Source organism: Mustela erminea, chromosome 5 (genome assembly GCF_009829155.1).
Source record: "Mustela erminea isolate mMusErm1 chromosome 5, mMusErm1.Pri, whole genome shotgun sequence".
Lineage (NCBI taxonomy): Eukaryota > Metazoa > Chordata > Mammalia > Carnivora > Mustelidae > Mustela > Mustela erminea.
In genome coordinates this window covers 65655368-65781545 of record NC_045618.1, presented here as the reverse complement: position 1 = coordinate 65781545, position 126178 = coordinate 65655368, and the positions used below count along the sequence as shown (strand labels likewise).

At 43.2% G+C, this 126178-nt stretch overlaps 2 protein-coding genes and 1 pseudogene across 4 annotated transcripts; all 3 read right to left on the bottom strand.

Annotated features, from left to right (window-relative positions):
• Positions 1-11528: 11528 nt before the first annotated feature.
• SQOR (sulfide quinone oxidoreductase) lies at positions 11529-63763 on the bottom strand. Of its 3 annotated transcripts, none has more exons than XM_032343608.1 (10): positions 63353-63759; positions 41893-42143; positions 38302-38472; positions 31431-31484; positions 29169-29363; positions 26299-26508; positions 20026-20209; positions 13626-13693; positions 13153-13331; positions 11529-11847 (listed from the first exon to the last, which is right to left on the bottom strand). In XM_032343608.1, the coding sequence occupies exons 2-10, from the start codon at positions 42124-42126 to the stop codon at positions 11790-11792; spliced, it is 1353 nt and encodes a 450-aa protein (XP_032199499.1). In that variant the 5' UTR covers positions 42127-42143; positions 63353-63759; the 3' UTR covers positions 11529-11789. The 3 variants fall into 3 exon arrangements, with proteins under 3 accessions (XP_032199499.1, XP_032199500.1, XP_032199501.1); XM_032343609.1 differs by lacking the exon at positions 63353-63759 and adding an exon at positions 63074-63339; XM_032343610.1 differs by lacking the exon at positions 26299-26508 and having other exon boundaries at positions 63353-63763.
• A 13451-nt stretch (positions 63764-77214) lies between these two features.
• BLOC1S6 (biogenesis of lysosomal organelles complex 1 subunit 6) lies at positions 77215-96335 on the bottom strand. Its single transcript, XM_032343606.1, has 5 exons — positions 95837-96335; positions 91046-91187; positions 82721-82808; positions 80402-80488; positions 77215-79955 (listed from the first exon to the last, which is right to left on the bottom strand). The coding sequence occupies exons 1-5, from the start codon at positions 95916-95918 to the stop codon at positions 79836-79838; spliced, it is 519 nt and encodes a 172-aa protein (XP_032199497.1). The 5' UTR covers positions 95919-96335; the 3' UTR covers positions 77215-79835.
• Positions 96336-98595: 2260 nt separating this feature from the next.
• On the bottom strand, positions 98596-99033 carry LOC116591022 (annotated as a pseudogene).
• Between the last annotated feature and the right edge of the window lie 27145 nt (positions 99034-126178).

Genomic DNA, 126178 nt, shown 5'->3' with positions numbered 1-126178 from the left:
GACCAAGAGAACCCTTGCGGAGAACTCACTCTCCCTTAGAGGCCGAACCCATCTCACTCACCTGAAGACCCTCGCAGCCGGCCAGGCCTCGTACATCCGTATTTGCAGAATGAATGCATAGATTCATATTGGTGGTGGAGTAGAAAACAGGATGTATCCGCCTTGTTATCCTTGTAATAAAGCTAGGTTTTCACCTCTAGCATCTCACGGGAGAACCACTCCCTTCCCGCAAGCATTCTCAGTCCCTGTGGCTCACATAGACCTGACACAATCCTCTTCCCCAAGAGTGGGCACATGATTGGTTCCCAAAAAAGTCACGAGCCCAGCTGGGATCATCAAATCTCTTCTTAGATTTTTCCCATTTCCACAGTCAGAAAAGAGGGACTGTTGCTTTAAGGACAAGGGAAGCCTGCCCCAGCCTGGGAGGACTCCGTCCTCCAAAGGGTCCTCCAAAGGTGGTGCACTTGAGGAAGAATCCAGCACAAAGAAAAGCAAACTGAAAACAAGAGAGGGGGACTTTGAGCCTCTGGATCTGGCCATGCCTGATCTCCTTCTCAGACTTCTAGATATACAAGCCAATAAATTGCTTTTTTTGTTACTTGGAAAATGAGAGGATTTGTACTGAGGCATTTCTTCTTTTTCTTTGGGTCCTGAGCAGAAATATGATAAGGCTGAACACTAAGAAGCCTTCCAGTGTAATCCTGATATCAATTTTTCCAAGATACCGAAAACAGACTGAGGTAGATCCCTGTTCTGCTTCTCATTTGTTACATGATCTTGAAAATCTTTCAGGTTTTTTGACAATGAACACATAGTTCCTAGTCACAGATGACAGCCCATTTCTAGACTTAAAAATTGGATTCAAAACTTTCATCTTAACCATAACCATTCAAATTACTAGGTTTTTACAATTACTGATGTTTAAGCAGTAAACCTACAGTATTGTATTTGCACATAAAAACCATTAAAAGGCATTCCTTGTTTAGAAAACAGCCACTAATTAGTCAAACCTAAGGTGAATTAGTAGGATGTAAAGATGTATTTACAAGCTGGACTGGTACCAATTTGGAGAAAGTAAGCTAATAAAATCAGCTTTGCTGGAGCGAAATGGCACACAATGAGGTCCTTGAGTCTCATTGCTTCCATTTGCTCAGCTAAGGAAGGGGGAGGGTAAGGAGAATTTTCTACCACAATCCTATTAAATTTCAAAGTATGGTCCCCAATCAACAGTAAGGCATTGATTCTGGGAGGAAGGGCCCTAGCTGACCACTAAGATTGTAAACAAGGTGGGTGCAGAGGGGTACGGCTGGTCAGCAGTTGTCCCAACACCTTCTCCACACATCCTCCCATCATCCCATATGGGGATTGATGATCTCGCCCCCGCCTTTTTTTTTTTTTTTTTTTTTTAAGAGACTTGAGAGAGAGAGATTGAACATGAGAGGGGAGAAGGTCAGAGGGAGAAGCAGATGCCCCGAAAAGCTGGGAGCCCTTTGCGGGACTCGATCCCAGGATTCCGGGATCATGACCTGAGCCAGAGGCAGTGGTTTAACCAACTGAGCCACCCAGGCGCCCTGACCTCTCCCCTTTTTTTTTGAGACCCATTCCCAAGTGCACCACTCTCTCTCCTCTCCATCCTTGGCCTCACGACTTCTTCATCCAGTCTGTTCTTCTCACTCCTTTGCTTTGCTTCAGGCCTCCCTCTGCCATTCGCTGTATTTTGCAGGCCAACAGGGGTCATTGGGCCAAAGAGATTGCCAACATTTTCCAAGTCCTAGAAGGTCCCCCATAAATCTACCAAAAGGAAGATTTATAACTGCTTTTGCCTGAAAGCTGGATATTCATCAGCTGTGGGAAGATCCATTAATCGCAGGTTTGCAATATCAATTTTTTTAATATCAAAAGTATTCCAGGAAAATCACTGAGTGAAGCGATCTGAGTAAAATCCCACTAGGGCAGATGGCAGCAACTCCACAGTTGGCAGGGGTTTGGGAATCTATCCTCCTGGCAGTGCCTCCGTTCCCGTCCAGAATCTTCTCTTCAGCTCTTCTCCCTCTCCATGGTGGCAATACCATCCATCACAGTCACCCAAGCCTGGGAGTCATCCCGAGCTCCATATCCCTTGCCCTTTGGTAGTCATCCCAAAGCCCTGGGCTTGTGTGCCCTCTCCCTTTCATATTACCCCTGTATTGAGGAGGAAACCTGGGAAAAGACAACCAGTTTCACTAAGAGTCTGCCAGCAAGAGAGGGCCACTTGCACCAGACTGAAAAGCAGAAGAGAAGAACCCTCCCCGCTCTGGCAGTAGTGGCTTGTGTGTTTGTAGATGTGAGGCTTGCATAGATCTGCAGGCAACCACCAACTTCAATGTGTTGGACAACTGAGAGCCATGGAACCAGTATTCGCTGCCATGTCTCAGCCTCCTGACCTCCTGAAAATGTACAGCAGTTTTCCATGATGTTTGTTTCCCAATGTTCCAGGAGTCAGCAAACTTTCTGTGAAGAGCCAGATAGTAAATATTCTAGGCTTTGAGGGCCACATTCAATCTCTGTCACAACTGCTCCGCTCTTCCATTGTAGGGCAAAAGCAGCCCTAAGCAATACAGAAACAGCAATGCTTATGTTCCAATAAAACTTTATTTATAAAAACAAACAGTGGGCTGGATTTGGCTCACATATCCAAGTTTGCTGACCTCTGTAATCTTCAGTTTCTTTCCGCCTGAACTATTTATACAATGGTCTCTCTTTGCCCAATACAATTTCCTAAATATCCATGAATTTTCCCCTACCCTCCTTCTTTAGTGCCTTAATTCAAGCCATTATCATCTCTTACTGAAGCTTGCTGGCCCTGGCTTTGGTCACTCCATCTCTAGGCTTCTCAATCCATACATCACTCATGCTGCTACAATTCCCAGTCATTTCTGTGTCATTTCTTTGTTGGGGGCACACCTAAGTGGCTCAGTCTGTTAAATGTCTGCCTTTGGCTTGGGTCATAATCCTGGGATCCTGGGATCAAGACCCATGTCTGGCTCGCTGCTCATCAGGAGTGTGCTTCTCCCACTCTCTCTACCTTTTCCTTTCTCATACTCTCTCTCCCCCATCTCTCTCTCAAATAAATAAAATCTTTAAAAAAAAAAAGTTAACTTTGTGTCAGTCAGGGTCCCCATAAGGAGCAGATGACAAGCCAAGTTAGGATCATTCATGATAGGCTTATTTATTTACACAGAGGGCTTGGATTAGGGGATCCACAGGCACAGTACGGTCATTTGGGGTTTGTATCTTGGGGTTGTTTCCACCATTAGGCCCATAGGGACGGTGCAGGAGTAGTCACTGGAACCCAAAAAAGAGTCGTGCAGAAAGACCAAGTTTGGAGTTTTTGTTTTCATGTCATTTGATTTTTTTTAAATCTAACTCTTCTCAGACTAGTACTTTCATAAAAAACAATCAAAATTTATTAGAAGAAAAAGTGATATTTGAAAACACATAAAATACAAGCTCAATTTTTTATTATTAGATTCAACAGATATAAAATATATCTGCCAAATTGCTATAAAAGTTTATAAACTCTTACTCTCAATTTCTGTTATTACCTCATCATGGGCCCAAGACATCCCACAGAGAAGGGGCCAGCCCCACCTGGAGCTCTCGTCCCTCTCTCTCCTCTCTACCAACAAGCTCCACTGTTGTTGCCAACAACCAGACACTAGACAGCAGGAGACAATCTCCACACTGCCCATGCCATCAGTCTCCCAGGGCAGAGGACAGGGCACAGAAGGTAAGGATGGAACTGGAGGAACAGAAAGCAACATAAATCCCAGCCCTTTCACAGAACTACAACAAATAATCCTAAAGTTTGTATGGAAACACAAAAAACACCCTGAATAACTAAAGCAATCTTGAGAAGAAAGAACAAAGCTGGGGGCATTGTGGTCACTGATTTCACACAATATTACCAAAAAAGCTAATGTGATCCAAACAAGATGCCATTGGCATAAAAGGAGACACCAGTGGAACAAAATAGCCCAGGAATAAACCCATACATATATGGTTAGTTAAATTACAACAAAGGAGCCAAGAATATACAATGGGGGAAAGGACAGTCTCTTCACTAACTGGTATTGGGAAAACTGTACATCCATAAGGCCAAAGAATACAAAAATGAACTAAAAAATGGATGAAAGACTTCAGTGTTAGACCTGAAACCATAAAACTAGAAGAAAACATAGGCAGTAAGCTCCTTGACATCAGTGTTGGTGTGATTTTTTTTGGATTTGACGTGAAAAGCAAAGGCAACAGAAGCAAAAATAACAAGTGGGACAACAGACTAAAAAGCTTCTGTACAGCAAAGGAAAACATCCACAAAATGAAGAGGCATCCTACTGAATGGGAGAAGATATTTGCAAATCATACATATGATAAGGAGTTATATCCAAGATACATAAAGAACTCACACAACTCAATAGCAATAAAAAGAGAAAAAAAATTTTAAATGGCAGGGGGAGGGGGACACCGCACGCTGCACCTGGCTGGCTCTGTGGGGGGGGGGGGGGCGTGCAGCTCTTGATCTCAGGGTTGTGAGTTTGAGTCCCACATGGGGTGTAGAGATTACTTAAATAAATAAAAGACTTAAATAAGTAACAAATTAATGTTACAATGTAACAAATGTTACAATTTGTTGCAAAACAAGTAAGTTTACGAAAATGGACAGAGGATCTGAATAAACATTCTTTTAAAGAAGACATACAAATATCCCGCAGACACATGAAAAGATGCTCAACCTGGCTAATCATCATTAGGGAAATGCAGATTAAAACCATGATGCAGTATTATCTCACACTAGCCAGAACGTCTAGTATCAAAAGACAGTAGCAAGTGTCAGTGAGGATGTAGAGCAAAGGGAAGCCTTGTGCATTGTTCGTGGGAATGTAAATTGGTGCAGCCACTGTGGAAAACAGTATGGTGGCTCCTCAAAAAATTGAAAATAGAAATACCACATGGTCCAGCAATTCCACTATGGGGTTTCTAGCTCCAAGAAAACAAAAACACGAATTCAAAAAATATATATGCACCTTTATGTTTATTGCAACATCATTTACAATCACCAAGCTATGGAAGCCCCCCAATTGTCCATTGATAGATGAATTGATAAAGATCATGCACACACACACATACACACACACAATGGAATATTATCAAACCACCAAAAAGAATAAAATCTTGCCATTTGTGACAACACAGATAGACCTTGAGGGCATTATGTGAGGTGAGAACAGACAGAGAAAGACAAATACCATATGATTTCACTTATGTGTGGAATCTAAAATGAAAACAAACCAAAAACCAATAAACAAGCTCATAGATACAAAGAAAAGATGGATGGTCACCAGAGGTTGAGAGTGGGAAGTGGGTGAAATGGGTAGAGGGGGTCCAAAGGTACAAACTTCCAGTTATGAAGTAAATAAATCGTGGGGATATAATGTACAGCATAGTGACTGTAGTTAATACTACCCTATTGTATATGTGAAAGTTACTAAGAAAGTAAATCTTTAAAGTTCTCATCACACACACAAAAATTTCTGTAACTATAGATGTTAACTACATTTATTGTGGTGATCATTCTGCAATATATACAAATATCAAATCATTATATTATACACCTGAACTAATATGGTATTATATGTCAATCATACCTTAATTTCAAAAAATAGCCCAAAAAAAGAAAAAGAAAAAAATCCCAAACCAAGATCCTCTATAAGCCCATTTTCTACACTGTCTTCCTATGGTCCAATATTCTATCCATACCAAATTATCTATAGTTCCCTCATTTTCCCACCTCCATCCCTTTACACATTTGTTACCTATGCCTGGGAAGCTTCCACTCTTCTCCTGGGAAAGTCTCGCCCATGTTTCAGGATCATAGAGGTACTAATGGTTTGGGGTGCTCAAAATATTTTTCTACCAATTTCCTGTTGGTAGCAACCCTGCTCCCCTAGACGTGGAGTGCACACATGGCCAAAATATAGCTGGTTAGTTCAGTTACTTAGCAAATATTTACTAAGAACTTACTTTGTTATATATCATACTGTTATATATCATACTGTTGTATGTGCTATTCTAGATCATACTCTTCTAGGTACTATTAATACAACACAGAACAAGATAAATCCCCTATCTGAATGATGGAGGAAACACATTTGTTTATTATGTGAAAGTCATAATCCTTCCCCAGAAATGGTTCATGGATATTTAAAAAGCAAAGTTCCTCTTTTCCCTCTAGGAAAGTGAGGCTGGGAGGACATGCATATAGTTCTCATTCCTAGCCACACTGAGAAAGCTTGTCTGCCACAGAAGATTGACTCAGGGAAAAAGAATTGGGAGATGGAAAGAGAAGTACCTTGACTATATTATTTGACTCCTAGATCTAGCCAAGCCTGAAGTCTACCCTTGGATTTCCTAGTTACATGAGCCATTAAGTTCTCCTTTTTTGCTTAGGCCTATTTGGGTTAGATTTCTGTCACTTGCAAACAGATGAGTCTTAACTAGTACAGGGACTTTATCTTTTTCTGGACATTTTCCCTGAATGACTAGTGTAAGTCAGTGGCATGTTCTGAATTCTATGAGCACATACAAATGGGACATCTATCTTGGCACTTGACCTAAGTAACTAAACAGAGCTCACTTAGGACAAAGACTTTCATCTTTGAATCCCCAGGGTCTTGTATATATTAGACACTTCCAAACTGTTTGTGGGTGTGATTAATAATGAATTCTCACAGTTATTAAATCCCTGGAGAGAGAGGTTGATTGAGATCAAGAGAGAATGAATACAAAGGGCCTTCTAAGATCTAAACTAGCTGGACTCAACACAACTTAGGTCAGAGCAGCTGCCCACAGGACCCCTCCTGTAAAGGCACCCATCTGTTTCTATGGGATATCTCATTACAAATCACTAGGAAGCAGCCAGTCCACTTTTTTATTGACTTGAGGCAATTAACAGTTTACACCTAGAGCAGTGCTTACTACTTGCTGAGCACTAGGTAAAGTCCTCACAGTAACCCAGGAAGGTAAATACTACTACAGTCCCAACTTTATAGGCAAGAGAACAAGGCCTGGAGAATTTCCCCTAGATCACACAGCTCAGTGAGACTCCGGCTCAATCCCAATCTGTGCTCTTAGCTACGACTGTGCATTGGCTCATCTGTATCACCAGGAAATTCCCAACTCTGAAAGTCTGTTGAAATGAGGCAGAGAGATATACTATTGAGTCACACAATCCACCTGGGCTTCCAGTTAGGACAAGATGTTGAAGTCCCCTGTCTTATGACCCCCTTTCTCCCAGGCAGGCAAGCATTCCTAGTCTAAGGGGACATTGTATTTGAGTGCTTTGTTCAGCGACCACAGTTAACATCATAATCTTCAGTGTCTGTGCTGAACTGCTGAAAGCTACACCTTGATTCATTTGCTTACCTCAATTTTGTGAAGTAGGTGTTACCACCAGCTCTTCAGGCCCTAAGGTGATGGTTAAAAAGACTGAGCTGGGGGTGCCTGGGTGGCTCAGTGGGTTAAAGCCTCTGCCTTCGGCTCAGGTCATGATCTCAGCGTCCTGGGATCGAGCCCCGCATTGGGCTCTCTGCTCAGCAGGGAGCCTGTTTCCTCCTTTCTCTCTGCCTATTTCTCTGTCTACTTGTGATTTCTCTGTCAAATAAATAAAAATCTTTAAAAAAAAAAAAAAAAAAAAAAAAAAAAAAAAAAAAAACCTGAGCTGAATGCTGAGACGCTAGTGAATGGGTCAGGACCCATGAGTCAGGACCAGAATCCAGGTCTGCAGTTCCAAGTCCTGTGTTCCGTTGGGCTGCCCTTCAAGATCTGAAGCCAGCGGGTACCAGCACAGCAACCGCAGGTCCTGCCTGTCTGCAGCTTCTGCCCCCTGTTGGCCTAGACAGGGCCCCAAATTGTACTGAGGGATGCAGTCGCCGTTCTACTACGGGCAAATATGGGAAGCTGTCACTTAATTTAGGGTTTTTGACATGTGCTCTACTCCAAGGAAGTTAATTTAAAAATCAATATTGAGGGAGAAAACTATCCAGTATTTCACCATCCATCTTTCTCAACTGTCTCTTCTACCTCTCTGTTGCAAAGTATTAACCTTGACTTTCTCCTGCTTATTACTGACAAGCATTCTCCTTAGCTACTCGGCAATTAACCTAACTAGAGAGACCTGGTTTTCATTAATCCACTCAAAGAGCTTCAGCTTGGGGGACACCTGGGTGACTCAGTCGGTTAAGCATCTGCCTTCAGCTCAGGTCATGATCCCAGGGTCCTGGGATCAAGTCCCACATCGGGCTCTCTGCTCAGTGGGGAGCCTGCTTCCTCGTCTGCTCCTTCACCTCCTGCTCTTGCTCTCTCTCAGATAAGTAAAATCTTTTTTTTTTAAGATTTTATTTATTTATTTGACAGAGAACACAAGTAGGCAGAGAGGCAGGCAGAGAGAGAGAGAGAAGCAGGCTCTGCACTGAGCAGAGAGCCCGATGCGAGGCTCGATCCCAGGGTCCTGGGATCATGACCTGGGCAGAAGGCAGAGGCTTTAACCCGCTGAGCCACCCAGGCGCCCCAGATAAGTAAAATCTTTAATTTAAAAAAAAAGCTTCTGCTTGGGGTGCCTGATAGCTCAGTCCATTTAGCATCTGCCTTCAGCTTCTGTCATGATCTCAGGGTCCTCAGATGGAGTCCTACATCATCTGCTGCTCCCTCTGCCCCTCCCCACCCCCACTGCTCACTCTCTCTCCCTGTCTGTCTTTCTCTCTCAAATAAATAAAATCTTTAAATAAATAAATAACAAAAACTTCAGGTTATCCAAAGCATTCCTCTTGTTCCTTCCTTGCCTGAGATGATCACAATGAGTTCATCCTGACCGAAAGCTCCAAGTGGTATCTTAGGGCGTGAACAGGGGACTTTGCTTCAAAATCAGACTGGAGTTATCCAGTGCATTAAAACAATCAGAGAAGCTACTCTTAAATGTTGGATTACAAAAGCTACCTTCCTCAAAAAGAAAAAAATTCCATGTCTTTGATAATTTTGTTTGTAGGATTGTTGCAGGATTATGTGAGGAAAGTATCTAGTACTGACTATACCCCAATTCTCTACTAGGTATGAGACCTACATGTGTTACATTAATTAATTAGCAATTCTCTTAGCCAACACAAAGGATCTGTGCTCCTCATATAACTAATTACTCACCAGTCTACTCTCTCCAACCAACTTCTGGGTCTTCAACACATAGGAAGTATAAAATACAAATAGTACGTGCAGTGTGATTTTTTGTTTGTTTGTTTGTTTTCAGAAAGTTGACATGTGATAGTTAGGTCAACAGAGAAAAAGACACCAAGACTTATTAGTTGCTATAACTGGGAGATGGATTTGGAGTCATTTTTATTTTTTGTTTATCTCTGTTCTCTACATTTTCTACAAGAGTCAGACATAGAGGGTGCCTGAGTGGTTCAGTCAGTTAAGCCTCTGCCTTCAGCTCAGGTCATGATCTCAGGGTCCTGGGATCGAGCCCCACATCATCGGGCTCCCTGCTCAGCGGAGAATCTGCTTCTCCCTCTCCCTTTGTGTTCTCACCCTCAAGCTTGCTCTTACTCTCTCTCAAATAAATAAATTAACCCCTTTTTTTTTTTAAAGTTTGACATACGAAAAAAAACACTAAAAGTGTTTTTAACAGCAAAAAAATCGACTAAATCTGAAAGCATGTCCCCCTTGATGACAAGTGCTACTTCCCTCCCTGGACCCCAGTGGTCCCTTAGCTGCCATCCCAGCTCTGTTATTACACCCATAGCTCGCCCAGGGCTAATGCCAAGGCAGGAATTTCAACTCCCGGGAAGAAGCTCCTGGGACAAGGTGTGGGGACCAAGGAGAGATTGTTCAAATCAATAGTTCCAGCCTGGTGTCCCTTCGGTATTCTGAAGGTATCAGCCTCTGAGTGAGACAGATCTCCGCACAGGGCAGGACCTGTAACCTCATTCCGACAGGGACCCCACCACTAGAGAAACAACCCACCCTCACCTCGATCGTGGTCTTGTGCCCTCTTCCACTACCTGATCCAGTAACTGGAGGCAGTCCCAAGGGAAGGTCTCTCCCTTGGCCAACCCTACATTTGTGGTTAAGGAGATAAGGTTTCAAAGACCAAGCTTTTCTGGAATTCTGGCCAATAGTGGTTACCGCCCCCTCCAGCGGTGGCAAATAAATTCTGCCCAGCATGATGCGAATCCAGAAGCAATTCCCTGATGCTTGGAGGTTTATTCAGAATACATGATCGTAAGTGGACCCAGGAGGCTCTCTGGTTCACCCTGCAAAGGGTTTCAAATTGACTTGACCTCAAGCCAATGGCATCCTCAGCCATTCCAAGAATCCTAGCCCATCCCTAAAAATGCAGAAACCGTCTTCACCAGCACTTTTGTCCACATCCAGGGAGAAAGTAACGGCTGGCTCTTTCCAGGCCCTCTTGGATCTTGCAGAGGAAGGTCATGGGAGGTGAACATCATCCAGCTCTCCCTGATTTCACATGCCTGCGGGAATGGGCAGCCCACCAGGAGCCAGCCTGCAGCCACCTCAGGAGGGAGTCAGAGTAAAGGGCAGAATAATCCTGCCCCCGCCTGCTTCACAAGCACTGGGTGAATGTGCAGGACGTGATGAGCTCCTTTGCTCTCCCTTTCCAGGCCTGAGGTGGGGTGGGAGGCAGTGAGCGCACCTGTGAGAATGGTCAATATATTGTCCAAACAGGACATTTTGGAATAAAAGGGGGCACTGTTAATAGCTCTGCTAGGATAGCAGATGTTAGAGAGGAATACTGCAGACAAGCCAGAGATGTGGCTGCCACAGAAAACATCTTCCTTCCATGCCTATAACCAGGGGTCCTCTGCTGGAGTGGTGCCCTGTACCCTCCTGGAACGGGGGCCACTGAAGAAAGTCTGCTTTCCGAACCAACCAAGGTCTCATCCTGCAAACCCTCCCACATCCCAGGAAAAGAGGAGGAAACTATCCCATAAACCTCGGAAGTCTGGGCAGAGCACCCTCTGTTCACCGCTGCGTCTCCCAGGCCAACATCATGCGTGGCAGGTAGAGCTTGCTTTGTAAATATTTGTTGAATGAATGACTGAGTGCCTGTGCAGTTTCTCCAGTCATCAGCAGAACTCCAGGAAATCAGAAAGACTTAGCAGTCCTACGTAAGTAACATTGTTACCTAAACTAGGTAACCGTTCAGGTTTGAACTCTGAATGGTTGTAACAGGCAGCAGCCACCAGTCCCCCGAAGGAGGTCTATGCATCATGTGCTCAGGGCTATCTCACACACACCGTTTGAAATAGTATTTTCCCTCGAGTGACTTTTCTGTGAATCCAAACAGACTCTGGGGAAATTGCGCCAGCTGTCCGTGGGACACTTATAAGTAGGCAACAGGTAAGCTTCCACCACCAACTCTGGCTCCCAACAGCTATAACTTTTCATCCCACCAGTCAAGATAAAACTGTATCATGGAATCTCAATCAATGGCAAGCTTTTATTTAAAAAATAGAAATCTATCCTCTCATTTGAATATTTCCAAAGAATCAAACTCATCTGGGGCAGACCACATGGTGGCTATCCAGAGGCACTGAAAAGGGAGGCATTTGGTCACCATGATCCAGCAATTAAGTCTTTGCACAGGGTTAGGTTTTAAGTTCTTCCTGCTGCTCTTGGTCAATCAGCGACTGTGATTTGGGTTCAGAAGCCATCCAAGGAGAGCGAGGGTTGAGCCCTCCTTAACTCATACCCAGATGGAACACCTTCCTCAGAAAAGCTGGTCCTCCCCAGTAACCCCTGGAAGAAATGACAGAGATTATTTGCATCAGAAAAGATGAGGGAGACTTCAGCAGCACGAAGTTGAAAGGGAGGCGAGGTTGCTCCGGAAGCACGCTTCTCAGCACGGAAAGCAGTGTCTGTCTAGTGAAGTAGAAAGATCCCATGACCAGAAGGGGACAACCTACTTTGGATCCTGGCTTTAACACAGACTTGCTGTGTGAGCCTGGACACGCAGACTCAGTTCAGCAAACTGGTATGAAGTCTTTGCTGCAGGCGAACTGCAATCCTCTCTACGCTCGTTTGCTCGTAAATTAAGTATAGGTCAGGGTTTCTCAACCTTGGCCCTGCTGACATTTTGGACCAATATTTCTTTGCTATGGGTCTGTCTTGTGCATTTTAGGATGTTTAGCAACATCTCTGGCCTCTGCTCACTAGATGCTCCTAAGCATCCCCTCCATTGTGACAATCAAATACGTCTCCCAATATTGCCAAATGCCCCCTCAGGGGCAAAATCACCCCTGGTTGGAAACCACAGGTGTACATATCCTGATTTAACCATCTCTTAAGGGTTTGGACAAGTGAAATGAGATTGTCACTTTTGGGACAAAGAAGAATTATTAATTTTTATTCTATTTACTGAATGCCTACTATGTAGCTGTCTATGCGTCATCTCATTAATCCTCATCCTGTGAGGGAGGCAATGTTCCTTTCATTTTGTAGATAAGAAACTTAAACATAAAAAAGAAAACATAGAGAAACTTAAACAGAGTGTTTAAGCAACTTGCCCTAGGACACTCAGTTAGTGAATGGAAGAAGCAGGACTCAGACACAAGACTGACTCCAAAGCTATGCTTTTAATCACTAGGTTTTCTTTTTCCTGGGATACAATAAAAACCAAGGGTGGCAGATGAAAAAGTATTTGACACGTGGAAGTGATTTACTACTACTACTCCTCCTCCTCCTCTACTACTACTATTATTACTATTACTATTAATCTGGCACCAAGAGAGAGAAAGGGCATGGAAAACAGAAGATTTGGTCACTGCCACTAATGAAGAAGGGAAGAGGCTGCCTCGCCTTGTGGCTGGCAGATGTGGAATGATTCCTTTCTCTCACCCAGAGCGGCCTCTTTCCCACCAAGTATGTCTGAGGTGAGAAGACCCTAGGCCGCCATCACTCATCCAGGAGAAAACACAACAAAGCAGATGCCATCTTCCAGTTCTGCTCTGGGTCCTGATGGCTCCTACAGCTTGAAGTCCTCCTTGAAACAACCACCCTGCACAAGTCAGTGAGGTGTGTCTCTACCCTAGACGATGACCTTACCTCAGCATCATATTCCAATACAGGAAAGGCATCAGGTCGGCCTTCATGAGGTACATGGTAAGTCGCTCTCTGCTCTGGTCAAAGGGGAAGGTTTCCAGCGGCTGAGCATTGTAGTCGAACTCCGCAAGAATCACACGGTTGTAGCCAGTCACCAGTGGACACGAGGTGTAGCCATCGTACTAAATTTGCATGTGAGACCAAGTGGGAAAGTGACTTTTTTCATGGTATGACAGAAATACTTGAGAATTTATGATTTACTCTAGAGAGTGGCAATTTCCTTCCTTTTTTGTATATTTTCATTTTTTATATAGTGAAAAATGTAAATTATCTAACAAAAATACATACTAAAGAGGCAAAAATTAAAGTGCCTGTATGAAAGAAACCAATTAACAAAGTGGCAGATTGTGGGAAAACACTGCTTTCACACAGAAGAGATGTTAATTGAGCTAGGGCTTCTTATAAGGCATACAAACCTTTTTCATTGGTTTTTGATTCTTCATAACCAGAGAAATTGTTCTGTCAAGTATTCCTGACTGGGCAGCTAGGAGAGAAATGGAAAAGTCAGAAAAACATAAGCATCTAGGTTTTCTAAGAAAACTAAGTTGTAGGGCGCCTGGGTGGCTCCGTGGGTTAAGGCCTCTGCCTTCAGCTCAGGACATGATCCCAGGGTCCTGGGATCGAGCCCCGCATCAGGCTCTCTGCTCAGCAGGGAGCCTGCTTCCCTTCCTCTCTCTCTGCCTGCCTCTCTGCCTACTTGCAGATCTCTGTCTGTCAAATAAATAAGTAAAAATCTTAAAAAAAAAAAAAAAGAAAGAAAGAAAACTAAGTTGTAGATAAATACCAACAAGTTAAGAAGCCTTTATTCCCTATTCCTCTAGATTTTTACCTGGAACATGGCTCACCTTACCACTCAAAGTTCTGGCTACCAGAAGGGGTTCTTTAATTCACCAAAGGCCCACACAGATGCCTCTGTAAGTTTGAAACTCAAGAGCCAGTCCTATCTGAACAAGAGAACTGTAACAGTGGCCCTACCCCAAACCCACTTCCCCTTCTCCTAGGGGTCAATGGTTGTCAACTTGGCCTCTGTGTCCAGAATCCCCTAGCCTATTCGGATGTCCCTCTGTCCTTGTTCAGACGGCCTCAGATATATTCAAGTGGGCCAAACAGTGAGTTTTTCTTTGTCCTAGAATGCCCTGGCAGAGGCTGGACCAGATGTAGACAGACAGACAAGTAGACGGATGTTCTTGGTTTTTGATGGCAAGAGTGGAAGGCTGCCTTTTCTATTATGAAAATATTCAAACTCTACCATTCTTGCTCCTTCTATCCTATCAGATGCTACTGTTTTTTTTCTGGAGTATCTTCAGAGCAAACAATCACATCAATTCACCCATAAATATTTCTGTGTATATCTCTGAAAAATGAGGAAATTTTATTATTTTTTTAAAAGATTTTATTTATTGGGGCACCTGGGTGGCTCAGTGGTTTAAGCCTCTGCCTTCAACTCAGGTCATGATCTCAGAGTCCTGGGATCGAGCCCCGCATCGGGCTCTCTGCTCAGCAGGGAGCTTGCTTCCCCCCTCCCCTCTCTCTGCCTGCCTCTCTGCCTACTTGTGATCTCTACCTGTCAAATAAATAAATAAATAAAATCTAAAAAAATAAAAAATAAAAATTTTATTTATTTGACAGTGAGAGTGAGAGAGCGCAAGCAGGGGGAGCGGCAGGGAAAGGGAGAAAGAAGCAGGCTCCCTGCCAAGTGGGGAAGCCGGATATGGAACTCAATCCCAGGACTCTGGGATCATGACCCAAACTAAAGCCAGTGGCTTAACCAACTGAGCCACCCAGGCACCCAAAAATGAGGAACTTTTAAAGTATGAACACAATAGCATTTTTACACCTGAAACACTAGCAATAATTCCTTAATATCCTCTAATCCCAGTCTGTGTTCAATGTTGAATAATCAAACTGCCCTTTTAAAAATATATGGCAGTTTGTGTCTCTAGAGGTAGAAAACTAGATTTACTTTTGAGGAAAGATAGGTTATGTTTATGCTGTAAAATGTTCATTAAAGCAGTTTTTTTGCAATCCCCAAAGTCAGGAGTCAAGAAACTTTTTCTGTAAAGGAGAATTATATAGGGATGGCTGTGTGGCTCAGTCAGTTAGTGTCCAACTCTTGATTTTGGCTCAGCTCATGATCTCAGGGTGTGAGATGGAGCCCCCTCATCGGGCTCCATGCTGGGCATGGAGCCTGCTTAGGATTTTCTCGCCCCCAACTCCTTCTCTAAAAAAATACAATAAAGAAAAACTTTACACCTTGTGGGCCCAGAGGACAAGAGGCAAATATCAAAGATATTATATAACAAGAGAGAAAACAAGACAAAAAATTATTTTAAAAATCCAAAATATAAAAATAATTTTTTGTACTACAGGTCTACTAGGAGAAGAATGGAATTCTTTTTCTGACCCTCAGTGCTCCCTATCATCAAACTGATTATAAACGTTAAACGAAAGAAAGCATTCCTACAAAAACAGGCAGAACATTGCAACTGTCCAGCAGAGTATAATTTCCTGATGCCCAAATCAAAAGAGAAATAAATGTTTTTCCAAAATGTGGAAGTTCAATAAAATGAGGAGTAAATAATTCTGCTTAAAAATATAAACTGGCTGGGGTGTCTGGGTGGATCAATTGGTTAAGCATCTGAATCTTTTTTTTTTTTTTTAAGATTTTATTTATTTATTTGAGAGAGATAGCGAGCATGGTGGTGGGTGGGCGGGCAGAGGAAGAAGGATAAACAGGCTCTCCACGGAGCAGGGAGCCCAATGTGGGGTTTGATCCCAGGACCCTGCGATCATGACCTAAGCCAAAGGCAGATGCTTAACAACTGAGCCACCCATGTGCCCCAAGCACCTGACTCTTGATTTCAGCTCAGGTGATGATCTCAAGGTTGTGAGATGTAGCCCCGTGTCACGCTCTGTGCTCAGTGAGGAGTTTGCTTGATGTTCTCTCTCTCCCTCTGTCCCTCCCCCTGCTTGCGCTCTCTCTCTCTCTCTCTCTAATATATAAACTGGCTGTCCTCATTGTTTTAACATATCTAAAGATCCTATTTCCATTTTGGAAAACTTTGTTCCCTTTTGAAGGCCACAAAGAGATTGGAATCTTTACTGAAAGACCCAAGGAGGCCTCTGCACCAGGACATCCAGGCCACCAGATGAGGAGAAACAGGGCCCAGCAGGTACCACCTGCAGAGAGGCCGGGACCCAGGAAGCAGTCACACTGTGAAGTGTCGGGTATCCAGGTTTAAGGTGTGTGTGCATGAAAGTGTATGGGAGTTGTAGGTTTTCCCTGTATTATAATCCCCTTCTGTTATTCCCAAACCTTCTCTTAACTTTTGTTAAATATCACATCCCGGTCTTGACTGTGGTGTGGGTAATGAAGGGACAATCTTCAGAGAAAGAGGCCTGAGCAACGGGGAAGCTAGATTCAATGTGGCAACATGGGGTCTCACTCAGAGTAGCACAGTGGTCTGGAATGAGGTTCGACACCTGGCTGGGTGGCAAGTAAGCCAAGGATGGGTTATGGAACAAGTGAAAGCCTTGCTAGGACTACTCAGGACACCCAGGAAAGGGAATCTACTGAGCAATGTGGATCCACTTAGGGAACACTGGGACTGCAGTCATTTCATCACTAAAATGTGAAGTGACATATATATATGCATTTAACATGAATGAATGAAAACATTCACGCTGTTTGAAATGCAAATGGACTGGAAACAACATAAATATAAATTAAAGAGTAGACTCATTAAATGAATTCAGGAGCAACCATACAAAAGCATACAGACTGGAAAAAAAAACAGATGTAAAAACAATGGGGACACTCTCTAAGTGGTTAGGGGGAACACAGAAGCAGCAAATTTTCCACTTAAAACGTTTTGTGTAGGGGCGCCTGGGTGGCTCAGTGGGTTGAAGCCTCTGCTTTCGGCTCAGATCATGATCCCGGGTCCTGGGATCGAGCCCTGTGTCTCTCTGCTCAGCAGGGAGACTGTTTTCTCCTCTCTCCTCTCTCTCTGCCTGCCTCTCTGCCTACTTGTAATCTCTGTCAAATAAATAAATAAAATCTTTAAAAAAAAACACACAACTTTTTGTGTAATCGTACTTAATATTATCTCTTCAGAACAGTGAATGTAATGTGTCTGAAGTAGCCACACTCTGGGTAATTGTGCCCCACGTGTACCCACAGGCATTCTCCACACATAAATTCAGCAGGTTACATTAAGAGAAATGTAAATTGAGAGTATCGTCACACAGTCTGCCTGTAAATCACAAAGAGAAAAGATATCTTTATAGTAGAGAGAACTGACAGGCACCCCTTTACCCACTGATAAAATCTAGCTTCACCAAGGATAAGACAAGCTAACGTGGTGGGCCTCTAAGCGGAGGCAGCGGGAGGAACACAGTCTCATGTGTGGAGGGTCTTGCCAAAATGGATCACCTGAATCTAATTTTTTTTTTTTAAGATTTTATTTATTTATTTGACAGACAGAAATCGTAAGTAGGCAGAGAGGCAGGCAGAGAGAGAGGAGGAAGCAGGCTCCCTGCTGAGCAGAGAGCCCGATGCGGGGCTCGATCCCAGGACCCTGGGATCACGACCCGAGCCGAAGGCAGCGGCTTAACCACTGAGCCACCCAGGCGCCCCGACCTGAATCTAATTTTAAGAAGACCACCAAACAATTCTAAATTATGGGATGTTCTACAAGACAACCAATCTCAACTCTTCAAAAAGCCAGTGTCATGAAAGTGAGAAAAAAAAAAAAAAAAGGTCAGGTCTATTCTAGATTAAAGGAAACCAAAAAGACAGCCCTTAACTGGCTTATGGATTTAAGGGGGGTGACGTGGGGGTCATAAAGGCCATTTTTATGAAAACTGGAGAAATCTGAACTGGATATGAGATGATTATATATGAGACAACACAGTGTTCGATTCCTTCGACATGATCATGGTCTTATGGATATAGAAGAGAAAGTCCTTGTTTTGTTTTGTTTTGTTTTGTTTTTAAAGCGAAGGTCAAGCAAAGCTTTATTTCGCACCAAGCATCAAGAATCTAACCGAACGTTCAGGGAGCACCTCTTATAAGAGAGGGCGACCCTTCTCTGTTTCACAGACTAGCTTTTAAAGGCAAAGGCCATGCGGTCGGGCCTGGCCATGCACAGGTGGCCAACTGAGTTATAATTTACCCTAGTAGACATTTGACCCAGCCTATCACCTTGGTTGGGATTGGCGCCCAAAAGACTCCCAAAGGGCAGGGCCCATTCTCCTTGGTAACCAGGGAGACAGTATGCATCCCCCCACTGATCAGATGTCTCCACCTGGCCTGACCCACCCTTGTATCTGGGCCTTATTACCTGGAACTGGTTATCGGACTTGTTTTTAAGTGAATCCCCTGGGGAAGGGGAGCAGGGACAGTTGAACTTTAATGAAAGCCTCTTGCTAAGTAGGTCCTTACATTCCCCCCTTTTCTTTGGAGACTAGTCAAATCTTTGACTTTTTAGCCAGTTCTATATCCCCCACACACTTTTAACGGCTGATAGACTGTTTTAATGACTCCAGTGTGATTTACCCAGAAACAGTATTTCTCTCCTAAGGTTATGCAGAGCCCCCCCTTCCTTTTATTAGAAACAGTAAGTTAAGTACCCCCCCTTTTATTTTGCAATTGCTTATACCTCCCACCTGTATCTTAACAACAGGGGCAACAATGAATTTAATGAAATCATTGTTTTTTGAGTCTTAGTTTTAGTCCACGATCGGTGGGGTCCATTAGCAGTGGATGGTCTTATGGATATAGAAGAGAAAGTCCTTGTTCTTAAAGAGATATAGGTTGATGTACTTGAGGGTGAGTTATTACTATGTCAAAACCCACTTTCAGATGACTCGCCAAAAAAATATAGAGAGAGAGTAATCAAGCCAATGTTACAAAAGATGACTGTTGGTTAATATTTAAAGGCTATCAGAATATTCATTGTACTTCCCAATTTTTCACGGTTTGAGATTTTTGAAATCGAGAGTTGGGGGGAGCAATGATTATTAATAATGATAAAGACATTGAGCGGGTTTCCCAGAAAGCCCTTCGTGGGTTGCAGTAGTGAAAGTAACAGCCAACCTGTTCTATGGGTGTGCAATTCACACAAAATACTCTCACCCCAGCCACGGGAATGTCTGTATTTTACAGCACCCGGAGAAGACAGTTCTTGTCTAGAGAGGACAGCATCTAAAAGCCAATTCTCCTCATCACTGCTAGTGCAGAACATGGAGGGAAAGAATTTAGTTTTCCAGGCTGAGGCCTTAATCGTGCACCAATGATGGCACGCTCCACTGTATTTGTCCTACGAGAACAATTTTCTGGTCTGCAAGCTTTCATTGACTTGCATGTGTTTTCTGTGGAAACAAACACTTCCCCAGCTTTACAGTGTTTCAAGCTAAAGAAAAATAGCCAACCTGCCTTGTGTCACAGGCAAAAAAAAGAGGCCGAGCAGAGGAGTGTGGCGGGATGAGAAGTAATGGAATTCCAGAGATCTGGAAAAATGGTACCCTCTCCCAAATGCCCCCTGCCCGGCAAACCACTTCTCGGACCCAAACAAAGGCAGATGAGGTCAGGAGGCTCTTTTTTCCTCATAGGATGCTAAAACTAAGTTCACAGACAACCTGCTTCTGTGTCAGAGTGTTGGGGTAGCTGTGTTAGGGTGGCTGAAGTCATTTCTAGGCCACGGAAGGTTTATTATTAATGAAATGCCATTTGTGCCAAGCTTTGGTTTTTGTGATGACAGTGACTTCAGGGTGACATCATTCTGAAAGAGTAAGAAACCTAGCTCATTCTCTTACCCACTGCGGCTGCAGTCTTTGACGTGGGAAGGTTGGTGCAGTCCCCGATGCCAAAGACATTGGGGTATTTCTTGTGTTGAAGAGTTTCTTTATCGACGTCCACCCAGCCAGCAGCATCAGCCACAGGACTCGTCTTGAGGACATCTGGCGAACTCATGGGTGGTGTTACATGAAGCATTTCATACTACAAAGAAGGAAAGCATCCACATGGGTGTTTTTTCCAGTTATTTGTCCAGCCTCAAAAGTTGTCCCCCGACCTCCCTTATCCAGACACTGAACCGTGCACTACCTACTTCACGTTTGCACTAATCCACACCTTCTCCAAGGTCTTAAATGCTCCCAGGCAGCATCCTGATAAAACAACTAACCATTCTCTTGCCTGATGTGGTCTCCCTGTAGACAGCTGACGTGATCCTTCTGGGCAGAAGGGATTGGGAATCAGAAACACCGGAATGAACCTCACTAACCCTGATGTGTCTGTTACTCCTAAAAAAAAGGACGTGGTGGTTCTCAGTTGCTCTCTCCCTGATCCTTGGCTGTCTACTTGCAAAGTCTGGTACTTCGGTTTTATTTTGCAAAAAAGGTGCTCAGAGTCCCCAAAACCTGTAAAAACTGTGTGCAGAGCTGGTAAGGGAACACCCTTCCCAAATACCGGTGGACTTCCAAAATCTATGAAGAAAACCAACAGAATGCCAATTTAAGGTGAAATAAAGGGTGGTGAGAATATTCACTATCATTTTGGAGGAGAGAGGAATCAGATTCAGTGAAGGGTTTACTGAACAGTGTAGGGTACAGGGTGGATTTTTTCCCCCCCTAAAAAAAATCCTATGTCAACCACACCCTTGGCAGCACTGCTCTAACCCACCATGATCAATTCGGATGGCTCATTTAATTTTTTTAATTTATGTAATACCTTTTTGTTTGTTTATATAACATTTCTGTAGTTTATCCTTTTCAGTCTTTTTATTATTATTATTTATAAACTCAAGCGATTTCAACCTGATTTAAGAGTCCCAAAACATTTCATTAAGGTGCAAACTTTAGCCTCTTAAGACAATCCCAGCTTTGTGACAGTCCATAGGTCCTGGCTTCCGTTAGGAGGTCCATGCCCTCGTTGGTGGGACAATCATGGCAATCATGGACAGCAGAAGGAGTTAAGGAGGTGGCTTGTCTTTATTCCCACTCTCAGCCGGTTAGAAGTGTAATTAGCCCTAAGGCAGAACAGTGCTGTAAATGGCCAGTACTCCTTTCCAAGGGGATCTTGGGTAGTTCTTTATTGGCACAGGCCCCTGAGCCTGCGTCTCCTAATGACCATGGAAACCGAGCACATGACTGCAGGATAATGTATGAAATGGGCCACAGCCATCATCCACCAAATTACTAAGGCTGGGTCTGTTTTTCTATAATTAACCAAAACTACTTTTTCTTTCTTTTTTTTTTTTTTAGCTGAGGGAGAAATCTTACCAGAGTCATCTCAATCCACTGGCATCAATGTGCTTAAATTTCACAAGTACACATGAATTCCATACATCTTTGCTAGAAGGAAAGTTAAATGTTTCCATATAATCATCATAAAGGCATGAAGTTTTAATTGAACTAAAATCCTACAAAAGATATACTAAGGTCTGCTTTACAGATGTATTGAAAATTAACATAGGCATTTAGCCGTAGCTTGTCCTTCATACGTTATTTCCACAAACCGTGTATAATGAAGAACTTGGTTCTCCTTCATCACCAGAAAATAATCTATTCCAAATAGCGGTTTTGAAACTTTCATGTTGAGAAGCAGCATTTGGGAGGCTTGTGGGAAATGCAGGTTCCTGGGGCCCACCACCCCCAAAGCCCAGTGCAGCGGGTCTGGGTGAGGCCCAGGACTCCACATTCTAACAAAATCTCAAACAAAAATAGAGATTCTGACACACAAAACCTGTAGGTCTTAGAAGCTCTGGCCTGAAGGAACAGGTTTGTTTACAATGAAAAACAGGGGGCGCCTGGATGGCTCAGTTCTTAAACATTTGCCTTCACCCCACAGAGCCCCACGTGGAGCCCTGCACTGGACTCCCTGCTCAGCAGGAAGCCTGCTTCTCCTTCTGCCTGCTCGTGCTCACTCTCTCTCTCTGACAAATAATAAAATCTTAAAAAAAAAAAAATGAAAAACAGAATGTCATTATATGGACAAGCCATTTCACCTTCCATTTGCTTATCTATAAAGAAATACATTATCACTGACCATTGACCAATTTAGGCTATAGGCTTTCTTTTTCTTTTCTTTTCCTTTTTTTTTTAATTCTTTACAGTGGTGATTCTCAATCCTGCCTGCACATGAGAATTATCAGAGGAAATTTTGAAACTCCCAATCATCATTTCACACCCCCCAAACTAATTAATTAAAATCTGTGGGGGTTAGACTTAGCCATCAGAACATTTAAAAGCTCCCCAAGTAATTTCCATGTGCAGTCAGGGCTGGGAGCACTACTTCAACACCTTTTAGCAGATTTTTTGAAATCCCTAGTTTGAGTGGGGTTGGATTTGGAAAGAAAATCTGACCTGAAATCCTATCACTCAAAGGGGACCAAATATCCTTCTTCTTTATAAACCCTTTAGAAGAATAACAATTTAGGGGTGCCTGGGTGGCTCAGTGGGCTAAAGCCTCTGCCTTCAGCTCAGGTCATGATCCCAGGGTCCTGGGACTGAGCCCAGCATCGGGCTCTCTGCTCAGCACGGAGCCAGCAGAGCCTCTCTCTTCCTGCTGCTCTGCCTACTTGTGATCTCCGTCTGTCAAATAAGTAAATAAAATCTTTTTTTTTTTTTTTTTGTTAAAGATTTTATTTTATTTATTTGTCAGAGAGAAAGAGAGAGCAAGAGCGAGCACAGGCAGAGTGGCAGGCAGAGTCAGAGGGAGAAGCAGGCTCCCTGCGGAGCAAGGAGCCCGATGTGGGACTCGATCCCAGGACGCTGGGATCATGACCTGAGCCGAAGGCAGCTGCTTAACCAACTGAGCCACCCAGGCGTCCCAATAAAATCTTAAAAAGAAAAAAAAAAGGAAGAAGAAGAAGAACCATTTTTTTATCCAAGTCCCCATCCACAACTTCAACTATCAAGAGCACAGCTGAGAACTGGAGTAAAAACCACCGAATAACAAAATTAAGTTCATGCACTCAAAGGCATACACTTTGCTCATATAACTATGCTGGGGGCCCTGACTTGTAGCCCATTCACTTTACTTTACAAAGAATTGAACAAGTTTGGCTATCTCATTTGCCAGTCAATAAAGAATGAGCAGCAGGGGCGCCTGGGTGGCTCAGTGGGTTAAGCCGCTGCCTTCGGCTCAGGTCATGATCTCAGGTCCTGGGATCGAGTCCCACATCGGGCTCTCTGCTCGGCGGGGAACCTGCTTCCTCCTCTCTCTCTGCCTGCCTCTCTGCCTACTTGTGATCTCTCTCTGTCAAATAAATAAATAAAATCTTTAAAAAAAAAAAAAAAAAAAAGAATGAGCAGCAGCAGCTTAGATGAGCTGAAGCTGGAGGGACCTTCTGAAGTCACTTAAAACTGCCTGACAGCCAGGAAAAAAGAAAACTGAAAAGCGAAAAAAAAGGACACATACAAAATCAAATAACAGAGTTGTCTGAGACCCTTTTGGAAGTGATAACTAGCCCCAGTAGGACCTAGGAGCATAACTATATAAAAAGCTATTCAAAGGGGCGCCTGGGTGGCCAAGTTGGTTAAGCGACTGCCTTTGGCTCAGCTCATGATCCTGGAGTCCGGGGATCAGTCCCACATTGGGCTCCCTGCTCAGCAAGGAGTCTGCTTCTCCTGCTGACCTCTCTCTTCTCATGCTCTGTCTCTCTCATTCTCTCTCTCTTCCTCTCAAATAAATAAATAAAATCTTTTAAAAAAAAAAAAAAGCAACTCAAAATTAGGACCCTGAGCTGTAGCAAACAGGTATCAGATGAGCCTGGGACATCCTGTGACACCAGAAAGCAAGAAAATGCTCAAAAATATGGCAGCAACAAGTCACAAGGCCATCGCCATCTTGAAAGGGCTCCTACTAACCAAATCTGGACAATGTGAGCACCAAAATAATTATGGACAGTAAGGAATTATAAACCATTGGGGGTTAAAACAAAATTCATGAGTTCATACCAATAACTAATGAATTAAGAGAGAAGGGAGGGCTTTTGCAGACAGAATGCTAACAACTTACTGTTAAAGGTAGAGAAAATGCTTAATTGGAAAAAAACACCATTTTCCAACTGCCATAGTAAAGACTGGATTAGGCAAAAATGATCAGTGGATGGTAAATCCAGTGGGAAACTTAATGAGGAAGGAGTACAATGTTTGCTTGACCTTAAGGTGTTTCCCCACAACCTTTTTTTTCTTTAAGATTTTATTTATTTTTTTTTGACAGAGATCAAAAGCAGGCAGAGAGGCAGGCAGAGAGTGAGGAGGAAGCAGGCTCCCCACTGAGCAGGGAGCCCGATGCAGGGCTCGATCCCAGGACCCCAAGACCATGACCTGAGCTGAAGGCAGAGGCTTATTAACCCACTGAGCCACCCTCCCCACAAACTTATTAGTAGCAAGAGGAGAAAATGAATAATAGTTAAACAGTAGAGAAATTGGGCCATCTCTTGACTGTTGATCCAAATGAATATCATCAATGAGGGGCAGTTGACCCCTGTGTGCTCTCAAATGTGATACCCTAAAAAGACAGGACATCGCTTATACAGTACACTTCAGTCTAAAATGCACAGCCAGAAACTAATCACAAGAAAACATAAGCAAACCCAAAATGAGGAGCACTCTATTAAAAAATGAAGCAGTGTGAGGTGGTCTGTATTATTCCAAAATATCAACCAAGGAAGGCCATGGAAATGTTCCAGATCAAAGGATGCTCAAGAGACATCCCAATCATAGACAATACCTGCCTGTGGACTGGGTTCTGCCCTGGAGGGAGAAAAACACTATAAATGCTACTAGGCCAATCAACAAAACCGAATATAAACAACAGACTAAAATATTGTGCCCATGCTAAGTTACCTGAATTGGTAACTGTACTGTGGTTATGTAAAAGAATAGGGCTCTCTTAAAAGATTTACAGTAAAGTATTTAGGTAAAGGGCCATGCTATATGAAGTATATAACTCACCTTTAGAGGCTTTGAAAATATATTATATTATATTATATTATATTATATTATATTATATTATATTATATTAGGAGAGAGAGAGGTCAAATGATAAAGCCAATAGGGCAAAACCCAATAATAAATGAATCTAGGTAAAGGCTATGCAGCACACAGTTTTCTTTGTCCTGGTTTTATGTTTGCAGCTTCTCTAAGTTTAAGATTATTTGCAAATAAAAGTTTAAAATTATGACCTTGAGTCATCAGTAACATTTTAAATGAGAGTCAATACACACCACTTAAGAAAGGAAAGATATATGCAATACATTTTAGAACAAGCCTGCACTAAAAAGCTTAAAATGTGAAGTTTTGATGTTTAGAAGATTCGTCATTGGCTCACTTCAAAATTCCTTTTTTTAATGGGACCCTTCATTCCTCTAAAGCTGCAGAATGAATAAAATGTCACTGTGAGCCGTTTTCTCATTGCTAATGGCTCTTGCCAGCGTGCTGTAGACAAGTGATTCTCCCACGGATGCTTCTCCAGATGCCTTTACATCCTGCTCTTCAGCCTCATACACGTCTGCAGAAGGACTATTCCCGCGACACGAAAGAAGAAACACGCACACGGAATCCAAGCCCATACACAGAGGCTCCATCTTTCCACATCAGGGCATGGCTCTGCAAGATCCTGCAAGGATTCTGAAGTGCCTCCTCTTGTGCACAGGTGAAAGATGTTTAAAGACACCCCTATCCGTCATGAACAACTCACAGGCAGGGCTGTTTCTCCATAAAACAAGACAATCACCAAATCCTCCATTGAAGGAAGCCCTTCCTAAACTCTAGGCAAGACCTGAAGTCATCAAATATTTTTGGCTACTTCAAGTGACTCAGGGGAAGAAGAATGGAGATACAAAACAGGATCAAAAGGCACCTGATACCAGTAGGTAAACGCTCCTCAGCTCCCAGGGACACCGCCTCTTGCCCCTTTCTCCTTTCGGTCTATTCTGATCCACCTCCTCCCCTCCCGCTGCCCTGGTGCGCTCATTATAACCAGCCTCCCCCAGCACAAGGATGGCAACTGGGAGGTGGGAGGCACGATGTCGCCAGCATCCAGAGGTGCGTGGGGCTGACAAGCTTCACTCCCCCACTCACTGAGATCACTTGGGTCTCTCCAGGTTTGTCCAGATTCTCAAAAACAGCCTCCTGTCTATCAGCTCGGACTTCGATGAGGTTTTGCTTATAGTTAACGGTGAGGTTCCTCTCCTGGATGATCTCCTGCAGGGCAGCTGCATACTTCTTAACCCCAAAAATGGTTCCAAGAGAAGTGTTGAAAATGATATTGGCCTTGGATCGCTTCCCTGTCTGGAAAAAATGGAAAGAACAGAAACAACCAACATCAAAGCATTACTCCAGCCACCTTTTATTTATTTATTTATTTATTTTTAAAGCCTAGACAAGAGGGTTGCCTGGGTGGCTCAGTTGGTTAAAGCCTCTGCCTTCAGCTCAGGTCATGATTCCAGGGTCCTGAGATCGAGCCCCGCAATGGGTTCTCTGCTCAGCGGGGAGCCTGCTTCCCCTTCCCTCTCTGCCTACTGGTGATCTCTGTTGAATAAATAAGTAAAAAATCTTAAAAAACAAAACAAACAAAAAAACACCTAGACAAGAATTAAAAGAATTAAAACCCTCAGAAGAGAGCTCACCAGGTTGCTCCATCACTATACACTGGTGGGGCAAGGTGTGAACCAATTCACTATCTCCTTATTTTCTGTCAGTGACATAGGAACTAAGTGCATATTTGAGTCAAGGGTGCCATCCATGTGAAGGCCAGAGATGAAGTCAAGTCCAGGGAAAGACAAGCTGAATTGTTTATTGATATACTCATTTGTTCATCCACTCAGTCAGTATTTAATGAGGTCCTAGAGGTGGCTGGTACTGTTCTAGGTGCTGCGGGAACAGCAGTGACCAAAGTTCCCATCCGATTGGCTCACACGTGATTGTATTGTTCATATTTCAGAGGCTGGTATTTTCCCAAATGCCTAAGATCTCACAGGGCCTGAAAGAGAAACTTCCTCTTGGCCATCTAAGCCTCAATAGAAAAGAGTTTGCAAAGAGAAGTCCAGGTGGGAAGAAGCAGCTAGTCTCTCTTTTTCTTTGTTCAGCTCCTTTTGGGATTTGTTCATCTGGAGCACACTATTTGCTTGTCTGTTCATCTTGAGAGAAAGAAAGAGGTTGGGGAGGCGCAGGGGAGAGGGAGAGAGAGAATCTCAACCAGACTCCACGCCAAACACGGAGTCCGATGTGAAGCTCAACACTGGGCTTGATCTCATGACCCTGAGATTATGACCCTGCAATCATGATCTGAGCCAAAAATCAAGAGTCAGATACCTCGGGACGCCTGGGTGGCTCAGTTGGTTAAGCAGCTGCCTTCGGCTCAGGTCATGATCCCAGCGTCCTGGGATCGAGTCCCACATCGGGCTCCTTGCTCAGCGGGGAGCCTGCTTCTCCCTCTGCCTCTGCCTGCCATTCTGTCTGCCTGTGCTCACTCTCTCTCCCTCTCTCTCTCTGACAAATAAATAAAATCTTAAAAAAAAAAAAAAAAAAGAGTCAGATGCCTAACGGACTAAGCCACCCAGGTGCCCCTGGTGTAAGGTGGGTAGAAACCTCAAAAGCCTGTGCCATCCAGTAATTCTCATGACCCAGAATGACATTTCTTAGAAACAGAAACAATGACTCGAACTGTTCCTTAATTCCCCGGGGTGGTTGGCAGGGTTTGCATAACTCAGGTGAAGGCTTCCCAGGGTGGGTTCCAAGCATTGCATTCAGAGGGCTCTTCTGTCCCAGCTACCCCTCCCCTTCTCTCACCTGCCCCTTTACAGAACCACAGGCTGCTCTGAATCCTGCCATTGCCTCAGGTCAAACTACACTGCAATAAACCAAATGTGACAACCCACACCTCGGTAGGAGGCCCGAGAGCAGCTTCCTGCTGCTTCGGGCCAGATGGACTCAAGCTGCCGACATGCTGGAGGCATGTGGAGTGTCCCCACCCAAAGAACTCTTTCCACCCAAGTCTGAAGTTCTAGGTCAACATTTTTTTTTTTTTTTGGCCTTTAGAATTGGCATTTTGCCTACTGTGTTTTCTAAGATGTTTATCAAGAGCCAAAAAATATTCATAACCTTGAACTTGAGTGAGAGCAATGGAGGATACTTTTTTTTTTTTTTTTAAGATTTATTTATTTATTTATTTGACAGAGAGACAGAGAGAGAGCACAAGTAGGCAGAGCAGCAGGCAGAGGGAGAGGGAGAAGCAGGCTCTCCACTAAGCAGGGAGCCCAATGCAGGGCTCGATCCCAGGGTCCTGGGATCATGACCTGAGCCGAAAGGCAGCCACTTAACCAACTGAGCTACCCAGGCGCCCTGAGGATATTGTTATGTGAACAACCAATTATTCAGCTACATGGAAAAATTTAAACAATCTCTAATGTATCTCCCCAGTAGATGTCTATATAGACATTAAAATTATGTTACAAAGATTATTTAATAACAAGTAGCACGTCAAAATTTGTATGGCATGATTAAAAGCATGTTAAAAAAAAAAATTGGGGCACCTGGGTAGCTCAGTCACTTAAGGCTCCAACTCTTGATCTCAGAGTCCTGAGATCAAGCCCTTCATTGGGCTCAACTCTGGGCATGTATCCTGCTTAAGATTCTTTCTCTTTCCCTCTCCATCTGCACCCCCCATGCTTGTGTGCACGCTCTCTCTTTCTCTCTCTCTCTTAAAAAAGGAATGTATAGGGAAAAAATAGAAGGACATGTCAAATTGATAACAGCAGCTATATTAAAGTAATTGGATTATAGTGGCTCCCTTTTTTCTATTTTATAAACTCCCAATTATATAATTTGGTGGATACATAATAAAATTTATAAATAAAAAAGATATTTTGACATGGATAAAATGGAATTCTGGCATTACTGGATCAGCACCACCTGCCCTCCCTGTCTCTATCCCTGGGGAGGAAGCGTACCTTCTGGAAATAGGCTTCTGACAAATACATGATCTTCTGGGGCGCTCCAGCACATTTTACAGGGGTATTTGGGAAGGTAAAGATGGCATTGCCTTCCTTGAAGTCCTGCAGAGCTTTCCACGTCTTCTCCACCGTCTTCACTGAATAATTGGACCCTATTTTGGGATGGTCAAAACCTTCAGGTAAGCCTTTGATCTGCAAGAAAGCACACAAAACAATTATTTCTTAACAAAACTGCAAATTCACAGGTATAAATTTTCTAAGTGCAAAACTCTTTTTTAGCGCCTTCATTCTCTGCTATTTCAATAACCAATATTTCAGTGCAATCGTGAGGCCCCAGGATTCACACACACTGGAGTAGGCAAGAGGGCAAGGGACCTGCTAAGATCAGGACTGTGGTGCCTGGAGTCAGGAGCCAAACCACAGAATGGACTCTGCCCATGGGAAGGCCTTTGCCTTGCTGGCCTTGGGAGTATGGTTTGAATGTATCTCTTCCCACCATCAAGGTGAGGACAAGAAGCCAGCCACGCTTCCTTTTTGGAGAATCAGTTGCCTTACTGGGAAGAAGGACAGGCAGAATCAAGGGCCATATTGTCAATAATCACAAACCTAAACTACCCTTTATCAGTTGTACCAACTCTTGGTAAAGGCAGTAAAGACTGGCCACTAAAAACATGGACTTGGGAACCACACCGATCTGGCTTGAGTCCCAGCTTTTCCACTTACAAGTGTTATGACCCTGGGTAAATACCAAATATCCCTAAGCCAGTGGGTCTCAAGGGCAGTTCCTGGGAACTTGCTAGGAATGCAAATGATCAGTCCCCACCCAGACCTACTAATTCAGAAACTCAGGGGCAAGCCCAGAACTCTGTCTGGCTCTCTGGTTGGTTCTAATGTACACTGAGTTTATGTTCATCATCTGTAAAATGGGTGTAAAAGAAACTGCTCCAGAGGGCTGTTGGCAGAAGGATATGAGACCACACACAGAAAGTGCTTAGAAAAATGGCACCCACGTGGTAAGTGCCCCACAAAGTGTCTGTGTTCCTGCCAGTGAGATTAACTGGACACTTGACTTGGCTGCTAGAAGGTTCATAGAGTGCTGTGAAGATGGCTGAGTATTGAGCACCAGTACTTCCAGCAAGAGCACAGAGAACCATCAAAAATCAGTGATGAGGGTAGGTTGGTCCTTCAGAACCACCCAGGCTGTTCTCCAGACTGTAGGGCAACCACGCGACACGCACCCCTCAGCTGTCAAGGAAACAGTGCTAGGATCTCCTCCACGAGGCTCAGTGTGAAAAGCAGCTATTCCTCCGATTACTGACCATTATCTCCTGCTACAGTTTAAGTAGTTGTAATAGCAGCAGTTTCAATAGCAATAATTCTCACTATTATTATTTTTATAGAATCTCCTCATATTTTAATGCTTCTGAAGTCTCAGCCCATGCTCACAGTGGATAGTTGTTCGCTGCAGGCCTCTGGGGCAGATGGGGAAATCATCCTGGATCCTAGACACAGATGAGGGAACTGAAGAAGAGCGAGGTTGAGAGACCCACACAGAACCAGATGCCGAGACTCTGGACCACTGCCTCAGGGTCCCCTCTTGTGCCCTCCATACCTCCCGGTTCCTAAAGCAAAATGCACTATCCAAGGGATAAACAAACAGCTGATCTCGTATCTCCTTCATTACTTGTCTCTAGTTTGAAGAGGTTGTTGTTAAGGAAAAAGGTGCCAGAAAGCGGTAACCAAGTTCGTTTTAGAAGACTGGTCACAAAGGGCACTTGATGACCCCTCATCCAAGTCAAGTTGCTTCCCCAGGAACTCTGGAGCAGAAGAGACAGGGACAGTCAGAGAAAGAGAGGCAATCTGATCCCCCCTTTGGCTGACCAGGCCAGGGAGCAGGACATCATGGTGCAGACACCCCATGGAACTGAAGGGAGAAAGAGGCAACTCAGTTCTACACAGCAAGGGGGTTTTCTTGTGAGTCTGGAAAAGCCTGCTGTTTTACAAGAATTGCCATTAGGGTATGGACATGCTATACTTGGATTAAAGCTTAAAGCTAAAACATATCATCATCGTTGACATTGTTGACAAAATCTTAAAAGATTTTTTTAAAAAACCATAAAAAGACCGCTGCAAAAAGAAAAGCTAAAAGAGGATCCCTTAGCACCCTTTCCTGCCAAAATGAATACAAAGCAACTAAATGCAGCATTTGAACTTGGCATAAGGAGGCCAGTGCGACATAGAAGTAGTTTAAAATCGTACCTTCTCATAGTCCAGCTGAATCCCAAGAGCAATAATAAGGTATTTGTAGGAAATCTGCAACACAAAACAATGGTTATTTTAGACCAGGAGTAACGGGGTAACTCAGCCCCAGCCCCATGCCTCCATTTTCTACTGAGGACGCCTTGAGACTGTGGGTGATGAGCAGGGCACAGGCAGGGAGTCACGCTCCTATCTGCCATCATGTCTGCCAGTCTGTTTCTCACACCTCAGTGCTTCTTTCTCACACCTCAGTGCTTCACAAGCATTGAATAGCCTGCCTGGCCCCCAGAGGGCTTGAGACTCCTGTGTTTTTACACAGTGAAGAGGGATACAAAGAAGCAGACTGTTTGTGTGGTGCTTCTGTTAACACCTCCTCACGCTGAGGCTGAGGCTGAGGCGCTGAGGAGTGAGAGAAGCACTTCCTAATCTTAAAAGACAATCAGTTTTAAAATGTGTGGAGTCAACTGTGAATCCCCGGCAAATCTGACCTGCCATATGGATCGGATCGATATTGTAAGTGAGAAACTGCTATTTTGAGGGTCATGGAAAAGGATGTGATTTAAAATCCCCTCTTTAAATATGGGTATTGTGGGGCATCTGGGTGGCTCAGTCGGTTAAGCACCTGCCTTCGGCTCAGGTCATGATCCTGGGGTCCTGGGATCGAGTCCCACGTTGAGCTCCCTGCTCAGCGGAGAGTCTCCTTCTCCCTCTCCCACTTCCTGCCCCCCCCACCATGCTTGTGCACAAGCTCTCTCCCTCTCTGTCAGATAAATAAATAAAATCTTTTAAATAAATAAATAAAACATTTAATTGATTAATTAATATATTGTGATCACCCATGCCAAAGGCAAAAGTTTCCATAAGTATCATGACGGGAGATGTGGGTTTAAGATCAAAAGGAAGAAAGCTGAGGCCAGAAAGTATAAGCAAGAGAGATGTAAAGAAACAGGACTTGCCTAGAAAACTGGAGGTGGAGAAGGATCGTGATGCAAGTCAGGAGCCCAGCAAGTTGTTGTAATGAATTGGGTTGGTAATGAATTGGTAACAAAATGGGTTGTAATGAATTCCTGTACTCAAAGGAAAAGCAGAGCAGCAAGATGGGTAGGTCACAGTTGAAGAGAGAGGACTCTAAGACCTGAGAGTGCTCAGCTCAGGCTGAGGAACCAAGGGCAGCAAGTTTCTGCAGAGGTCCTTCCCTGGGATCCAGGAGGCTCAGCTCCAAGGTCACCTCCACAGTGAGGCCTCCCAACGATTCAATTCCCCTCCCCGCTGGCCCCTTCTGGGAGCTTCCTTAGTGTATATGATGCTTTATAGAACTGGTTGCATTATACAGGAATAATATCTTCCCTCACTACACTGAGTACCCCAGACAACAAAGGTTATGTCTTATTCAATATTCCTGAAATTAAAGTGAGGAACTCAGTCATGTTTCTTGGATGGACGGATGATTTCAGTTGTTTGTGAAATATGTAATTTATCAAAGCACACAATAACATACACATCTTCCTCTGTATGATGTGCCTATCCATAGAGCGCTGTACCCTGAAAATTCCTTGTTCCATAGCAGTGTACCAGGCCCATTAACTACCTGAATGAGCTATGCTGAGTCTTCAAGGTCAGTGAGGTCAGATGGGACATGGGATCTAGGGGGTGATGATCTATAAGCAAAACATGAACACGGTCAACAAGAAAAAGCTTTGGTTTGTATGCTCCCTGATTGTTTAATTACAGTATAATATTGATTATTTTTAAGGACTGGTAACAGACAAGCTTAATATTATGGAAAGAAAATCATTAAGGGAGAATAAACCCTAAGAGAACAAAGAACAAAAAGAAAGCCTTAAGCCTTCTGAGTAAATTCAAGTTTCCAGGCCAGATGATTTAAATTCTAAGGAACTGCAAAAACTTGTAGACAAGACTTTTGAACAATTATAGGCAACAGTGCAGACATTGCCAGAAGGCTCAATACGGGCACCTATTCTCATCTTCTACAGGAAGTGGGGGCGGTAAACTCTGATACTAACAATCTCATAAACGGGATTTTCTCCATGGTGAAATTCCAGACTCATCTACCAAATAAATGTCTCCTGGTGATTTGGAAAAAGAGCACCAAATAGGTTCACAGACTGCAAACTGCTTTCAGTCAGTCAGGGGTTAAGAACTAGGTCAGCACACAGCGGATACCTAATAAGTATTTCCTTTTTCTTTTTTTTCTCCTGTGTTCTTTAAAAAATAGTAAGAGTAACATCTCTTGAGCATTCACTCTGCAGGAGACTGTTCTGAGTCTTTCGCATGTTTTAATTTGTTTAGTCTTCAAAACAACTCAATGAGGTAGGTGGTATTATAACCATTTTTTTTTTTTAGATTTTATTTATTCATTTTAGAGAAAGAGAGCGAGGAGGAGCAGAAGGAGAGGGACAAGCAGGCTCTGCACTTAGCGCAGAGCCCAGTGCAGGGCTCGATCTCACGACCCTGAGATCATGATCTGAGTCGAAATCAAGAGTCAGATGCTTAAGCAACTGAGCCACCCAGGCACTCCTTATTAGTCCCATTTTATACAGGTAAAGAAACTGAGACACAATTTGCTCACATATATTTACTGAGCATCTCCTATGTGACATACTGTGCTAGGTCCTGGACATACAACATTGAACCAGAAAGATACTGTTCCCACCCCTCCAAGAACTCAGTCTAGTGGGTGAGATAGGGATGATCAGATAATCATAGAAATAACTACTACATCACAGAATGCTGTGATAGCAGGTCAAGGGGGAATCTGACCTAGTCAAGTAGGTCAGGAAAAGCTTTCCTGAAGGGGTATATCTAAGGTAGAGATGAGTAGGAGTTAGCTAGGAAAAGAGATTAAACTCAGCATGTGCAAATGGCCTGGGGAAGAAGGAACCCGAGGCTTCTGAGGAAATGAGAGGGAAATGTGCTGGAGCAGAAACTATGAGAGAGAGGAAGGAACCAGAACCAGGTTAGGTCTGGAGAAGGACAAGGGCCAGTCCACACAGCCTACAGGACACGTTCCGGACAAGCAGACCCCTGCATCAGGGAAGAGTCAGAGACACACTGCGTCTGAATGTCAGCAAAGACTTCAACTCAGTCTTGAAGAAATACTAATGTATAAACTAATAATGGAATAATTTTGGTAAAATGTTAGCAAAACATATTTATTAAACAATGTTGATTAATTTTTGCAAGCTAGAAAAAGCTCTCTAGGGACATGTTATCAAATTAAAACCTTGAACTTAAATGAAGCCATCATGGATAATGGCTAGGAAAAAAAAAATACTAACTGGATGACAGTTAATGACAGTAAATCCACAAGATCCAGGCAAGTTGGGAAGATCAATAAAACCAACAAGATGACATCCCCCATGAGTTGTTATATGCAGATTTCTGAGATCTGGCAATAGGAGACTTTTGCTTAATAAAACCTTGGAAGAAAGTCCTGCCAGTTTACACCAACTTCTTCTCTAACCCTAAAACAAGACATTGCAACTTTCCTAACAGTCTGAGCATAAGTAAAGTCTAAGTAAGGTCAGAAGTGAGAACACCTACCAGTGCCTCTCTTTCTCAAGAGATGATATAATTTTATGATTCTTGAGATGCGCATGAACCCAACCACAGAGGGCTCTAAGCTCTATGTGGAATGTGAAGGGGTCTAATCAAGGACGCAAGCACTGCTATACCAGGTGATGTACGTGGTCAGAGACAGGTATCCTGGACCCAAAGGAAAGGAGCCCTGAACCTCAGCCTTCTGTTTAATAGTGTCTGATCTCCTGGAGATTCTGGAGAAAATAAGTCCATCAACAGGGAGACATCATTTGTAAGTTTTATGTATATATATATATATATTTCATATATATATCAATCTTATATATATCCTCATCTATTATATAGATTCTAATCCATTACATATATTCATATATTAGATACAGATGGAGAAAGCGTGACCTGACACTGGGTCATGTGGAAAAAAAAAAAAACCAGAAGTCTGAAGTGACCTTAAGCCAAGCATGAATCAGCACTGTGCTAATGGTGAAAAGGCAAATGCTAATTTAGGCTATATCCAGTTGTGAGAAATAAGAGTGTCACTCTGTTCTGGGCTGTTCTGTAAACCTGCCTCCTCTTCTGGGTGACCTCTTTCATGGGGCACTGATATCCACAGATGATGTCCACAGCAGGGCAGAGACAATGGCGAGGGCCGTGGAGACGCTGCTGGAGGACAGGAGAAAGTGCTGAGCAAAGTGGGGTCAGGGCACAAATCTACCTGAAGACTAGATGTACCCAGACAAGAAGAGCCACCTTCAAACAGTTGAAGAATTCCTCCACAGAAACTGAATGATACTCTTGACCACCCTACATACAGGACAAAGCAAGGAACAAGAAAGGCAATAAGCCCCAAAACGCCCTGGGGGCCCAAGAGAATATGGAAGAGGCTACAGAAAGGGTGGGTTCTGGCTCTGCTGAGGCAGAACTTTCATGTGACCCGTCTGTTAAAAAATGGAGACTGATCGCTTGTTGTCAGAGAACTCCTGGACATGTCAATATCAACCCATTTTAAATCCAATCCCTCCCCACAAATGGCCCACGTCCAAATACTGTGCTCTACTTCTTTTCATTAATACTCATTACCTGCTAACACACTGTATCATTTACTTATTATGTCTACTGGTTATTGTATGCCCTCCCCTGCTTAAAATTAAAACCAGGAAAGTGGGGTGCCTGGGTGGCTCAGTGGGTTAAAGCCTCTGCCTTCGGCTCGGGTCCTGATCCCAGGGTCCTGGGATCGAGCCCCGCATTGGGCTCTCTGCTCAGTGGGGAGCCTGTTTCCTCCTCTCACTCTGCCTGCTTCTCTGCCTACTTGTGATCTCTGTCTGTCAAATAAATAAATAAAATCTTTTAAAAAATAAATAAATAAAACCAGGAAAGTAAGGATGTTTGTTCTTGTTCACTCATGTATGTCTAAAACTGTATTGTTTATAGAAGACACTTAATAGGGCACTGGGCTGGCTCTGTCAGACCAGAGCATGCAACTCTTGATTTCTGAGTCATGAGTTTGACCCACACTGGGCATAGAGCTTACTTAAAAAAAAAATTTTTTTTTTTTTTTTTTTTTTTTTTTTTGAGAGAGAGGGAGCATGCATTGTTGCGGGGGCCAGCAGAGGGAGAGAGAATCTCAAGCAGGCTCCACACTCAGCTCAGAGCCCAACCTGGGGCTTGATCTCACAACCCTAAGATCATGACCTGAGCTGAGATCAAGACTAGGAAGCATCCAGGCACCCCTAGAGCTTACTTTAGACAAGAAAGAAGGAGGGACACCTGGGTGGCTCAATTGGTTAAGCCTCTGCCTTTGGCTCAGGTCATGATCTCAGGGTCCTGGGATAGAGCCCTGTATCAGGTTCCCTACTCAGCTGGGAGCTTCTTTCTCTCTCCAATGTTCCCCTGTTTGTTGTGTGCTCTCTCTTTCTGTTTCAAATAAATAAATAAAATCTTTCTTTTAAGATTTTATTTTATTTAAGAGAGAGACAGTGAGAAGAGAGCACGAGCAGGGAGATGAAGGAGACGTAGGTTCCAGCTGAGCAGGGAGCCTGATGCGGGGCTCAATCCCAGGACCCTGAGATCATGACCTGAGCCAAAGGCAGAGGCTTAACTGACTGAGCCACCCAGGTGTCCCAATACATAAAATCTAGACAAAGACGAGAGAGAGAGAGAGAGAGAGAGAGAGAGAGAGAGAAAGACACACAGACAGATGGGCTGGAGAGGATAAGGAAACCCCAACTCTGCGCACTCTCTCTCTCTCTCAAATAAATAAAATATTTTTTTAAAAAAGACTCTCTAAACTCAATGAAATTTAATGCAAAATTTAATCATCTCAGGACCCTGAGATGGAGTCCCAAGTGGACTCCACACTCAGTAGGGAGTCTGCTCAGAACTCTGTCCCTCTTCCTCTGCTGCTCCTCCAGTGTGTGTACACACATGCGCACATTCTTTTTCTCTCTCTCTCTCTCTCTCTCTCAATCTTTTTTTTTTTTAAACTGGTATGTATATGCATTTTCTAGATAAGGCTTTTTATTGGGTGCTCAGAAAGATCCATGACCCCAGGAAGGGTTACAACTCCCTGCAGCCAATGAGTCCCTGTTTAGAGGAAGGGATTGGACTTGGAAACCTTTCAGATCCCCAACAACTCTCAGATTCTACAGTTCTGTGACAACGCCTACCAGGGTGCTTGGCTCAGGGGCAGACCAGAGTTCAGAACCCTGCAGAGGACTTCCGAGTCTGTCACCTCACCATCCTGCTCTCTTCCCTACAGCGGCTTTGATCTCTGGGTTTTAGGAGCAGACTTCTAAGTGGTACTGACACTTCAAAGTCTCAAACTCCAGGAGCAGAAATCTTCCTTAGCCCTTCCTTAGCCCCACACCGTGGGGACTGCCACGGTCCCTTACGACTCCAGCATAGCACCCCTGGCATAACAGGAAAGGATATTTTCCAAATGTCTTCCTCCTGAGGTCAACTGACAGTGAGAAGCGACTGTTTCAAAGGTAAAAGGAAGGAGGTGCTGCTATTTGAACATATGGTGACAGTATCTGTTGAATAAACACTCAGATGCAAGATACTGTACCAAGCAACCGAGCAACAGTTCCACAAATCCGTGTCTTAGTTGTTCATTTGTTCATCACTCGCTCCTTCCATCTAGCCCACCCTTCACCCACCACACCCCTTCCCACCTCGTGTACTATCAACACACACACACCCATGCACACACATGCATATACATTGCCCTCCATGTGGCGGTCCTGTTTGCTAATGGCTGTCCATGAACACAAGCCCTGACTAACAAAAGCCAAAGGACCCCAATGCTTACCTCCTTGCCACTGTCTGTGTGGACACAGTTCTTGTTGGGGTTCAGCTCAACCACTCGAGCTTTGATCCATTCTACGCCAGAGGGTATCACACTTACAGTGGGACGGCCCGATGCGGCTAGCTGCTTGGCTCCAGCGCCCACCAGTGTCCAGATTGGCTGGTAGAAATGCCTCTGAGAAAGTATTTGAAGATCAGTTTCGATTTGAGATGAAAAGGGTCATAGTGAAAGGTACATAAGCTAGACTCTCAATTATCCCTCCTACCCCTTGCAGCATCCCATAAAAAAGCCTTAGAAGGTTAGTCTCCCCCAAGCCACCTCCTGGCGTCTCCCATTATGTTAAACTCTGAAGGGAGTTTAACCTAACACAAGAATTCTGCCAAGATCATCCCAAAAAAGCCATCAACTATCTTTTGTGACCATTTTATTATTTGTTGCTCAAAGCTGATTTGATGCTTAACATATACATGTTATATTATACACATACACACACACACACATATACATGTTATATTATACACACACACACACACACACACACACACATTATGGATACATTTATGTGCACAGACATAAAGAAAAATTAAGCATGGCAGCCTAAATGTGGTTCCTTAAAACCATCTGGAGACTTTGGGAAGTCTGGGAAGAAGTTTACAAGCACTTTTGAAGAGTCTCAAAACTTCCTGAACTTCCAACGGCGCTTCCCAAGCCCATGGAGGACTGTAGACACTCTCTATTGGCCCTAGGATGTCCTCTCCTTTCTCAGGGGTTTTATTTTTTTTTAAAGATTTTATTTATTAAAAAAAAGAGAGAGATTTTATTTATTTATTTGACACAGAGAGAGAGATCACAGGTAGAGCAGCCGGCAGAGATAGAGGGGGAAGCAGGCTCTCTGCTCAAGCAGAGAGTCCGATGCAGGGCTCAATCCCAGGACCCTGAGATCATGACCTGAGCCAAAGGCAGACGTTTAACCCACTGAGCCATCTGAGACGGGCAGCGTCTCAGGAGTTTTATGCCCGAAGATAGTAGGCACCAGATCCTACCCCCAATGCCAAATTTCCACTGTTTTTCTAGAGTTATCTAGAGTTATCCACTGTTTTTCTAGATGGTCCTCACTTGAACTAAGCTAGTTTTGAAAGTTCTAGGCTCATGGGCCAAGGGCAGATTGATCTAACCGTGTCTGAGAATCCCGGTGCACTCATGCAGTGGCCGGGGGGATCAGGAACTCTCAACATGGCAAAATGCCTCAAACTGGCTGGACAGAATTGCCAGCCACAGAGATGCTAAAGAGGATATGAAAAATGCCTTTGCAATCTCTGTACAGCCAGTAATAGAGGTGCTCAAAGAGAGGAAGGCAGAGGTCTCCAGTAGTGAGAACTCACTAATTTCGAATCCATCTTGAACAGGAAAAGGAATAAAAACACAACCTCAGATTCTGTTTTAGACTACAAACAAGCACTGGCTCCACCAATCGCTAAACCAGACACAGGAGAGAAAGTATCAAAGACCCGAACCCCTCATAGCACCCCTGAATGACTTCTATCCTGCACCTCCTCACGGGGGACGACAGCCATGACTCCGGCCTCCTGAATTGGGCCCAGTGCCTCAGAGAGCTGTCGTTACCAAGACTAGCCCCAGTGGGACACGTGCCCATGGGTGAGCTACAACACACCACAGGCCCCTGATGGAGCTCTCAGTTCAGTGTAAGTTAAAACTCTGGGGCACCTTGGTGGCTCAGTGGGTTAAGCAGCTGCCTTTTGCTCAGGTCATAATCCCAGAGTCCTGGGATCGAGCCCCATGTCTGGCTCCTTGCTCAGCGGGGAGCCTGCTTCTCCCTCTCCCTCTATCCTTCCCTGCTGCTCATGCTCTCTATTTCCCTCTCTCTGACAAATAAATAAAATCTTTTTAAAAAATTTAATTTGGGGCACCTGGGTGGCTCAGTTGGTTAAAATTTTAATTTAAAAAAATTAAAAATTAAAAATATAGGGGTGCCTGGGTGGATCAGTGGGTTAAGCCTCTGCCTTCGGCTCAGGTCATGATCCCAGGGTCCTAGGATCGAGTCCTGCATCTGGTTCTCTACTCAGCGGGGAGTCTGCTTCCTCCTCTCTCTCTGCCTGCCTCTCAGCCTACTTGTGACCTCTGTCAAATTAAAAAAAAAAAAATTTTTAAATAAAATAAAATTAAAATTAAAAAAATAAAATGCTGACCCTGAATTAGTCACTTTAAACAGGAAATGGTTGAGAACACACCCTCTCAGATCACAGCCTATCCATCTGAGACTACAGGCACGCCCCGGGACACCTCACAGAGGCTCGGCAGACTTCTTGAAAAGGAATGAGCTTTTCTTGACCTGCCTTCCCCATCAAACAGGCACTGGATCCATTTTGCTTTCCTCCCAAGGACACTGCTCCCAACTCGTGTATACCCAGCTCCTCACAACACATTAGTCAAACCACCAAAAATCTGGAATATTTTTTATGAAGCTACTGGATCATCTTAAAATGTTTTGCATGAAATAGAGCCTTACACACACTTCCCAGCTTCCTGGCACCTCTACCCTTTTCTGCTTTATAATCTGTTTATAATCCCTGGTTCTTCAATTTCTCAATCCCACTAACATCTTTCCCAGAGGCCTCCCTGACTCTCAACTCATCACCTGTTCTCCATACTAGAACAGAGAAAGGAAAGTGTAATGGCCACTGATCTCACTCTGGATACGAGCTTGGAACTGGGAGACCTTTTGGGGTTGAACTATCTCTCCCCAAAAGATACCAGTACCTGTGATATGATCTTATTTGGAAATAGGGTTTTCACCGATGTAATCAAGTTAAGATGAGGTCATGCTGCATTACAGTTGGCCCTAAATCCAAGGACTGGTGTCCTTATAAGAAGGTCACTGAAGACATTAGAGACACACAGAAAGAAGGCCATGTGAAGAGAGAGGCAGAGATTGGAGTGATGCCAGCTATAAGCCAAGGAACACCAAAGACTGTCCACAACCACCAAAGCTAGGAGAAAAGTATGGGACAGATTCCCTCTCCTCTCCACAGCCTTCAGAGGGAGCATGACCTTGCTAATACCTTCGCATTGGACTTCTAGCCTCCAGAACTGTGAAAGAATAAATCTACTGGGGCACTTAGGTGGTTCAGTCGTTAGGCATCTGCCTTCGGCTCAGGCCATGATCCCAGGGTCCTGGGATCGAGTCCCACATTGGGCTCCCTGCTTGGTGGGAGGCCTGCTTCTCCCTCTCCCACTTCCCCTGCTTGTGTTCCCTCTCTCACTGTGTTTCTCTCAAATAAATAAATAAAATCTTTAAAAAAAAAAAAAAAGAATAAATCTACTGTTTTAAGACACACAGTTTGTGATCATTTGTTATGGCAGCCCTAAGAAACTAATACAGAGAACACGAAAGCCTAGAGATCTGTCCTCTCCCATTCTCCCTCTCCCCACCTTCTCCCAATCCTTTGTGCGCAGAAGGAGAAGCACTAACATGGGAACAGGACAGCAACAGGGCCTACAGCCATCCACACCCTAGCCTCTAACACGCACGCACACCTACACACAGGCACAGGGATTCAAAAAGGGGAGACTTACCTCACTGGGCTCAACAATGGCGACGTTCTCCGCACCCACTCTCCTCTTCATGCGGGCGGCCATACTGATCCCACCGCTGCCCCCACCCAGAACCAGCACTTCATAGTGGTTCTTGGCGGCAAGGCTGGACCTTGTGTGCAGCTGAAGGAGGCTAATCTGCTGAGTGCCCAGCCTGAGGGAGCAGGCAAAGAGCTGGGCTCGAGGGCCAGATGCCACCGCCGCCAGTGGGGTCATCTTCAGGCTGGATCAGGCTAGAAAGGAACAGATAAGGCTAGGAGTAAGGAGGAACCACTATGGGACCAAAGCATTTTCTTCCAGAGAGGAAGGGGAAGCTGGCAACTGACCAGCTCTAGTTGGTTCCCACCATCTGCTCTCAAGACCATTTTCCCATCTGGCTGTAGTCAAAAGTCTCCTGGGAACATCACTGAGGCTAACACTGGGCTAAGCTTTCCATTTCTCTCATCCTCCTTTCAGGACACCTCGGACTCTGAACTAGGTAGGCCTCACCTTTTAAGTTCTAATAATTTGCCTATACTTATCCTTATCCATCCATAACCCTAGGGCGTCCTGTGGTTTACCTGCCTGCCCCCCCATTTTTCCTCAGACATACTCTATTTCTTTGACTTTTTAGTCCCTCAAAGATGTGGGAGTCCACAGAGAGATACCTGTACAATTCCTTACCATAAAGCACACCTAAGACCTTGGGGATTTCCTAAGACACCCACCTTCTGCAACTCAGAGTTCAGACCAAGGTAACTGGGGCATTGGCCGCCCTCAGAAGCCTCCTGGCTCTGCTTCCCCGCAGACATGCAATGTAATCACATCACTGGCCACACGTCAGCAAAAGCCCTCCACACCCTTGATAACTTCAACCAGAAGATAAAAAAGCCATAAAAGGAGCCCTGCCTGGTATCGTAAAGTTATGTTTTATATACAGAATCTGCACGTGCTGCTGACCAGTCTTTTATTATGTCCAATTCAATAAACAATCTTCCCTTCACGGTTCCTCCCAGAGACCCACTTCACCTGTTTCTGCGCTGAGCAGTTAGTGCTTTGCCAGAGAGAAAGTCAGGGCCTCTCGGGACCTGGGCCTGGCTTCACCCCATCCACGCAACGGGTCTCACACTTTGCACACCCTCTATTTGTGTAATTTGAAGGGCCCAGACTCAAAATATCACCCTCTTTGTGTATTCCACTGCCCCAGATTTTACCATCAAGTTCCGTCCTTCAGGTTCAACAATGCTCCAGGAACCCTTTACTAAAATGAGGGTGCCCAGCTGGGGGATAACACTTCTAGTTGCTACGGTCATGAACGTCATCATGGGAACACTTCAATTCCATGATTTTTTTCCCTCCAACTAAAGAAGAGGAAGGCTACACGAGGGGATTACACAAAGCCAGGATGGGAAAAGGATGTGAAAGGAATTAAGAAAGGCCCTGAAGGAGGGAGGAATGAACTAGTGGGAAGGACCAGGAGGTGAGTGCTGATTTTGATTAGAATTAACTATTGCAGAGTTTTGGCAAACCCAACAACTTCCTCAGTGTCTCTGCTCTGAGGTCCAAGTGGAGGTGGGGAAGGGGGCGTGGAGGATTTGGGAGCCTACAGTAAGTGGGGCAAGCTCATACATTGTAGCTATAAGTTTAAAATCAGTGCAACCCTTCTAGAAAACATTTCTCATCTGGTGACGCTGTGTTCCCATTTCTGGGATTCCAAGCTAAGGAAATAACCTCTAACGCTGAAGGAAAAAATCCTTTACGAAGATACTTCTCACATACTCATTCCTAATATGGTGAACCTTCAGTTAACTGGTTGTAGACTGGCTCTGATTTCATCCTGGTTACAGAAAACCCACAGGCTCCACTCTGGCTGGGGAAGGCTCAGGTCCCAAACTGTTTTAACCACCACTAATTCATGACTGATTCAATTTAACATGGTATGAAGGGGCAGGAATAGCGATCTGAATGTCAGAACATTGGGGGAAAGGTTAAGTACCCTTATACATGATAATGGGTGATTTTGAGTTCTTCTGCTTTTCTGTTTTATAAAATCTCACCTATATACATAAATTAATGTTACAATAAAATCTTTATTTTGACAAGAAACATGTATGAAGTCTGAGTTAGATGCCATTATCATCCCCATCTTACAGATGATAAACTTGAGCCAGGGAGCAGTTCAGTGACTTCAAGGTCATACAGCCCATCAGTGGTGGGCTGTGAACTGAATCCAGGCACTTTGGTGCCAGAGCCTCTACTCTAAACCACTGTACTCTACTGTCTGTGTGATCTTTATCAACAACAGCAAAACGCTGCCTATGTGATAATGTTAAATGAAAAAAAAAAATCCAGATATATTTTCCACCCTTCACCATTCCTTTTTATGGTACTGACACCTAACTATTAATGTTGGGGTATAACTATAATTCATTTTTCTTCTTCTTTGTACATGCTTTTCTCGAGTTTTTGTTAATGAACTCTAGATTTTACATTTTGAAAATCAATTTTTTTAAAATGATTTGAGGAAAATCGCCATGTAGGATGTTGCCGTCTCATGGGGAGAGAATTTTTTTTAAAAGATTTATTTATTTATTTATTTATTTGAGAGAGAGAGAGAGTGCGCGAGCATACCAGTGGTGAGAGGGAGAGGGAGAATCTCAAGCAGACTCCCCACTGAGCATGGAGACTGATGTGGGGCTTGATCCCAAGACCATGAGATCGTGACCTGAGCTGATATCAAGAGTCAGAAGCTTTGGGCGCTTTCGTGGCTCAGCTGGTTAGGCGTCTGCCTCCAGTTCAGGTCACAATCCCTGGGTCCTGGGAGAGAGCCCCACATCTGGCTCCTGCTCCCTGGGGAGTCCACTTCTCCTCCCTCTGCTCCTCCTCTGACTCGTGTGCACTCTCTCTCTATTAAATAAACAAAATCTTTAAAGAAAAAAAAAAGAGTTGAAAGCTTAACCAACTGAGCTACCCAGGTGCCCTGGGAAAGAAGTTATTTTATGGTGAACAGATACCTATCACTTCCTGCTTTTTTCCTATTTTTCACAAAATGACAGAATCACCACAAAACTCTTCACTTCCCAGAAAATGGAAACCATTTTTTCACGATCTTGAGGCTACATCTTAAACCCCACTGGAGAGAGTTAAACAATAATGATCTAGGAGGAGGCCTGGCTAAGTTTCTGGTTTCTAGTTGCTCCATCTATGGTTATTTAACCTCCTAGTACCCCTTCCAGCCTAACACACCAAGTTTTTCTCTTGGAAGAGGAAGAGTTTACACAAATATTTCCTTCATTCGGCCAAGATAGCTAGTTCTGTTCTATTTCAGCAGCTACCCATAGCCTGTTTCTGGATTCAGTATTTTTAAACACAAAGTCCTCTCAACTCCAATAGTAACAGTCATCAAACAGAATGTCCTGAGAATTGACTACAATAAAAACTCCTGAAGAAGATGCTGAGAGCTTCTGAGTTCATGACACATGCTAGGAGGGGGAAGCGCTCCCCGACCCACATACATATGCTCTTGTCAATGTGGTTATTTCCGAGTTGTAATAAACTTTAAGTATGTTGTAATAAAATGGTAAGTTTATAACTGGTAAAATTTAAGTTGTAATAAACTCTTAAGCATGAGTAGTGTTTTCTGTGTGTCATTCTAGTGAATTACCAAACCTAAAGGGGGATCATGGGAACCCCCAAATATGTAGTCAGCCAGGTAAAAGTGTGGGCAACCTGGGACTGCATTTACAGATGACATCTGAAGTGGGGGCAGCCTTGTGGGGCTGAGCCCTTAACCTGATGTAATTCCAGGAGTTACCACCAGAATTTAATTGCTGGACACCCACTTGGTGTCAGAGAACTGGCTAATGTTGGAAAAACCATACATTTGGTGTTAGAATATTAGAAGTGGTGTCAGAAAATATCATGCAGGAACCAATAAGAAGTTCTGACATTATCTAAACCAAGTCTATAGCAACAACCAAAAAAAGAAAAAAAAAAAAAAAACACACAACAATGAAAGGAAGCAGCAGTCACACAACCTTAACCAGAAGGCAAACAGAAAAGAAAGACCGAACTTGACACTGAAGCCAGCAGAAAAGAAACAGAATATTTCTGCCAACCAAATAACGAGGAAGCATAAATCTAATATGACTTCTTAGTCTCTCAAGAAGATTATCTAAAACATATTTACTTATTCAGTTAAGAAATAAGAACTACCCACACAAAACAGACAATCATATTAAAAAATGGGCAGAAGATATGAACAGACACTTCTCCAATGAAGACATACAAATGGCTATCAGACACATGAAAAAATGTTCATCATCACTAGCCATCAGAGAGATTCAAATTAAAACCACATTGAGATACCACCTTACTCCAGTTAGAATGGCCAAAATTAACAAGACAGGAAACAACATGTGCTGGAGAGGATGTAGAGAAAGGAGAACCCTCCTACACTGTTGGTGGGAATGCAAGTTGGTGCAGCCATTTTGGAGAACTGTGGAGATTCCACAAGAAATTAAAAATAGAGCTTCCCTATGACCCTGCAATTGCACTACTGGGTATTTACCCCAAAGATACAGATGTAGTGAAAAGAAGGGCCATCTGTACCCCAATGTTTATAGCAGCAATGGCCACGGTCGCCAAACTGTGGAAAGAACCAAGATGCCCTTCAATGGACGAATGGATAAGGAAGATGTGGTCCATATACATTACGGAGTATTATGCCTCCAACAGAAAGGATGAATACCCAACTTTTGTAGCAACATGGACAGGACTGGAAGAGATTATGCTGAGTGAAATAAGTCAAGCAGAGAGAGTCAATTATCATATGGTCTCACTTATTTGAGGAGCATAACAAATAGCATGGAGGACAAGGGGAGATGGAGAGGAGAAGGGAGTTGAGGGAAATTGGAAAGGGAGATGAACCATGAGAGACTATGGAGTCTGAAAAACAATCTAAGGGTTTTGAAGGGGGTGGTGGGAGGTTAGGGGAACCAGATGGTGGGTATTAGAGAGGGCACCTATGACATGGAACACTGGGTGTGGTGCAAAAACAATGAATACTGTTAGACTGAAAAAAATAAATAAATTTTTTAAAAGATTAAAAAAAAAAAAAAAATGAAAGAAGAACTACCAACAAGGGACACCTGGATGGCTCAGTCAGTTAAGCATGGACTCTTGATTTCAGGCTCGGGTCATGACCTCCCGGTTGTGAGATGGAGCCCTGTGATCTCCGTGCTAGGTGTGGAAACTGCTTAGGATTCTCTCCATCTCTCACTCTCTTCCCCTCTCCCCCTCTCCTTCTCTCTCTGCCCCTCCCACACCTAGGGGGGAAAAAAGAATTAACTACCAATGATACAGAAGAATGCAGCCACTTTATGTCTACTTTCTTACAAGGTGAAACAAACATTTTTAAAAAATAAATAAGGCAAATTTAATTTGCATTTAACAAGTGCATGTAACACATTTTATAATTAAATGATTTCATGACTCTAAGTTAAATAAAAATTCTTCAGTTAATCCTACATCCATTGAGAGCCTCCTGCAAGGTATCAAAAAAAAAAAAAAAAAATTTAAAAAGGGGCACCTGGGTGGCTCAGTGGGTTAAAGCCTCTCTGCCTTTGGTCTAGGTCATAATCTCAGGGTCCTGGGACTGAGCCCGCATCGGGCTCTCTGCTCTGCAGGGAGCCTGCTTCCTCCTCTCTCTCTCTCTGCCAGCCTCTCTGCCTACTTGTGATCTCTGTCAAATAAATAAAATCTTAATAAGTAAGTAAATAAATAAATAAATAAATAAATGCTTTGCTCTATCTGTAGTCTAACTGACAAATGAAATCCCTGCTGACTGAAAATAAGACTGTAACCTAGGCATCTCCTACTTACATCACTGGCAGCTGGCTCCCGCCTGGGGCCAGACAAGCCTTTGGGACCCCTCACCTTTCCACTGCTGGCCCTTCCTGCAAAGGCAAAACCCAGCACCTGTGTGGAAACATCCCCATGATCAGGGAGCCCCACAGCCCGGATGTGGGGCTCGACTCCAGGACCATGGAATCATGACCTGAGCTGAAGGCAGACGCTTAAGGACTGAGCCACCCAGGCACTCCTACTCAGGGCCCTCTTACTGAAAGCTCCACCAGGCCAGTCAGACTTGCAGTTAACCTTTCAGCGACTTCTGCTCTTGCAGAAACAGTGGGTCTCTGCACAGTTCACAGCTGTTTTACCTCAAGCCTACACTACACCGGGCAGGGCCCTCCTTGTAGAACACCTCCAAAATCAAAGCGAAAAAGAGGTAATAGCCTCCAGCTCTGGCCACCCCCCTGCTCCTCCCATCCTGCCTCTCTGCCGCACCCCCCCACGCCCCCCTCCGCCTTCCCTGGGCCAGGCTTTCTCTGAGCTGCTCTATCCTGAAAGTCTGAATCCCTGCGGGTCCCAGTCTCTGAGGCACCAGTGAGCCTTGTCCACTCAGCCCCTGTGATGAGACTCCAGAAAGGCTCCTCCTCCTCCACTAGCTCCTCCCCATTGGGCTTTCTAGGCTTATTTACTTAAATCGGCCCTGTGGCTGTCATTAGTTACAGCTCAACCAAATTACTTCCAGAAGATAGTATTTGATAGGAAAAAGTAGGGAGAAACTGTCACAATGATAATAGCTACATTTACTGAGCATTTACTAGTTCTACTTTACTTTCTCTCAGGGACTCCTTAAAATAGCATTGTATAAGGGATGGTAACATCCCCATTTTACAGATGAAAAAAAATGACGTTTAGTATAAGGTTGGAGGACTTTCCTGAGGTTACATCACTAATTTAAGCAGGAGAGTTTAATTCAAACTGACTCCTCAACTGAGTTCTCACAGTGTTGGGTCTAAGAGATAATTGGAGGAAAATGACTACTGGCTAAATTGTATTGATACTCAAATTTAAAGTAACTTCTGCCCCCCCCCCCAGAGGGGTGGGAGGGAATCTACAAATTGAAAGAAAAAAAATTACATTTCTTGGGGAGGGGTGAGATGCAATAACAGCACTAATATAATTTTTGAAGAGCCCTTATCTTTTAGAAATACATACTGAGATTCTTAAAAATGAAATGATTTGGAACTTGCTTGAAAATACTACAAGTGGAGTAGGTAGAAGCTTAGAAAACACAAGACTGACCATGAGTTGATAATAATTTGAAGCCAACTATGGATATATAAGGGCATTCTCCATGGTAGGGAAGTGTCCAGAATAAAAAAAAAAAATGAAATAACAAAAAACAATGTGTTAGAATGGGCAGCTCTTTAGTCACTGAAATGATCAGTTGTGGGCATATTTCAAGTAATAGCAAGATAACAGACATGCAAGGAATAGCAACACAATTACAATCATACTTCCCTCCTGTGTGACTTCCCTCCTGTGTGCACAGAGCTGTGCATCTCACCCGGCCCATACCTGAGCCCCCCTGGAGGTACTGATACCACTTTACAGATGGGCAAACCAAGGCTCAGAGAGGAAGCTGATCTTCCAAAGGTCACACAATGTGTCAGCAGCAAGACTGGAGCCACAATGAGTCCTTTATGTGGACAGCAACTTTTTCTGAATGGCCCCTGGAGCACCAATGCAGACATTCACAGGAGCTAGTAAGTCAGAGAACCATTATGCAGCTCGAGATCTCTTCTGGGCTGGGCTGGACCTGGAAGGGCATAAGAGTCCTATAACCCCTAGGGGCCCCACACACCATCTCCCAGAGAGGCGGGACTCTAGGCAAGGATAGATCCAGGTTTTACGGTCATCAAAGCCTATACATGTAGGGACTGAAATTACAAACACAAAATTAGATATCATAGTTATTATTAACTTTGAATGAGAAAAGAAATCACAATAACTGTCTGGATTCTTGGTGATTCATGACTCTTCTGATAGCTCCCTCAGGCAATTTATCGGAAATACAAGCACAGAAATATTTCCTGGTTGCAACTTGGCTGCCCCACCCCATCCCCTCACCCCCACAGCCACGTACCCCTGCTAGAACTCCCTGCCCCCACAAGGACCTGGACAAGAGACCAGGCCTGAAATTTCAACTTCATGTGCTTCTGGAGAAATTCACCTCTAGTACCCACAGCACTCCTTTAAAGCACTCTGCCCACTCACCCACGTCTCTCTCCTTCTACCAGTCCTGAGTTTTGTCAATCCCCCCACCACCCCCTCCCAACATAACATGGCTTGTTTGGACAATCGGAACCTAGATCCTGTGAAACTGGTTCCTCACTGTCCTACGGCAGACTTTTACGTGCTGGGCACTGTGCTGGGCACTGGAGGGAGACACATTATCTTCACTTTACCACCAAAAAAAGTAAGGCTACAGAAAGACTGGCTATATTCTCAAGGGACACAAAGATAATAAGAAAGAAAGAAAGAAAGAAAGAAAGAAAGAAAGAAAGAAAGAAAGAAAGAAAGAAAGAAGAAATTAAACAAATAATAAAATAAATAATAATTTAAAAAATAAAAACAGGGGCGCCTGGGTGGCTCAGTGGTTTAGCCTCTGCCTTCGGCTCAGGTCATGATCCCAGCAGCCTGGGATCGAGCCCCGCATCGGGCTCTCTGCTCAGCGGGGAGCCTGCTTGCTCCTCTCTCTGCCTGCCTCTCTGCCTACTTGTGATCTCTATTTGTCAAATAAATAAATAAAATCTTTTTTAAAAAATAAATAAATAAAAATAAAAATAAAAACGGGATTCAACCAGAAGAGACGGTAAAGAGGGAGGTAGAGAAGGAAAGCAAACATCGTCACTTTCCCTGGCGCACGGAGAATACTCCTGGGAATTTGCTCGCACAGCTAGAGAGGCTGACAAGTCCGGAGAGCAGCAGTCAGCAAGAGGGAGACCTAGGAGAGCCAATGGTGCTGTTTTCGTCCAAAAGTCAGCAGGCTCGAGACCCAGGAAGAGCTCATGTTGCAGTTTGAGTGTGTAGGCAGGAGAAAACTACTGTCCCAGATCAAGGCAGTCAGGCAGGAAGGATTCTCTCTTGGCAGGATTTTTTTTTGTTCTCTTCAGACCCTCAACTGATTGGATGAGGCCACCCACACTGGAAGGGCCATCTGCCTTACAGATTCCTCCAGAGACATCTTCATAGACCGCCCCAGGATACTGTCTGACCAAATGTCCGGGCACGAATTAACTGTCGACTGTCTGACATAACCTATAAAATGGCAAGTCCAACTCCGGAAAAACCTCAGGAAGTGGAAATCATTACTATGACTGGATTAGTATCATTTTGGGATCTCAAGAAAATGCTAAACATTGTCTCATAAATCCTATGGCTCCTTAATATGATCTCATCTTAGGATGCAGTCATTTCTATGGGAATTATCAATGGCACTGGACTAGACAGACACTTCATGAAGCCTTCCTGGAGATGTTCTGAGTCCTACTATATTCATAATGTTTTTAATTATATTTTATGATTGTTTGACATATGGGAGCCTTGCTAATCCTAGTGAGACTGTCCCTCCAGGGCTAGCTAACCCCTAGAGAGAGTAAATAACTTGTCTGGGAGCACACTTCTGTTATGTAAACCAAACCGACCACCATACTTCCAACCACTTCCTCCATCTGGCTTTCACATTCCAAGAGGCAATATTCCAATGACCTAATTATCCCCGGGCCAGACATCAGACAAATGGGGTAGCCCCTATACTCCAAAGCCCACTAAAATTATTCAAATTAGTCAACCCCAAACCTGGTCAGCCCCGTCCCCTTGCCTCACAGTAACTCCAGTATGGGCTTTGCCCATGTCTTCCCCTCCGTTTTCCCCCAGGTGCTTCCCCATGTGGCCAGATGTGGTAAAACATGCTCCTGTCCCTGAAGAAAAGCTGCCTCATAGTCCTCTCGGGACGTGATGGAAGATTCTGTATGTTTAGCCAATTTTTTCCTCTGCTCCTTCTCCTTACATCTCCACTCAACAGTCAGGTGGCAGGCATTTAAAAAGTAATCCAGGGGTACCTGGGTGGCTCAGTGGGTTAAAGCCTCTGCCTTCGGCTCGGGTCCTGATCCCAGGGTCCTGGGATCGAGCCCCGCATCGGGCTCTCTGCTCACTGGGGAGCCTGCTTCCTCCTCTCTCTCTGCCTGCCTCTCTGCCTACCTGGGATCTCTGTCTGTCAAATAAATAAATAAAATCTTTAAAAAAAGATTTTTTTAAGCAATCTAATTATAAAGACTGTGGAACGCTAGAATTATGTGGGTGACTGGACCAAAGTTTTACAACTAAATAACAGATACAATGTGATTTTCCTAATCTAATAATTACTCTGATAGACTAGAGTGCTGGACCTTCCTTTCCTTTGTCATACTCTTATTACCTGCTTTACCTAAATGAGCTATCTTCTCCACCAAGGAAAGTGTTTGCACCTCCTTTTTATCAACTTAACCTTGGTAAATGGGAAGTGTCATCAGTCAGAGGTACTCAGAAAGACGTTTCAGGAACATGTGCATATTTATACCTATGCTAAACGTGTCGCAATCATACTGTGCCTAATGTGCACAACCTAAAATCTGCACAAAAGATCTGCAAATTAAATTATATTTAGCTGTGCTAAATGTGTAAGTGTATCTTTATGGAAAGAACAGAGTTATGTTAAGTCCACATGGTGCTAAGACTATTTCTACCAGTATTCACTGAGTCTCTGCTACACACAAGGAGCTGTGCGGATGGACAGAAATTTCCCCAACCCATTCCTGCTCCCATTCTCTATTAGCTTTAGGTGCTAAGGGAAGAAGAGCAGATTTGCCAACAAATGCTAATGTAGGCCAAGAATAAGGTGAGGCAAATTTCAGGGGAAATTCTTTTTTAAATATTATAAGGTCCAGTTTGAATATTAGAATGTTTAAAATAAGCCACAAAAAAGCTAGGAGGAAAATTAAATGGACATTTACATCATCGGTGAGTAAGATTTTTTTTTTTAAAGATTTTATTTACTTATTTGACAGAGAGATCACAAGTAGGCAGAGAGGCAGGCAGAGAGAGAGAGGGGAGGAAGCAGGCTCCCTGCTGAGCAAAGAGCCTGATGTGGGACTCAATCCCAGCACCCTGAGATCATGACCTGAGCCGAAGGCAGCAGTTTAACCCACTGAGCCACCCAGGCGCCCACGGTGAGTAAGATTTAAAAAAAAAAAAAAAGGTCTTAGCACAACACCTTAGCATAACAAAAATCAGGTCAATGGTTTGAATATTTAAACATTTTTCAAAACTTCTTTTTTAAAGATTTTTTATTTATTTGAAAGAGAGAGCAGGCCAGGAGAGGGGAAGAGGGAAGTAGGGGGAAGGGAAGGGGAGGGGTAGAGGGGAGAGAGGGAGGGGAGAGGAGGGAACAGCAGCAGCTGCGGCCTCGCTTATACATAATTAAGGTTATCCAGAAGATGAAACGGAGACTTGGGAGCTGATGAGACTCAGATTTGATTTTGTGCCTTAGTCAATACTCTGATAGGAGACCTCTTCAGGGACCTTGGAGTGAAGATCTTTTGTATATGGGATAAGAAGGAATCTCGGGGAGCCAGAGTATGAACGGTGTGGTGGGCAGAATAATGCCCTGCCCGAAGACGTCTTCCTCCCAGGAACCCATGAGTCTGTTACATTGCAAGCTAAGGGGACTTTGCTGGCGTGATTAAGTTAGGGACCTTGAGATGGGGAAAGTAGCCGGCATGATTCAGGTGGGCCCACGTATGAATGGGATGGATCCTCGAAAGTGAAGAACCTTTCCCAGCTGTGGCCAGAGGGCAGGCGTGACTCTGGAAGAAAAGTGAGAGAGATACCAAGCTGCTGGCTGTGAAGATGGAGGAAGGGGTCCATGAGCCCAAGATATGGGCAGCATCTAGAAGCTGGAAAAGAAAAAGGGAAAAACAAAAACAAAACTAGATTTTCCTTTGGAGGTTCTGAAAAGAACGTGGCTCTGCTGGTGCTTTGATTTTCTAGTGAGATGCATGCTGGACTTCTGAACTACTGTACTGTAGGAACGGAAATCTGTATCCCTTAAGTCACTAAGTCCATGGTAATCTGTTAGAGCAGCAGTCGGAAGCCGATGCACCACCTTACTCAAGCTTCACAACAATCCCATTAGTTAGGTATTGTTATTCCAATCTACTGTTGCTGAAACTGAGGTTCAGGGATGTTAAGTACATTCTAGTTAAATCTAATAGCTTGGATATAAACCCCAATTTTTTTTTAAAGATTTTATTTATTTACTTGACATAGAGACAAAGATCACAAGCAGGCAGAGCAGCAGGCAGGGGGGCAGGGTGGGGAGCAGGCTCTCTGCTGAGCAGAGAGCTCCATCCCAGGACCTTGAGATCATGACCTGAGCAGAAGGCAGTGGGTTAACCCACTGAGCCACCCAGCCACCCCTAAACCCAGATTTTTGAAAGTCAACCCTAACACTCCTTCCACTAACCCAGAGACGGTGGAGGTGTAGAAAATAAAGGTAGCCCATTTTTTGGCAGCTGTTCCTACAGAGACAGCCAGAGAGTTTGGTTTTATGCGCTTGGCAGACTACAGAGGTTTTCTGCCTGCTACTACTTGCTATCCTGACCATCCCAGGGGATGACCAGAACAGTCCAGTGGGGATAGACATGACCAGAGTCTAGAACCAGAGTCCAAAAGCACCAAGAGGTTTCAATCTCTCTGGGAAAAGAGATGCATCAAAATGCCAGCAAATAACTGAGTGGCCACAAGGAAGTTCCAAGAAAGGCAAGGAAGGCAAACACAATGTATAGAATTGGCGTGAACTGGCAGGACTAGAGCAGTGTAAGCTGGACTGGACGTTAGGCCATGGCTGAGATCAGGGTATTTCAGGGGGGGTATAATCATGGGAGGGGGACAAGGGAGCACCATGTACTCCATTCCCCCTGGAAAGTAAGTTCTGTCTGTGCAAGGGCCCCATGTGCCATGCTCACTGTGTTAGTCTCAGCACCTAGCACAGTGCCTGCCACGATGAGGGATCTCGGTAATCGTTGAAGCCCATCTAGCCTACTAGAAAATACCACAGACACGGTAGCCTATAAACAGGAATTTATTCCTCACAGTTTGGAGGCTGGGAAGTCCAGGATCAAGGCACCAGCATAGTCATGTTGATGAAGTTCTAGAACATAGGTGAGGTTTGGTGGGATGAGATCCAGAGCCAATGACCAAGAGAGAATTCTTGAGACACCTTTGGTCCAATATGGTGGCTTATTAAAGCATGGGGACAGGACCCGTGGGCAGGAATTGCTGCTGCCCTGGGTTGTGAAGGATGGCAGGTTCTGTACCATGCCGTTCTGTACCATGCCTTGGGAGAAGGTAAGGGATACCAGTACTACAAGGTACTGGATACCGGAGATCTTGCAGCATTGATCAAGGCTGTCTTTCCCTTTTAAGCAAGCCATTAACATCAAGATAGTTGGAAGATTCCTAAAGAATGTCACATGTGTCCCATCCAGGAGTGGTGGGGACGAGAGGGAGATTGCGAGGTGTCAGCCTTTTGCTTTGTCCTCAGCCAGCCTTCTGCTCCCTCATCAATGTGAGGGCCTTTTTCCCCTGTGTCCTCACCTGCTGGAATTGGCTCTGGATCTCCCTGGACCGTCTTTTGGATAGGCAATAATCCCATTCATGAAGGCTGGTGACTTCATCACCTCCCAAAGGTCCCACCAACTAATACCATCACCTTTGGGGCATAGGAGTTCAAAGATGAATTTTGGAGGGAGCACAAACACTCAGACCACAGCAGTCATATTTGCTTTGAAACATGAATTAAAAAGATGAACAGATTTATGGGAGTTAATTCATACCAAAAAAATCTACCGAGTGTGGAGGAAAACACGTTCTAGGATGTGTCCCTTCTTGAGCTAGTAAGAGAATGCTGTGCACAATTCCCACCTCACCCTTTAGGGACAGATCAAAACGCAGTGTAGTCAAAAGGGGCTGAACACCTTAGGAGTTTTGATGAAAAAGTAACCTATGAAAACATGGTGAAACAGAGAGAATCTGAGCAGGAACAGGCAGGAGTTGACAAGCGGACATGTTAGGGAAGGGAAGAGCGCAAATCAATGAATCAAAGAGCACATCTCACTCCAGCCTTCTCTGCCCTGCGCTGAGCCCTGAGAGCTGACCTGGGAGGTTGGTATCAACCAGCCTGCTCCACCAAAAGCCTTAATTCTTATGGGGAGGCCCTCAGCTACAGCTCAGCTCTTTCCTCGGGGTTTTTTGTTGCTTTTTTTTTTTTAAGATCCTATGACCCTACAATTGCACTTCTGGGTATTTACCCCAAAGATACAGATGTAGTGAAAAGAAGGGCCATGTGTACCCCAATGTTTATAGCAGCAATTTTCCACGGTCGCCAAACTGTGGATAGAACCAAGAAGCCCTTCAACGGATGAATGGATAAGGAAGATGTGGTCCATATACACTCTGGAGTATTATGCCTCCATCAGGAAGGATGAATACCCAACTTTTGTAGCAACATTGACGGGACTGGAAGAGATTATGCTGAGCGAAATAAGTCAAGCAGAGAGAGTCAATTATCATATGGTCTCACTTATTTGAGGAGCATAACAAATAGCATGGAGGACATGGGAAGATGGAGAGGAGAAGGGAGTTGAGGGAAATTGGAAGGGGAGGTGAGCCATGAGAGACTATGGACTCTGAAAAACAATCTGAGGGTTTTGAAGGGGAGGGGGGTGGGAGGTTGGGGGAACCAGGTGGTGGGTATTATGGAGGGCACGGATTGCATGGAGCACTGGGTGTGGTGCATAAACAATGAATTCTGTTATGCTGAAAAGAAATTAACTTAAAAAAAAAGATTTTATGTATTTGAGAAAGAGACAGGGAGAGAGCAAGCATGAGCAGGGGGAGAGGGAGGAGCAGATGCCCCACTGAGCAGGAACCCCCCCTACGCGGGACTCAACCCCTGGACCCTAAGATGATGGCCTGAGAACCAACTGAGCCACCCAGGTGCCCCTCTCAGGGTTCTGGTAATCACACCCTCTGCTTTTTCAGGCCTTGAATCAATACAATCACTTCACCACTCCCACTGGTTTTTCTTAACCTTGCCCATACCTTTGTAAACAGTTATTGTATTAAACCCTTCTTAATAACATGTTTGAATGTGCTGTTTCCCAGAGACTCTGGCTGATAAGGCGGAAAGGCCCAGAACCTGTCTGGGCAATGGAAGACCAACCAGCTTTGGCTGCTGTTCAGAGGAGTAGAAGAGTAGACAAGAAAGAAATATTATAGCCCGATTCTGAAGGGTCACACTAGGGAACTGAGGCTTTCCACCAAAAAATCACCTTTGAGAAGTAACAGAATCAAGGGAATAGTTTTGAGAAAATGAATCTGGTATCAGGGGACAATTTTTTTTTTTAAGATTTTATTTATTTACTTACTTATTTGAGAGAGTGCAAGCAGGGGGAGGAGCAGAGGGAGGGAGGGAGGGACGGACAAGCAGACTCCATGCTCGGCACAGAATCTGCCGCAGGGCTCAGTCCCACAACCCTGGGATCACCACCTGAGCGGAAATCAAGAGTTGGATGCCCAACTGACACACCACCCAGGCGCCCCTCAGGGAGCAATTTAAATAGGGGGAGAATCAAACCAGTCCCGGAAGTCGGTTTTAGAGACGAGTGCAGTGGTGTAGGTGTGAGTGGTGAGGGCTTCATCAGGTACTCGCATTAGAAATTCAAATAAAGATTCAGATAAGAATGAGGTGGAGAAAAGGGAATGAATTGCGTGAGAGGTGGGGAGGGCACCCTGGGGGGAAAAGTCAAAGTTGACACCCAAGAAGCGGAAGAGAGAGGAAGTATATGAAACAGGAAACAGGGCAATCGAGCAGGCGAGGGAAAACCACCTAGAAGAGCATTATGTAACTGTGGACAGGAGGAGGGCAGCCTGCGGCTGATAGGTGTCCCCTGGGAAGAAATAAGATTGGAGAAGCACATGGCACTGAAGCTCAGGCTGGGAGCTTAACCCCAGATGACTGCAATCCCATCTAGGGGTCACAGGTCACAGAGCAGCAGTCTGCAGGCCAAACGCAGACCGGAACTAACCCCCCCAAAACTCCAGAGTCTTGGCCTGATAGCACCAGGCCCACATTCTCACGTGCCGACCCTCACCTGGAGCTGAGCAGTCCCTGGTTCCAGTTCACCCCAGCTCCCCCTAGTCTTGGTTGCTCCTCTGCGTCACCCGCCCCGCCCTGGCCAGCATTTGAACTCATGGCCCCCCACAAACGGCAGTGAGAGCCCTTGGAAGTTCTCAACGCCGGAGATCCACTGCAGGAAGCACAGAGGATGAACCGGAGCAATTCAGTTGAGTTCAGCATTTCTGAGTGTCTGCCCTGTGCCGAGCATCAGGCTGGATGCTATGGGGACCGCCACGAGATGGTACCATCTGTCTGTCTTACTAGAAGAGACCGGGAATAAAAGCCTTCACTAAGTGGCTGCTTCAGAAACTCAGGCACCAGCGAAGGCCCGGAACAGACCATGCGAACAGAGCTGAAGGCGGCAGATATGAAAACAGGCTGAGCGGGCTTTGTGTGACACACGGACTATAGGGGACCGAGGAGGAAGAATGTGAGCAATGACCTTGCTCGGGTGGCTCTAATGAAGAGAGGCTGTAAGTAACAGTGCTGGGTTACTCAGAGCAGAGTCAAGGTCCAAAGCAGGGTGGAAGAGAAGGAAACCACACCTCGAAAAGGGCAGGGAGCAGTGCTCTGTGAAGACCAATGTCAGCCGCACCCTTCCTCTTGGCACACGTCCCCTTGAGTAATGGCAGCGCTGTCACCACCTGTGTGTTCGAGAACTGGATTACTATATTGCTAGCAAATAAACAAATTGGAGCAATCTTCGTTTAGACCTGCAGGGCCACAGCGGAATTCTCCAGAGTTGCTATAAAAATCAAATATTTTATTATTTTAACATTAAGTATTAAGCCGTGCAGCAAATGCTCTGGTTGTGGACCAAGAGAAAATCATCCAGGAAACAAATATCATGTACTGCTCCCTCATGACTCAGGGGTCAGAGCCACACTGGGGCTCATTAGTTCCCTAATTCTTTAAGAACAAACCATAAAAAATGTCTTTGAAGAGTGACTGACACAGTTATCAGTGAGGAGCTGGCCAAGAAACAGCAGTCCCCTTGGCTGCTAAGGAATTTCCTACCAGTTTCCCTTGCCTGTACCCATTTTATAATCAAGAAAGTCTTATAATGAGGGATTGACAATTTCACCAAGCCATGTATTTGCAGAAAATAAAAATTACACTTACACAAGGAAAATGCTTGCACTCTGACTTCAGACAAGGAAGAAATAAGTCAGCTGGATTATTTCAATGGAAACTTAGAGGGTTTGATTGAGCTGTTGGCAGGTGGGGGAATGCCTTGCTTCCCTGATTGAGTTAGCCAATGGGAGTGTGGCCGCACGTGTTCTGGTATATGAATAATCACCCTTTAGCTCTCCTTCAAGTCCATCATTCACAGTTGGCCTCTAGTCAAGTATACTGCAGGGTTCCTTTCAACATCTGCATATGCCTATGTGGTGGGCCCATCCCCAGACTGTAGAACAGGACACACTGGAGAAGGAGGCCTGATGTGGGATTAATTTGCTCCCAGTTACACAGCAGGGTCAGCTTAGGCTGAATCTGATAAATGGTCACAATAAAATTACTCATCAGGCTAGGGAGTGCTGGGCCTCCTGCTCAGTCTCCCATACAAGAAGGTTCTGAAGGGTAGAATTTCATTATAAACAAGGACTGGCCAATTAATCAGGCATATTAGTACCTGGAATCCAGTGTGTGAGGTCTTAACACAATGAGAAAAGACTCTTTAATTACAAGTTATATATCTGCTGTTTGAACATGACTGAAGAGACGCCAAACTCAATCCTTTAATGGTTAGAACAGAACTAGAGAGGTAGGCTAGGTAACAGGTGTGACAAGTCGCCTAAGCTGGTGTCTGTCCTATGTCTAATCCAATGACGCAGTTCCCCATCCTGGCGAAGCTCTGTTTGAGGGTGTGTCAGGAGTCAGGGAGTCAGAAGACTGGGTCCACATTCCAGGCAGTGCCAGGCAAGGCTCATCCTGAACCATTCTGGGCCATGCTTTCTTCAGCAATGGATATAGGATTGAACTGGGAATCTCCCAAAGTCCCTTCCTTTTCAAATGAAGGGGGAAAAGGGAGGCTCACAAGCAGGACTCAAATGGGAATACTTGTTCTCCTAACTCCTGAGATTGATCCCAGCTGTGTATTGCAGCACAGAATCCCACAGGTATAACCAGGCTAGCCCCTGGTATCTCTTCCTTTTATAAAAACATCAGTCATATTGGATTAGGTCCCATCCTATGATCTCATTTAATCTTAATTTCTTTTTTAAGGGCTCTATCTCCAAATACAGTCATATGCCAAGGCCTTGGGGGTTAGGGCTTCAACATAGGAATTTTGAGCAGACACAATTCAGTCCATAACACACCAGAGCTAGCCCCGGTGTGTTCTAAATTTCCTATTCCTTTCAAAGTTCTCTCCACATCTTCCAGCCCCCAATTTAGCACTTTTACAAAGTAAACCTCAAGGCTGGCTAGCTAGACTGACTTTTCTTTCTCCTGTTACCATTCACATTTGCTGGATTACAGACTTTAAAGGCTGGGAATTAAGAAGCAACTAGTTAGGAAGCAGTGGGGTGGCTCAGTCGATTAAGCTTTGAGACTTTGGCTCAGGTCATGATCTTGGGGTCCTGGGATGGAGCCCCACCCCCACCTCGGGCTCCCCACTGCATTAGAAATCTGCTTATCTTTCTCCCTCTACCCTTCCCCTGCTTGTGGGCTCGCTCTCTCTCTCTAAGTAAATAAATAAGATCTTTTTAAAAAAAGAAAAAAGAAAAAGAAGCAATTAGTTGGCTTCAGGCCTAGTCTGGGCAGCTTCTAGCAAATTCTTCCCACCACTACTGTTATTTACCAAGTCTTCAGGGTCAGACTTATGTAGTGGGTGGTAGGGCAGGGAAAGGTAAGAAGAAAAGATGAACAAGAAATGTGCATCTATGCCCAGAAGTGCCTCATCATGGGTCTGTCTCCATTCCCTATTAGACATTTCCTGTGTTACAACATACGGGATTAACAAGCTTAGACACAGTAAAGATGCAAAAGAACTGTTCTGCAGAGGAATGCGGGTTTCCCAACAACATTCAAAATCATTTTCTCGGGCAGAACACCAGCTGCACAGACCCACTCACACGATCCATCAGCCCTGACTGACATCCCGAGCACTCAGCTCCAGATGTGTTTATATATTTGTTTAGCCTGTAAAAAAAAAAAAAAAAAAAAAGCCGCCCAAATTTTAAATAGTCATATCTCAAACCACCAGCTGTCTCCTCAATGAATTTTCCGTTTTTTAGATGTAATCATAAGCAACCCTCTCCAACCTGCTTATTCATTCAATAAATGTTTACTGAGTACCTTCCATATACCAGGGCTGGGCATACCAACCATGATGGCCATAAGCGTGAGGGAGACAGGTTCTAATAAATGGTATTTATTTCACATCTCTGTGCCAGGTGCGGTGCTAAGTACTTAAACAGATGGGAAGACACAATTGTATCTCCACCATGCAATGAAAAAGCTAAGGCGGAAGGATGCCAGGGTGGCTCAGTTGGTTAAGCCGCTGCCTTCAGCTCAGGTCATGATCCCGGGGTCCTGGGATCAAGTCCCACATCGGGCTCCCTGCTCGGCAGGGAGCCTGCTTCTCTCCCTGCCTCTGCCTGCCTCTCTGCCTGCTTGTGTGTACTCTCTCTCTCTGGCAAATAAATAATAAAAAAAATCTTAAAAAAAAAAAAAGCTAGGGCGGAAAGAAGTTCAAAAGCCAAGGTCAAGCTGCCAGTCAAAGCAAGTGTCAAGACACAGCCATGTCACCTGACCTCCAGGACTGCTCTTTGCACTCTGCAGGGATCTTAACGGGAGGCCTGTGAACTTGAGTGGGGAAAAAAAAAAAAATCACATCTTTAATTTCACTAATCTCTAGCTAAAATTTAACATTTTCTTCAGTTATACATGTAGGCAAAAAACCACAGCAATATCAGCAGTACCTATGATTGCCAACAGAAATCACAGTTGGTAGGGCACCTGGGTGGTGCCCTCAGGTAAGCATCAGCCTCTGGCTCAGGTCATGATCCCCAGATGGATCCCTGCCTCTGGCTCCATGCTCAGTGGGAAGTCTGCTTCTCCCTATAGCCCTCCACCTGGTTTGTGCGCTCTTTCTCTCTTGTGTTCTTTCCCTCTCTCTCTCTCAAAAATAAATAAATAAAATCTTAAAAAAAAAAACAAAAAACACAAAACCGGGGCATCTGGGTGGCTCAGTGGGTTAAAGCCTCTGCCTTCAGCTCAGGTCATGACCCTAGGGTGCTGGAATCAAGCCCCGCATCCGCCTCTCTGCTCAGCAGGGAGCCTGCTTCCTCCTCTCTCCCCACCTGCCTCTCTGCCTACTTGTGATCTCTGTCAAATAAATAAATAAAATCTAAAAAAAAAAAAAAAAAAAACCACAGGTGTTTTCTTATATCACAGGTGTTGCCTATATCTTGAAATATTGTTTATGCTCATTACTATTCCAAAATTATGGTAGCTAGATCTGCTGCTAGATCTTTAACGCATTAGGTTTTCTTTAAAGCACATATATTACTACATTATAAATTCTTTTAGTATTTTGATAAGTGCTTTGGAAATAGTTCCCTTTACAATACTTTTATTTTATAGCTTTAAAAGTATTGTTCTGAGAAGGCATCCTTACCCTCCCCAGAAGGGCCTGCCGAAGGGCTACACGGTACAGAAACGGGTCAGAACCCCGCATTACAGCAAAGAAGCCCAGGCAGGTGCAGAGGCTCTCCTCACTGCGTCTTTGAGCAAGAAGCGAGGCTGGGATTTTCATATTTAACAGAGAGATGAAGAGCAAACGGTAAGAGCCCCAATTCTGCCACCAATTCCCGTTCAGCACGTGACCTAAATGCTATCTTGTTCCAGCCGAAGCTGATTCCTTGAGTGTCCGCCTCAGTCCGACGCTCGGCGTCGGTGGATAAATGTGCCTCCGGGGCGGGCTGGGGTCAACCTCGGATCCCTGAGACTGGGCACTGTGTGCCGCGACGGCGCTAAGGGACATTTCAACAAGTGGAGGGCGTCACCAATTCCCGCATACCAAGCCGCCAAGAAATTCCCACGCACCAAGACCACGGATCCTTGGGTTTCCAACCGCCGCTCGCAGGTTGGCGTCTCCGCGCCCCCGAAACCCGACACTCCGCGAAGGAAGCACGAGTCCCCACTGCCAAGTTCCAGACAAGGGCAGCAAGAGCTGCGGGCGTTGCGGGTGGGGAAGGAGCGTGAAGCGACGGTCCGCGCACAGTCCCGGCTGCGTGGGCAGAGCGGGGCCACCAACCAGCCTCCGGGGTGATCTGTCCCCGCCTGGCCCCCTCCCCTGGCCCACGGCCCGAGATGGCCTCTTACCCAGGGGAGAGCGGAGCTTCCGGCCACAGTGTTGGCGCAGCAAGAGGGGCTGCTCCCTGCCCGGGCTCACCGCCTCCGCTGGGGCTCCGCCCGCCCGCCCGCCCGCCCGCCTGCCCGGCCCCCGGGCGGATGCTAGGGGCGGGGAGAGCGGGGTTTCCCCCAGGAAAGGTCCGGAAAGGTCCTGCCGCTGCCCCGCCTGGCGCCCCAGCCCGAGACCAAGGCCAAGTGCAAACGGTACCGAGGCTTTGAGTGCGCCCGGAGGACAGAGCCAGGGACGCGGGTCCAGCCGGGCCGGGACGCTGCGGGCACGCTGCCCCCTAGCCCTCGCGCACTCCGGAGGGCGGCCGGCGTCCCCACGCGAGTCAGCGAAGGGCACGGAGGCCACCTGTTACTCCCGCCTCCCCTTCCCCCCGCGCCCTCCTGCCCCACCCCCTCTCCCGGCCGGCGCCGCGTAACTGGGAGGGGCGAAGGGGAGGCCGGGCTCTGGATAAAGGTCCCGCAGTTTGGGTTAGGTCCTCCTGGGCGTGCTTCTGCCCGGTTCCCAGCGCGTCCCAGGAAAACAGCGACCCCTGCGCACACTTAAGAGATAAGGCCACCTTGGCCCAGAGCAGCCCAACGACTCGCTTTGGTAAAGACTGGAGCCTCTCTCTTAGCTCGGGGAGGAGGCTGGGGCCAGCTGGCTTCAGCACTGGCCTTCACACCATCTTCCATCCTTTCATGACTGGACATTTTCAATTGGCTGCTTTTTTCAAGGGGGGAGCTGCAAAGTGTGGATAAGCGGGTCTCCACCAAAACAGATCAAGCAGCACCTCTTTATAATAAATAGAGGGTGTCCCAGGGGCACCTGGGTGGCTCAGTGGGTTAAAGCCTCTGCCTTCAGCTCAGGTCATGATCTCAGGGTCCTGGGATCAAGCCCCGCATCAGGCTCTCTGCTCACAGGAGGCTGCTTCCCCCCCACTCTCTCCTGCCTCTCTGCCCACTTCTGGTCTCTATCTGTCAAATAAATAAATAAAATCTTTTATAAATAAATAAATAAATAAAGGGTGTCCCAAAAGTCTAACTACAATTTAAACTGCCTGAGACCTTGAAAACTGTTAAGAAACTGATGAAAGAAGTTGAAGAACACACAAACGGAAAGACAGTTCGTGCTTGTGGATTGAAAGAATTAATATTAAAATGTCCACACTACCTGAAGCGATGTGTAGGTTCAATGTAAATCTTTCCAAACATTTCAATGACATTTTTCCCCACAGAACTAAAACAAACCCTCCTAAAATGTGTATGGAACTACAAGACCCAGAATATCTAAAGCAATCTTGAGCAAAAAGAACAAAGCTGGAGGCGTCATGCCTCACCTAAGACCCCTCCTCCTTCTTCCAAGACCAGTGTCTGTAACATCACACAGCCAGGAAGGGGGCTAAGAGTTTGTGCACTCGCTCCTGCAATCATTCTTTCATATGATGTATATACTCCCCAGTCCCCCTGCCTGCTACGTGTCCAGTAAGTGCTGTGCCTGCTCCCTGGTTGTACAGTGAACAAAGCAGACTTGGTTCCTACCCATGTGGGGCTTGCAAAGTAGTAAAGTGTGCTTGCCCTGATGGGGATCTAGCACAAACATCACTGAAGGGTGGGAAGATGAAGCTGTTTTTCAGAGCAGAAGAACTAATGTAAATGGAGGGACTTCACCAACTACAGAGGGCTCTATCTCAATCAGCATTCTTGGTTGTGAGCAGGAAACAAGCTCTGGATACCATATGTAGAAAACGGTTATTAAAGACTCTCAGGGGTTCACGGAACCACCAAAATGATGCGGTAATGGTGGCAGGAGAAGTGGACAGTGTAAGGGCCTACTTAGCCAGAGCGAGCCATTTTGTTGTTTATGCAGTAAACTTGGATTGAACCTGCCCCTTCCCCCAAAGAGGAAAGTGCTTAGAAACAGAACTGGTGAAATACGGCCAAATAGCCCCCAATAATGGAGCACAGATACCAGGACATGTCAGGCTGGGCAGAGATAATGGAGCCCAGATACAAGGACGTATGGGGCCAGGTGGAAACGTCCAATCAGTAAAAGCGCACGTATTACCTCCCTCCCGCCAAGGATGAGCCAAGCCAGGTGGAGACATCCAATCAGGAAAGCACCTCCCTAACCATCCAAGAATGTGGGCCCTGCCTTTTGGGCGCCAATTCTGACCAGAGTGATAGGCTAGTTCAAATAACTACTATAGGGTGAATTGTAATTCAATTGGCCACCTGTGTGTGGCCAGGCTCAACCACATGGCCTTTGCTCTATAAAAGTTGCTTGACCTTCGCTTTGTATCAGTCTCGTCCTTTTGTCCACGGACCCTTTCAGACAGGAATCAAGAAAGCTCTGCAGAATCAAAACCCAGAAAGCACAATACCATCTGGCGGCACCAAGAATGTTCCACTGCACTCTCAAATGACCCAGATATAAAGGAAATGAGAATTCAAGTCCTCTGTGGGAGTGTCCACTGGCCAACTCTATGTCAAAAACCAGCCCATAGCTATTGAAGCAGAGTGAGAGCACATTCCGTCCCTCTTCCACCAGTGTTCTTATGATGGGTGTGCCCCCAAGTGGGGAAAGGGGTGGGATACTAGGCAGGAAAACAGGGAAAAAAGAAAGAAAGAAAGAAAAGAAAGAAAGAAAGAAAGACGCTGTCTACCATACACTCCACAAATATAAGATCTTATTAGTATAGATCGTTTTCTACACACATAAGCAAGGTGGTATGAAAGTGAAAACTCTCAGTCCTAAAGCATCTGGGGGTTCCGCCAAACCTTTCACTGTTAGAATGCTGTAGAGTGGGGGTGTGGCTCAGGGTGGCTCAGACTCTCCATCCACAGCAATCTCCTGGAATATAAGAAAAATACTGGGTCTGCAATCAAGTGTTTCTCAGAAACATAGTTCCAAACTCGATTTGAGGTAATTTTTTTTTTTTTTTTTGGCCCAGATTTCCTGGTCTATAAACTCTCTCCTCTGATCTCAAGGATATACTAGAAGAATAAACATTGTGTCTCTTTGGCCATGGATACTTCAGAGTGTATGGAACTAGGAAGACCCATATACTTTGGGTTTATGCACCACCAGTCTCAAAGACTGTTATCTGTATCAGTAAAATGGGTATTTTTTTAAGTGCCTACCTCATAGTTATGCCTATGAAAATTTAAATGAGTTAATACATATTAAAGGGAGGGCACTTGGGCGGCTCAGTTGGTTAAACAACTGCCTTCAGCTCAGGTCATGATCCTGGAGTCTCAGGATCGAGTCCCACTTTGGGCTTGCCCATCAGCAGGGAGTCTGCTTCTCCCTCTGACCACCAATGATCTGTCTCTCCCTCTCTCATTCTCTCAAATAAGTAAAAATCTTTAAAATAAAAAAAAATCATATTAAAGCGATTGGGGCCATATGGGGCACCCAAATGCCCTTTAGACACAAAATTGAACTTGAGAGTGGGAGTGATAATCCCAAGAGATGAAGCAAAATGGGAGGGGAGGGCCCCAGTCCATCCTCCGGGGCAGATACCTGCTGTGTGTGTTCCTTCTACCCCAAGGGCAAGAGCTGGGGAGTAGGAGGGGTTTCTTTGGAGTTGATGCTTGGCTCCTTGTCGGCATTGGCTCTTTGCCAAAGATACATTTCTTCCCAAACCTGCCCTAGTGGCCACAGTGAGTCCCATCATTCACGGTCTCTGTTCTTGTGATACTTTATGTCACAGTTACTTACCACTCCCTCTAATAAAGTTATGTACAAGGTGACAAACTGTATCTCTCCCAGAAAAATATAAACCCACTGAAGACAGAAACTGTCTTCATTTTCTTGTCCCCAGGGCTTAGCACTATGTCTTTTATCCAATAAAAGTGTGTTGGGTTCAACAATGGTTTCTAGGTAAGAGTATAAGCATCAAAAGGGGATTCAAAAACAGGCTGCCTCAAAGGAATGATAAAAATCCAGTAAACTTCTAAATCACATGTGATAGGCACCATGAGGGCTAGTAATTCAAGGAAAAACTCAGAATTGGGGGCAACTATGGTGATCTAAGGCCTTTGGGACCCCCAGAGCAGGTAGCAATTCTCGAACTTGGCCATTTACCACTGTTCTACATGTTTGAACAATACAGGAAAAGCCCACCTAGAAGGGAGCTCTAGGGGGCTATAAAGTTGCAACAAGCATTGCTCTGGGGGCCTAGAGACTCCCATGGTTCCAGATGCAGCATGAAGAATGGAGGGAATTCGGGCCTGGTTTGTGGTAACTCTATTCAGTTTAGTTGGGCAGTTGACACAACCCTGACAAAGTTACTGGGTGCCTGAACACAGCAGTGAGAGCAGGAAAGCAAGCAGCCTTTTTTCCAACAGCCAAAAGCATTGGCCCTGGGGCCACCAACATCCAAGATCCAAAGGGAGCCCTACCCAGGGTCTTTCTCCAGAAAATGCCACTTTAAGGATTCCTTGTTTTCTCTCAGCTATGCTCTACTTTTGTCCTTTCTTAAGTACATTGTCTCTCCTGTTACTGATTTCTCACTTTTTTATCTGGTGTCTCTTTCTCCCCACCCAGGAGTTTTAACCTCTACTACCACCGCATGCCCAAAATACAGCCTTGCCAAAGAGGAGAGAAGTCATGATGAAAATGGAATAAAAAGGCTTGGCCTTTATATAACCTGGGCCACCCACTTGAAATCAGGTCATTTTGTGAGTAAGCATTATGATCCAGCTTGGACCCAGGAAACAGGGGGCTAAATTGTTTTTATTGTTGGGAAGAAAGCCCTGGAAGTCATGTGGAAGGATTTGTAACATACATATTGTGATAACGGCAGCAGGATTAATGGGCTGTGATAGTCTAGGCATTGTGAGAAGCAGATACCAATACAGAATTAAACATGCAAGGATTTTATTGGGAAGCTCTTGGGAGAGAAAGTGAGGGAAATGGAGAAGGCTGGGATAACCATCAGAGCAGGATCCAAGTCTGACCCTAAAAGAAGAGGAGAGGGAAGAAAGGCTGAATGGAAGCTTTCTAGACTGCGTAGGTTCAGCAAAGCTCTCAGGGGGAAGTCAGCTATTAGAGGAGACCAGTACTCTCCCAGGCAGAGCCACCTGTAGTCTCACAGGGCCCACACCTGTTTCAATGTTCTGTGGCTGCCATCTTGAAATTCTCAATAGAATTGAACAAGGGGACCTGGGCTTGCCTTAATACCCCCGCTGAGCTCAGTCATTGGCTCGGAGCAGCCCGCTGGAAGCATAGGTTAGCAAAAATGTGGCAGTGGAATCCAGAGTGAAGTAGCTGAGGCCTTTGTTCAGTTATCTTCCTGTAGCTGGAGAGCTGTGAGCCATAGTCTCTTGGCCTCCAAAGTCCCCTTCCTGTGCCACATAGATCTCCTTCTCCACAAAGGTGCAGAAAGCAGCTCCTCCATGGGCCTCCTGGCCTCCCTCTTGAGGAGCCACTGAGAAGAGGAAATTTACTGGATGAACTATAGTTCCCCAAGATCATCACAGCTGATCCCAAAGCCACAATGAATACTCACTTTCTCCCTTCTCCAACATCCATTCTAAACCCTTTTCAGCCTCTGCTCTCACTTTGGTGGGTCTTGAGACAAACCTTGATTCCTGAAGGGTTTGAACACTTGATAGTCATAGCCTCTCTTCTCAGGCCATGTGTCCTAGTCACAGTTACAGTGAGACAAGGGAGTAGAGAAGGTGCCTGCATGACTCAACAGAGTCCCACCCGCATTCCTCCTGGCCCCCGCGGTGTACAATCAGGTTCAGTTACTCCTGCTAGAATGACAACTCCCCTCTCGCCTGCTTGTCCCTGACAGGAAACTTCAAAGTGCCCTGTCAGCAGCCATAACTTCTCATTCAATGGAGCCTCCATTGTGCCTCTGCTGAGGGTGTTCCCTTTGGGGACCAGGCCCCTCAACCATGCAGAGCCCAGGGTTGCAAGGAAAGAAAGCACAGATTCCCTGGGGATCATCAACAATGATGGTAAATTAGGCCACTTCTGCTCCCACCCCTTGGTTTTCAGAGCCTTGTGTCCTTCCTACTGAGAACACAGCACCACACAGAGGGCTCTGATTTAAGAAATGCACCATGTCCTAAAGGACCGCACTCCACCATTTCAGTGTGACTTTAGAAGGCTGTTTCAGCAGTCTAAGTTAAGTCTCAGACCAGTTAAGTCTCCACTTGAAGTAGATCCCGTGGTTGGACACTTTGCTAAATGGAATTCCACACCTGTGGATGTGACACTTAAGCCTCCAGCGAGAAGCGCTGGCAGAGATTGTAGGCAGGGAAAACAGACAACATTCAGTTGACAGTTTGCTTCAGGTTATGTTACCGCCCCCACGTCCTGTCATAATACGGTCTGACAGATCAGGGCCTGATATCCAAGAGAGTATCACACTGATCCATTTCACTGATGACATCCAGTGACTGGACAGGACCAGCCAGAGGGGCTAGAATGCTAGCAGGCCGCGATCAGATGCATGCACTCGACAATGGGAGAAAACTCTACGAGGAGTCAGGAACAGGCCATTTCCGTGACATTTTTAGAATTCTAGTCATCAGGGGGTATTCTTGGATATCCCCTCCCCAAATAACAGGAAGACTGCTGCATTGTGCCATCCCGTCACATAGAAGGAAGCACAGCGCCTTACAAACATCTTTGTGTTCTCGAGACAACACATCCCACTCCGCGGGGGGGGTTTGCTGGCCCGTATACTGGGTGACACAGAAGGCTGCCCCCCTCAAGCAGAGCTGAAGCGGGAAAAGGTGTTACTGAAGGTTCCACCCAGTGCCTTCAGCCCTGCCTCCCTGCCACCGCGGGCCGGGCCAGGAGTGGGTCAGGGGAGGGGGTTAGACAGGTCAGTTGTGGGAAAAGATGCAGTATGGCCACTGGGTGGAGCTGTGGCTCCCGCAGGGCCATCATAAACTGGATTTGATGCTTGACTTCCTTTTTCACCTGGTCCTCACAGGCCCCCATTCCAACAGAAAGACCATGACGCTCCTTTGTGTCTCTATGAATCAGGGTCAACTCAGAACCTTTTGTCCAACAGTCCTAGTACACAGTCACCCCAATCAATGGCCATGGGTTCCTAAAAGGAAGAACTGGAGGGGCTGTCACAGTCTGTATATGTTAGTGTTGCAGGGTCCTTCCTCCACCTCTTTAATCAGTGGGTTCCAGATCTCAAAACTGACTCAAGTTTGGGAACTGAGCAAGAGAACATGACTTGTGTTTTGTTTTTTTTTTTTAATATTTTTAAGTTATTTAACAGAGACAGAGAGACCACAATGAGGCAGAGAGGCAGACAGAGAGAGGAGGAAGCAGGCTCCCCGCTGAGCAGAGAGCCCGACGCGGGGCTCCATCCCAGGACCCTGAGATCATGACCTGAGCTGAAGGCAGAGGTTTAACCCACTGAGCCACCCAGGCGCCCCGAGATCATGACTTGTATTGAAATGACTGCCCTTAGTTTCTTGCTCTTCCAATTCTGCTTAAAAAAAAAAAAAAAAAAAAAAAATGATAGATAAGGGATCAGTAAAAAATGGTCCATGGACCAAATCAAAACAACCACCGCTTTTTGTAAACTGAAACACAGCTACACTCATTTGCTGACATAGTGTCTATGGCTGCTTTTGTACTAGAACAGCTGATGAGACCTTTAAAACCTAAAATATTTACTATCTAGTCCTTTACCAAAAAAGTTTGCTGACTCCTGTTACAGATACTAAGCTGCACCCTTTCTATCTCCCTATTTGGCCCCCAGATGCAAAACCAACACCATGCCCTGTTACCTATCACCATGACACCCTGCTGGCAAAGCCCACTAACTGCCCTCCAACCTTGCCTTCTGGTGAGGAAGGTAATTCTGGCCTTGGGACTTTTGACAGCTGAATGCCACTCCTGACCTCCATCAGTCTTAACATAGGCTAACATGCTCAGTTTATAATCACTTCTCAGAACTCCCACCATCCCTGGCCTGCAGAACATCCTAGGGATGTTGGTGCCCCTCCTGGTGGTGTGCTCTGTGCTCTTTCACAGGACATATTCCTTGTGGGTCTTCTGGTCTTAAGTAACACACCCTTCCCACATGCCCACTTCCATCCACCTCTTTTCTCCTTCTTATGCTGCCTGCCCGGATGAAGAAGAAAAGGAAGGAAGTTTGGGGGTGGGGGTGGGGGTGGGGGAAGCGTCCGACACTGCTGAACAGAGCTTTGGTAATGCCAAGGGGGAGACCTTAGCCAAAGCTGAGCATCAGAGGAAGGCCCATCTCTCCTAGGAGCAGGATGTGCTAATGCAGAGAGGCCTCAGAGCACTGCAGCTGGGGCCCCAGGTGAGATATGGTCCCCAAAGGTAGAGGTGTGCGAGACATAGTCTCCTGGCCACAATGGGAACAGAAAGATTAGGGTGGAGGTGACACAGCCTGCTTAAGTGCCAGTCTGCATCCTTCACATTAGGTGGGACTCATAAGGTGGCACAAGCAGCAGCTTGTCACCTTACAAGTGTAAGTGACCAGAAGGTGGGTCACTAGAATAAGAGGACTCCCAGAGGGGCTGCAGAGACAGAGGGTGACTCATGTGTGCTTTACCTCCTCTCCTTACCATTACGCTTTCAACCCAGAAGGGAAAGGGGCCTCTGCCCTCATTTAGAAGCAATCTCTTCTCTACTCCCCTCTTCTGAGAGGGTCCATTTGTGGACCTCGAGGTTTGTCCGAGGCCCAGACTGTGAGGCAGTCAACAGCCAGGAACATCTCATTCAAGATGAAGTCATTGCCTGGATGTGGCCACCGCAGCGAACAAAGAGACTGGTGCATCATTAAGTGAAAACAGCAGTCCAGAAGCCAAGGCTCGATAGCCACAGAATCCAAGCTGTCTTGTGTTAAGTAGCATTGGGAAAGTGTTAGGGCTCACCTCAGGTGTGCGCACTTACCCCCAGGGGAAACTGAATGACACCAGGTCCTCCAGTGAGAAAAGCTGGCTTCCAACCTTAGCTGTGCTCTTCCCCCAGAGTTAATAAGGTACAGAAGAGCTGGAGCTGAGTGGTACAGGCCAAAGATCCAGAAATGCAGGCTCAGCGAGGCAACATCAAAGGTAGCTTTCTTGACGTGGTGGTGGTGGAGAAACGACTCAGAACAGCCGTAATGGGACTGTCCTTGCCACTCTGGAGTTGTTTATTCCTCCTAGAGGCTTGGCTTGGCTTCTGTCAACTCCAGCATCATTACCATTTCAAGGCAAGGCTCCAGCACTACGTCTCACCCAGTTCCAGTCTCTCCATCGCTTGTTTCTATCAGAGAGGTGTGGGGCTTTACGGTCAGCCTTGCAGGAAAATCAAAGAGTTCTGTGCTGTCTTCCCACTCACCTCTCTACTAACAGAGATGCTCAGGCCTCCTCCACTTCAGTTCTTGCGATATTATCAGAATGCATTAAGAGGATTAGCAGATGAAATGGTGTATCCATGTAACTCCCTATCCTTGGAATAGTTTTACCGCAAGAGTTAAGGTAAAACTCTTACATTCTATTGTTACAACCTCTTCTGTCTAGGGTCTCCAGCGCAGGGAAATTCCCCTGCAATGCAATAGCTTTGGGTTTTTCCCTAAACCAAATCCCAGCTCCACCCCTTGTCCTCATCTGGAAAATGGTGACAAGAGCAGTGTTAAGGGGATGACCTCCTACTACCACTGGTACAAGGTAACACATGTGTAAAGCGGCACCTGGGATGTGACAGATGCTACACAGAGCTGGGGCTCTGAGTGCTGGGCTTGAGGATAAGTTGCAAGTATAGTGGGATCGGAAAGATGAAAATACTCTAAGAAATGGAACAAGAGAAAAAACCCAATAAGCAATGAGAACAGATGCTGACAGCAGGACTGCACCTGGGCGCTGGTCATTGTCCTCTTCTTCCTTGAATTCCTGGGTGAGCAGGCATGGACATACCTATGCTCCTAAGTAGCATCTTCATTATTAAATTAGTTCATGCATATTAAAACACTTTGAAAATTATAACATTCTAGAGTCACCTGAAAGACAATGACAATGTTAGGTGCTTTTAGTTGTAATAAATGGAGATTTGTTCAGGTGACTTCAGAAATGGGAAAGGTAGGAAGGAGATGGGAGGGAGGTATTATAAAATACTTGTGGAAAATAGTCAACTTAGCTCTGCACTTAAATCCCATAGGAACCTAAGAAAAGAGCCTTCTACAGGAAAATGGCTCAGGATCCATGGCATTTTGAGGGATCTGGTCACCTTGTCGCCTTTTTTAGAAGTGGAAGCTCATGGTTCATTACTCCTCACTTAGCTATTCTCTGTCTGCTTTCTATGCCTTCTTATTTCTCCTTCAATGACTAAAGGACTGATTCCGAGTGAGTATTCCAATACATATTCCCAAGATAGTAATCAACAAAGCCAGTGAGATTCTCTGTAGTTCCCATTTAGGCAGTTTTTACTGCGAGGCTAACTTTTCACCAACTGGCCTCTGCGTTTGCTGCCATTGGGTTAGGTGCCCATCCCAGATCCTATCAGCTGAGGCCCAATGTGTAAGTTCGGGGGAATAAAAACACAGGACTTGCCCATAGTGAGATCTCTGGCCTGTAATGTTTTTCTCAGAACAGGACACTGAGTGTGGCTGATGATAAATTACACAACTGGTAAAGAAAGAGAGAGGAAAAAAAATAAAAGCCCTCAAGCCCACCATCAGACTAAGACTCAGGGTCCCTTGCTGGCTCAGTTGGTAGAACATATGACTCTTGATCTTAAGGTAGTGAGTTTGAGCCCCATGTCAGGAGGTAGACTGACTAAATATTAAAATAATATTTTTTTAAATCTCTAAAAAAAAAACCCTCAAAGACTCAAAAAGTTAGAAAAGTATACTTGTAAACTTTATCAGACATTTCACACAGATTACTTTCAAACACCTCACTGTTTAAGCAAAAGTTCAGACCATACAGAAAAGCATGACTTACCTAAAACTATAGTTGAAAACCCTAAGCCAGGGGCGCGTGGGTGGCTCAGTGGGTTAAAGCCTCTGCCTTCGGCTCAGTTCTCCATCCTGGGATCGAGCGCCACATCGGGCTCTCCGCTCAGCAGGGTGCCTGCTCCCACCCTTCTCTGCCTGCCTCGCTGCCTACTTGTGATCTCCGTCTGTCAAATAAATAAAATCTTTTAAAAAAAGAAAGAAAGAAAGAAAACCCTCAGCCAAATTTCATCAGAGACAACACTAGAACCTGTAGAACGAGGGGAGCAAAGAGAACCACAAGATGGCAGCATTATCCCATCCATGCTCTATCGGGTTCTAAATCTAAGACTGTGTTCGGATGTTGAACCTGCTCGAGACCAGCCCACCTTCTTCCTTGAAACTGTTTTTAAGAGACTGGAACAGCCCGTAGTTGACAGAGAATGTATAAATCTAAAAAGCACATTCATTATCTCTGTGCTCATTTGATTCCCCAGATCTGGCTATCATGTTTTTAGTCTAACTGAATTAATGGAAGCAGTAACTTGGATTACCCAAGGATTAGAGGCTCCTGAGGCTAGTCTACATTGTAGAATTTAATCTTTTTATTGTAATATTCCCATTTGACACAGAATCCAGTTTTTTAATTACAGCTATTTTTAATATCTGTATCTCTCTCTCCTACCAGATTCATTTCAGGCTCTTAACCGAGGTTAATTTCCTATGGTAACTTGGCTAAACCATAGTATTTAGGTATTTGGTCAAATGTCAGTCAGGATGTTACTGTGAAGGTTTTTCTTAGACTTAAAGAGTACTCTCCCTAATGCGGGTGTACCTTAATCAGGTGAAAGCCTCTATACAAAAAGACTTATTAGGTCCCCTGAGCAAGAGAGAATTCCCTCCAGAATGCCTTTGAACTCAAGCTGCAACATCAGCTCTTCCCTGGGTCTCTGGCCTGCAGGCCTGCCCTGCAGATTTTGGAATTACCAAGCCCCAGAATCATGGGAGCCAACTCCTGAAAATAAATCTTTCTCCTCTCTCTCTAAACACACACACACACACACACACACACACACACACACACACCCTATTGCTTCTGTTTCTCTGGAGAACCTTGACTAAGACACCAACTACAGACCAAGCACTAACAGCACTATGGAATAATAAAAAAAAAAAGATTACAAATTATCTTTGATCTTGAGATACATGTGAGCACAGAATTAATACTGCAAATGTGAAGGTATGTGCATTATTAGGTACTACAGAACACAAGAAAAAAATTCTTTAGGAAGTGGTTTGGAAAAGACTGCAAAGAACAAATAGGTGTCTCAATGGGCAGACATTACAGGATGAAGGATCCCTGCCGGCGGAAACCCAGGGAGCCAAAATCAACATGTATAAAGGGGCAAAAGAAACACCACTGCCCTGTGGCTATGTGTGACCTCGAGCTACTCTAACATCCACCATTTCCCGAGCTCTACTTTTGTTTTTATGTGGATATCATAAAACCTTATAAATTAGAAAGCCAGAAACACTCATCCCACCTTACAGTTTAGAAAACTGAGGTACAGGAGGATCAAACAAGTCCAAGGCCCGAAGATAATCAGGAGTATAAATCACACGTGCCTGACTTCAGAGGCTGCAGTCCCAACCACTATACTCCGAAAACCCCACACACTGTAGTTTTATGGCCAAAGCAGAGACCAGAACGTTCTGGTCTGTATACGCATTTTTGTTGCTTAGGATTCCCACATTCCCTTGCACAGTGTTCAATACACTTTTTGACTACCTTTTCCAACCAACTGAGCCACCCAGGCACCCCCTTGACTACCTTTTCCAAAGTTCTAATAAAAGTCAAGCCTAGAATAGGAGTAAGCAGCACCCACACATGCTCAGAGATTTTCAGCCCCATCCTTTTCCAGTCTGAAGCACTGCAGGCCTCCTGAAGCATATTAAGAATATATTTATGATCTAAACCAGAATGAACAGCCAGCTACAACTTTCTTTCCAATTTCGGATGAAGTGACGACAGTAGGAGGGCGACCTTGTGCTAAATAGGTGGATTTTACTAATTTATTATTCTGTATATGCCTATCAGCTTCCCTTCTTTTCAGGCTACACAGGTCTGCAAAACATCATTACCTTTCCTTCTACTTCAGTCTTGGCCTTCCCTTGTCTCTTTCTTGATTACCATTTCCACACTGCCCCAAATTTTACTTCTCTTTGACCTTCTCTTACTTCTCTTTGATCACACTGTGTTTCTTCAGAATTTTTGCTCTAAGTGCTTTTCAAACTAGTTATTAGAATGTCTCCCTTGACTACTCTCTTCGCTCTCTTAATGGCTTTGAAATAAACCTAGTCTCACCCAAATGCTAACCCGAAGATTGGATGGCCTCTGGCCTCATACATTCAAACAGAACTAAAAGAGTATGAAAATGCAAGAGAACAAATCTTAAATACCTGATTAATCTGTATAAACATAGTCTTTGAACAAATACGCAACACAGGAACTATCTGGGTGCCTGACTGGCTAAGTGGGTAGAGAATGCAACTCTCTTTTTTTTCTTTTCTTTTTTAAAATTTGTTTGAGAGAGAAGGAATAAGCAGGGGAAGGGGTAGAGGGAGAAGTAGGTTTCCCACTGAGCATGGAACCTGATGTGGGCTCAAACCCAGAACCCTGGGATCATGACCCAAGCTGAAGGCAGATGGTTATTAGCTGAGCCATCCAGGCACCCCTCTATCATCTTTCCGAAAAGGATTTCATAAGTAGACCAGTCATTTTGTAAAACAATCTACAGAGAACATTAAGAGGTAGATAATAGGAGAGGAAAGCAAAGGAATGAAATGTTTGAAATAATATGCATAAAGGGAAATATACATTGCTATGTACAAAACAGAGCTTCATAAATGACCTGGGATAATTCAAGACCTTTTTTTATTAAATGTGTAAAAAGTAGTCCACATTGTACAAGCTCAAAATCAGACAAATGTACAAGGGTGTATAACTGGCATATTTATGAACTATATCCACCCAAACACTCACTGCAGACACAATCCATATTACATTCAATGTCTGCATATTTACATAATACCACAAAGTAAATACAAAATTAACTGTCATCATTTTAGTTCAGTATGTATGTGATATACTTCAAAACAAAGGCAATTTCTTCCACCAAAAAACTAAAAGTAATTATTTTCAAACCAAATACCAATTCATTATATTATGCAAAAATATTTCAAGACTAATATAAGGGTTCCATTTAGGTTTAGTCAGTAAAGTATGTTTCTATGCTACTGAAATACAGCTAAAGTTTTAGATTGTAATTACCAATATAACAGTACTTCTGATTTACAACTGACCTAAAAATAGTGACTGCTAATATATTATTCTTGACATTTTAAAAAATCTTCAAACCTTAAATGCAATTCAAAAAGTGTATGTGCCTTGCCACTCACACAATAAACATGATTTACTTTAATACAGGTCACAGAAATTCAACTAATTAACTAAAAGTCTGTATCTATTTCCTGCCTGCTATCTACTTCAGTCTTAAATCTGATTTTGTATCAGAAGCAGCAGTTCAGAATTCACTTCATAAGATTAATCCCAAGAGTTACCGGGTAGCTTTTTAAACTATTTCATTCCTTATAAATATAAATCACTAGACAGTCCAGATGGGTAGTTCCCTGTATTGGACTTGTGTGGGGAGCTCTTAAAATTTGCACAGGCCCACCTCAGAACTAATGAGTAAGAATCTTCCAGAATGTCTGTTTTGTTTTATTTTTAAGTTCCCAGGTGATAATGGCATGCAGCCTAGAGTGAACCTCTGACCTAGACCACTAGACCAGTGGGTCTCAACTTTTAAGGTACATCAGGAATCACCAGCGGGGTTTTAAAAAAAAAAGACAAAACAAACAAACAGATCTGCTTCCGTTAGATTCAGAGCTTGGTGTCCAGGAACCAGCATTTTAAATAATCACTGCAGTTGGCCCATAAACCACTCTAAAAAACAATGCACCGCCTTTCTAAATGAGGACATTCAGCAATTCAGGTGTTAATGACTCCTGCCCTGGGCAAGTTTTAGCTAGTGTCTGAGGGCAAATGCGGCCTTTTAAGATAATATCTATTTGTATTTTTAAATATCCAGTAAAGTCAAGTAAATTGTGAGATCATAATTCATTCATTAAAGGGACTGGCTTTCCAATAAACTGTTTAAAACCTGTAAACAGACCAGTTTTGAGCAGTCAGCTTAAATCTAAAGCCCTCTCCCTGATTAATTGGCCTGATATGAGATCAGAGGTAGTGATTCCAGCTTACCAAAATGTAATGTAGACTACAAAAGATACAGAGTTCTAAGCATACACCTTTATAGGTTCTGTACAGTCTCTATGTAATAGAGATTGAAGACCAGTTGCATATTAAATAACTCTAAAACAATGAATAATATACTCTCAATCTTAAAAAATGAAACTTCATGTGCTATTTCCCTCACATAGGTTCTACTGAAAATATGGAGGGGAACAATCTAGAAAATACTAAAGGTATCATTCATGCTGCCTCTGTGTGAAGAAGCTATTTGCTAATTTTCCACCATTCTTCTTATTATTTATAAAACGGGTAGTTGCTATAGGTATCATTCTATTTTACGAATTTTTTTTAAAAGCACAAGAAAAAATAACCACATGTAAGGCCACAGAGCAAATCAGAGGACAGACAGACCTAGCGACAGACCTTCCAATGGAAAGTTGGACTCGTATCTTATCAATTTGACAACTGGATCTCAGTGTGTGACAACTCTAAGTATTATAAATATTGTAGCCTACTTGAGCATGTGACAGCTCTATCACCCTTGTCAGACATTAGAAGTAGGGATCATCTACTTTCAGCATGGAGAACATATGAACAAAGGAGCAACATTAGGAAGCAGAGGAGATGGTTAGCAGGATCTGTCTGGAATCTTGCCCACCTGTCCCACGTCTAAGATGCTATTTCCTGTGTACACATGTCTCCATCATCTTCTTCACAAAGGCTTATACCAACTCTTTTCCAATGGCATATGTGATTAAACAGTTAGCATTTCTTCTTAACCGAACAACGAAAAGGCAATTACCAAAAACTAGCACTGGGTTGCCAGAAAGGCAAGTTATTCCATAAATAAGAAACTGAATCTTTTAAATCCACACTTACCAAGATGCTACAAAACTCATCCTAGTTTTTAACCACTTAGAGTCTATACCATGTCCCAGTTTATATATCATTCAAGGCCAAAATAATAAATTTGAAAATTATGCACAAAAGAAGTTGGAAAATTACACATAAATACTCAAACCGAGTGATATTATTTCTTCTGCTCAGGGGGGAAGCTTCTTGAGTGTGGAAATGAAGATACGGAGATAGCAGTCCTGGGGAAAGAACTGCAAGACGTGAGACGGTGGTGTAAGGCACTACCTTCACTCCAGTCTACACTGAGGCCACCCTGGATGCCAGCCACACGGGCAGGGAAGCGGGGACACACACACACTCTCTCAGCTTCTCACGTCCTCTTAGCTGGTTTGGCAGTTAACTGCTTTTCTCTTTCAAACTCCTTCTCACGTTGCTGCTCCCTTTCCAACTCTTCTTTCTGCCTCTTCTGCTGCAGTTTAAGGGCTCTTTTCTGTGTCAAAAAATTTAAAACCGAGAGAACAATCAAGGCTTATCAGCTGTGGCCTCATTTCAAAGTAGCAGCGCTCTGACTTGAGGTAATCTGCATGTGTTAATAAATTTCATGTTTAACTTTTAAAATTGCTCTGGGTAATTTAACATAAAAATTTAATTTAAAAATATTAAATACTTTAATATAAAATATACTTTAATTAATATAAAAAAATTAATTTCTTACTCCAAACTTACTGAATGAGAACAGCAGGGAAAATGAAAACACAAGTATCTTAGTCCAGCTATTAGTAGAAAAGCCCAGAGTAGAATGTGTTTTAAACAGTGAACCATGAATTAAGTATGTTATTGAATATGGGTATCTAAGAAATCAGAAAATGAATACTGAAAAAAACAGACAATTAAACCTCTACTTCTATAAAGAATGTGAAAGAATTTTCGACTCACTTTTAACTTGGACGTCTTTTCATGAAGCATCAGCATCTCTTTTCTTATATTCACCAACTTAGCATGATAGTGTTTAGCTTCAGTGAACTAACCATGGAAAAGGAAATGAAAAGTCAAGTTAAAATAGGCTGAAATTTTAAAAAAGGGGGCGGGGGGAACAGATTGAAATAGTAAAATGGATGAGTTATAAATTACATTTCAGGGGCGCCTGGGTGGCTCAGTGGGTTAAAGCCTCTGCCTTCAGCTCAGGTCATGATCTCAGGGTCCTGGGATCGAGTCCCACATTGGGCTCTCTGCTCAGCAGGGAGCCTACTTCCTCCTCTCTCTCTCTGCCTGCCTCTCTGCCTACTTGTGATCTCTGTCTGTCAAATAAATAAATAAAATCTTTAAGAAAAAAAAAAATAAATAAATAAATAAATAAATAAATTACATTCCACCTCAACTGGTCACATCTTTTAAAGCCTTAATTATCCCCACATTTTAATGCCAAAATTCAAATTTCCATTTAAACCATTAATAGGTATTTGAAAACACTTGATTTAGTTCAAATTGAAAACAGTTACTAAACATAAAATAGACATTTATATTGTGTACAGGTAATGTTTTGCTTTAAAAACCACATCAGAATCCCAAAATTTTATTAAAACTATCCAGTAATGCTATCGGTTTCATGTAAGAAAAAGTAGAACATTCTACTGTCTTGACAATGGAGAGCCTGAGCCAGGGTACACGGAACAATTTCAGTCAAGTGTCCATCCATCAGAAAAAACCAAGCTATGGCCAGAGAATCCTGAGAGGGCTGTGGACAAACCTGGTCATGTTCCTTGGGCTTCTAAAGTCAGACCAAGCAGAACCACTTCTGTAAGGACACTTTTCTTCCCAAGTCATGCTATATGTAGACATTCCATCTCAACCAGAGATGGGAGCAAAGGAAAAAAGCACCTCATTCTCAGGAGCCAAGGTTAACAGAAAGAGAAGACCAAGTAACAATAACGAGAGAAGCACCAGTAAAGAAATTAGCAACCTACATATATCCACAAGTAAAGTCTTAGTCTGATGAGCTCTAGAACTCACAGACTCTCTTCCTTCTCTCTTTCTCTGGGCCTTACAGTTTTCAGATTCTGAATGATAACCGAACCACTCTTGGGCTGAGAGAGTTAAAAACAGGAAGACCCCTGCAGACTGAAGCAATACTATTACACCTTCTTGGTTCATTCATTTAGCATTCATTCACTCAGCAAATGTTTCTTCTGCTGCAATATGAATTCAGTGGGGAAGACAAAAGTAGGTCAGCATAGCCTTTTCCACGTCCTTTACAAGTTAGAAAACCATTAAGTGGAAGACTTTGTATTTACAAAGGCCTCTGCCTAATGCTAGAGAAGATGAACTCTTGTTTTTGATCATTACAAAGGGAAAACATTAATGACCCACATTTGTTCAACAAAAAGTCCATTTTTTGACATACATATGAAAGTCTATAAAATCACGCAAACCAAGCTATTGCTTAAGGTGAAAAGAAAGCTAGCCACAAATTCCTAATTTTTGTTAACTCCCTGTTTCTTAAAATAGAGTATCAGTTCCTCTCATCAAAAAGCTATAGAGCTTGTGATGAAATTCACTACTATCACATATACTGAAAGATATAAGGATCTATAAGAGGACCCCCGAAGGGTCCATTTCAGTATTATTAGGTTATGGTATTATGAATGGACCATACAATTAAATAAAGTACTGATTTTTTTTTTTAAAGATTTTATTTATTTGCCAGAGAGAGAGAGAGAGTAAGCGAGTACACACAAGTAGGCAGAGAGGAAGGCAGAGGCAGCGAGAGAAGCAGGTTCCCTGCCGAGCAAGGGGCCCAATGCGGGACTCGATCCCAAGACCCCAGGATCATGACCTGAGCCAAAGGCAGCGGCTTAACCCACTGAGCCACCCAAGCGTCCCTAAAGTACTGATTTTTAAAAAGTCATGTAACTGATTAGGAAGAGAGATGCACTTTCCTTAAGGGAAAACAGTACCATTAAAGTTCCTTACTTTCGGTTCTTTTATAGAAGTCTTTCATTATTATGAGCAAATCTATTCCAGACATTCACAAATAATTTCCATTTTCTACTACAAGTTCAACATTTGAAAGATAACAATTCAAGACAATGGAAGTTCTAGTAAAGTAAATCAAGGTTTCCTGTTAAAAGACAAATTCTAACCATTAAAAATCAGAGGAAAAGATCCTAAATATACCTAAGTACAAAGTTGCACAGGATAAACCCAGCTATTTCTAAGCCAGTTCTCATTACGCTGTGTCAACTAAATCATACTTACCAAAGCATTAATATCCAACATAGAATGACATTCTTTAAATTTCGAAATCTCTTGTTCCAGTGTGTCTAGTAATACAACTTGGTTCTGTCTGAAACAAAAGCACATAGCCAAAATAAATTGTACATACTGTAAGTGCTGGAATCACATTTCATCTTGGTTAATGTCAAAAGTAAAAATTAAGTTGAATATGTATTGCCTTTCTGAGACTTATTTGGCTTAACAAAATATTTTTCAAAATAATATTCCAGGGGACTAGGTGGCTCAGTTGGTTAAGTGTCTGATTCTTCATCTCAACTCTGGTCTTAATCTCAGGGTCATGAAATCAAACCCCACACTGGGCTCTACATTGGGCATGGAGCCCACTTGAAAAAAAAAAAAAGATAAAATAACAATAATAATGTTGTTGTTATTACTTCAAAGCCTCATTCTTGTAACTGTAAATCTTTTATTCTTGCCTAAATGAATAGTACTTCTATTAACTGAATCTAACTGTGGATAACTCAAATCACCAAATCATTTAAAATCATTTTATTATTTGCTATTTCTAGCAACTCTATTATCCAAAAAAGTTTTTTTATACTATCTTGCCCCAAAAACTTGATTTTATGTATTTTAAAACTGCAAAATTACCATAAAGGAAATGAGGAGCAATGACTTTTTAGGTTAGAGTTGGGGAAAATGCAGTTAGTTATCAATGCATTTAGTGAATACTAAATTAAAAGAGGTAAGTAAGATTGAAAAAAAAAAGGACTAGGAAACACAAGATTCCCCATCAACAACCAGTTGTGTGGGGACGCCTGGGTGGCTCAGTCGTTTAAGCGGCTGTCTTCGGCTCAGGTCATGATCCCAGAGGCCTGGGATCCAGTCCCACATTGGGCTCCTTGCTCGGCAGGGAGCCTGCTTCTCCCTCTGCCTCTGCTGCCACTCTGCCTGGTGCTCTCGCTCGCTCTCTCTCTCTGACAAATAAATAAATAAAATCTTAAAAAAAAAAAAAAAAAAGAACCAGCTGTGAGACCTTGGATATTTAGTTTATTTCTTTGGTCCTAAATTTCTTTATTTATAAAGTGAGAAGGTCCAACCAGGTAACTTCTAAGGGTCCTCATTAAAATTCTGATTCAAAACCTTCCACTGAAGAACAGAAGCCAACTTCCCTGATACTCCACTCCAGATCAACCAGCGCTAGTAGCACAGGAATAAGTAACACTGTATACTTAAACACTTACTGTTTAAGTAAACATTAAAATGTTTAATAAATTAAACATTTTTTTAAAGATTGTATTTATTTATTTGACAGACAGAGATCACAAGTAGGCAGAGAGGCAGGCAGAGAGAGAGGAGGAAGCAGACTCCCCGTGGAGCAGAGAGCCCCACATGGGGCTCTATCCCAGGACCCTGAGATCATGACCTGAACCAAGGCAGAGGCTTTAACCCACTGAGCCACCCAGGTGACCCTGAATTAAACATTTTAAAGAATACTACAGGCAAAGCAAAATATGACATGATTTCCTTGCAAAACTATGCTAAACAGAGAATGAAGAAAAAAAGAAATAGCAATGAGGAGAATGAAGAGCAGTTACACCTTCACCATCCAGCAAGGAGCTTGGCATTCCCCTCAGGTAACAAGTTTGTCTGTTCAGCTCTGAGTGGAGACCACAGAAAGTGAAAAACACAACATAAGAGAACCCAGCAAGTCAATGGCCTGACATAAGCAGGACAGCAATGACAGACTGTTACAACTAGAAAACAGTAAAGAGAAATCAATGAAGCCAAAAGTTGTTCTTCAAAAGATCAATAAAATTAATAAACCTCTGGCCAGACACACAAGGGCTTAAGACACATTATAAGAGATATCATCATTAATTCCATGCATATTAAAAGGATCAGAAGAGAATATTTTCAACAATTCTGTCCACAACATTGATTACTTAGATGGAAACGACTACTTCCTTGAAAGACACAAACTTCCAAAACTCATACAAGGAGACACATAATCTACATAGGCCTCTATTTGTTAAAGGAATTCAATCAATAAGTGAAAATACCAGAACCAGAAGGCTTTACATGTAATTGCTACCCAACATTTAAGGAAGGAATTATACCACTTCTCCACAACAGCATCCAAAAAACAGAAGCAGAAGCAGCACCTCCTAATTCATTCTATGAGGCTAACATTACACTAAAACCCAAACCAGATAAAGATATTACAAGAAAGGAAAACTACATACCAGTATCTATCATGAACAGAAATACAAAAAATTCTCCACAAAATATTAACAAAATGAATCTAACACCATATAAAAAGAATTACACACCACAACAAGTGAGATTTATTAAAAGTATGCAAAGCTGGTTCCACATTTGAAAATAAATCTGTGAAATCCAGGACATTAATTGAGTAAAGAAGAAAAATCATTTGGTCCTATTACAAGATGCAGAAAGGTTATTTGATAAAATCCAACACCCATTTGTGATTAAAAACTCTCAACAAAATAAAAAGAGAGAGGAATCTGATCAACTTGATTAAAAAAATATTTTTTTAAAGCCTATAGCTAACACCACAGTTGTGAGAAACTAGATGCTTTCCCCTTATAAGGAGTAAGGAGGATTGCCTGCTTTTACTTCCTATTCAACATCATACTGGAAACTCCAGCTAATGTAATGAGACAAGAAAAAGAAATAAAAGGTATACAGATTGGAAAGGGAGACATAAAACTCTCTGTTCACAGATGATATGACTGCCTATGTGGAAAATCCCAAAAAATCAACAAAGTATATGAGTATAGCAACTTTTCAGCACACCAGGTTAATGTATAAAAGTCAGGAGTGATAATTAGAAAAATCAATATCATTTATAATAACCCCCTTCACATAAATACTTTGATATAAATCCAACAAAATATACACAGGAATTATATGCAAAAACTATAAAACTCTAATGAAAGAAATTAAAAAAGATCTAAGTAATGGATATTCCAAATACATAGAATAAAAAACTCAATATTGTTAAGAAACCAGTGCTTCCCAAGTTGATCTAAGGATTCTATGCAATCTCAATTTAAAAAACACACGAAGTTATTTCATAGGTATCAACAAACTGACTCTAAAATTCATACAGAAAGGCAAAAACTTAGAATAGCCAACATACAATGGAGAACAAAATTGGAAGAATTAAACTACCCAATTTCAAGATTTACTGTAAAACTACACAAATCAAAACAGCATGATAATGGTGAAAGAACACATTGATCAATGGAACATTATAGAATATATATAGAAAGCTCTTAAATAGACCCACAAAAATTGAGTCAATGGTTTTCTGACAAAAGAACAAAGGCAATGCAGTGGAGCAAGGATAGTCTTCAACGAAGGTGAGGGAACAACTGGACAGTGATGTGCAAAGAAATTAACCTAAACACAGACCTTCTAATGTCATAAGAATTAACTCAAAATGGACAACAGATCTAAAAATGTAAAACTCTAAAAAATCTAGAAGGAAACACAAGAGAAAATCTAGGGTACCCTGGTTTGGAGATGAACCTTTACACAAAATATCAAAAGTATGATCCATAAAAAAAAAATGTTGGTATAAGTCAGACTTTTAAAATAAAAAACTTACAAAATTAATTAACTGATTGATTAAATTAAAAACTTCTGCTCGGGAGCATGGATGGCATAGCTGGTTAAGCGTCTGCCTTTCGGCCCAGGTCATGATTCCAGGGTCCTGGGGTCAAGCCCCGCACTGGGCTCCCAGCTCAGCTAGGAGCCTGCTTCTCCCTCTGCCCCTTTTCCCCACTCATTCATATGCGCGCTCATTCTCTGCTGGAAATCAATAAATAAAATCTTTTTAAAAAATAAGTAACTTCTGCTAAAAAACAAAAAAATTTAAAAAAAACCAACAAAGACAAAACAAAATGAAACAAAACAAAAACAAAAAAACTTCTGCTCTGTAAAAGACACTATTTTTTTTTAATGATTTCATTTATTTATTTGATAGACAGAGATCACAAGTAGGCAGAGAAGCAGGCAGAGAGACAGGAGGAAGGAGGCTCCCTGCTGAGCAGAGAGCCCCATGTGGGGCTCGATCCCAAGACCCTGAGATCATGACATGAGCTGAAGGCAGAGGCTTAACCCTCTGAGCCACCCAGGCGCCCCTGTAAAAGACACTATTAAGAGAACAAAAAGACAAACCAAGCGCTTGGAGAAAATATTTGCAAGACACATAAAGGATCTGTATCAAAAGTATACAAGGAACACTTAAAACTCAACAATAAGAAAATAACAAAACCAATTTAAAAATAGGCCAAAGATCTGAATAGACACTTAGCGTATAATCATGGATTTGTTTGATCTTTGTCCCAGGTTCCTGACATGCCTATTTTAAGACACTTGTAAGTCCCCAAATGATAGGAGTATCTTCATTATTCACAAATCCCTCTTGGAGCATCCCAGAGTTTATACTAATGAGGAGATAAGGGCTAGTCATGCAGGAAAGATCAATCATGTGGTTAAAGAGTTGGGGCTTTGGGGGCGCCTGGGTGGCTCAGTGGGTTAAGCCGCTGCCTTCGGCTCAGGTCATGATCTCAGGGTCCTGGGATCGAGTCCCGCATCGGGCTCTCTGCTCAGCAGGGAGCCTGCTTCCCTTCCTCTCTCTCTGCCTTCCTCTCTCTCTGCCTGCCTCTCCATCTGCTTGTGATTTCTCTCTGTCAAATAAATAAATAAAATCTTAAAAAAAAAAAAAAGAGTTGGGGCTTTGAACCTTGTAATATCAGTCCTCATGATACCATGACTATTACCAGTCTTCTCTCCACAGAAGGGAGGTGAGGGGAGAGTGCTGGAGAGTGAATTCAATTACATGGCCAATGATCCAATCAATTATGATTACAGAGCGAAGCCCCAATAAAAACTTAAAACACTGAAGCTCATGGGGGACCTGGATGGCTCAGTGGGTTAAGCCTCTGCATTCTGCTCAGGTCATGGTCTCAGGGTCCTGGGATAGAGCCCCACGTCAGGCTCTCTGCTCAGCAGGGAGCCTGCTTCCCCCTTTTCTCTCTGCCTGCCTCTCTGCCTGCTTGTGATCTCTCGCTCTGTCAAATAAATAAACAGGCTCTTAAAAAAAAAAAAAAAAAAACACTGAAGCTCAGTAGCGCTTTCTGGTTGGTAAACACATTGATGCGCCAGGAAGGTCACCTGCCCTAATTTCACTAGGAGAAGGGCGCGTGGGTGGCTCAGTTGTTCAGGCGTCAGCTCAGGTCATGATCCCAGGGTCCTGGGATCCAGCCCCGAATGGGGCTTTCTGCTCAGCAGGGAGTTCTGCTTCTCCCTCTCCCTCTGCCTGCTGCTCCCCATGCTTGTGTTCTCTCTCTCACTCTATAGCTCTCTGTCAAATAAATAAAACCTTCAAAAAAAAAATAATTTCAATAGGAGAAAACACTGAAGCTCTGTGGTGAAGATAACTCCCAAACCCCAGCCCTATGTGTCCCTTCATGCGGCTGGTCCTGATGTGTATCCTTTATAATAAAATAGTAATTCTAAGTAGTGTTTTCATGATCCTTAAGTCTAGACACTCTAGAAGAAGATTCCACAGAATATCTAGCTACCTTATCAGGCAGAAATGACTGGCTTTCCTTTCCCTTAAGTTTTGTATAATCTATGGCATATATGCTGGGAGTGACTGGGAGGCCTTGATGCAGTATCTGGGGAATGATCCTGTGAGAAAAAAACTATTTCCTTGGAAGGTCGAGGCATGAATTATCTCAAAGTGAATCCCGCTAAGGATACTTACAAGTACTTTGCTAGAGACTTTTAGGACCTAGGTCCCAGAACCTCTTTTTTCTTTCTTTCCAATGTTCTTAAAATGAACACATGTATAAGAATATTCATAACCTTTCGTATATATAAAGTCATGTTTTGTTCTTGGTCTTCCCTACCCACTGTTGGCTACAAAGTGAACTTGATTTGTGTCTCCTACAACCTTCTCCTTCACCTCTGTAGGCCTATAAGCCTACATGTAAACCACATGTAAATGGCTTAATGAAAATTAAACTGTTTGATAACACAGCCGGTACAGGATCCCAGCTGCCTCTCAGTTCAGTACTCCTCCCCCTAAAACTTTATCAGCAGTGGGATTTGTGGAGAGAACGATGGAAGAGGCAACTACTAGAAAACAGCTCTCTTTTTTCTTTCTCTGAAGTTTGCATATCTTTCCTTAATGCTACAGAGGTGTAACTGCTTACTCATCATATTTAGTTATTAATTCTACCACTAACCACTGCCTGTGTAATCTTTTTCAATTTACTGACCTTTCTGGACCTCGGTTTCCTCAACTATAAACAGCAATAATATTAATACTTCATAAGGTGAATTGAGATATAGTATACAATGTCCTGGGCAAGTAGTCTATATAGTAACAGCAGCTGAGTTTACCATCATCATCATCGTCGTCACCATCACCATTTAGGGGCCTTGGAAGGTACGTGAGATTACTTAAAACACTGAATTGTAGCCAATGTCATCAATTAAACTCTACAATTAAACTGTGCTTCCCAGCTCCCCGTATGCAAACTGCTATTCAGACATGTCTTGCTTGCAGAGTTTATCTTTCTTCAGTCTGACATACTTCATCCAAACTCCCCTACAAAATTTTTATGACTTTTTGCCACAAAAATGGACTGGCTTTCAAATATAAGGAATACGGGGCCTTAAGAATCGAAATCAATTTTCCAGCAGATACTACTCAAACCACCAAAGATCACATTTAAAACAAAGACTGATCACTGGAACATCGATGAAAAGGGGCAGGTCTGTCTGCCAGTAATTAGTGCTGAAAACTGGAAGCCAGAAACCAAAACCGACCAAGTAATCCTGTCCCTCATAGCACTGGTGAATGACCACCAGCTGGAGCACCCACTTACAGCTGATCTAGCTGAACAATACTCTAAGGGCCATAAAAAATTCTGTCAGAATGCTGAAGAGTTTTCAAAGAAATACAGGGAGAAGTGACCTGTGGACCAAACTCTGCCAGGACTGATTCCAGTTAAGTGTGACCGGAGACCCCAAGCAGCGCATTCAGACACCCCTCCAAAGCAGGACTCTGTGGAAAACTGACACGTGCCGCCACCTGGCATATGCTTGTGGCAGTTACTCACTTTCTACAGTTTTCTTAATCAAAAGTGGTCTAGGGAGCCTGTAAGGGAAAGATTAAAAATTTAAGATGTTCTAGTTCTGCTTTCTTTGTTTTAAAAATCACTGCTTCAATCTACTTAACAAAAAAAGAAATACAAGGACTACCACACACTAGGGATTAAAAAAAAATGCCACTGGAACTAGCAGAAAACCAGGAGTGCTGCCAACTCCCTAACTCCAGGAGGATCCCACATAGAGGAGAACACAGCACCACTTTCACACTCATTTATCACCTTCAAATCCAAGGACTGTAACATTCCTTACTAATATGTAGAAAATGGACAGTGGTTGATTGATCCTCTCCTTTTGCCCTACTACAGGCTTTTGAGGTAAGTTTTCAAAGCATAGGTCTTAGAGCAGCAGCAGCTCATAGCTGGTTCATAGCTAACGACCATGAAAAGACATGGCCAGTTTGGGCAACCAAGCAAGGTCCTACCCAAGAGGAAGTACAAGTTCAGTCTGCTATTCTGGGAGCTGATAAAGTTAGTATTTATTTTGCATATTGATCCTACTTCATGAAATCCCTTTTTTCTCTTGGTATATCCTCCAATCCTTTAGTTAAGTAGACTTATCTGCTAGAATTAAATGGGTCCTCTCAAAAAAAGACACTTACAAACTTTTGGCAACTCACACAAACCAGTGACTGAAAACAAATGTGGCTCTGACGGAGGCAATTTTGCAACACTACTCAAAAACTGGCGTGTGCCCATCCCACAACACTCCCAGTAGGCAATGTTTTCATAAAATCATGGTAAAACACCAAAACTAATCAAACAGTCCAGATCAGATTTAGGGGTACCTCTTATAAAAGACCAAACACTCTAAAAGTAATATTCCTATCACTTTTACATTTTAAAGTTTTATTCATTTAAGTAATCTCTATGCCCAATGTGGAGTTTGAACTCAGGAACCCAAGATGCAGAGTCACATGCTCCTGCTTCTGGGACTGAGCCAGCCGGGCCCGTCTCACTTTTTAACATTTAGATTACTAAGTACTCCTTCACTCCCAACTGCCACCACTCAAGACAGAACTACTCAATGTTACAAAATGTTATACCTTAATACAGTTTATATACACATATACAATAAGTTGTAACTATGCCAAAGGGGAAATGAGTGCATCTAAGGTTTCTGTTAGCTCACGTGAGTTCCTGAAGAGCTTGTTTTGATCTCTGCAAATCTGGCAGGTAGTGAGAAAGCAATCCTTCTGCCAGCTGCTCCACAGCTTTGTCCTCTACAGTCAAGTCCTCTAGTAACCCTTCATCTGGCGAAGTGTCACTTAAACCTGTCCCCAGAAAAAAATTAGATGTAGGAGTTGTGTAAATGGACATGGGGGTAAGAGAGTAGAGGGGAGGGAGGGGGTTGGCAGTGGGATTCAAAGCACACACAGGATACTATAGGCATCCTTCCTTTGTTTTTTTTTTAGTTTTACCTTCTGAGAGTCCTCTAAAAAACAGGATATGAGCACTCAAAAAATGTTTTTAAACTACTAGTATAAAGAAAAATCTGGATTAAAAGAACATTAACACCTGCAAAACATATTCTGTGTGTTTACGTATTTTCAAGGGCAGAGGATTTACAGTTTTCAATGGATTATTAAGAGTCCGCCTAAAAGTGGGAAACAGTCACTGAATGAAAACAATACATTCTTTTCAAAAGCATGCAGAAATGCAATGCCTAAAATAATTTTTTCTTCAATTGAATATAAGTAAAAATGTGAGTCAACATTTACTTTGCATATAGCTTGATATATTATTTACATGTAAAAGGAAGGTTGTTTATCATTTGTTAGGAGAAGACTTTCAAAGGATTTCTCTTGAGACTTAGCACCTTAATTTACCATAGAAAATAGTGTATAATAATTGCATGCAAATTTCAACGTAATGCCAGGAACTATGCTTCATACTTCTCCTTTGAATAACAGTGTAAGCACTTGTATCAGCCATTCAAAAACATCTAAAATCAAGAGCCATCATTTACTACTCCTACCAAGTAACAGTAACATGGCAAACAGCAACTTTCTTTAAGGAAATATAGAAAACAAGTATTACAGACAAACAACAGAAACGTCAACCTTAAGGAATAACAACTAATACACTTCCCTTATATTATATAAAGATTTTAACTCACAGACCTCCCCCTACTCAACCCGAATCTTCTGGTTTATTATGGAAGAATCTAACTTACATTTCTAAGTACATCAAGTCACTAAATTCAAGGTACTTTATCTTGAGAGGTAAAGTAAGAGAGGTAAAGGGAGAGATTAAGGAAAAAGAAAGGGGTCCTTACCCTACTCATACAAGAAACAATAGGTACACACTAGTATTAATACTAAATACTAGTGTACCAATTTCCAAAGTTTTAAGAATAAACTAAGCAACTCCCCTTCTCTGAAAGGGCAGGGAATCATAATATATAACAAGTGCCATTAGAGAAAAAGAAACTGTTATGGGAATTCAGAGGACAGAAAGATCACGTTCATCTGGGAAGTCTGGGAACAACTTATAAAAGGAAGTGTGGGAACTGGAGCTTAAGCTTGCAGAATGGATAGAATTTTCTTTTTAAGTATCACTCATTGTAAGAACTTGAAATACAAAAGAGAGAAATATAAACTGAAAAGTAAAAATACTATTTCTTGCGGCACCTGGCTGGCTCAGTTGGTAAAGTATGTGACTCTTGGTCTTGGGGTTATGAGTTCAAGCCCCACGCTGGGTGTAGCGATTTCTTTAAAAATAGGGCGCCTGGGTGGCTCAGTGGGTTAAGCCGCTGCCTTCGGCTCAGGTCATGATCTTGGGGTCCTGGGATCGAGTCCCGCATCGGGCTCTCTGCTCAGCAGGGAGCCTGCTTCTCTCTCTCTCTCTCTCTCTCTCTCTCTCTGCCTGCCTCTCTGTCTACTTGTGATCTCTGTCTGTCAAATAAACAAATAAAATCTTTTTAATAAATAAATAAATAAATAAATAAATAAATAAAATAAAATCTTAAGGGTGCCTGGGTGGCTCAGTAAGTTGGGCATCTGCCTTAGGCTCAAGTCACGATCCCACTCTGGAATTGAGTCCCACATCAGGCTCTCTGCTCAGAGGGAAGCTTGCCTCTGTCCTCCTTCCTCTGCCTGCCACTCCCACTGCTTGTGTGCTCATGTGTGTTTTCTCTCTCTCTCTGTCAAATAAATAATATATTTAAGCAAATAAATAAAATCTTTAGAAAAAAAAAAACTCTTTCTCACTCCCTTACACTAATCACACTGTAGTTTCATACACAGGCTTCAAAAAAATTATCTCTGCATATCCATGCATAAACCCTGTTTTTAGGGGCACCTAGTGGTTCAGTTGGTTGGGCAACTGCCTTCAGCTCTGCTCATGATCCCAGGGTCTTGGGATCAAGCCCCATGTCAGGGAGCCTGCTTCTCCCTCTCCCTCTGCCATTCCCCCTGCCTATGCTCTCCTGCTCTCTCTCTGTCAAATAAATAAATAAATATTTTTAAAAAATTTTTTTATTTGACAGAGAGAGAGAGATCACAAGCATGCAGAGAGGCAGGCAGAGGGAGAGGGAGAAGCAGGCTCCCCGCCGAGCAAGAAGCCCGACGCAGGCCTCAATCCCAGGACCCTGAGATTATGACCTGAGCCAAAGGCAGAGGCTTCAACCCACTGAGCCACCCATGCGCCCCAATAAATAAAATATTTAAAAAAAAAAACACCCCTTTTTTAATCATAAATGAAATACAACACATATTGTTCTTCTCTTAAATATACATTTTAGATGACCTTCAATATACATATATATGCATCCACTACATTATTTCTAACATAATAGAATTCTACCATATTTTGTTTACTAGTTCTCTATTATGGACTATTCTCTGTTACGTTTGTATCCCTCCCCCACTCAAAAATCCTTTTGTTTAAGTCCCAACCTCCAACATAAAAGTATCTGGAGGTAGAGCCTTTGGAAAATAATGAGGTTTAGATGAGGACATGAAGGTGGGGCCCCATGATGGGATTATTATTCTTAAAAGATAAAAAGAATCCAAAAGTCTCTCCCTCCACTGCGTGAGGAAACAGTGAGAAGGCAGTTGTCTGCAACATCAGAAGAGGGATCTCACCAGGACCTGACTGGCCGGCACATAGATCCTGGACTTTGTAGAACTCCAGAACTTCAAAGAATAAGTGTCTGTTGTTTAAGCCACCCAGCCTACGGTATTTTGTTGTAGCAGCCCATGTAGACTAAGATACCTAAGAATTGGTATTTAGGTTATTTTCACTTTTTGCTATTTCAAACAATGTTACCATTAGTTTCCTTGCTTGTCTTTGCATATCCATGTCAATGTTTCTGTAGGATAAATTCTTAGAAATAGAATGATGGGATAAACGGTTTATGCATTTCTTAAACAGACATTGCAAAACTGCCTTCCTAAGATAGGGCACCAGTTCATACTCCTACTAACAATCTTTGAAGGTCACTATTTCCAAATGGGTAAGAGTTCTAAAGGAAAGGAAGGAATACCATATAGTTTAAAAAAAAAAAAGGCATTAAAAGGAAAGGTGGAAATATGGGCTTGCTTTAGAAAGAGGATGTAGTTTGGAGTGTCTAGAACATAGGACATATGCAATAGTGACCTTATAAGACCATGTGGCCAGCCCATGAGGAACCCTGAGTGTCAAGGGATTTGGCTCTTTGGTAATAAGGAGCCATTTTAAGGTTTCCAAGCAAGAAAATTACATGCCTGGAGCTATATTTTGGGGAAGTGATATGACAACAGTGGGACAAGTGCAGTGGAAGAGTAAGAGACTGTAAGTGGATAGCCTTAGAACTGTCCTTGAGAGTGAAACTAGAGAGAGGAAATGGAAATTGCATAGCAGAATCCCCTAAATGGAGGTAGGAGGCAAGTGAGAGGAAAGTCAAGAGTAATGTCAAAGTGTGAACTGAGAGTGACTTGGCACCATTAATAGAATCAGACCTCGACTTTTACTTATGCACACCCTAGATGCGAGGTTAGATGTCAAAATATCCAGAAAGCAGAGGAGAGGCAAGTGAACCCAAGCTGCACATATACACAAAGGAAGTTATATTAATAGAAGCAGCTTATGAAAAAGTAAAGAGGGGGCGATCACTGAGGAAGAGCATGACCAAGAAAAGGCTGAAAGCACTATTTTTTTTTAAAGATTTTATTTATTTATCCGACAGAGAGAGAGAGAGAGAGACAGATCACAAGTAGGCAGGGAGGAAGGCGGGGGGGGGGGGGGGGAGCGGACTCCCCACTCAGCAGAGAGCCCGATGCGGGGCTCGATCCCAGGACCCTGAGATCATGACCTGAGCTGAAGGCACCCAGGCGCCCCTGAAAGCACTATTTTTAAGCAGCCCCTCTACTAGAACTGGAGGTAAAAGAAATACACAAATCCCTGCAGCCTTCCTCATTTGGGGTTCCTCATCTGAACAGAAACTGTTTTGACGATTTTCTCAATTCTCCTAAGGATGGTACATAAATAGTACCACTCAGGATGCCTGGCAAGACAATTTATTACAGTCAATGAATGCCTTTGGGTATTCGGGCTTAAATCTCTCCAGGAACTCAGGCTGAGAAAGCTGCTGGAGGAATGTCAACAAGCAACTCATGGGTGTGCGGTCAGTAAAACGTGGATACCTCAATTCTCTGAACGACAGAACCGATCTTTCTGACAGACTCCTCCTCAACTGCTAACATAACCAACAGCCAACGACACACGAACGCAGAATGACCTCACCATCACCCGCCCCGCAAACACCGCCTTCCCCCCAGACTTCGTTTCCCACTCATTCAGCTCCGCACCGGGGCTGACGCGATGCCCCACTTCCTCGCTGGGGCCAGAGCCTGCGAGACCAGCAGCCCTGCCGCGCGAAGGAGCCGGGGAGACCCAGCCCCTCGGGTCCCGGCCGCCCGCCCCGCCCCATTGCACGTACCTGGCGTCAGCTTCCCGGCCCCGAGGCCGTGGGGTGGCCCTGTCAGGACCCCGTCCGGGGACGTCGGCCCAGGAACACTCATGTCCTTCCCGCTGGGAACAGGGAAGGGGCAGTTGCCCAGACGGCCAGATGCAATAAGAGAGGACCCAAGGCGTCCAGCGCTCAGCCGGACAGAAGCGGCGGTCGCACCCGGAAATGACGAAAGCGGAAGATGGTGTGACCGCGGGTCCGCCCCCCTTTTCTAGCCTCCACCTGCCCGACCACTACCCGCCGTGCTCCTGGGACTCCGCGCTGAAGTTGTAGTCGGGTAGAGGGCGCGCTATCATTAGACTCTGCGCCACCGGGGTTGTGTTCCAGCGACCTGTGGTCGCGGAGCGGGTGGGTCGCGCGTAAGGGAAGGACTTCGTGTTGAACGTGATCGCGCAGTCAGGCTTTGTTCACCGAAGCAGGCACAGCTTTTCAGCTTGTCTGTGTTAAGGAAACGCTTTAAGAACAAGGACTGCATGGTTTTCCTGCGGTTCAGAACATTAAAAAAAAAAAAAAAAAGAGAGAGAGAGAGAGAGAAAGAAAAAAATAAATAAAAGAGTGTTTAGCTCTTTGAGCTTCGTACTTGCTAACTGGAGATTTGCCAGGATTCCCGTCTCCCTTTGTTGATTGTCGATGAATAATTTTTAAGGCCTGGGTTGCAGTATCTACTGGACAAATTGATCCAAATTACCGGAAACTGCCCATATAGAGATCCTGCGGGATGATGTCATGATTTTATCAAAAAAACTCAGAAATGGGTAGAGGCAGCCTCAGGCCAAATGCAAATATAGTCCCTCCCTACCTTAGACCATCTCACCTTGAGTGTAATAATGGCTTTCTGATGTTGCACCCCCAAATTGCCGGTTCAGTGTTTTATGGGGCAGCCAAAATTTAGGTCAAGCCTCAGAAACATGCACCTGCTCCCCATTGTTCTTACCAGTGCATTCACACCCTTTTGGTCTCCTTTCCTCTCAAGATCAGCTCCTTACTACCTGTGGTAAGAAGAATAATGCACGTGCGCGCGCACACACACACACACACACACACACCGCAAAATGTACACAGTCTTAATCCCCAGAACCTGCAAATATGTTAAATTTCACCCACAAAGAATAGTTAAGGTTGCTAACCATTTGGCTCCCAAACAGATTATTTTGGATTATTAAAATGGCCAAATCAATCACAAGGGCCTTTGAAATGAAGAGGGAGGCAGAGAGAGATGTGACTATGGAGAATGATGGGAAAGGCTTTGCCCGCCAGGTCTGTGGTAACCTCTAGAAGCTAGAAAGGCAAGGAAGTGAAATTCATCCCTAGAGCCTCTAGAATGGAACTCAGTCCTGCTTACACCTTAATTTTACCCCAGTGAGACCTGTATTAGACTTCTGACCACAGAAAATAAATTTGTTGTTTTAAGTTTGTGGTAATTTGTTACCATGGCAATAAAATAATGCACTACTCTTCAAATATCCTTTGTTCCTTCCCAACATACGACTAAAACTATGCCCTTTGATGTCTTCAGTGTTCTTGCTCATGTTTCAGTTTGGAATATTCTATTCTTTTCAAAGTCCTACTCATCTTTCAAGGCTTGATCTAAATAGTACCTTTAAAATAATTCACAATTCCCCTCCCCTCTCAACTTCCAGAAATTATAGTAATAATCTTTTCTCAACTACAAAGCATCTTGCTATTTAGCATTTAATCCATTCTTATATGAGTTATTTCCTTTGACTTCCTTTCATTAGATTTTATTTCTTTTTTTTAAAGATTTATTTATTTATTTGACAGACAGAGATTACAAGTAGGCAGAGAGGCAGACAGAGAGGGAGGAGGAAGCAGGCTCCCTGCTGAGCAGAGAGCCCGATGTGGGGCTTGATCCCAGGACCCTGGGATCATGACCTGAGCCGAAAGCAGAGGCTTTAACCCACTGAGCCACCCAGGCGCCCCCTTTTATTAGATTTTAAACCCTAAGCAGAAAGTCTTACTCAGAGAAAACCATAATGAACTTTCAATAAATGTGTACTGAATGAATGAAGTATTGATTGTCCAGAGCCAAATTCCAAATCCCTATCATCTCCAAAGTCTGAATCACACAAGATGGCAATAAACTGCCTGGTCACTCTAGTTGATTACTAGTATTATCCCAACTATCTATTAAGGTCCTTTAGAAGAGACCTGTGTCCTACGGGTTGTCTATAACCTCTTTATCTCCTAGAACAGTGTTAAGCCATATTACTTGGATTTTAAAAGACTGGTTGTTTGAATTAAATAGGATGAAATTAAACTGTCACACCCTGCTATTTTTATTACCTTGTCCTCTCTTCTCTTTTGCTTTCGGGTAAGATTCATGTTAGAGATTTTGATGAAGTTTCTTTTTCAACATTTTACTTAAATAAAAAAGGCATCAGCTAAAGAGACAAGGAGGACTTTCTGCCAGACCCATCTTTCTTTCCTCCTTCTCCTTTTCCATCTTTTCCCTGCAGATTTCAGCTCAATACATCAAGTGTTTGTTGAAGATCCACTGTGTTCCACCCTCCATTATGCAGGTACTGTGCACCTAACACTACATTTGAGAGAGAGCTCAAAGCACAAGATTAAAATTTGATGCTGAAGACATAAGTTCATTGAGTAATATATGTCTTTCAAAATATCTTTCATCTCCCCATTGGTAGGGGCTGTTTTCTCTCTCTCTCTCTCTTTATTCGAGAACTCATGCAAAATATTCCAAATGAGTTTTAATCCTTGTCTTCCTCCTCTTTTCTCTCCTAGTTCAACTGGAAGTAATGCGATTCATAACTCTCTTTGCTGTTAGCAACTACACATAACCAATCACCTTGATTATTCTTCAAATATTTTTTGGTGAGATATTTCAAATGCCTTTTAGAAAAAGACACCTCAGAAGTTACAGAAATCTTGCTCTTTCTCCTTTTAATGGTTACAACCTCTCCACCGAGATTCCCAGCTCTTCCATTCACTTATTTTCTTTTCTAAGTCTAAGCCTGTTTATTTGGTCACCTTGATTCTCTCTTGCAGAAACTGCTCAAAATTGGCACCATCCATGATTCCATCTTCTAGAGGGTGAGTGCAGTCAAGGGTAAGCTTCAGAACTTGCTGCTTTTTTTTTTTTTTTTTTTTTGGCTCCCTTTCACTAAAAGCTTTTTCTTGGGCACCATGGCAGCGGTGGAGACAGAAAGGGGCCATTCTCTTTTATGCTTCAATCCATTCCAAATACCGTAGTTCCTAAGATTGGACTAGACATTGTATGTTGTTTAAAAAAAAAAAAAAAAGAGGTAGACATTCTGGTTCCTGTCCACCAAGAATTTATATTCTACCATTTAATGTAGTAGGCTTGGAGAACATGACAGTAAAGTGCTAAATTATGTGGAGCAGGCCTAGAGGATTGTCAAGGGTATAATGATGTCATGTTAGTTTCCTACTGTTGCTATAACAAATTACCACAAACTCAGTAACTTAAAACAATACAGATTTATTATCTGACAGTTCTGGAGGTCAAAAGTTCACAATCAGCCTCAGTGGGCTAAAATCAAGCTGTTGGTAGGGCTGGTTACTCTGGAGGGTCTGAAGAAGAATCTGCTTCCTTATCCTTTCCAGCTTTAGAGACTCCCTTCATTACTTGACTCCTGGCCCCACATCTCATTGCCTTTTCTCCCTCCACTACCATTGTAGAATCACCTCTTCTCCCTCTGATCCTCTGGCTTCCCTCTCAGAAGGACCCTTATGATGACATTAAGCCCCCCTGCATAACTTCTCCAATCTCAATGTCCTTAATTTAACCACATCTGCAGGGTACTTTTTGCCGTGTAAATCGTATCACAGATTCTAGAGAATTGAAAGTGGACACCTTTGGGGGCAGGGGCCATTATTCAGCCAACCACAAATGCACAGTTATATAGGACACAATTGGGAAGTAACTAGAGAAATTTTTAAAACTGAAAAGAGGAAATGAGCTTAAGCCAAACCTTGAAGGTCAGATAAAATGTAATATGCAGAGAAAAAACAGTAAAGCCTTCCAACAGGAAGAAAACACCACAAGTGATGAAACAATACTTCAGACTCAAGGACCTCAAAACCCTGGCTTTGGGGAAAACAAAACTTACACAGATCCAACAGTTAATAGAAGAACCTAAAGAACCTAACAGGAAAAGGTATTGTATAGTCTTTTAGAACAAAATAACTTAAGACAAAAGATAACATGAAGTGTAGTCATATAGCTCTGAAGAAGTTGGTCCAAAGAAATGATGTCCAGAAAGAGTTAAATACTGTATGTATTCATAGCAAAAGGAAAACATGCCCATTGGTCCCTGAAATCCAAAAGAGAAGGAGCAAATATAATGTAATCCATCAAAACCATTTATTCGGGGCGCCTGGGTGGCTCAGTGGGTTAGGTCTCTGCCTTCGGCTCAGGTCATAATCTCAGGGTCCTGGGATCGAGCCCCGCGTTGGGCTCTCTGCTCAGCAGGGAGCCTGTTTCCCTTCCTTTCTCTCTTTGCCTGCCTCTCTGCCTACTTGTGATCTCTGTCTGTCAAATAAATAAATAAAATCTTAAAAAAAAAACATTTATTCATCTCAATTTTGTGGTTTTCCTTAAATTTTCTTACATCCTTTATTTTTGCTAACTGAAAAGGAATAAGGATGTGGGGGATTCAGGTAAAGAAAAAAATGTTCATCATTAAGACTTTCTATTCCTTTTATTGATCAACAATGTCCTATATTTAGAATGTTCTAAGATTGATAAATCTACTCCCAATTTGACCTACTTCTCACACAGGATTTGCTTCATCTTCCCCTTTATTTTTTCTCCATCCTTTTCCAAAAACAAAAGAAAAATGGAGGAGAGGGGACAAAAAGATTTGAGTAAGGAGGTGTTTGAGTGGCTCAGCTGTCTTGCCTTGTCTGCCTTTGACTCAGGTCATTGATCTCTTGGTCCTGGGATTGAGCCCCTTAATGGGCTTCCTGTTCAGTGGGGAGTATGCTGCTCCCTCTGCTCTGCACCACCCACCATGCTCTCTCCATCTCTCTCTCTCTCAAATAAATCGATAAAATCTTGAAAGAAAAGAAAAGAAAAGAAAAGAAAAATATTTGAGTGAAAAAGATGTAGGAACCAGGGCCTACAGAGAAAAGGGATGATAAAGGGAAAGATAAACGGGAGAAAGACATTACAGCCCATGACCTTTTGCTTCTGGTGGATTAAAGCATAGCAAATTTGAACACACTCACACAAGGTATATGCTCACAAAATAATGAAAAAGGAAAGAAGGAGGGGTGCCTGGCTGGTTCATTTGGTAGAGTATGCTATTCTTGATCTCAGGGTAGTGAGTTTGAGCCCCACAGTGGGCATAGAGATTACTTTGAAGTAAATAAAATCTTTTAAAAAATAGGAAGGAAGGAAGGAACTGAAGATAGGAAATCAGAGAAGTTGGGGTACTAAGGAAAACTAGTTCACCATCTTACCTATGGCTAATCAATCTAAAAGGTTGCTCAAGCAATTTTAAACACTTTTCTCATATATTTACATGAGAAAGATTCTTTTATAGTCACAAAGTGCTAAAATATTTCCACGCGGTGCAAGTCTGCTGCGCTTTCCATCATTCTATGAAAATTAATAAAGGAAAACTTCACTAAAGTCGAGTCAGGAGACTAGAAGGGGAGAACATTACTACTCAGTTACAGGAAGAATTATCAATTATAGGTCCCAACAGAAGAATCTTCAACAGGAAGAATCATCAATTACACGCCCCAACAGAGAAAAATGTACACTGCCTCTCCTATAAGAAATCAACTACTGCTACAATTCAGCCAATGAGAAACTCCTCACACTGAACTTTTGCTTTCCTCCAAGGGACTTGTACTCAAAATGATCCAATTTCCTCCTCCTTCTCCATAAAATAACATTCTTCTTCGTTGGATTTGCCTTTGGTTTTTGATGTAGTGTGTATGCCTCCCATTGCAAGTCTTTGTTATTCCTGCATAAACTCATTTTTTGCTGGTAAAATAACTGACAAGTTTTCTTTTTAAGGTTAACAGTTCCTTCCTTTCAGTAGGTATGGATTATTTCACCAACACATTCTCTTAACCTTGCCACCAGATGTTTCTAAGATATATGCAGAGGTCAAAAGCAATGCATTTAGAAATGTTTTAAATAAACTGTATTTTATTTTTATTTATTTATTTTTTAAAGATTTTGTTTTTAAGTCATCTCCATACCCAACGTGGGGCTCGAACCCACAACCCTAAGATCAGGAGTCACACACTCCACTAACTAAGCCAGCCAGGTACCCCTAAACTATTTTGAGAGAGATTTTAGGTTCGCAGCAAAATTGAGAGTAAATTTTTTAAAAACCCACTCCCCATACAGTAGTTTTCATTAAGATTCACTGTTTGTGTTGTATATTCTGTAGGACTGCACAAATATATAATAACATGTATTCACTACTATTAGTATCATAGAGGGGAGTTGAACTGCCCTAAAAATTCTCTGTGCACTGCGCAGTCATCCATCCCTCCCCCAAACCCTGGCAATCACTGATCTTGTTACTCTACTGTTTGTCTTCATATATTTGGAATCATACAGTATGTAGCATTTTCAGATTGTCTTCTTTCATGCCGTCATATGCATTTAAGTTTCCTCCATGTCTTTTTGTGGCTCAGTGACTCATTTCTTTTTCGCAGAGAATACTATTCCATGGTCTAGATCTGTTGTAAAAACCAACCTCCATGCTTCAGAGCCAAAATAAAAGGCGAAGAAAAAGTTTGGGATAAAGAGGCACAATAGCTTTATTGCTCTGACTGGCCAAGAAGGCTGCAGCAAGCCATGGCCTTCAAAACCTGCAAGGAAATACAGGGTCTAGCTGGTTGTGACAGGAAGTGCTTACATGCTACTGGCCTTCCGCTTGTCTTGAGGGTTGGCACCTTCTTGAAACGAAAGGCTAAGAAGGGAAGAGGGGAGGTTTGCAGAAGGGAGGAAAAAGACTACTTTAATATCGAGCTTTGCTGAAGCCTTAGTGCGGCCATTGTGATTTTTGTTCAACTTTAACCCGTTTCAGATGTATCACAGTTTATCCATTCATTTATGGAAAAACATGTTGGTTACCTCCAAGTTTTGGCAATTATGCATAAAGCTGGTATCCGTGGACAGATTTTTGTGTAGACCTAAGTCATTAAACTCCTTTGGGTAAATACCAAGGAGCAAGATTATTGGACTGTAGGGTAAGAGTGTGTTTCGTTTTCTAAGAAACTGCCAACTTGTCTTCCAAAGGGGCTGTTCCATTTTGTATTCCCACTGGCAATGAATGAGAGTTTTTATTCTGCACATCGTCACAAGCATTTGACAATGTTTGTGTTCTGGATTTTGGCCTTCTAATAGGTGTATAGAGGTATCTCATAGTTGTTTTAAATTGTATTTCCTAATAACATATGATGTGGATATTTTCATATGCTCATTTGCTTCTCTTTACCTTGTTTGGTGAAAGTTCTATTTAGATCTTTTGCCATTTATTTATTTATTTATTTATTTATTTTAAAGATTTTATTTATTTGACAGACAGAGATCACAAGTAGGCAGAGAGGCAAGGAGAGAGGCAGGGAAGCAGGCTCCCTGCTGAGCAGAGAGCCCGATGCAGGACTCGATCCCAGGACCCTGAGATCACGACCTGTTCTGAAGGTAGAGGCTTAACCCACTGAGCCCCCTAGGTGCCCCATTTGCCCATTTTTTAATCAGGTTGTTTGTTTTCTTGTTGAATTTTAAGAGTTCTCTGTATATTTTGAGTAATAGTCCTTTATCAGATATGTCTTGTGCAAATATCTTCTCCCCTTCAGTCTGTGGCTTGTATTCTCACCCTTTTGATATTATTTTAAAAATGAAAACTTGAGGGGCACCTAGGTGGCTTAGTCTGTTAAGTGTCTGACTTCGGCTCCGGTCATCATCTCTGGGTCCTGGCCAACCCCGAATTGTGTCAGCAGGGAGTCTGCTTGCCCTTCTCCTTCTCTTTCTGCCTCTTCCATGCATTTTCTCTCTCTCTCTCTCTCTATCAGTCAAATAAATAAATAAATAAATAAATAAATAATAAATAAATAAATTTTAAGTAATGAAAACTTGGGCGCCTAGGTGTGGTTAAGCTTCTGCCTTTGGCTCTGGTCCTCCCAGTGCCCTGGGATCAAGTCCTGCATCGGGTTCCCTGCTCCAAGGGGAGCCTGCTTTTCCCTCTGCCTGCTGCTCTCTCTCTCTCCCTCACTGTCTCTCCCCCGCTGCCCCTCCCCCCATCTCTCATGACTAAATAAGTAAAATCTGTTTAAAAAAAATGAAAACTTGAACAGAACCTAGAACAGAGGGCAGGTTGTCTCCTCGAAAAGAGGGCAGTTTCTCAAGTCTCTCACAACAGCACCTGATCCATTTTGACATTTATGCATGGGCTACCTTTCTGAAATATGCAGCAGTGGAAATAGCAAAGGATGTGATGTCAAAAGATGTGTTTCAATCATAACTAAGACTTTTTAGTTGTATTAGGATTTTTTTAATTGCAAGTGAATTAGTCCAAACTTACCAAGCCAAACAAGGAATTTATGAACTCACTGAACTTGAAAATCCAGGTTAGGGGCGCCTGGGTGGTTCAATCATTAAGCATCTGCCTTTGGCTCAAGTTATGATTCCAGGATTCTGGGATCAAGCTCCACATAATGCTCCCTGCTCTGGAAGCCTGCTTCTCCCTCTCCCACTCCCCTTGCTTGTGTTCCCTCTCTCGCTGTGTCTCTGTCAAATAAAGAAAGAAAGAAAAAATCCAGGAATTGATCTGGCTTCAGGGATAGCTGTATTCATTTCCCCAGTGAAATCAAGAAGATCTTTCTCCCTTTCTCTTTCATTCTCCACTGGACTTTCCTCCATATTGGCTTCACTCCAGCAGTTCTCTCTGGAAAACAGCTCCAGGTTTTCATAATTCTTACAGTTCTCAAGTGAAGCCAACTCACTCCTAGAATTCACTTATTTCACTCTGTTGAAAACAAAAACAAAAGCACCTTGCATTACTTGGATCACAATACCTACCTGTATATCAGTCTCTGCTTCCAGAGGCTGTAGAAGATCCTGATGTGCCAGTGTGGGTCACGTGTAGTGAAGAGAGGAGGAGCCCCTTGGTGACAGTCCTTTTAGTAGTTCTGGAAAGGCACAGGAGTAGTTCCTTAAAGGAAAATTACAGTCCTATTACCAAACGGAGGAAGGAAATTGGCCCAACCAAAGCAACAGATGTCAACTATATCAGTTATGAGATTTGAATTAAGGCAGTTAACCTCTCAGTGCCTCCGGTTTGGTTTGGGTTTTTTTTGTTTGTTTGTTTGTTTGTTTTTGTTTTTTCATCAGGAAAAGAAGAGGGGCTCCTGGGTGGCTTAGCTGGTTAAGCCTCTGCCTTGGGCTCTGGTCATGATCCCAAGGTCCTGGGATGGAGTCCTGCACAAGGTTCCCTGCTCAGCAGGGAGCCTGCTTCTCCCTCCCCCTGCTTGTGTGAGCTCTCTCTCTCTCTCTCTCTCAGACAAATAAATAAAATCTTAAAAAAAGAAAAAAATTCCAGTGTATCATGGTACCTGGGTGGCTGAGTTAAGCGTATCTGACTCTTGGTTTTGGCTCAGGTCATCATCTTAGGATGGTGGGATTGAGCCCCATGTCAAGACATGCTTAACACAGAGTTTGCTTGTCTCTCTCCCTCTGCCCCTCCCTGCCTTTGCATGCTCTCTCTCTCTCTCTCTCTCTCTCTCAATAAATAAATAAATAAATAAAATCTTTTTTTTTTTAATCCAATAAATCAAGTTATTTTAAAATTATTGTCCTAGTCTTTGGCCTTCCTATAAATTTCCTATCAACATGTTTTAAATTATCTTATGAAAGTGACATCTTTAAATTTATTCACTTACCTTCATCTTTTAAGTTGTTTTTCTAAACTGCTCATTCAATGTACTAGATGAAAAAGCATGTTTAAAAGCATTAATTTTGGGCGCCTGGGTGGCTCAGTGGGTTAAGCCGCTGCCTTCGGCTCGGGTCATGATCTCAGGGTCCTGGGATCGAGTCCCGCATCGGGCTCTCTGCTCGGCAGGGAGCCTGCTTCCCTCTCTCTCTCTCTCTCTGCCTGCCTCTCCATCTACTTGTGATTTCTCTCTGTCAAATAAATAAATAAAATCTTTAAAAAAAATAAAAAAAAATAAAAAAAAAATAAAAGCATTAATTTTTATTAACAGCTGTTAAAAACAAGACAACAGTCACCAAACAAAGGCACTGAAGCCCCAGGTCACCAAACCAGATATAAATACATTTTTTGGCTCTCCCAGAAATGGAAGTTTAAACCAGTACAATCAGAAACCACCTGGTGAGCACTAGTTAGGTCGTGTGCCTGGGAGACCTCTACCATCTCCTAAAGGAAAGGAACTTTGCAATAAGCAATAAACAGTAAGCAATCTGCTTTCTCACCACTATACATTCCCAGTTCCTGCTCCTTTCTGCCTGTGAAAGTCTTTCATTTTGTACAGCTCCTTGATGCTCCTCTCTGTCTGCTAGACTGGATGCTGCCCGATTCAAATTGATTTCTGCTCAAATAAGCTCTGAAAATATTTCATATGCCTCAGTTTAACTTTTAACACAGCTAAAGAGTCATTTTCCTTTTTACGGTTTTGGAAAAGTCTCTGTTATGTGTTCTCATGGGGAACAATGAACTCTATTTTAATTTACATAAAGAGATAAATATAATCTGTATTTCATCATAAACCTGGCAGAACTAATTCCTTAATGTCCGTAACTATTGCAGGATTTTGCCAGTTCTGGTTGCCCTCAGGCCTGTTAAGTAACAAAATTCAACCAAGTGAATTTGAAGACCTAATTGGCTTTGTTCAACAATTTATGGGTCAGACAGCACCCCATGTAGCCAGCAGAGAGGTGCTCCAAAGAGGTGTCCAAAATGAAAAGATTTTTACAGGCAGAGGGTGAGGACAAGAAGGTTACTAGCAAAACAAAAGGACTGTTCCAGAGGAAGCTGTTTGCTAGGGGAAAAACCAGGGGTCTTCTCATTTACGTTACCTCATCTTTCTTTGGGAAGATGGAGAGGACCCAAGTGACAGACTCCTGGGCACTGATGGAAAGAAACATTTCCTGACTGACTAGTGAAGGCCACATATCTTTAGGAGGTTGAAACTGCCATTAGATTGGGTATTAAGCTCTGGTTTGGGAACTCTAAGTGACACCATTTGGGGCCTTCAATTTTCCTTTTTTTAAACAATTTTTCCTTCTCAATCACATCCCACTTTGAGATGTGATCAAACATGATGGCCTTAGCACCACTCTCAGCTACTGCTCTGCAGTTCCCAGGTTCTATTGCCCCTTTGTGTGGTATCCATAACTCCTAACTTTTTAAAATTTAGCCTTTGTGATATAGGTCATGATTTCTGGTTCACAGTCTTTAAGTTGGGTGTTTTCCTCATTCCTTACATGTTCCACCCTTACGGAGAGCATTTGCTTCGTGGTTAGCAACTGTAAACTATTTAAGGCTTTTGAGAGAATACAATGCCCCAGATTATTAGGATTACTATAAGCAGGGGAATTCCCAATACTTGGAATATGCTTTAGAGCCAAAGTCCCAAGGACCTATGCAATCAAAATCAGATAAGCCAGAGAAAGACCCCTTGGGAAGAGTTCCCTTTTTTAAGCCAAACAGTTTTAACTTCCCCAGGAGGGTAAATGCAGGCCTAGCACGTGGTGTTGGACCCTGCACAGAGACCTCCTTGATGAGCTAAATGATAATCAAGGGCTCTTCTGTTATTTTTTTTTAAGGGCTCTTCTATTATTCAGGACAATTTAACCAGAGAGTCTAAAGATTTGTGTGGGGCAGCTATTGCTTTAGCAGCAGATTTTGTAATGATTTTAAGGATTAAGGAGAAGTTTGTGTGTGTGTGTGTGTGTGTGTGTGTGTGTGTGTGTGTGTGTGTGGTTTTTTGTTGTTGTTGTTGTTTTATTTTGTTTTGTTTTTATTTAAGGATTTTATTTATTTATTTGACAGAGAGAGTCACAGTGAGAGAGGGAACACACCAGAGGGAGTGGGAGAAGAAGTAGGCTTCCCGTGGAGCAGGGAGCCCAATGCGGGGCTCAATCCCAGGACCCTGGGATCATGACCTGAGCCGAAGGCAGATGCTTAATGACTGAGCCACCCAGGCACCTTAAGAAGAAGTTTTTGATCAATGCTTCAATTTGCGTTTATGCCTAACCAGGGAAATAGGGACCTGTCAAAAGAAGTGTCTTTTTTAAATTAACAATGTCAGTTTAGAAGAGCAACCAACAAGACTGTCACCAGCTAGACCCCAAGACCTGACTTACACTGCCCACCTGCTTATAGCCACCAACTTTTGTCCCACATTTTTCCTTACGTTCTTCTTTCCAGCTTATCTCTTAACTTGGGCAAGAGACCTTAGGAGGTATGGCATCCCATGCTGGAAACTGAAACTGACCTTTAAGCCATAATGGCTGCCTTGACAAGACCTCCAGCTTGCCCAGACCACCCAGAACAGTTCAAGCTCAACCCTCAACTCACACCTGTGCAAATGGACCATGGAATGACACACAGAGTAATGACTCTTACCTTTACCTCATTATAATGCCAAAATCTCTGCACAAGGAGCGCATAAGCCTCAATGACCTAACATACAATGTACAGATAGGTGTGTTTCCTTCAGACACACACACAATTTTATGTCCACCTCTATGTACAAGGACCCTCATGATCTCTGTATTTGCTGCAAATAAAGTTTATTATATGTGACATCTCCATCTGGTATAGTTTCTCTCTGTGACTCACCAAAGGAGCAAACTAATGTTTGTTCAGTTATAAGAGGTCTTATTTTGCTTGTGAAAATTAGAGGTGCAGTTAGATTCTTTTCCTACCCTGAAATAAAGGAGGTTACCCGTCTCTCCTTAGCAATGACCTGGGAGATACAGCTGAGGATGCCATCCTTTGGGGCCAGTACCAGAAAAGGATGGGAGAAGAAAGAGAAAGGGTTTTGTGCTTAAAGTGTGATGTCTTGATCTGACGTCTTGGGAAGTAGTCTACACGTGGATGTCAGCTACTCTTCTTCCGGGTCGAATTGATTTAGAGTTCTCCCACATCTTTTCATTTTGGAGCAGCGTCGGTGGTCAGGAGCACTTGGGAGAATCCCTTTAATGGCCTGAGGGCTGTTTACCTCTGATGATGTTTTACAATACCAAATTATTAGGCTCTAGACTATAACAGACAGGTTTCCTTTCATTAGGATCCAAGAAGGCTTCTTAACCTGTTGATAACAGGCTTGAGCATAAAACTTTACAGATTTATAGCAACCGGTCATATTGGCCCAAAACAGCAGGGATCCAAAGAAGGTTGTATACTGATAGAATTTCTAGAGTTTTGTAAGGTTTTGTTAAGGCTCCTATGATTTGTCCAGTGAATGGGTGCCTTGATCCCTAGAGATGATGGAAAGTATAACCCAAATAGGAAACATTGCTTTTAACAGTTGTTTTGTTTTGTTTCACTGTGAGGACATCAGCCTGGTAGCAAGGAAAGGTTTTAGCCCATTCAGAAAGAACCAAATACAGTAACAAGTACACATTGATAACTCCTACTAAGTGGCAGCTTAATAAAGTCCAATTGTAGATGTTAAAATTCTACAGAAGTCTCTATACTTTTGTCTATTCATAATCTGAGTCATCTTAAATATACTATGGATGAGGAAGGAATGCAAAAACCGAAAAATGGGGTTTGTCAAGGAGCCAGAAAGAAGCAAGCAGCTGTCTTGGGCTTCTCATAGCCCTGACTGTTTATTGAATTTATAACCACTATGTGTCTATTTTAATACTAATTTTTTTCAATCGCAGACTGCTGCCATAACAAAAGGACATTATGATGGCAAAAGTGTGGCAATAAGGGGCCGTGTGTACGGCAGAATGGACTTTGTGTACATGTGCCACAATCTTATAAATATAAAGAAGGCATAGTACTATTTATTTGACAATAATTTCTATGCAAATTTACATAGTAAATAAGCCTAATTAGTTTTACAACTATTTTGGAATATTTCAGGTCAAAAAGACTTTTTTTTTTTTAAAGAATTTGATTGGAGGGGTGGTCTGAGTGGCTCAGTTGGTTAAGGACTGCCTTTAGCTCAGGTCATGAAGTGTCCCTGGATCAAGTCCCCTATCGCATAGTGCTTCTCCCTCTGACCTTCCCCTCCTCTTGTGCACTCTCTCCCTCTTCCAAATAAATAAATAAAATCATTTGAAAAAAAAAAAAAGAATTTGATTTGGGGAAGTTTGTTAAAAATGTAAAAAAAAAAAGAAAAGGTTTGCAAGCACTTATCTAAATAGGATCATGGATCATTATGAAATGATACTTAGAGGGTAAAGAAACTTACAAAACCTCATCAAAAGCAGACTAAAAGTCCAAGAAAACTTCATTCTTTTAACAGAGATAAGACCAAATTTTAACTTTGTACCGGTTTAATTTTGATATAAAAAGATTATTTTTATTAAATTTATTTTAATCTTAGCTTGACCACACATTAAAATTTTTTTAGATTTCTTTTTTTTTAATAAGCCACTGATTTTTGTTTTCTATATTCTGATCTTGTCCCATTGTTATTAAAACCCAAGTTCAGCTGCTCAACCTTGAAAGCCAGTAGTTGAGAGATAAGTGTTGGTCAGAAAGGAGAGGTTGCTAGGGGCACCTGGGAGGCTCAGTCGGTTAAGCAACTGACTCAGTTTTGGCTCAGGTCATGATCTCAGGGCCCTAAAATGGAGCCCTTTGAGGGGCTCCACACTGAGTGCAGAGTCTGCCTGAGATTCTCTCTCCCCCGCCCCTTCCCCTGCTCATGTGGTCACTTGCTCTCTAAAAAAATAAATAAGGGGCTCCTGGGTGGCTCAGTGGATTGAAGCCTCTGCCTTTGACTCCGGTGGCGGTCCTGGGGTTCTGGGATGGGGCCCCATGTCAGGCTCTCTACTCAGCAGGGAGCCTGCTTCCTCCACTCTCTCTCTGCCTGCCTCTCTGCCTCCTTGTGATCTCTGTCTGTCAAATAAATAAATAAAATCTTTAAAAGAAAAAAAAAATAAATAGATAAATCTTAAAAGAAAAAAAAGAAGGAAAGGTTGTTTTACTCATGAGGCCAGGCAACCTGGGAAGATGGTGGACTAATGTCCAAAGATGGTCTCCAAGTCTCCAACGAAGCACGGGGTTTTTAAGGGGAAGGCACTGAGAAGTGGTAGGATTGATGTGCTGGGGAAGCATTCTTAGTGTGAGCGCAAGTGGACTTGCCAGCATTAGGAAAGGCTGTTTACTAATGTGGTCCACCTTGATCTTCTAGGAATGCCTTGTTCCTTGTTTCCCCAGGGTCAGTATTGTGTTGCAATCTCAAAGAAGCTACGATTAGTCAGGCAATACGCTAGAGGACCCAGGTCAGTGGATTAAAAGTATGTTGTTATTGTTATGACTACTATTACCATTATTTGTGGGGCATCCCAATTAGGTCGGGGCTAGTGGTGCATGTGGTGAAAGGATTCACCCAAGGCAGAACAAAAGAGAGGGAAGTTTATTGAATACACGGCCTCAAGGCAGTGGTGGGCAGGACAGTAAAGGGGAAACTGTGACAGGGCAGTGGTGAAGGACCACAGTTACAGGCTAGAGTGAGTAGGTATGAGAACATACGGAATTTTCCCTTTTTTGGTAATCTTAAGAACTGTGTCTGGTCACTGAACAGTTAGGGCCAACGGCAAATTCGAGGAGGGTCATGTAATGAACCTGTTCGCATTGTTCCAGCTTGTTGCCTAAAAGGGGCCTCTAAATTATCATCATCATTATTACTACTGAAAATATCTCTCATTTTCCTGGCATAGGGAGATGTTTCTCTTACTATTTTTAGTAGTTTTAATTACATATTAATTAGAATTTTTAACCCTTTGAAACCTTGGTTTCTAATTGTGGGCAGGTCCCCCTAAGACAGGCCTCTTTGGCATGAACATTATTTTGAGTTAAAAGCAATTAAAACCCAGAAGACTCAGGGAAAACTCTTTAGGTCTCCCTTGACTGCCTGCTTGTACTAGGAAGAGAGCTTTTAACAAAGTCTCTTTACCTAAGTAACCTAGCTCCATCACAGGGGAGCTTTTGTTTTCCAGCATCTTCTCTCACCTTCCTGCTAATGGTCTTTCTCGCTTTTGTATCCTAGACTCTACCCTTCTCCTTAGCTTATACAAACAGCATGCTGCCTCACTGTCTTTGGAATTTCCATGTCTGTATGGAAATGCCTGTACATATAGCATTAAACTAGATTTTCTCCTGTTCATGTGTCACATGTCAATTTGGTTCTTGGTCCAGCTAAAAGGACCTCAGAGGGTAAAGAAAATTCTTCCTCCTTGACACACTGAAAACTAAGTAAGGGATTGCTCTCAGTCTGTCATATAATTTTTTACATTTGCAAATTAATGAGTATTTAAAATTTTTATAAGCATATGCCTTTAATTTATCTAAAAGTAACATACTCAAATAATTTTAATTTCTCTTTAATAGAAAGCCTAAAGTAGATAAACCTATATCTAGCACAAGCCATGCTTCACCACCAAGAGACCTAAAACCTTCATTTAGAGGCAGAACTGCCCAAATCAACTCCTTGAAAAACCAAAAAAATAATAATGGATAGATAGATAGATGGATAGATAGACAGACCGATAGCTAGGTAGATTTGTGAAGAAGACCCTTAAGATTTGTATTTGTCCTTGGCAAGTCAAGTTTTAAGTAGACTTTCCCTCTTGTTTTTACTTAGTATTACTTCCCTGGAATTTGCATTTTAAGGAGATGGACTAAATTAAGAATTCCTAGAAAAGACGAGGCAGGACACTGTATTTAGTATGAAGGTATGGGGTACTGGAGGAAATGCAAACACTTTCTAGAAGGACTTTCCTTCTCTTCAGGCCAGAATTTTTCAATACTTACAAAGCCTTTTGAGATGAATAAGGGAGGTCTTGGGATTGGTAAAAGGATTGGTCTTCAAATTGTTTTCAGAACCACAATTCTGGTCCTGTACTAACTAGATTTGTAAAACACAGAGAGTCATTTTCGTTTCTCAACGAAACGAACGTTTTTCGTTTTTCTTCTTTTCCTCTGGGTACATTTAGCTTAGGGGAGAAGGTCTTAAAAATTTTTTCTTTTTAATCGGTGGGCACCCGGGTGGCTCAGTCCACTAAGTGTGTGTCTTTGGCCCAGGTCATGAATGCAGGGATCTTAGGATTGAGCCCCAGTTTGAGCTACCTGCTCAGCAGGGAGCCTGCTTCTCCCTCTCCTTCTAGCTTCTCCCTCCCTGGCTCGTGCTCTTTTTCTCAAATGAATAAATAAAATCTTTAAAAAAAAATAGGCACAATTCGTGGCTCAGTCAGTTAAGTGTCTACTTTTGGCTCAGGTCATGGTCTCAGGATCCTGGGATCAAGCCCTGCTCCTTGCACAATGGGGAGCCTGCTTCTCCCTCTCTTTATGACCCTCCTCCTCCCTTGTGCTCTCTGTCTCAAGTAAAACAAAAAATTTTTAAATAAAAATAAAATAGGCATCCCATTCTGTTTAATTTGGGAAACTTTGCTTTCAAGCGCACTTCTTAAATGAACAAGTTTGTCTAATTGAACATTTCCCATAGTGGCCTCTGTAATTCTAGTTTTGTTGGTTTTTTTTTTTTAAGATTTTACTTACTTATTTGACAGAGAGAGACACACAGAGAGAGGGAACACAAGCAGGGGGAGTGGGAGAAGGAGAAGCAGGTTTTCTGCTGAGCAGGGAGCCCAATGAGGGGCTCAATCCCAGGACCCTGGGATCATGACCCCAGTTGCAGGGAAACACTTAACTGACTGAGCCACCCAGGTACCCCTATTCTAGGTTATTTTTAATAAAACTGTTTTATCTTGCTAGATATCTACAACTTCCAGGACTATGGTTCTTAGACACAAAACAAGCAAGCACACCAGAAGGTAGCGTGCTTGACTTTTCAGAATTTAAGGACTTCATTAGCGAACCCTTTGGGTTTCTTGGAGCCAAACTAGTACCTAAAAGGGTTGTGCGGAAGGGTTGTGGATTGTGTGTGTTTTACAGTATACCTCGTGGCTCTGAAGTTTTCTTGAGGTTGGCGGGTGACCTAGTGTCAATCTAACCTATTCTGTGACCAACTTATCCTACCACAGGAATCTTTTTCAGGTGGCTCACTCTCTAACAGCCTTTAGATATACAACTTGAGCCCACCAATTTTTGCAGCTTTAAAACCTCTAAGATTCTGCTAGCAATAGCCTTTGTTTACACAGAATAAGACAGACACACCTCCTCCTTAATATAGTAGTAGTACTGTGTCCTGGCCAAAAGAAGGCCCTGTGCATACCACTACCAAGTTTCCATGGAATCTTGCTGGGTTTTCCCCCTGGGGAATTGCGTTCTAAAGGTTTGGAGGCTTGGCTTTGCCAGTTCAGTAGGACTCCAGCAAACATGTCAGCTCAGCTGGCTCTGGGCATAACTGTCTGTCAGCTCATGCCCACCCACCCTGGAAAGAAGAGCCAATTAGACGAAGAGCTCAAACACAAAACAGAGCAGACCTGAGACCAAGAAGAGCTTACCCTTGGAAGCCTCAAGAAAGGCAGTGACCTCAAAGGGATTTGTAGATACCATACCTGTGATTCTGTCTCCAAATGCTTGCTAGATATTGTGCTGTGGATCCCTCCATTGCCACCAAATCTTGTCAAATAACAAAATTCAACCAAGTGAATTTGAAGACCTAATTGGTTTTGGTCAACAATTCATGGGTCAGACAGCACCCATCTAGCCAGCAGAGAGGTGTTCTGAGGAGGTGTCCAAAATGGAAGGTTTTTTACAGAGGTTGGGGACAAGAAGGTTACTAGCAAAACAAAGGATTGTTCCAGAAGAAGCTGTTTGCTAGGGGAAAAGCCAGGGGTCTTCTCATGCACATTACCTCATCCTGGACGGGACCCAGGTGACAGATTCCTTGGCACTGATGGAAAGAAACATTTCCTGACTGACCAGTGAAGGCCACATTTCTTTAGGAGGTTGAAACTACCATTAGATTGGGTATTAAGCTTTGGCTTGGGAAATCTAAGTAACACCATTTGGGGTCTGCAATTTTCTTTCTTTTATTTTTTTAGAAGACCCATTCCGTACCTTTCCCTTCTCTGCTCTGTGTCACAGTAAGCTGTGTTCCCTAGTCCCTGTGTCATGTGGTTTCCAGCTCAGTTTGGCTAGTGAGGGACACTGGGAGGGATTGGAGGCTGGGAGATTGGAAGGGGAGAGTAAAAGAGAAATCAGGGTCTTTGCCCCTCTTTCCTCACTGCCTCAGGAAGCAGCTCAGCTGGTGCCCCATGGTTTCCAACCGGAGAGTTCTACCATGGATTCCAACTTTGTTAGGTATGTCAGTCAGAGTCCAATCACAGGAGAGAGAACCCATCCAGTAGTGTGAATAGGGAAAGTTTGGTATGAAGAAGTATTCACTCTAGCAGACACTGGAGTACTGCAGGAGGGGCCAGTAAGAAATAAAGAGAACTCTAAACAATTTTAAAACAGCAGATGGAAAGAACAGTTACAACCTGGCACAAAGAGAATGAATCCAAGTACATCCTTCCCAACCTCACCAAACTAAGATTTAGATCTTACTGGAGACGGAATTGCCACGGCTCACTGGATGGTGGTGAAGATTGCTAAGGGGCCATGCCAGCAGAACTCACTGAAATACTGAGGACACCGAGCCCCAGGCTGGTGCTTTCCCTTGCTATTCACTTGCAGAGCCACTCCAGGGAATGCTGGGAGAAGCTGCCTGCAGGGAGGTGCCATGTGCCACTGGCGAGGCGATCCTGCAGAAGCTGGGCATTGGGAAGCAAAACAGACTATGGGAGCACTGGTAAGACAAGCACAGGTCATGAGGAAGGAGGAGGGAGAAAATAAACCCCAAAACTCCTCCTGAAATGTTTCTCCGGCGCCTCCTACTGACAAAGCGTAATATTATGCCAACTGACAAAGGAGAAGTCCTCGGAGTAGTGTTTACAGGACCTGTCTTAGTTTACTATTGCTGCATCATAAACTCAGTAACTTATACAGGACAGATTCATCACCTCCCTCTTTCTGTGGTTTAGGAGTCTGGCTCATTTTGTCTGGGTCCTCTGCTTAGGATCTCACATACCTGAAATCAAGGCGTCAGCTGCTGCAACCTCATCTAGAGGCTCAGTGAGGAAAGGATCCCCTTCCACATTCATTCAGGTTGCTAGGAGAATCCAGTTCCTGACAGGGAGGTAGGGCTAAAGCCTCTGTTTCCTTGTTGGCTGTTGCCTCAGGACCACTCAACAACTGGAGGCCTCTCTAGCCATGTGGTCCCCTCTACAGGCCCTCTTAAACTTTGAATCTCTTACCTTAGGAAGAGTATAGTCTCTTTTTAGGGATCACCTGAGTGCCATGCCCACTCAGGAAAATCACCTTTTTTATTAACTCAGTCACCTGATTTAAGACATAAACTATATTTGCAAAAGTCCTTCATCTTTGCCATCTGATGTAACCCAATCATGCATGTGAAAACCCATCACGATCACATTCTCACCACATTTAAGAGGAAGGGATTACACAGCATATATACCAGAGAGGTAGGGATCTTGGGGGCCATCTTAGAATTATGATGATGAAGTGTAGATTTGGGGTGGGATAACCCTGACTCCTGGGTTCCAGAAACATTACCTCCTCTCCAGCCAAGAACAAAGCCACTGTCCACCATTGCTAATCTCTGAGTTGCCTCCCCATGTCCTGCTGATTTTTTTGGTTGTTCCATCACTTATACATTATGACTTCCTGTGCAAAAGTCTTTGTATCAAACACTCAGAATAGTTCTTTTTCTCTAGATAGACCCTTATTAAGACAAAGTTTTGCTGCCTGTGTCTTTTCACTCAGGCAACACTGGGTAAAACCATAAAGGTGGCAAAGTTAAGATAAATGGAACTGGGGTCTGGATTATGTGCTTCTGCAGTTTGCTTGTGCCCTCGTGCCCTCTGACCCTACTTGTACCTAATTCAGATGGACCACTTCCAAATTACAATGGCTTTCTGGTAGACCCATGTGGCTTTATGACGTGGTGGGTCATACAGAACCCAGCTCGCAACAGCTCTGGCCACATGGATACTTGCTGTTGCATAATCAGATGCTCCATTGCTATCAAGGCCCAGTAGCACAAGAGAAGCTGATTTTCAAAAGGGTTTTAGGTCTTGTGCAGATCATAGACCTTGTTCCAGAACCTAGAATCTACCACGGATGATTCTTCTATGGGAGTTTGTCATAAACTACACAAGGCATGTTTTCCCACCATTAATATTTCCAACATCAAAGGGTCTTCTAGATCTTAAGTTCCAAGCAACAGTGCTGCTTATTCCATTGGCTCCAGGAAGCCTTTCATGCTACTGAATAAATGGGTTGGAAGGTGGAATATGCTGTTTCTGGAACACAAAGAAATCTATGAGGGGTTGTACTTCCTTCTTAGTGGTGGGAGGTACAACTGTCAGTGGTGAGTGTCTGCATTATGTAAGTGGGGCTCTCAGTCACCAGATTCCCCATGAGATGATTTACTGGGGATCATCCACTCTCATAATAAAGACAGTCAGAAGGAAAGTAGCAAGCACAAGGCTCAAGTAAACGCTCAAGGTGGGAGAGCTAGCAGGTTCCTTGCAGTAGAACCAGCCCCTCGGTTGTTTTGGAATTGGATAAATTTGGGTCTCTCTGGGCAGGGAAGAGCTGTGACTTACAGTGGGGTAGTCTCTAATAGAGGCTGTTTCCAATCATCTGGGAAACTTCTCCCACAGGTTGGGAGGGAGGAGTTTTTGATCCTTTAAGATTTGTACCAGAACTGTCAAGGCAGCTTTTCTCAAAGGGATGGGGAAGGGCAGGCTGGGCCCACAATGCAAATTCTTTATAACGAGTCTAGGGGTTACCCTGGGGCACAGTAGAAGAGGAAAGGGACTGTTCTGCACCTGTGGCTCTTGATCTGTGAGGCCTAACATCTTGAAAGCCACAGGTCAGGATGTTGAGCTCCTGGGCTTATAATGTGTAGTTTTGTGTTGTTTTTTTTTTTTTTAAAGACTTATTTATTTATTTGAGAGAGGGAGAGAGTGCATGTGGAAGCAGAGGGTGCTAGGAAAGAGGCAGAGGGAGAGAATCTCAAGCCGACTCCCCACAGAGTGCAGAGTCAGGGGAGATGGGGCTTGATCCGAGGACCCATGAGATCATGACCCCAGCGGAAACCGAGAGTCTGGGCTCAACTGACAGTCATCCAGGTGCCCCATGTGTAGTTTTGGTTTTGTTGTTGTTGCTGCTGTTTTTTGTTTTTAAATCACCATCCTTGCCTCCAGTTCCCATCTCAACCATTCCCCTTCAACGACTTGGAGCTCTCCCTCGGGGCATTCTTTTCACTACTGATGTCTAGCTTCTACCTAATGTAATCATGGTAATTTGTCCTTTGCTTTAGAAGGGAATGTCCCAACGTGCCTACACCACCCAATCTCTAAAAACTTTACCTACGGGGCGCCTGGGTGGCTCAGTGGGTTGAGCCTCTCCCTTCAGCTCAGGTCATGATCTCGGTCCTGGGATCGAGTCCCACATCGGTCTCTCTGCGCAGCAGGGAGCCTGCTTCCTCCTCCTCTCTCTCTCTGCCTGCCTCTCTGCCTACTTGTGATCTCTCTCTGTCCAATAAATAAAATCTTAAAAAAAAAACCAATCACAAGTAGGCAGAGAGGCAGGCAGAGAAGGGGGGTGGGGGTGGGAGAGAGGCAGGCTCCCGGCCGAGCAGACAGCCCGATGCAGGGCTTGATCCCAGGATCCTGGGACCACGACCTGAGGTGAAGACAGAGGCTTTAACCCACCGAGCCACCGAGGTGTCCCTAGACACACATCTCTTCACCATCTTCATAACTCACTATGTGTTAGACTCCTCTGAGGACCACTCTGCCCTTTCCTTTATGATAACTGTACACTTTGCTTCTGATAATTTTAGTCCTACCACTTGGCCTCTGTTACGTTCAGATCCCATCATCCCCATGGATATCAGATAGCAAAGTCTTATGATGCCAGAGCTTACTGCTGAAGCCCAGCCTGCAGAAGACAGTCACCACGGAGATTCTCAATGATTCTGGTGCCATTTTTACCAGCACATTCTTTATCATTTTAGAAAATGGATTCTTCTGCAGAACATAGTCAGCAAATGACTTTTTCAGACTTATCTAATACATCCACTCTAGAATACACATATCTCTGAGACTTTTAATCCTTTACTATCTCCCAAAGCAGTCTGAATTTTCTATTTCACTTTTCCAAAGCTTCCTCAAAAACCATTCCTGCAGCAAATTAACACCGTTGCTCAGAGTGTTAAATCCTGTTAGAGAGAATGCTCTCGCAACCATAAATTCTTACTTATCCAACTTTTTATCTCACCCCCATTAACTAAATGTCCTTCGAATTCAGCCCCATGTATACTCTCCCAGCTCCTGCCAATACATGCTGGCTAGACGCTGCAGCTCCTTGGCATGTGGTCCATTTCCTCCCTGAGCAGCTATGGCATGTGCGAGGCTATGTTGTTACTTGACCCCAGCAATTAGTCTGATGGCTAGAAGGCAGGGTGGGGGTTGATGTTCATGTTGTCTAATAAGGTAAAGGCCTATACATCATCTTCAAGTAGAGGATGGTAAGTGGCCTTTCACAGGAAGGAAAGGGTCCCTTCCTCAGGCCCAGAGGGTCCAGGGGAATCCAAGCATTCCCGATTTTTAAATTCATCAATCCAGATGAGATACCCCATCTCCAGTTTCACGGTCCCACTCCTTCCCATTCATGACCCTAACCTTGGGGTAACAGACTTGGCATGGCTGGGAATTCACTCTTCTATGGAGTTTTGCTCCTATTTATAAAGTCCTGGGCTCAATCTTCAACTTTTGCTTCTATCTGGCTGCGGGATTTGAGAGTCTGCTTATATGCTGCCCAGAAGGTCCTCTGGCTTTCGCATTTCATCTTGAATTGGAGGTTAATTGCCCTCAGTATTTCATTGTTTGTTTGTTCTTTTCCTCCAATGCTTTAATAGCAGACAGCAAACATCATTTAATTCCATAGTCTTTGTAAGTACTACTTTTCCCAAACATCTCAAAGAACTGAGTTATTATGCCTCATGTCCCTTCCACTGGAGCCCTATCCCAGTTGTCAGTGAATCTGGGTTATCAGTGAAATTTTTTGTCTAATAACTGCACAGCTGTGGCATGCCAGGCACTATCCAAACTCCACCTACCGCCACTGATGTGATCCTCCTTGCTGGCCAGCCAGTGGGCCTCGTTGCTAGGACAGCTTGGGCACTGCTGTGGATGGGACTGTCTAGGAAATAGATTCTGAGGCACACATTTGTATGCAGGAGGCTTACTGGAGCGCACTTTCAGAAACAATACCTGTCAGGAAGTGAAAGAATCCACTGCGGGCCATTCCTTCCATCTCACCTCACACTCAACACATCCAAAACAAAATTCCTTTTTTAAAAGTTTTTACTTGTTCACTTATTTAAGTAATCTTTACACCCAACATGGGGGCTTGAACGCACAAGCCCAAGATCAAGCATCACATGCTCCATCAGGAGCCAGCCAGGCAACCCGTAACAAAATTCTTTAACATTCAAGCGCCATCACAATCTGGTCCCTACCTAATTGGGCTCTTGCCCTTTTGCACTCACTGATATCCTGCCTTTTCCACTGGTTATTTTCTAGATACACATACTCTTCTTTCTGGCTGGGATGCTCTGTTTAGCTTTCTCTGTTTACCAGAATTCATCGTCCAAATCGCATATTGCGTGTCTCTCCATTTCAATCTTTCTGGGTGGCTCAGTGGGTTAAGCCGCTGCCTTCGGCTCATGTCATGATCTCAGGATCCTGGGATCAAGCCCCGCATGGGGCTCTCTGCTCAGCAGGGAGCCTGCTTCCTCCTCTCTCTCTGCCTGCCTCTCTGCCTGATTGTGATCTCTCTCTATCAATAAATAAATAAAATCTTTTAAAAATAAATAAATAAATAAATAAATCTTTCTTAATGCTACTATCAGAATTAATCTCTTCCACCAGGCTTTGTTTATACCTCCAATGAAGCAATTACCATAGTCTGCCCTGTATTATGATTAGTGAATTTGTATCTTTCTTTCTCCCTAAGTTGTGAACTGTCTCAGGATTTGTTCGATCAAGTAGTTTCACTCATCTTTAGACATTCATTGCCTAGCTCCGTCTCTTGCCTATGGTAGGATTTATATTAGCTAGGGTACATAGTCAATTGCTATAATAAAGACCAAGGTAATATTGGCTCAGGCAAGATAGAAAAAAGTCTATTTTCATCTCTCTCACACAGGGACATAGGGTTCCTTGTAGCTTATAACTCTGTCACCGCTTGAGTGTTAGCCTCATTTCTATGTCCTAGAGAGCCCCACAAGATAGCTGCTGAGTGGGAAAGAGAAGGAAGAGATTGAGAAGGAAGATAGAGAACCAGAGACTCCTTTTCAGTTGGCATTATCACTAGATGTTGTCAGCTGACTGAGGTCCCGTTCTCTCTCAATATGATGGCCTCTCCTCCCTCGGTAAGAACTTCTTCAAAGTCACTTTGGCCATACAGTGAGATTCACATGTCTGATTTGTGGCAGAGATAAGAAACAACTCAGGACTGACACAGCCAATAATAATTCCAAGTAACTAGACAGCTCATCTCTTAAGGCTTTTCTCTCTTTCAAATTATTATTTGTCCAAAACTTCTAGAGAAGCTGTGTTTCCCCTTCTATTTAAGGGGAAAAGAAGACAGAGAATGGGAAGACAGACTCACAGAAAAGACTTAGGGGAAACTGTTGTCCCTCCTGCTTATACTATATTCTCTGTATTAACCAAATTCAACGGCTAGATTTATTAATGGGACTAGAGGATGTCAAATGTCCCCTCCATAATTCATTCATTTCCCTTTCCCCATCTCTCTTCTTCCTCCCCTACTCTTGTGCTAATTAATTAAAAAAAAAAAACTGGAGGCCCTAATTGTTATAAAAGTTATGCATATTTCTTATAATGAGGCATACCCCAAAGCTGGAACTAACCCAAATATCCACCAGAAAAGAACAAATAAACAAACTAACTGGTCTATTCACACTGTGGAATCCTAGCAACAGACAAAGGATAAAATTACTGGTACACACAAGAAAAAATCTTAAATTCATTATACTGAATAAAAGCATATGGACACAGAAGAGTTCATTTTCTATGATCCCATTTACAATAAGCTGTAGAACTGGCAGAACTAACCCATAGTGATAGAAAGCAGAAAAGTTGTTGCATGGCCCTGAGGGGAAGGGGGCTGGCTAATCAGAAGTATGAGGAAACTTCTGGCTTTTCTTTTTCTTTTTTCTTTTTTTTTTTTTAAAGATTTTATTTATTTATTTGACAGAGAGAGAGAGATCACAAGTAGGTAGAGCAGCAGGCAGAGAGAGAGGGAAAAGCAGGCTCCCTGCCGAGGAGAGAGCCCGATGTGGGGCTCGATCCCAGGACCCTGAGATCATGACCTGAGCTGAGGACAGAGGCTTAACCCACTGAGCCACCCAGGTGCCTCTATTTTTCTTTTTTAATTACAGCAAAATACATATAACATAAAATTTACCCTTTGAACTATTTTCTTTTTTATTTTAAAGGATTTATTTATTTATTTATTTATTTGAGAGAAACAGCTGGGAGAAGGGGCAGAGGGTTCATCAGGTTCAAGCAGACTCCATGTTGAACATGGAATCCAATGTGGAGCCTGATCACACAGCCTTGAGATCACCACAAGAGCCGAAATCAAGAGCCAGACACTTAACCAACTGAGACACCCAGGTGCCATTTGTGAGTGTGCATTAAGTACATTCGCATGGTTTTACAACCATCACCATCTTCATCTTCCCCAACTGAAATTCCATACCCATTAAATACTAACTCTCAGGGCACCTGGTGGCTCAGTAGGTTAAGCATCTGCCTTTGGCTGCGGTCATGAACCCAGAGTCCTGGGATGGAGCCCCACGTCGGGCTCTCTGCTCGGTGGGAAGCTTGCTTCTCCCTCTCCCTGCTGTTCCCCTGTTTGTACTCTCTCTCTGTCAAATAAACAAATAAAACCTAAAAAAAAAAAAAAGAAAAAGCAACTAGCTCCCCCTCCCCCTCCCAGCCCCTGATAACTACCATTCTACTTTCTGTCTCTATGAATTTGACTACCCCATGTACCCTATGTACCTCATACAAGTATAATCATACAATATTTGTTCAATTGTGATTGGCCTATTTCACTTAGCATAATGTCTTTAAAGTCTGTCATTGTTGTAGCACATATCAGAATTTCCTTCACTTTTAAGGCTAAATAATATCACATTGCATGTGTATTCCACATTTTTTTTAAATTTACTCATCTGATGATGGGCACTCAGGTTGCTTCCACCTTTTTCTACGTGAATAATGCTGCTATGAACATGAGTGTACAAATATTTGTTGAAGTTCCTGCTTTCACTTCTTTTGGGTATATACTCAGAATAGCTGGAGCATATGGTAATTGTAAGTTTAACATTTTGAGGAATTGCCATAACATTTTCCACAAGAGCTGCTCCATTTTACATTCTCACCACTAATGTACCAGGGTTCCAATTTCTCCACATCTTTGCCAACACTTACTTTCTGTTTTTGTTTTTGTTGTTGTTTTTAAAGATTTTATTTATTTATTTGACACAGAGAGAGAGATCACAAGTAGGCAGAGAGGCAGGCAGAGAGAGAGGGGGAAGCAGGCTCCCTGCTGAGCAGATAGCCCTATGAGGGCTCAATCCCAGGACCCTGAGATCATGACCTGAGCTGAAGGTGGAGGCTTAACCCACTGAGCCACCCAGGTGCCCCTGTTTCCTGGATTTTTTATAATAAGCCTTTCTAATGTATGTGAAGTGGTATTTCATTGTGTTTTTTATTTGAATTTACCTAAATATTAATGATGTTGAGCATCTTTTCATTTGCTTATAAGCTACTTGTAGATCTCCAGAGAAATGTTTATCCAATGTTTGTCCAATTTTTAATCAGTTTGTTTTTTCTTGTTGTTCTTGAGCCATAGGAGTTCTTTATATATTCTGGATATCAAACCCTTATCAGATATAATTTGTAGATATTTTCTCCCATTCCATGGGTTGCTTTTTTTCTTTTCTTTTTAAAAAAATTTTTATTTCTTTTTTATTTATTTTCAGTGTTCCAGAATTCATTGTTTTTGCACCATAGGTTGTTTTTCCACTCTGTTGATAGTGTGCTCTGATGCACAAAAGTTTTAAATTTTGAGAAAGTAGAACTTACGTATTTTCTTTTGTTGCCTGTGCTGTTGGTGTCATATTCAAGAAATCACTGATAAATCCAATATCATGAAGTTTTCCCCCATGTTTTTATTTACGAGTTTTATAGTTTTAGCTCTTACAGTTAAGTCTTTTTAAAAATATATTATTTATTCATATGAGAGAGAGAATGAGTGAGAAAGAGAGAGAGAGAGAGAGTACAAGCAGGGAGGGGCAGAGGGAGAGGGAGAAGCAGACTCTTTCCTAGGCTCCAGGATCATGACCTGAAATAAAGGCAGACACTTAACCAACTGAGTCACCCAGGCACCCCTACATTTAGATCTTTGATCCATATTGACTTGATTTCTGTATATGGTATAAAATAAAGGTCCAATTTTTATTTTTTTGCATTTGGATATCCAGTTTTCCCAGTACTGCTTGTTAAAAAGACCTCCTATTCTCCGTTGTATGATCTTGATGTCCTTGAAAGTTATTTGGCCATATATACAAGGGCTTATTTATGGGCTCCCTATTCTATCCTATTCCATTATTACATATGTCTGTCTTTATGCCAGAATCTAGTTTAGATTACTATAACTTTGTAGTAAATTTTGAAATTGGGAATTGTGGGACCTCCAATTTTGTTTTTCTTCAGGATTGTTTTGCCTAATCAATGTCTTTGGGGTTCCGTATGAATTTTAGGATAGATTTTTCTGTATCTGCAAAAAATGTTGAAATGTGGGGCCACCTGGGTGGCTCAGTGAATTGAGCATCTGACTCTTGATTTTTTGGCTGAGATCATGATCTCAGAGTTGTGAGATCAAGCCCTCAAGTCAGTCTGCTCGGTGGGAAGTTTGCTGGAGATTCTCCCTCACCCTCTGCTCCTCCCCCTTCTGGCATGCATGTACACACACACTCTCTCTCTCTCAAATAAGTAACTCTTTTTAAAGAATGTTGAAATTTTGATAGAGGTCACATTGAATCTATACATTATTTGGGTCATATTAACATATTAAACAAAAAAAATTGATAATGAAAAATTCTGTATCTTGTGATGATACATCAGTGTATCATTTTCCAAAATTCATAGAACTGTATGAAAATGAGTATATTATATTGCATGTCAATTATACCTCAATAGGGGCGCCTGGTGGCTCAGCTGATTAAGCACACAACTCTTGATTTCTGCTCAGGTTACGAGCTCAAGGTTATGAGATCAAGCCCCACATTGGGTTCCCTGCTCAGTGGGGAGTCTGCTTCTCTCTTTCTCTCAAATAAATAAATTTTAAAAATCTTTAAAAATTAAATTAATTAATTAAAATCTTAAAATTATGTCTTCATAAGTTGATTAAAATCTTTTAAAAAATACCATAAACTGAGTACTGGAGAAACCTGTGCCAAAGGGCATAGAAAAGAAAAAAAGGAGCGCCCCCAAGAAAAGCCTATTCTCTCTCTAGCCAAAGGATCTGGAAAGGAATAGACTAACAGAAGCCTGGACCCTGGGTTGTAAGTCATTAAGTCTCTCCTTAGAGAAACAACATAATCTATATCTTTTATCTTTGATTTTTTTGGGGATATTATATTCTCTGACCTTCTTCTACTTTTTCAATTACCTCTTCTAAGTCTGTCCTAAGCCTTATTATCTTCTCCTAATTATCAGTAGGCTTCAGCCTCACTTAGCTAAAAGTAATAACCTTGTGCCCCCAATGTGACTCTCCAACCCACAAGCGAGCTCTGAATTATTCCTGCACCTTCAGGCCTCCTTGCCTTTTCTCATATAGCTCACTCAACCTGAATATACTTCCTCCATCCATCAAAAATCTTCAAATCCCAGCTGAAAGGCACCATGAGCTTTTCCCAGAATCTCTCAGTCAGAATAACTGCTCTTTCCTCTGTTCTGGGATTGTTTCATTCTGTCCTCTGCACTAGAGGCCAAGG

What these genes read in the sequence shown, in the direction of transcription:
- SQOR (XM_032343608.1), bottom strand. Translation starts at nt 42,126, where the DNA reads ATGACCCCACTGGCGGCGGTGGCATCTGGCCCTCGAGCCCAGCTCTTT. An exon ending in CCATTGTTGAGCCCAGTGAG is followed by an intron (nt 38,473 to 41,892) that starts GTAAGTCTCCCC and finishes ATACTTTCTCAG; the next exon opens with AGGCATTTCTACCAGCCAAT. An exon ending in GAGAGACCCAAGTGATCTCA is followed by an intron (nt 20,210 to 26,298) that starts GTGAGTGGGGGA and finishes CCTTCTTTGTAG; the next exon opens with TATGAAATGCTTCATGTAAC.
- BLOC1S6 (XM_032343606.1), bottom strand. Translation starts at nt 95,918, where the DNA reads ATGAGTGTTCCTGGGCCGACGTCCCCGGACGGGGTCCTGACAGGGCCA. An exon ending in CAAGCTCTTCAGGAACTCAC is followed by an intron (nt 82,809 to 91,045) that starts GTGAGCTAACAG and finishes CTTTTGTTTCAG; the next exon opens with ACAGAACCAAGTTGTATTAC. An exon ending in TGTTGGATATTAATGCTTTG is followed by an intron (nt 80,489 to 82,720) that starts GTAAGTATGATT and finishes TTCCATGGTTAG; the next exon opens with TTCACTGAAGCTAAACACTA.